The 144179-nt window shown below is 42.2% G+C and overlaps 1 protein-coding gene across 1 annotated transcript; it reads right to left on the reverse strand.

The window, feature by feature from the left end:
* Positions 1–5897: 5897 nt before the first annotated feature.
* CACNG7 (calcium voltage-gated channel auxiliary subunit gamma 7) lies at positions 5898–111061 on the reverse strand. The gene is made up of 6 exons (XM_066605768.1): positions 111051–111061; positions 45766–46003; positions 24014–24100; positions 13603–13743; positions 11130–11275; positions 5898–6271 (listed from the first exon to the last, which is right to left on the reverse strand). Exons 2-6 carry the CDS (start codon positions 45959–45961, stop codon positions 6014–6016), a joined length of 828 nt encoding a protein of 275 aa, XP_066461865.1. The 5' UTR covers positions 45962–46003; positions 111051–111061; the 3' UTR covers positions 5898–6013.
* Positions 111062–144179: the final 33118 nt, after the last annotated feature.

Consider the following 144179-nt stretch of genomic DNA (forward strand, 5'->3'; position numbering starts at 1 on the left):
CATGGTGTTACATTTAAACAAAGACGTTACTAAAGGCCCATTTCCACCAGTAGATGATCGCTCAAAGATCGTTTGAGTGACAGCTTTGAGCGATCATTTTGCATAAACTATTAGGTAGCTACTCAGCTACTTAAGAGCAATTAATTGTTCAAATGAAGCCTTCACTGTAAGCAGTTAATAGCCCGAGGGCTATTATCTGCGCTCAGATCCTTTGTTCTCCACGGGGAAACAATGCTATCCGCACTCCCCATGGAGAACTTCTGATAAAACGATCAGCTAGCAGTGCCCGAAATGCGCACAGTGGGCGCACATTTAGACGCACCGATTATTGCTAAAACGATCGCCAATTAGTGATTTTCTAGCGATCATCGGCTGGTGTAAATGGGCCTTTAAAGGAAAAAAATAGCAACATTAGCGCTGTTGCAGTAGATGAAAATAGTTGTAGAACAAAGACAAAAGACAAAATAATGGCTATGCATAAAATGCAATACCACATAACACAATAGAATATAATGCCCAGTAATTAAAGAATAGTATATGTGTTAGCCTGATGTTACCTTGGAGGTACAATGATGGATATAGTAGGTGTCAATGGTAGAACAACTGTTTGAGAGAAGAAGGGGGTGAGGATGGGAAAGAGTAGGGGAGTGAACTCCTTATTTATGATTTTGCGATTTAACCTGAATACGCATCTTTATTTTTGTATTTTCTGTTATATTTTTTTTCCTCTTTTACCTTTTGCTACACACTGTTTATGTTGTAACCACTTCCCCAACTTGCTCGAATTAATTAACTATGACTTTTCACTGGAGATATGTGCTGACATACCAGTTCTTCCAAACCGCATATCTATTCATAGTAAACAGGTCGTCGTTTATAGATGAACGATAGTCTCCTCACACAGCCTGATTGTCATTTTAGTTTTATGCCAGCGAAAGTTATCATTTGTCATTCAGTTGCTACTGGCTTTTACACCAAACGATTATACTGCATTACATTCAGATTCCCATGATCAAGTGAAAATCTAAATGAGTACCATTGAGTATAAGACCCCATTTACACTGATAGATGATTGCTCAAAAATCGCTCAAACAGCAGTTTGAGTGCCAGGTTTGAGGATTCATCTTTGCATAGTCTATAGTAGCTAAGAAGCTACTTAAGAGCTGTGCAGGTGAAGCGAGATACCACCGCTATCACTCGGTGAACAATACAGCTGTTTTGCATAAGCAAACAGCTGCATTGTTCTCTGCGCTTACACCTCGCTTCCCGCTGTGAACTACCATGAGCTGAAAGAATCTTATCAGTTCTGCCAACTGTGATAGCAGCCTGCACCGCTGACAAGAGTTCATCGCTCAATTCTAGAAAACTAGAATTGAGCGAGAAACGAATCTTGAGCGATAATCGTTGTGTCTAAATGGGCCTTAAATAGGTCCTAAATGATTACTATTCAGCGTAAAAAGGTCCTAAGTCAAGTTGTCCAGAAGGTTAAGAGACGAGATCACAGCCCTGCTCTCTAGCCTGCATGAACTTGTATCTACATTTCAGCTCAGATCAGGTCTAACTACAGTATGCACAGCTTCTAATTCCAATCAACTTGCTTCTATTCACAGCAAATAAATAACTTGAAAATTGCGAGAAATGAAAACAACATATATTAGAAAGTTGTAGAACTTTTCATTTAAATGATGATTAAGATTTATTTACAAAGCTATGGAGAGCTGATTAATTACTTAAATGGGATTTACAGAACAGAAATGTAAAACAGATCCTAAAACCAATACATATTGGTTAAGCAACATATCTATCTGATACCTCCTTATTTATTGTTGTCTTCCATCTAAAAGATATCATTTCCTTCCTCCAGCTGCATTGCTTATTCTTATAATGTAAACACATACTATACAAGCAGATGTATATATATTTATGCCTAATAGTGAATGACATGTCTTACAGATTAGATAATGTGATAAAAGAAAAACTGGAACAAAGAAATGTAAAATAAACATTGCATATTAGAAAATTGCCTTGGAATGTAATGACCTCCAGGTGTTATTATCTTGATCACACGCAGACAATACTCTTCTATATTTTCCTATTGGAGGAGCGCGTACATTTGTACCGAGTTCTTGGTAGAGAATGAGTTTTATTTATGATACAAAACATAATCAGATTCAGTTTCTTGAGAACAGCCACTTTCCAGTACCAGCTGTACTAATCCTAAAATTGTCTGAGTAGCCTCAGGCTAAGACTAGGAAGCCTGATATATTATCACCATAATTGCTAATAAGAATAACTGTGCTACTACATTACTGGGCATCATTATTGTGTCCATCAACTATACATCTCTGCGTTGTTTGTTATACAAACACTTATCAATGACATTGGAAGACGGCGGTTTGGTTAGTGCTCATTTCTTTCCCTTTTTTCCCCATCTGACAAATGTCATCTGAATCTACAAACAGTAAAAAGACATTTGGTGGATGCTATGAGCTAGGCTCTTCATATGAAGATTTATCATTATATTTATTCTGCGGTAAGCAACTGTGTTGAAAAATAGTGAAATATTTCAATTTTTGAACAAGCAATGTAAATTATGTATGGCATTATCTGCCAAGCGTACCATTTAACCTGTACATCTACATGTAGAACTTGGATTTCCTTAGAATCCAGTTAGAGTCACATGAGAACATATATGACATTTCTATCACCCCTTCTGTGCTACTGACAGAAACAGGGGTATCAACTTCACATGCATGCATAGCAGCTACCACCATTCAAATCCCTCGAAGAACCAAATAGTTTGCACATTCTTGAATCCCAAAATTTCTTCAAACATTTGAACAAGACAATCATAAAACAAGTTGTAAATTATAGAACAGTTATCAAAATGAAATAAAAGAAGCAATCTGTTTGGTCAGTTAGAGGTACTGTATGCATTATATATTACATATATTCTCTCTCTTTTTTTTTTAGTGGGTATAGATTTTACCCTCTTATTTTTCCACTCATTCATTTAAGAAATAATAGGTTATGAAAGCTCAGCTGTAACCTAAACTATAGCAAAAATATAATATCCTTAATTAGTAAGGAGAGAAGTATCTTATCAATAATGATATATCCAGAGGTCTTTACGGACTTTTTTTAAGGTAAAGGATCGACAACGGTTGGCATTCAAGTAGTTAAGGGATCGGAACACTTATGGCAATGACTATCTTTAGGTCTTGTTAGAGCGTGTGGATATTACCTGGAAGACTCCACCAGATGGGACTCCATTCTATTAGCCAGAACGAAGAACCACTGCATAGTCTTCAATGGGTAAATGTTGAATACCCCTTTTCCTGTGGAGCAAAAATTGGATGTACTGGCAGGTTCTAACAGTTAGATTCTAGTGATCAGCTCAGCACTGAAGGAGCTTCCCTGTGAGAGGGGTTGGAATGGGCAAGCAGCTCATTGATAATTGTCAAAGCATACTTGAAAAATGAAAACTTCATGGTGCTCTAAGTAACACATGTAAAGTACTTTTTGGAGCTTTTCCTTTTAAGGCTCAGTCATTCATGATGCAGACCTCTCCTCCTTTCTAAAAGTGACCATACATATTAGACAAATGAGTGACAATTTTGACAGGACTGACCATCTAATGTTTTTAGAGGTGTCCCAACTTATCCCTGATGACAGATATTATTAGTAGGATTTGGCATGTTGGATTTCAATATCCTTTGTTCTCAAGGAAGATATGTTGCTGCTAGAGGGGTGTGCCAGTGGCTTACTACTACCCTCTCCCAATTAAAAAGACATGCACACCTGACTGATGCTCAGAGTCGGGATGGGAGAAATAGCTGTCTGCCAACAGCTATCTAAGGAGCATGACCACCTTAAGTCACTAACAGGATGTTGTTGGAGAATCTCTACTAGTCTATAGCTTATATTTCTCCTTCCTCCATACACTCCTCACACTGCAAATACGAAGTGTTTAAGTGCAGAGGCGGCTGTTAACATAGGACTTTATTAACTTTATTAGTTTTTTTTATTGTCAGGTAGCTTGTAATTCCCTGATTGAGTAAGATATTGAAGTTATTTTGCTCTCTCTCTTAGTTGAGAGAAAATAAAGGTCTACAGAAAGTCTTACTCTGCTCCATATTGATGTTGTTGTTTCGTTGTTCACGACCCTGGGGGCCCTAAAGGCGAGCTCCATGTTTTTTGGTCTTGCACTGCTTCTTTCAAATGTATGATATCCATGCCAGTATCAGCTTTGACAGTATCAAGCCAGAATTTTCAATTCTGCATTAGAAACTTGAATTTCCACACTAGGGTGCATAGACTAATACATTTTAAGTTGACCATTGCAGGTACAATTGCGTTATATAGTAAACATATGTAGAGAATTAATTTAACAACTTGAATGCCAGTGTATATCTTCTCCTACATATAGCCATAAATCCGTAATGACTTCCAGACAGTGCATTATTTTGTCACTATATCTCGTTATATTTCTTACATTGCATTGATATATATATCAACTATCTATATACATTTCAGTGCTCTTTAGACACCATTATATTCTGCTCACTGCAGAAACAAAATGTCTTCCGTGGATGAAAGGATATACAATGGGCAAAATGCAAGCCAGGCCTTTCCAAGTCCCTGTGAAAATCACAGCATTAAAATAATTACATCAGTCTATACATTATGGTTCTGTACATTATGCCAACACTTGAGAATGTGTTGTACGGATAGTGCAATGTGGGAAAATGCCGTTGACGAGTTTTCAGCCAGCCTTCAATATATGCTGTCTGTTTTTGTTCATTGTGCAAGCAAATTTGAATTAAGACGACATATATATATATATATATATATATATATATATATATATATATATATATATATATATATATATACATATTTGTTCATTAGCTCCTGTCCCTATAAAGTTTTCTTGAAGTTCGTTGTTGGCATTGCTGGCAGTGCAAAGAACAAGATGTTCCAGACTGTTGATTAAACTACAGAGGGAACAAGACACATAAACTATACGACCATGACAGGTCTATCAGATAATCAGCCTCCAGACAGTGTCCTTGGTACCTTATCAAAAGATCTCTACTGAAGCGATCAGATTAGAATGCATAGTTTGCTTTAGTTCTTTAGTTTTTCTTTTCCCAACAGGTTGAAGGTTAACTGGGAAGTCATAAAATAGTAATATTTCAATGGACAGTGACATTCTTGGAGACAGCTTTAAGCATTGTCTATAATCTACTGTAGCTAGCACAGTGAACATAAAACAGAAGCATCTGTTGGACTTTAGATGACAACCTCCAGGATACTGTACCTCGCGAAGAGTATGGTACGTAATAGTCTATTAGATTTTCCAGTTTGTGGCAATAAAAACTAGATATTCAATCCATGTGAACACCACAAATCCACAAAATGTAGCAATTTTTCGTTGTTTGCTTCATTGAGAATTAAGTAGCTTTGTTTTCTTCAATACTCTTTCTTGCTGGAGAGATTTCGCTTTTAGCATTTTCTTCCTCTGAGTCTGGTTAACATTGCATTAGGTTAAAACGATACAGAAAATGTCTTCTGCTTGTTTTTTCCTTTCATTTTCCATGTGAATTATTGAAGAAATTAGAAATATTTTACATAGTCAAAAGTTTCATATTGAATATCAATCTCCTTCAAAGTATTAAGAAATTACTTTATAGAAAACGGAAGAAAGGAAAATGTTAAGATAGAAAGAAAATGTCTAAAGAAATGTGACAAAAGTAAAATATAAAATATGAATATATGATCTGGCTACATTGTATAGTTATGTCGTCTACAAAACCGTGAAAGCAAGAAAGAAACAAAAATAAAGTAATCTATTAAATGGTATATGAGCAGTAAAGTTCTGCAAAATGGGAAGAACTCAGCAATGTCTCTAGTTTAACAGGTCATAAGGTCAAACTATGATGTCTGTATGGCAAGTTTTATTGTAAAGAGGTGTTTAGAACTTCCAAACAGTTTCCCTTTCGTGATGCTTTTAGCATGGTGACGTTGATATGTGTATGTGGTCTGGGTACTTGATTGCAGGTGGATAGTTCTGAGTCATCTGGATTGATACATCACTAGAGATTTCTGATGGGCTGCGGCCACGATGCCACACTTCAGGGTGTAAGAACTGACCTGAGTAGTCTGAACAGTCGCTGAGCCGAGGACGGTAGAAGGCTGGATGGGGGCGATACATCTCTTCCTCTGCATAACGCTTTGTGAATAAGTACACAGACATGACACCAGCACCCTTCAAAAATAGAAAATAGCCAGTAGTAAACATGAAAATATAGCATTATAGATATTGGATTTAATACACAGAGTCATTTTAGGTAGTCTCCTTGGATAATATCTCCAAACAACAGTCTTAAGGATGTAAAAAAATTGGCATGTGCAACTTGAGATATTATTTAATGGGCTGAACATTTATATTAGCTTTGATTAAACCCCAGGGCATGCAGCCACTATTGGGATAAATGCTCTCATTGAATATTAGAGTTAAAACTAATCCAACAAGATGACGAATCGTGCTCCCCAAATGGTAGAATCAGAGCAGGCCCACTGAATCGAAAGTACCATATATACTCGAGTATAAGCCTAGTTTTTCAGCACATTTTTTAATGCTGAAAAAGCCCCCCTCGGCTCATACTCGAGTGAGGTAAAAAAACAACAACAAAAAACCTGCAATACTCGCCTCCCAGCCTGCGTCTATGTCCACGGCGCGATGGTCTTCCCGGCGATGCGGCAAGCTGCTTGAGAATTCTCCCCACTGTCAGCTCCCTGTTCATGCTTTGAATTCCCCCGCCGTGAGCGCTGTGTAGGTAAGTGCTGTGATTGGATCGAGCACCAGCCAATCACAGCCGGCGCTCGATCATTCACAGCCATTCAGTGGACGACATCACTGAATGGCTGTGATTGGTTTATCGAGTGCTGCTGTGATTGGCTGGCGCTCGATCCAATAACAGAGCTTACTTACACAGCACTGATGGCAGGGTAATTCAAAGCCGAGCAGGAAGATAACAGCGGGAAGAATTCTCAAGTAGCTTACTGCACCGCCGGGGAGACCATCGTGCCGGGGACACAGATGCAGGCTGGGATGTGAGTATTGCATTTTTTGTTTACCTAGTATATACTTGAGTATAGCTCGGCTTATACTTGAGTCAATAAGATTTACCAGTTTTTTGTGGTAAAACTTAATGTCTCGGCTTATACTCGGGTCGGCTCATACTCGAGTATATACGGTATACCGTGCTCTGGTGCTTTATTCCTTTTACAAAAAAAAACTAGAAGAATTTTGACAGCCGTGGTGAACTAAACCACATTTACTCTAACAGAAGGTTAGGAGGTAGCGTCCGTTGATGTCTATATGAACTGAAGACTGATCAGTTCCCCTAGTGCTGATTACATTCTTCTACTTTAAATGAACTCTGTATAAGCATCACAGATCTATTCTACTGCATTACATAGCAAGAGGTACATTTAATTATAATTTGCTTTAGTTTAACATTGTTTTTGGCAATTATTCATGAATACTTTCTTAAGGAAGCAAAAGCAAACTCGTATGGATGTCAGCACTCCAAGACTAGCAAGTTTACTAACAAGCAAAAAGAACACCAAACAAAAGTGATATTTCGACCCTGTATATGAGTCTTGCTCAAGCGAATGAATATTGGTGAGTGAAACACACCAGTAGAACCATGTTTCAGGTTGAATTTTACTAAAAGTTTGATGCGGCGCAAGCCCGAACTGAGCTTTTAGCAATGTTCTACCTCAAAACAGGATTCGACTGGTTTAGCTCACTCAACACTAGTCCTGTTTTACTCAGAGTGTTATAGAGAGCTTTTATGGCTCTTAGATAGTGTTATACACCAGTTTTAGAGGTTTTGGTGAACTTCCGGTTTGTTTCGACTTTTTGAAAAAGATCAGTGAACCACTGAACCGAACTTTGCAAAAATTCACTCATCACTATTCATTAGCTTTTCAGTTGAGACAGGTTCATATACAATGTTGAAACATCACTGTATTTTTGGTGTATTATCAGCTTGCTAATAAATTCACTTGTCTTGAAGTGTTGATGTCCACATGAGTTTGCTTTTGCTCCTTTGGATTGGATGGACAAGGGCTGATCCAGCCTGTAAATCTTTGCATCCATTCAAAACAAGGAACATTGGGGTTGCTTTCAATTTTCTATATGCTGACTACTTTCTTAAACTGCTACCACGGAATTAATGGAATATAATGGTTGGGGTTTGGCTCAAGCATGCAAAAATTTTGACAGTTGTCTTTTTCAACCACTTAGTTTAGATTTTCTTCTGTTCTATGTAGCTTTGCCCCACTTGTAGTTTAATTTGGTCAAACTTTCAATAGTTTTGCAATTAGATACATTTTAATGAACTTAATAAAAGCAGGGCATTTGCTATTATGTCCATTTTGAATGGAAATGATAGATCCAGTATTATGTTTTGTGACAATATATACGTATAATGTGATTTGTACTGTACTGTATGTAAGAGAGTACCCGTTTCTGAAATGTCTAGAGTATTTAGCATTTCTAGCTTCACCTGAGCAGCAATAAGAACTTCTCTGAGACTGCCTGAAGTGTTATATGGGGGCAGGGCAAGTGTATTTCACTATAGTATCCCTCTAAGGTCTCAACCAAATGGTTGTATTACAGTACATCTATATGACACATAGAATATATGTCCATAGAGTCATACTACAGCTCCATATGACTCCATTTTTATATGGAGTCAGACGTTTTTTTTCCCTCCTAGAATTACCTTATTTTCCGCTCTATAAGACGCACCTAGGTTTTGGAGGAAAATAGGAAAAAAATATTTTGAACTCCCTCAGACCAGACAGGGAGGTATTACAGGAGGAAAAAAAGAGCAGTAGTACCGCCTAGGAATGAAGTATGTATCACTTGTCAACCTGTTGTTCAGGATCCAGGAAAGCTGAATATAAATGTAATGGTGATCTTTTTACTTGTCACCCAGCTTTTCCAGGCGCCCTGAATGCCATGTTTAATTAGTTATAGTAATGCATGTGGTATAAATGCTTGCATAATTCTACAGTTAGCATTTAGGATCCTAGAATAGCTGAGTGACAAAGTAATGATGATTCCATTAGTTGCCACCCAACTTTCCAGGAGCCCTGCATGACATGTCTCATTATGGTTATGTATGGTGTATACATTTGTGCACAACTAGGCAGAAATGTATAAACCATAATAGCAGCTCTTTCTCCCCTCCCCTCCGCTATGTAGCTGGTAGATGTGAGAGACATCTATATACCTACAGCTGATTGATGAGGGTGGGGGGCAGCAGTTTCCTCTCACTAATCAGCTATTTACGGGTGCTGGGCGCTGCTATGGAGTAATCCTTATCACACTGTTGGCTTCATAGCAGGGGCCATCGGCTTGTATAACAGCTTCCTGCTGCTCCCCTGCCCCCAGGGATCAGCTGTTGTATAGGCCCCTCTGCTCTCCAGCAGCTCCCCTGCCCCCAGCAATCAGCTGTTCTATGGGCCACTCTGCTCTCCTGCTGTTCCCATGCCCCTAGCAATCAGCGGTGTTAGTGTATCTTGACACCACCAGGAACTCCTGGTGGAGTCAAGATTGACACTGTGGCAATGTCCTCTGTAGCTGATTGGCTCCTGAGGACTTAGGCTGAAGGTTCTGGAAGGGCAGTAGCGATGTACTGAAAATCGATACAGCGGCCCCAGGTGCAGAAGGCATACAGCGGGGCCATCTGTAGCAAGGGCTTTCCCGCCGGTGATAGTGAGTTTGGCTGCGCAGCAGGGGTTTCAAAGCAGGAAGGTAAATGTGGCCTGCAGCGACTGACACGCCACAGTGCCCCCCCCCCCCCCCCTTCTCCATCTCACTCTGACATTGCGGCCGGGTTCAGAGAATACAGAGGACCGGGGGGAGATACACTCTCACCCGCTGGCCGCACGCTCCCAGAGGACTGCAGGGCTCACACAGCAGCAATTCCTTCCCCCACCCATGTCACCTACAAATCGCGGCTGCCTTCTGGGAGGCCAGTGGCCGGAGAGGGGGGCGCTAAGACACTGCGAACTGATGGACAAGCAGAGAACGGATAACACAGCGGCGCTTGGCACACGGCTGAGTGCATCAGTACTGAAGGGAGCCTACAGTGTCGGGGGACTGCCACTGGGAGCCAAAAGCGCAGGGTCTGTGACAGGGACCCGGGTCACACGTGTGTAGCACACCAGCGGCGGCTAACATAGTAAGGCTCAATGAGCTTCTAGGACCTTAGGATCTTCCGCCAGTCGGGAGCTAGGGGTGTAAGAGGGCTGCTCCCCCTGTCAAACTCCTAGCTTCTGGTGGTGTCAAGATACACTAATACACAATCAGCTGTTGGGTGGGCCGCTCTGCTGTCCTGCTGTGCCTGCTTTGTATGCGAATGGCCAGCAGCTCTGTGAGAAGGATTTACGATCCTTTTCAGCTGCCGGCTGGGTCAGATTTCAGCACCTTCCCTCTATAGGACACACTGACCCCCCCCCCCCCCCCCCCACACACACACACACACTTTGGAGGGAAAAAATTGCATCTTATAGAGTGAAAAATACAGTATATGGTATCTGTCAGATTAAAATGGTTGTATGCTCCATTGGATACCATATAATAGAAACAAGAAGTATTAACTGCTGGGGAGACCACTTCCATAATGTGGTGCCTTAAAAAGGCACCATTACCTGGAACATGAAGTACCTTCAACTGTGTAGTATTACCATTTATGCACATAGCTCTGGTATTTAACTCATACAACTCCATTTGCATCTCATATTGCACAATTGCCACTCATAATCCAATAAAACCTATTGATAAAGCCTTTGCTTACTATATTTTTTGAAGAGCGGCATTTTAATGGTAATACATTTTATTAGCCTATACCTTGCTAGAGGCCTATATTATATGCTCTGTCTGTGTGTTTTTAGGTTATATATGTGCTGTACATCTAATCTCCATATTATACTGTACCAAGCAGATAGTCCTAGTAGTCCTCCACTATGTAGTGTAGTTATTCTTAAAATAGATATTGCATTGGTATTAAACATGTGTCATTGATATAATAATGGTTACAAACCTCTTTTAGGAGGAACGAGGAGGCTGCAAAAGCAAAAGACCACCCATATCGATAATGGAAGTACTGTTCCGAGCTGCTTGGCCTGTTCATGACTTCATCATTTATACTGGAGATGTAAAGAACCAAGCCTACCACAAGTGAAAGGCCTGCAATGTAATCAGGACAAAATTAAATATAATATTAGGAATAATTGACATTTGCTGATTATCCAATGCATAAAGAAAGATAACATCTGCAGCTTCATACATATCGGGAGCCAGCTTTGGCTGCGCCACATTTCAAGAAGCCTTCCCCAGCCTGTTTTCCAGTCACTTGTGTTGTAGCTGCCTTTTTCTTCCCGCAATATTGGACAAGTGAGAGATCATTCACAATCATTACAGAAGATACACCTTCAGCAGTCATACCAGCATCTCTGTTACTCTGCACACTTTTATTTTTCCCAGCATAGTGATGCAGATTGGGTGATCCAAATCTTCATTCACCATAGGGTCTGTACATAGCTGAACAGGGGCATTCACTTTTAGCGAGCTGCTGTGATGGGAATAGTCACACAGCAGGTACACTTTCCCCATTCGGTCTCTTATTCTTGTTAATGCCTTGTTAATTCGGGTGCCGGCACGGAGCGGGGATCTGCAGGGGAGAGCGGGGAGGAACGGAGGGGAGATCTTTCTCTCCCTCTCTCCCGCCCGCTCTCCCCTGCTCCCCGCTGCGACTCACCTGTCAGCTGCAGCGGCACCCGAATCTTCAGGGACGAGCACAGCGATACTCGGATAAAGCACATCACTCGAGCGAGTAGCGCTTTTCCGAGTACGCTCGCTCATCTCTACATATTAACCTTTCATCTCTTAGGTGCAAATTGGTTCCCTCTCACTGGTACACCACCATGGTCTGTAATACTGACAGCTGCAGAACCCTTGAGCTCTTCCACCATATCTAATTCAACTGTTTCGCCATCATCCACACTGCCGAGTAACTTCTGTAGATTATTTCTCACAGTGGCCATGTAATGCACAAAGATATCGTCTCTCATATCATTATAATCAATAAAGCTGTATCCATGCAGGCAGATTTTGGGAGGGGGTGGGTATTCCAGTACTGCTGTTATCCACTGCACACCAGTGAATTATCTCCTCTCTTACTGCCCCTATATTGTCTCTCCTCCTCATAGTGTTTCTCCTGTCTGTAGCCACGTCAGCTTCCAATAAGTTTGATAAATAAAAATAAATAAATCTTGTTATTTGTATAGCACCAACTTATTCTGCAGCACTTTCAGGTAACTTATTTATTACCCCCCAGTAAGCTGGGTACTGATTTTACCGACCTCGGAAGGCTGGAAGGCTGAGTCAACCTTGACCCGACTACCTGAACCATTCGGGGATTGAACTTGCAACCTTCAGGTCGTGAGCGAGAGGTTAGAAATGCATTCCTGCATTCTGCATTCTGGTATAAAATGTCTTGCATAGGTTGACTGCAGATGGTGTATCATCATACAAAAGCTCCAGACGCTGCAAAATATCTCTCAAGGTCACTATCTGGTCTTATGGCAAGACAAACACTGCCATGTCTTCCAGTAAATTAAAAACCAAGTCAGCTTGGTGTGCACCAGGGATTTGGTACAGTCAGCTGTATTCTGCACCTGCTTAACCTAATCAGTAAGCTGTATGTTCAGTCCATTAACCCTTTGCAATCCAATTTTGGATTTAGGGTTTCCTAGGGGGATTTCTCTTTCTGCCATTTAACACTGGCACCATCTGATGGCTAAAGCTAGTACTGCGGTATAGGACATGCTGGAGAGCCCCCCCCCAACAACAGAGTAGCTGGCAATATACAGTAAGAATACCCTGCCGGATGTCTTCAGACATCGGAGCTGTACAGCCTTTAATCAGAATGTCTTCAGACGTCAGACAGTGGATTGGAAAGGGTTAAACTTCGGTACACTGGCTAGGGCTGTTGCCATGGGGATGATAGATGAACCACATGCACTGCTTTCGGTCTCCATCTTTGCATTGCAAAGTTTTAATCCTGCTTGTGATACCAAATGTTAGCAAGGGCTGGCAGATGAAGACACTGATGTTGCAGATAAAGAAATTACTTTCTTTATTTAAAGGGGCATTCCGGGCAAAGAATAACATTTTAAAATCTAATGTACATAATCACAATTAACTTAGCTCCACCCCTGTCCCGCCCTCCCGTTGCAAACAGAGGGTGCAGAGAGAGGCTGCGGGAGCTTAGTGCACTGCTCCTGGCCCGGCCCACCTCCTCCCCCTGAAAAAGGGAAAAAAGTTTCATCATTTCTCTATATCCTTGTAGCTATGCTCTGATCATAAAGAGGGATTCTGATTTCAGAAATATGTACCATTAGAAATGGGTCAATTCATTGAAAATTATTTCAGCCTCATATTTGGATACTTTCTACCAAAAAAGCAAATGCTTGACAAGTATTATTAGTAGTAAAAGTTGTGCCATCACTTACCAGACAGTATAAAGAAAATGCCAGACACAAACGCCAATATTGTCCTTTGTGGTCGGATGTGCCCAATGTTGCTGATAACAAAGGCAGTAAACACGAGGAAAAGGCTGACCATGGGAAATGGCGTAGCACTACGAATTGTCTCTGCACAAAATCGCAAAACACAATCTGTTAACAGACCCATGCTTCCACGTTCGCATGACACATTCAGTAATATTCTGAGGAACAAATGGTCACAGTGAAATTTAAACAAGACTCCAATAGTTACATTTGAATTTTGCATACGTAACATATACATAAAAATAATGTAAAACGTCCCTGTGGTGATTTTTTTTCCCTTCTACCATATGGAATTCTTACACATGACAACATTACTCAAGACTGAGATAACCTTGACATAGATGTACTCACTTATCAACAGTTTACAGGACTTAAAACAAATTATCATAGACTTCTATATACTTTGAGAAACATTCATAGTTGTCAACATTTTGTTCAATCCATTTTCTACCGCAATACACAGATTGCAGCTCAAATTTAAAGGGGTTGTGTCAATTTATAACGTTATCTCCGATCACAGGATGGAGGATAGCTTTGTGATCAGTGGATGTCTAGTCACTGGGACTCCCACCAATCGTGAGAATGGAGCTCCGGTCTGTCCCCTAGTGAGTGGAGTGAAGTTTGCTCAGGCGTGTCGCTGACAGCACCAGAGATTGCCGAGGCCCTTGAACTCGGTAATCTCCAGCACTGTCATTGAAGTGAATGGAGCAACGCTTGTGCAAGTTATAAAGTTCTTCCCTGTGGATAGGGGTTGACTTTATAACTTAGCAAACCCCTTTAATGATTATGCTATGATTTAAAACAAATGTAACAAACACTATAATCAAGAGCAATAACACACACGCAAAGAGGTAGACCATGTATCTGGTATGGGGCCTTTGAAGAGAAGGCCAGGCCCTGGTTAATCTTATGCCCTTTTCTATTGGGTGTCAAGAGCCTGTGCAGGACCAGTTGTCTCCAGAAGAATTGCATGGTTGGTAAACAAGAGGGTGGAGAACTGGTCCATGAATTATGGAAAGACTTTGGAGCAAAAAATCAACACAATGGCCCTCTACTCTAGATAGTAAACCTTGTCACCACAATAGGGGTCCACTTTTATTTTGCTAAGGGGCCCTCTCTTTTTTGTACTCTGCATATCGCTTGGGACATTTAATGCCATTCTTACAACATTTTTGGATCTTGATTCAAAAACAGCATGGTGGCTCAAAAAATAAATGTTGGAGTATTCTAATCTCAAGTAAATAAGTTGCAGATCAAAGGAATTTCACTGTACTGTTCATTATTTTGATATCAAAATGCTGATATTAAACTTCTATATCTGAGTATTTTTTTTACCTTTTTCAGCAAATACTGTAAATGATAATATCCAGTACGAAAAATATACATCATAGAATTAAAGAAATGTGAATGTCCAAAACATCATATCAATGGTAGTGCTGGAGACCTTTTGAAACATTTGCATGGAGATTGTGTTTCTTCATCTTTTCCTTCAACTCTGGTGGAAGGAGGAGGAAGAAGAAGGCTGAAGCATGCTGGCTCAGTGGTTAGCACTGTTGCCTCGCAGTGATGAAGTCCTAGGTTCAAATCTCACCAAGCAGATATGAACTGAGGACTGCAGTGATGAAAGGCAATGGTGCTAACCATAGAGCCGGAAAAAAGAATTTTAGTAGCTTTGCCCGAGGTTTTGGTTGATGCTGACCTTTTAGCAAAGTTTGACCCAAAATAGGATTTGACTAGAGATGAGCGAGTATACTCGCTAAGGCACATTACTCGAGCGAGTATCTCCCCGCTCGGCTCTAAAGATTCGGGGGCCGGCGCGGGTGACAGGTGAGTTGCGGCGGGGAGCGGGGGGGAGAGAGTGATCTCCCATCCGTTCCTCCCCACTCTCTCCCGCCCCCCCCCCCCCCGAATCTTTAGAGACGAGTGGGGAGATACTCGGCTTAGGCACTACTTGCTCGAGTAATGTGCCTTAGCGAGTATACTCGCTCATCTCATTGACTGTTTCGATTTTCTCAACAGTAAACAACTGATATTTTATCTAAATTATACTAATGATTGTAATGAAATAAAAAAGAAAAAAAAATAACTATATAAAATGTTATGTTTTTTTTAATGAGTCTGCAAATATTGATTTTTATAACCATCGTCACTTGATCTGGCACATATTTCTTTTCTTGTTAGCATAACACCCAGTATGATCTGGGAACTCATTCCATGTTTCAATAACAAAGCAACCAGATAAATCCCAATATCCTAATCTATATGGAGTGTGAAAATTTCAATTCAACAGCTATATTACTTTCCCTATAAACCAATGAATGGAGAAAAGAGTCACACAGTGTACATAAGTAATTTATTTTCCTTCCATGGGATAAACAGTAATCTTCGAAATCTGTTCAAATTATTCACATCCAATCTCTTTTGCAAGCAACATGCAAACCAACCTACAGTATATAATATATTGAACTGAAGAGTCCAACTAGAGACCTGGTGCATGTTAAGAAATGTTCTTATGGAGAACTCATACACACACTAGACTTTCTGCTGTGGAATACAAATCAGACGAGAATAGGACATGTCAATGTGTGGTGTCCCACACATCACACAGCACTCGTATGGGATGTCTGTGTGTGGTACGATCCAAGTAGCGCCCGAAAAACTTGGGCACAACTTTTTAAATGCTGATGTGCATGTACCATACAGATGGAAGATAGTGATGCTATACATTTTCTAATCCACAGCATTCTCTATTTGTTGTGGAAATGCCATGGATTTTCACAATGGAATGCATTCATTACAATAAGGGAATTCTATAGTGAAAGTGCAGATTTTTTCCATAATGTATGATCATACCCGTTGTGTTGCACTCAAAAATGATTGATATAAAAGTTGCTACAGAAAGATGTAGTAAAGGTCTACCTAGTAGATAATGGTATGAAAATGGAACTGGTTTGTCTTTTCCCATGAAATAGCTACATGTCCAAGTTTTTAAAGTATTTAGAAAAGGGTGCCACAGGGTTCAGTATTAGGCCACACTCTGTTCAATATATTTATCAATGACCTGATAGAGGGACTGAATAGTAAAATATCAATATTTGCAGATGACACAAAATTATGCAAGATAATTAATACAAGGAAGGACAGTGTACGTCTACAAATGGATCTAGATAAGCTGGGGGCTTGGGCAGAAAAATGGCAAATGAAGTTCAACATTGATAAATGTAAGGTTATGCACGTGGGCAGGAGGAATGGATGTCACCAATACACACTAAATGGGGTATTGCTAAGGAAAGGCGATATGCAAAAAGACCTCAAGGTACTAGTTGAGTAATCAATGCCAGTCAGCTGCTGCAAAAGCAAATAAAGTCTTGGGTGCATTAAAAGAGGCATAGGGGTGAGGGATGAGAATATTATTCTCCCACTATACAAGGCACTTGTCAGGCCTCACATGGAATACTGCGTACAGTTCTGGTCACCGGTGCTCAGGAAAGATGCTGCAGTGCTTCAGGGGGTTCAAAGAAGGGCAGCTAAATTAATAAATGGAATGACGGGACTGGAATACCCAGAGAGGCTAACAAAACTGGGATTATTTACCCTGGAAAAAAGATGGTTAATGGGCGACCAAATAACTATGTATAAATACATGAGGGGACAATACAGAAATCTCTATCATGATCTGTTTATACCCAGGACTGTGATGGTAACAAGAGGGCATCCTCTACATCTAGAGGAAAGAAGGTTTCATCACCAACATAGAAGGGTGTTCTTTACTGTTAGAGCAGTGAGACTGTGGAACTCTCTGCCGGAGGATATGGCAATGGCAGAATCAATGGAGGAGTTTTAGAGGGGACTAGATATCTTTTGGGAGCGCTACGACATTGCAGGATATAGATATTAAATAACCAGAAGGGTTGCTGATTTGGGGTTTGGATTAAGGCAGGAACTTTTAAATGTTGATCCCTGGATTACTCTGACTGCCATTATAGAGTCAGGAAGGAATTTTTCCCCCCAAAATGAGGTAAATTAGCTTCTGCCTGATTGTTTTTTTTGCCTTCCTCTGGATCAATGGAGGGGGGGGGGGGGGATAACAACAGGCTGAACTGCCTGGGCATTTGACTTTTTTCAGCCTTGCATACTATGTTACCTTTCTGATCATTTATCTGTTCTTAACAAACTTTGTAATCTACCGTATATTTTATTATTAAAGGTTATTCCTTTCTACAAAATAGGAGTGCACTAGAGAAGAAGCCAAGCTGAATACTGCTTCAGTAAAGCTCGTCCAGTTTTCATTTTCTAAAAAAGGGTTGATGACTATCCAGCTGAGATCCTGCTTTATTATTATAATCGCCTCTGATTAGCGATTGCTATTTACCTACAGATGAAATAAAACTATGCCTCCACAGATTTACTGCCTGTTCTTGTTATAATGATGACAGCCATATGATCACATTTCAAGAATAACTAGGATATCTCTGAATTACTTCAGGAATTTATAATGTAGTATCCTACATTTTTATCAATTTTTACTAAGAGCCACGTGTGCCCTTATTTTTCCCTTTCCACAACAAACTTGCATGTAAGACAAAAATAAAATTAAATTAAAAAGTAACTTACAAAGTGCGCCAAAACTTTCACAAACGACCAAAACTTCATATTAGTTACCCCCACCCCAGTGATATAAAAAAAAAAATTCCCTATTTGCAACTCTGCAACTCCTCACACTGCAGATACTAACAAGTTCCTTCTAAACACACACTATAAAATCACCAGCTTGACACATAAAACTTTGATTATGCCAGGTGCACCAGAATGATATGGATTTGCATCCTTTTTGGATATACTGTATTACATTCTTTATGTGTCAAATATAACTAGCACAAATGGTAACATGTGTGGTACAATGTCCAGGTAAGAGTTAATACATGGACCACATAGAACCATGCAGAATAACAACATATACAGTATACAGTTATACAACATAATAAAGCAAGCAGTTTAACCATGTATCAGACACGAACACCACCACTCAAAGTTGAAGGTGTCATTTTATGGCTCTTTATACCTGACCTTTCCTCAGAGTAGAACTTTGTATTGGGCATCATACACTACTCTGAAGATCGATTGATTCTGTGGTGGAAGAAAGAATATATGTCAGATAACCTCTTGCCGAATACATTATTTACATTATTATATGTGCAATATAAAACCACTAGAGATGAGCGAGCATACTCGGAAAAGCACTACTCGCTCGAGTAATTTGCTTTATCCGAGTATCGCTGTGCTCGTCCCTGAAGATTCGGGTGCCGCTGCGGCTGACAGGTGAGTCGCAGCGGGGAGCAGGGGAGAGTGGGCGGGAGAGAGGGAGAGAAAGATCTCCCCTCCGTTCCTCCCCGCTCTCCCCTGCAGCTCCCCGCTCCGTGCCGGCACCCGAATCTTCAGGGACGAGCACAGCGATACTCGGATAAAGCAAATTACTCGAGCGAGTAGTGCTTTTCCGAGTACGCTCGCTCATCCCTAAAAACCACATATCCTCTTCATGTCAATAGCATCTCCTGCGCCGCTAGCAAAAAAGTAACAGGCTGGTCAAAGCTACTAAATATTGCTAATGAATACATTGAATGGTGGTGCCAACTTAGAGCCGTAAGCCTTTGGACTTAAACCTAGCCTTAAAAGGGTTTTGGTAGATTTTTTTCCCTTGACCAGTTTGCTAGGAAACGAGCTAAAGTGACCCTCCAGTTCCTGGATAAAATCCACTGGTTCAGAGTCCTGTTTTCAGCCATCTGAGATGGCCACTACAATTTTCTAGCTACCTAATGCACATTGTGCATTGCTCTCTGATTAGCCAGCACCAAGCATGTCCAAGTCCAATCAGAAAAAAGGTATAGGGTAGTGTAATACTAGCAATGCATCGTAGGGATTAGGTAGTGTGTACACTTAAACACCCATCTTGGATGGCTAAAAACGGAACCCAAACCCAGAAGATCAGAGGGGCATCAGCACAGAAGACCAGAAGCAGGTAATAAAGCTGCCCCCTCCAGTTCCAGGACAAAATTTTGTCCTAAAATTGGAGGGTCGCTTTAAAGCAAAATTCTGAGCCTAATATGCTGTCCTATTCAAGAACACCATATTAGAGCTAGAGGTTCTTATTACCAGTATCCAAAAGGGCACAAAAACATTGTGCCATTAGGTTACTATGAGCATTGAAAGAATAAACTACTATATGTGGCTGGAGTATTAATGAGTAGATCACTTCCACAATCTCCTCTCACCCCTCACGATGGTGATTGATAAGCTGTTGTGTAAGCACATATCACTGTCCTGAGGGCCAGAGTAGTACTCTGCTCATAAATACGCCCAAGCAATAAACTAAATGTTTGGTATATTTCTTCAGCGCTCTTAGTAAGCAAATGGCACATTTTTGGGGGCTAGTTGGCTATGTGTAGTAAAGACCTGTAGCTGTATTATGCTGCCATTACATAATAGATCGTGTTTAATGATCCGTTGTTATTAAAATTCAACCTGCCTTTATTTTACCTTTCACTTCTCTATTAGTTGTCCATAACCACATATAACCATTGTGGCCACAGCTTTGCCATGACTCTATGTCTCTGTAAAACAGCTAGGTGATATCATCAGGTTAAAGCTATGTAAAGTGAACTTTGCAGAGTTCCTCCACAAAGAATATAGACACATTAGGCATGAACAGTCAGTAGGTTAAAAGCAGAACATTAAAAGTGCATGTATGTTTATGTCCTCATGATGACAGTTAGGTTCTTTCTTTAAAGAAACATTAAACCTAGAAATATATTAAAGGGATTGTTTTTTTAGCATATGAAATTGAAAGTTTTCACCCATCTGATGGATAGGTGTACACTGATGGCTTAATAGAGGTCCAACCACTGGGACCCCCACCGATCCAGAGAATGAGGGACCTGTGCCTCCTTATGCTTACTGCAGGATTGCTTTTTTTAAATTTTCCTAATGCTGAAACGAATGGGCCTTTGGTCATAGATGCGCGGCAGTGGCTTCATTCATCTCAATGGTTCAAACAGATAGCAGAGCGCTATGCTTGGCTATTTTTGTTAGCCCCACTGAAATGAATGGAGCTGTGCCACTCTATTCCTTTCAATGGGACTGACGGAATTAGCCGAGTGCTATACTGACTATCTCTGTTTGCCCCATTGAAATGAATGGAGAAACGTGGGATGTGCATAATTCATGAAGAAGCCTCTTCATGTACTTTATACTATAAACTATACTAAGTCCAGTGTCGAAAATATTGAGTTTAGGAAACTTCCCCCATAGTCTTTGAAAATAATCCTGCATACAGGGCAGGAAGGAAGTGCTCTTTCCCAAGCCAGTTGTGTTAGAGCCAGGCAAATGACAGAAACACAGATGAGCTATATAGATTTCTGCTTAAATTGTAATAAGAGATAAAATTGTAATAAGGGAGGAAATGCTGGATTTTTTTTCCAGCATTTTCTGTGTTTAGTGTTTCTTTAAATGCCCACCTTAGAACCCATTATGAATTTAAAATCTAAATACGTCCAAAATTCAGATTTTTTTTATATAGCTTGATTGATTGTAGATCAATTTGTTTATTGCAAATGTCCAATTCCCCCGCTCTGCTATAGGAATAAATAATATGATTCTGCCACCACCAAGGGGATGCTAGGAGCCTACTGATCACATTGTACATTCATTAAATAATAGCACAGTATGCAGTCAACTCCTAAGCTCTGACTAGGGAAGGCAGAATTGTATTATTTATGGCTATTCAGGGATTTGAAGGTTTGTAACAAAAACAGAGCTTCACGCCCTATAAATATATATTAGGAAATTAATCAGCACAGAATGCAGAACGGAAAAGAGACATGATGTTAAAAGGTAGTTGTTGGTGACCTACAGCACTGTTATATGTAATTGTCTTAGCCAACTTATCAAGAAAATCTTAACTATTACTCGAATCATTGATGATGATGATTTAATATTGGTGTTTATGGAGATTTAGGTCCACACAATTTGGGAGATTTACCAGAAAAAGTGAATGGCAAAATGTTGGGAGCAGCAGGTGCTTTAATATTCCAAATACCATCAAGACATGTGAGCAAGAGTTGTATTGGTTTCTGGAAGTAGATGGAGCACTTTTCTTCTATAAGAATGTGTTTTAATTCTATTCCATAGCTTTAATATAGACTTACAATATAACTTTAGTCATAAACTAATTAACATTAGCTAATCTTGAAGATCTAATACATTTAAGACATAAATAGCCAAATCTTAAAATGCATTCTTAATCTGAATTTTCCTTTACAGATAATCCCCAACAAGTTTCATAGTTGGAGGATATCCCCTTCCAAAATCAACTATTTCACTCAATTTGTCATATGGTAGGTTTCCATGAATAAAATAATTTTAAATGATCTACATCTGCTTTTATATACGCATTGATTCAATCTGCAGTCTAGAAATCATAAAACTAAAAAGTGCACATCCTACAGACCAGTAGAGCCATTGTTGGGAACATTGAACAATTACAATGTTGTTTCACTGCCAAGGATCTTTTATTTTTGGGTGACATTGTGGGGTTTTGCTTGTGTCAGACTTGCAAGCATGGATTTTTATGGTTTTTTCTTACAAAACATTACACTTTGATGCAAAATTGCATGAAGGTGCCCATGATTGCAAATTGCTAGGCAGAATTTTCACAAACCACTAGGTGCTTACTTTCATAAAACATATAAGTATATTTTATATGGGGTTATTAAAAGTTTAGAAATTGCCCTGACAGTTAAGGGTTAGCTCCATCTTCATCCAAATTATGTTCACACTGTCTTCAAAATGTCCTCTACTTGTTCTGAAGATTATTGTAGAATGAAAAGGATGCATGGAGCAACCCTAAAGTTATGCCTGAAAGTAAATGCTGTAGTGAGGCAATAGGATTGTGTCAATAGGCTAAATGGCGGTGCTGCCAGCCAGGTGGGTGTTGAATCGTATGGAGACAAAAGGTGTTAAAAATAATATCTGGCAATTGACGCAACCTTCAAAGTGAGAATGTTCAGACAAGAATTAGGGATCAACTCTTCATTATTGAATGATAAAATTAATAAACCAGCATAAAACGTATTTCGAGGCAGAAAGCCTCTTCTTCATTTTGTTTCCCCTTTGTAATGTCTTCCGCCTTCCCTCTTCGTTTTTAATTATAAGCCCTTACCCAATCTTAACTGAAGAAGAGGCTTCCTGCCCCAAAATATGTTTTATGCTGGCTTATTACTTTTACCATTCATTAAAGAAGACCTCATCTTCACTTCATGTCTAAAAGTTCTCACTTGAAAAGTTGCAATACCACCCTGGACCATGGCAATGTGCACAGAGCTGTCCGTTTCCAGCTCTGTCTGCACTGACAGTGGGCTCAGCAAACAACTGATCTGTAGGGATCCCAAGCTGCAGACCTTCGCTAATTTACTATTGATGACCTTGCCTGGGGAAATCCCATAAAACACCTTTAACTCTTTCCCATCCAGAGGGCACTGGTTCCTGTATGACACTGACAGCATGTAGACCATTTTCTTCCCTTCTCTAAGGTGCCAGCAGAATGTAGTGAGGTGTTTCAAATGACAAATTTCCACCATGTTCAATGGAGGGAAGGCATTATGTAAAGTCATGTCGTCTAATACTATAAAGGATGTGAGTACACTAGGTACTAATCACTGGCCAAATACATTGCCAGGGCGGAATTTAACTATTCAGAACCTGTTTTGTTTTTTTTTTTGTTGCTTTTTTTAACTTCCACCTTGAGATCAACCTACAAGAGTAAATCCTGTTAATTAGAAGCTATCCTGATTGCTCACATCCATATTCTATTCCTGTATCATAATAGAAGCCATGATGTATATCGGGCTTGATAAGCATTGCTGTCAATGGACCTTAATTAATCTTTCATGTTTTAGCACTGGAACCAATGCTAGACAATATATGAAAAAGAGTTGTCCAAATCAGACTACTAGTTCAAGGCAAGTTTAATTAAAAGGTTTATTTAGTTTACTAAGCCAATATCTGAATGGGATTCCAAAGCAGACCTAACTTTTTTAAAATAGAGACTTGCTCAGACTGGCTATCATTTTGTCACATCTCTTTCCTTAGTGTTCTTGCATTAGATTGGTCATTAGTGGTATCTAGACACTGGCTATTAGTGTAGATACACACAGTAACTCTCTATTGAAATGAACGAATGGGAGTTGCATATACTTTGGAATGATCTGATTGACAGATCATAAAAATAATTATTTAACATTCCTATGAAATGTAGCAAAAATGTTATCAAAGGAAATTTGAGTGAGATTTTTCAACTTACTGAGTATGTTTGCTGTATTTTCCGTCACAATATCTGTATCTGGTCCATGGAAAAATTCTGAAGCAACACACCGACCCTTTTCTCGACCTGCAGTAGATAAAGTTAAATATCCATTAGTTATTGAATTCCTGAAAACAGAAGATACATTGGGGTAGTTTTATCGAAACTGTTGAACAGAAGCACAGATCCTTTTGCACACAGTACCCAATCACTGTCCAGTTTTTATTTTTTTAAGGTTTAATTGTGCTGAAATGCCATCAGATTATATGGTAATAATGCAGCATGCAACTTTATTCTTGCTGTCAAAACAACGAACACCATAATGGAACCCCAATAAACCACATCGTGCACTGAAGGGCTCCATCAGACATCACTGGCATCTCTGGTACATTATAATTGTAATCTACAATGTAGATGTGAACAGAGACAAAGACTGCTGACCTCCAATAGTTGCTATGGGAAGTTTTGAGAAATGTCCTTCATTATGTTAAACAGCAGCTTAAATGATATTCTACTTTAGGCATATAGGGTTAAGTGGGCAGAGTATATGTAAGAGTTATAACTTACAGTTGGACCCCAAGGGTGTATTGCAAAGACCACAGCTGAGCTAGAATAGGCAGTATTTATGAGTTATATGTGATGTGAGAAAGGAATGGCCTGCTTTGGAAAACACTATAAGGGACATCTGGGACCCAGGAACACACATAGAGACATGGCTGCAGAACTGAACGTTTATGTGCCTATACCACACTGCAGAGGTATTGGAATCTTGGTCAGGGTGGTCCGGCTAGAAGATTCTTCCCAGACAGACTAAAGTCACTGGTGGCCATGGAGACTAAATGAGGCCAAGTGTAGACAAGTAGTCTTTGCTGTGGGGTTCCCAATCTGTTACATGCACAGATAATCCTGGTTGTGTGGCTGCTAATGCTGCGCTGGGGTGAGGCAGGGTACTGGATGATGTGAACAGGAGCATAGCAGAAAAATAGGCTTAAGTCAGGGCTGGCAGCAGAGGTGCATAAACAAAGTCCAGGCTGTAGATCAGGGCAGACCACAAGCAAGAGCAGAGTCCAGAGTACAAAGCCAAATTCAGGAAGCACAGAAGTCACAATGGTCAACAATCCGGCAAGTATTAGAACTGGGAACACAGACAAACTGATGCTTAGTCACAATCGTCCTAGGCAGAGTCGTAACTTGGAGCTTCTGGGCCCCAATGCGAAATCTGTAATGGGACCCCCAACTATAATGCTTTAGTCATAGTACTGGGCTCCCTATATTGAAAGGATAAGCCTTATAGGCCCCCTAAAGGCTCATGGGCCCGGGTGCAACCGCATCCTCTGCATCCCCAATAGTTATGCCCCTGGTCCTAGGCATCCACACTCTAGGGATGTGGATGCCTCATATAGGGAGTGTAGGAACAGGATTGGAGGGGAATGAGTTATGGCAGTGTTCACTGGACCTGCAGGAGCATGCATGAGCCCTACGGACAGATCTCAGGGGGCGAGCAGAGAAAGGAGCAGTAACACAGCGTTGACCCCTTGTGACTGCAGGAGCAGGTGAGCTACGACATTAGTGCGCCATGACAGTATTATTGTAAAACTAGAGATGGACTGTTATGATTTTGCCATCAGTTTAATCAAAGAGGCAGCTCTGTTGTAGGACTGCACAAGCACTACTGCCACTCTAGTTGCTCCTGGGAATAATATAAAAACAGCTCCAAAAATATATAAAAGTTGCATGCAAAATCTGTTATAGTTAGCACAGTTTAGATTTGTTTGCCACATTTTCTTCAGCAAAGAAAGTGGTAGGCCAGATTCACACGGCTGTATGTGCCCACGCAATGCGCAGGGAATAGAACCAATTGATTTTGATGGGTTCGTTCACATGAACGTATTTTCCTGCACATTCCGGTCGCGCAAAAAAAGATACATAGCATGCTTTATTTTCCTGCACATCAGCACACATGTCCCTATAGAAGTCAATGTGGATGCACGCAAAATACGCTAGGGGATGCGTGAAGCACATAATAAAGAATACATCTGGAACTCAGACTAATTAGCCATTTTAATTGGTGCCCATTTTTTTGCCACACACAAATGTACATGCCTTTCGTGTGGTAAAAGTACAGTAAAAAACACTGATGCGCATGCAAAAAAGCGTAGTTCATTCTGCAAAACGCTCATGTGCGCGCAAATACACATCCACTTATGTGAATCTGGTCTTGCAGTTCACATAAAAATAATAGAGCAGTTGATTAAGGGAGTGGGTCATTCCTGGAGTCATAGTATTGTACTCCATGAACATTTATAAGGTATTAACACCAAAAACACAAAATCTGCTATCACAAAATGACTAGAAGGGAATTTTTTTGTCACCCATTTAAGAAGATATTCCTTTAAATCAAATAGGAGACATTCAAACACGTTGTCAATAGGTAATTAAAATTGTACTTTTGTAATGGAAACATTGAACATATAAGTATTCAGTCCTTGCTGTGGTAATGACTGAAGTCTATGTAACATTACAGTAATATTATGATACAAACACTTTCAGTTCGACACAATATGGCTGTTTACGAAGAACAGACCAATTTTTAGTTCAATAAGGTATAATGCAGATAGTGGATAATCATTTTTTAATGGATTATTAAAAATTAATCTTTAGGAAGCATGATCCTCCTGGAAATAGGACATTGAAAAAGTCTCAAAAGGATTTTCCATCAGAGAAAATACTGGTATTTAACTAGTATATGCCATCACTTTCTGATCAGGAGGGATCTGACAGCCAGGACCCTCACCGATCCTTAGAAAAGAGGAGTGGTTTATAGCTTGCCACCTGCTGGGCTGGGGGTGTCACTCTGCAGGGCAAAATTGTAGGGGGGCAGCAGACTCCTCATTTTCAGAAAACCAATTAAAATATCTATTTCGGGACTTTAGACTATTAGTTATTGTTATAATAAAAAAGTACTGAATAAGGAGCTAAAATAATTGTGTGCTGTTTTAAAACTTCCCCTAAATTAAACTATTTTGTTTCACAAATGCCACCCTAAAATTCCAAACATAGAGTTAGGGAACCTTCAGACGGGGTGAAAACACTGCAGGCAATTCCGCTATAAATCCTCGGTGGCCAAATCCACACCTAAATGATGCAGGTTTGGCTGCATTTTTAATTGTGTGCCAGCTGCAGAATTTAACCCTTATACTTCAAGGATTGAATTCTGCAGCATTATTTTGCAGCATGAATACATATGCTGCAGAGTTAGAATTCACAGCATTGTTCAAGAATGCTACAGATTCATCGTGGAAATTTTTTGCACCATGTGAAGGAGATTTCTGAAATCTCCTACCCATGTGTTGTACTGTAAACACTACAGTAGTTCCGTTGAAATTCTGCAGCATTTAATGCCTGTATGAATGCGGCCTTAAAGGATTTTTCTCCAGGACTCTAATTTTGATTGCCTATTCCTAGGATAGGCCATCAATATTTTATAAGTAGAGGTTCAACACCCAGTACTCCGGCCGGTCACCTGAATGTCAACTTGAGGGTTTATTCGCACGAGCGTATATCGGCCGCCATTTTCACAGCCAGCTGATATACGCTACTATCTGATGCATTGGATTGCAATGCATCAGATCACACAGGCATATTCCCATGGTGTAAAAGCGCCCGGACAGGCGCTTTTACGCTGGATAGGAAAGATAGTCCTAAAACTATGTTCCTGGTCGGACTACAGCTGCTGCCATAAAATCCTATGGGAGCTAATGACAGTGGCCAGAGAAAGGACGTGGGAGTCACGCTGCTAAACTCCCTCCTCCTTCTCTTCTCCGCCCCTTGCAGCTATTTGCAATGGGAGGGGATGAGGCGGAGCTGAGCTCCACCCTGTCTCCTTCCATTGCAAACAGTGGCAAGGGGAGCGAGCTCAGCACACTAGCTCCCGCCCCGGCCCGTCCCGCCTCCTCCTCTTGCAGAGAGCCAGCGAGGGGGAGGGAAGGGGGAGACAGCTAAGCAGAGCTCGCCCCACCCGACGGCATATATATACCGAGCTCGTGCATCACATGGTAGCATATATTTAGCATATATAGTGGTTTTCACAGCTGGATGATATACCCCGTGTAAGTAAGACCTAAGGCCATAATCACATGACCATATATACGCAGGTAATTTAGCTGTGTTCAAAAATCGTAACCATCTGAAGCATTAGATTCCAATGTATTCATTCAGATGAACATTTTTTGAGCCTGGAAAAATATCACATCGGCAACCATTTTGCTGATTTTATACACTGCATCAAAAAATAAGTCTTGCCCTATTATGCCGATATACACTAGAAGCTCCCATAGATTCCTATGGGAGCTGAAAAAAGGGAGGGGGAGGGAGTTTTCCTGCGTCCAATGCTGGGAAAAGAATATAACTTGCTCTATTTAAGCATTAGCAGTGATTCCGAGGATTTCTGCAGATCAAAGTATTTCTGTGCTGCAGGATATTTTTTTTGCCATTACGCTGCAGCCGCCCATGTGAATGCCCGAGAATAGGCTAATTAAGATCAGGACTAGATCGCCGGTATTCTTCATTTATGCAATTTTATGTTGCGATCAGGCAAACATAAAAATACATCTGGTCATGTGAAATAGGCCTAAGGGTTTATCAAGCCACAGCAATGTATATGGAGTTGTGGTTACTGTGCTTTGTACTGCAGCGCACTCCAAATAATCTGAAAGAGACCGAGTTGCAGTGAAATGAAATACCGGATCAAACCACAACCATATGTACACCATTGTGCTTAGGCAAACAACTGATCACTGCAGCTTCTTCATTTAGCCCATTCACCAGGAGCCACGGATAGGGACTCCAACCAATCAAAAATTGGATATGTACACTATGATGGAGTCAAGAAGGAATTTGTTTTCCCTAGAATGAGGAAAACTGGACTTGCCTCACTTTTTGCCTTCCTTTCGATCAATATTGCTCAAAAGACTCAGCTAGATGGATGTATAACTTTTTCATAGTTTTACAAACTATATTAATGTTATGTTATATTATGTTATGCTGTTTTATGTTACAACTATAGATATTCACTTGTGTGGTGACATTTGTTCAATGAGTAAGAACTACTTTAAAACATGTAGGCATAGCACTTTGGACTTCAGGTCTGTTTGCCATTTAATTTTGTTTTATCCCGTGCCTTGGAAGAAAGTACTGGATTTTATCCATTGGCCAGAACACCTTTTTCATCTGTTTGCTGTCATCACTTGAGCCAGCATTATTCCAGCAAGGATTATACAAACAACTTCATTTAAGGTGCTGTAGGTGAGACGTTTATTTTTCACGGACTTACTGTAATGGACCGCTGCTAGGTTGGAGTCACTAGGTTGTAACCAGTGCGGATCGGTAGTGGGGTCATGGAAAGCTAAGATCAATGCACGAATAGTATCTGTTGCAGTACAGGAGGAGCAGGTAAGTAGCGGAGTCGTTAAAAAAAGCCAGGATTGATGCACAAGTAGTATCCGTTGTGGCACCGGAGGAGTAGGCAAGTAGCGTAGTTGGGAAAAGCCAAGGTCAATGCACAAGTGGTATCAGTCAATAAATGGAGAAGGAGGAGAGCTAGGTTACAGGCTGGGAGCAAATAACTATGTTTGGTGCCAAGCCAACACTGCACATCACCAGAAGAACGCCATACCTGCAGTGAAGATGGGGGAGGCAGCATTATGCTTTGGGGCTGTTTTTCTGCTGCTGAATCTGGGGCTTTAGTCAAGGTGAAGGGAATTATGAACAGTTCCAAATATCACTCCACTTTGGAACAAAACCTTCGGGCCTCTGCTAAAAAGCTGAAGATGAAGAGGAATTTCACCTTTCAGCACGACAACGACCCAAAGCATACCACTAAATCAACAAAATCAATGCACAAGTAGTATCTATTGTGGTTCAGGAGGAGCAGGCAAGTAACAGAGTTGGGAAAAGCCAAGGTCAATGCACATGTAGTATCAGTCAATAAATGGAGAAGGAGGGGAACTAGAAGCAAATAACTACACACTGAAGGAGAGACAGAGCGAAGTTTATATAGTATCTCTAATTCCGAGTCCGGACATATACTCTAAAGGTCTTGCTTTAGGCACAAGTTGTTGCCTAGTAAGTGTCTGGAGGGTTACATTGTATAAAGCATGTATAAAACTGGCTGACCATGTGGACTGAAATTCCTGGCGATTCTGACCTCCCCTCTAGTTAGATTGACTTATAGGGTTAATATTCCTCATAAGAAATGGAGTGAGGTGCAACCTGTCCACTAATGACAACCATATACATGGAGTGTAGTCTGGGAGGAGAAAGAAAAAATGATAGACTTAATGGGCACAACTCTCACAAATATTTCAATGAGTATTTTACATGGTTCTTCTTTTATGAATACACGCCTTCTTCAGAAATGATTGTAAGGAGCATGTAGTGTGCCAGAGATTCCTCCTTTCTGTGCTCTCATCATTTCAAGTGTAATATTAAATAATTATGAACAATATTCTATTAAAATATTACACACATCACTCTGAACAAAGGAAACATTCAAATCATCAGTTTGAAGGGCAGCTTTCTTACTTCTATTCCTCTCGATTAGTTCAAAGAACCCTGTTTTAAACAAGCTGAAATCTGTAACATAGTACAATACACATCCTGTACTGTTTCCTACAAGTAAATAATAATTTCCCAGATCTAATGACAATCTGCTGGTGTAGTCCTCATGATTGTTACTCACCTAGGTCCATGGCAATTTCATAAGCTTGCTTGCTGTTAATTTGCCATATGTGCATGACAGCCACCTAATTACTGTATAATGTCTGCTAATGTCCTGATTTAACTGCATGATGTTGGGATGCATTCAGTGTCCAGCTCATTAAAACCATGACTTTTATTACTGAATGGTCATGCATTTATTTATTCTGTATAGATATATCAAAGATCTATTGTATGGGGCTATATTACAGAAGCAAGGATTCACCAGCACGCACTGCACTGCAGCTTACAATGCTGCAATGCTCACAATTCACAGGCAGTGATGACTTTGATATATATATATACATAAATTATATAATTAATTACCAGTTCAGACAGCAATTCTTATCTCTGTCACATTATCATCATCATTAAAGCTGTCAGAGTCAAGGAACCCCACAAACAATAAGGGGAAAATCTTGTAACACAGGTCTCAAGCAAATGACAGCTCTGAACAGCATCACATTCTGCACCAGTTCATGGATACAGACAGCTTTAAAAATTAGGAAATCAGTGTTGATCTATCCCTAGTTGAATGATAATGAGGTCATTTGTCTGTGTCATCCATAATTTGCACGAAAGATGTACAACCTGTCATTATATTTATAAGTGCTAGCATCACTTGTTTTAGTAGCCGCCTGTATAAGTCACCTGTGAAGTCATACTTTTTTTCAAATAATGGCTAGCTGCATGCATTTTAATTAAGCTCATACTATACTTACTTCAGGTATACTCATGACAGGTAATGATAATTATAAATATGCCGTAACATACACAGATTGAGACAACAACAAAAAACCACAGTGGTTTCATACAATATAGAACTCACAACAACATAATAAAGACAAAAAGGCAAAACATTCTACATGTTTGTTGTACAAACGATGTAGCAAAATGTAACTTTATATTCTACTTTACAGCACTGCAGAAATGTATACAAGCAGAAAGATCAACTTGTAGCTGGGAGAATATTATATCATTCCAAATCCAATCATATTGCTCACTGATGTCACTGCTTTCCCTCCACACCAAGCAACATAATCCACTCAAGCTAAAAGGTGTCATAGGAAATTGAAGCATCACTTCAAGTGCAATAAACCTATTTGAAATGTCATAGACATCCTCCCTATGTTATCACATTAAATTGCTTATTACTTGCCAAAGTGTCACTCTGTTTGAGGATCTTTACCCTCTCCTATCATAAGCAAATCACAGACACTTTTACCACTAGATAGTTCAGGCTGACTCTGACCTGAAAACATTTTCATTCCTAATGTGCTCATATTTTAGCTGATCGTGTCTTGCTGTTGCTGTTAATATACTATTTTTCATTTGTCCTGCTCAGTCTTTACCTCTGCATTACAACCTCTAATATCCACGTGTCTAAAAACTTTTTTGAAATTTTGTCCTTAGGGATGTAGATATAGGGGGGGGGGGTGGGGGGGGGGTGGGCAGGGCCAGCCACTGTAGTCATATACTGGTGCCTGATAGGGTCCAGACCAGGGGCGTAACTATAGAGGATGCAGGGGATGTGGTTTCAATCGGGCCTCTCTTTTCACCCATGAGGCCTCTCTTCTCCATATAGGGAGCCCAGTTCTATGAATAAAGAATTATAGTTGGGGGCCCTGTTATAGGTTTTGCATTGGGGCCCGGGAGCTTCAAGTTACTCCTCTGGTCCAGAGGGTCCTCTGACACATAAGAAGATATATATATATATATATATATATATATATATATATATATATATATATATATATAAATAAAATGTCTACACACCCCTGTTAAAATGCCTGGTTTTTGTCATGTTAAAAAATCCTACAAAGATGAATCATTTCAGATTTATTTCCACCTCCAATGGGACCCATTATCTGTACAATTCCATTGAAAAACAAATTGAAATCTTTTAAGGTGCAAATAAAAATAAAACAAAAAAATGAAGATAAATATGCACACCCTCAACTACTACTTTGTTGATGTACCCTTTGACTTTATGACAGCATTCAGTCTTTTAAATGTCATTGTAATTCTTGGCTTGCCAATCTTTGCCCACTTTTCCTTGTAAAAGCCACCCAAATCTGTCAGATTGCGAGGGCATCTTGTGTTTAGCGCCCTCTGCAGGTCAACCCACAGATCTTCAATGGGATTCAGGTTTAGGCTCTGGCTGGGCCAATCCAAAACGTTGATCTTCTTCTTGTAAAGTTATTTTTTTGTTGATTTGGAAGTATGATTTGGGTCATTGTTGTGCTGAAAGGTGAAATTCCTCTTCATCTTCAGCTTTTTAGCACGGGCCTGAAGGTTTTGTGCCAAAGTGGAGTGATGTTTGGAACTGTTCATAATTCCGTCCACCTTGACTAAAGCCCCAGATTCAGCAGCAGAAAAACAGCCCCAAAGCATAATGTTGTCTCCACCATCTTCACTGTGGGTATGGTGTTCTTTTGGTGATGCACAGTGTTGGCTTAGCACCAAACATAGCTTTTGGAATTAAGGCCAAAATGTTCCATCGTGCTCTCAATAGACCATGGCATATTTAGGCAAAATGTAGCTAGGCGTGGATGTTTTACTTTGTTAGAAAAGTTTTCCATCTTGCCACCCTATCCCACAGCCCAGACATATAAAGAATACAGGAGATGGTTGTCACATGCACTACACAACCAGCACTTGCCAGAAATACCTGCAGCTCCTTTAATGGCTGTAGGTCTCTTGGCAGCCTCCTAGACCAATTTTCTTCTGGTCTTTTCATCAATTCTTGAGGGACGTCCAGTTCTTAGTAATGTCACTGTAGTGCCAAATGTAATCAACCTCTTGATAATTGTCTTCACTGTGTTCCCCTATTATATGTAATGCCTTGGAAATGTCACTGTTCCCTTTTCTTGACTGATACCTTTCAACAGTCAAATTTCTTTGATGTTTTTGTAAGCTCTTTATGGAACAACTAAGAAACTGTCAGGAAAATCCTCTCAGAAGAGCTAAACTTTATATGGGGTAAATCTGAATCACTGTATATAAAGGGAGCAAAGTACTGACTACTATTTAACCCCTTGCTGATGAAGCCTTTGCACGTCTTAACGACCAACTAATTTTTCAGTTTTTTTCATTGTCGCATTGAAGGAGGCATAACATTTTAATTTTTCTGTCAAAATAGCCATATGTGGGCTTGTTTTTGCGGGAAAAGTTTCATTTTTTAAAGGCATCATTTTTGGGTGCATATAATGTATTGTATAACTTTTATTAATTTTTTTAAGGGGATTGGGGAAAAAAAGACATTCTTTCATTTGTTTTTTGGATTTTATTTTTACAACATTGAGTGTGTAAAATAAATAATGTGATAACTAGAGTTGAGCGAACATACTCTGCAGAGCTTGATGCTCGTTCGAGTATTAGCGTACTCAATGTGCTTGGTACTCGAACGAGCCTCAAACCGTGTTCGACCACGGCCCAGTTTTTGGCTCCTCCCCACTGTGACATGCCTGTTTTGGCCCCTCCCCACCACAGCGCGCACCAATGGCAAATTTTTTGTCTGGCAGGCAGGGGAGAGAGAGAGAGAGAGAGAGAGAGACCTAGAAAAAAGAAAAAAGCTCAGCACCCGGGGTCCCACATACAAAAATACTCGAGTCTCCCATTGTAGCCAATGGGGTTCGTTACTCGAGTAAAGCTCTCGAACTTTATGAAAAGCTTGACTCGAATAACTCGGACCCGAGCATTTGGGTGCTCGCTCATCCCTAATGATAACATTAATCTCTAGGTCAGCACGATTATGGTGACATCAAGTTTATAAAATTATGTTTTACTATTTTTTTTTTTTAAGATTTGTTTTTGTGTCTCATTCCAATAGCATTTATAATTTTCCATCAATGGAGCTCTATGGGAGCTTGTTTGATGAACTTTCGTCTTCATTTAGGCAATTTTTGAGAACATATAACATTGTGATTGCTTCTTATTCACATTTTTTCTTGATGCAAGATTAATAGAGATGAGCGAGCACGAAAATGCTCGGGTGCTCGTTACTCGAGTCGAACTTTCAGTGATGCTCGAGAGTTCGTTTCGAGTAACGAACCCCATTGAAGTTAATGGGCGACTCGAGCATTTTTGTATATGACTGGTGCTCCGCTAAGGTTTTCATTTGTGAAAACCTTAGCAAATCACTAAAGTCATGTAAAAAACACAGAAATGGATAGGGCAGGCGAGGAGCAACATGCAGGGCTGCATTTCGGGCTCCGAGGTCTCACTATTAAGCCACAATAGTGGCAAGAGTGAGACCCCCCCCTCCCCCCACTGTCAGCATAACGATCGTTCTCCTCTGCCACAGCTATAACAATGTTAGCCCATTGAATTCAATGGAGCCGGCAATACAGCCGGCTCCATTGAAAGCAATCGGCTGCCGGCGAGCACGGGATGAATTTTCGGGAAGGGCTTAAAAATATAAGCCCTTACCTGAAAATCATCCTAAAACGTGTAAAAATAAAAAAATAAAAATTATGTCAGCATAACGATCGTTCTCCTCTGCCACAGCTGTAACAGCTGTGGCAGAGAAGAACGATGTTAGCCCATTGAATTCAATGGAGCCGGCAATACAGTCGGCTCCATTGAAAGCAATGGGCTGCCGGCGAGCGCGGGATGAATTTTTGGGAAGGGCTTAAAAATATAAGCCCTTACCTGAAAAAGAAAGATTTTAGTGTAAAAAAGAATAAAAATGCAGGCACTCTCTTCAATGGAGCCGCTGCTGCTGCCGGCGACTCCATTGAAGACAATGGTCTGCTGGCACACCTGAATTCTTTGTCAGGGAAGGGCTTTACATATAAGCCATTCCCTGGAAATGAATTAAAAGTGATTTAAAAAACAAAAAAAAATAGATACTCACCTCCCTTCAGCTACCGGGGCACAGCCACGTCTTCTCCTGCTGTCCCCTGCACTGTGGTGCTGAACTGCTGTCATTACGCTGAGAGCTGCGCTGAGCCAATCAGAGGCAGCACTCACTCACCCATTCATGAATTCATGAATGGGTGTGAGTGAGATCTGCCTCTGATTGGTCAGGCTGTGACCAATCAGAGGCAGCTCATTCAGCAGGCGGGGATTTTAAATCCCCGGCTGCTGAATACTACAGAGAGCATTTCAGGAGAACTGCCAGCTGGCGGCAGCTGAACTCCGTCTGCCGGGACCAGGTGAGTATATTTTTTTTTTTATTTTTACACATTTCTGGATGAATTGCAGGGAAGGGCTTATATATTTAAGCCCTTCCCGAAAATTCATTGTGCGATCGCCGGCAACCCATTGCTTTCAATGGAGCCGGCTGTATTGCCGGCTCCATTGAATTCAATGGGCTAACATCGTTCTGCCGGGACAAGGTGAGTATATATTTTTTTTACTTTTTACACATTTTAGGATGATTTTCAGGTAAGAGCTTATATTTTTAAGCCCTTCCCGAAAATTCATCCCGCACTAGCCGGCAGCCCATTTCTTTCAATGGAGCCGGTTGTATTGCCGGCTCCATTGAATTCAATGGTCAGTGCTCGTTTAATCGAGACGAGCACCGCATGGTGCTCGTCTCGAGTAACGAGCATCTCGAGCACCCTAATACTCGAACGAGCATCAAGCTCAACGAGTATGCTCGCTCATCTCTAAAGATTAACAAAAACCACAATTCTGGCATGTTTATTATTTTTTATTTTGAATGGCTTTCAGCGTGCAGTATAAATGTTAAACTAATTCTGCAGGCCAGTGCGATTACACCAATACCAAATTTATACAGTTTTTTTTTTGGCAACTTTTTAAACACTTTTTAAAAAATATATACTTTTTGATTATCCCTGCATTCAAAGACCCTTAACATTTTTCCTTCTTTATTGGCAACGATGTTATGTGAGTAGAGATGAGCGAGCACCAAAATGCTCGGGTGCTCGTTACTCGGGACGAAATTTTCGCGATGCACGAGGGTTCGTTTCGAGTAACGAACCCCATTGAAGTCAATGGGCGACCCGAGCATTTTTGTATATCGCCGATGCTCGCTAAGGTTTCCATTTGTGAAAATCTGGGCAATTCAAGAAAGTGATGGGAACGACACAGCAACGGATAGGGCAGGCGAGGGGCTACATGTTGGGCTGCATCTCAAGTTCCCAGGTCCCACTATTAAGCCACAATAGCGGCAAGAGTGCCCCCCCTCCCAACAATTTTTACTTCTGAAAAGCCCTCATTAGCAATGCATACCTTAGCTAAGCACCACACTACCTCCAACAAAGCACAATCACTGCCTGCATGACACTCCGCTGCCACTTCTCCTGGGTTACATGCTGCTCAACTCCCCCCCCCCCTGCATGACCCAGTGTCCACAGCGCACACCAAAGTGTCCCTGCGCAGCCTTCAGCTGCACTCATGCCACACCACCCTCATGTCTATTTATAAGTGCGTCTGCCATGAGGAGGAACCACAGGCACACACTGCAGAGGGTTGGCACGGCTAGGCAGCGACCCTCTTTAAAAGGGGCGGGGCGATAGCCCACAATGCTGTACAGAAGCAATGAGAAATATAATCCTGTGCCACCGCCATCAGGAGCTGCACACGTGGGCATAGCAATGGGGAACCTATGTGCCACACACTATTCATTCTATCAAGGTGTCTGCATGCCCCAGTCAGACCGCGGTTTTTTATAAATAGTCACAGGCAGGTACAACTCCGCAATGGGAATTCCGTGTGCACCCACAGGATGGGTGGCTCCCTGGAACCCACCGGCTGTACATAAATGTATCCCATTGCAGTGCCCTGGACAGCAGAGCTAACGTCAGATTAAATGCAGGTGGGCTTCGGCCCACACTGCATGCCCCAACCTGACCGGGGTTTTTAATTCATAGACACAGGCAGGTACAACTCCCTATTGTGAAGTCCCTGTGGACCCACAGCATGGGTGGCTCCCTGGAACCCACCGGCGGTACATAAATATATCCTATTGCAGTGCCCATCACAGCTGAGGTAATGTCATGCTTAATGCAGGTGGGCTTCGGCCCACACTGCATGCCCCAGTCAGACTGGGGTTCTTTAGAAGTGGACACATGCAGTTACAACTCCGTGTGGACGGACAGCATGGGTGGGTGCCAGGAAGCCACCGGCGGTACATAAATATATCCCATTGCATTGCCCATCACAGCTGAGGTAATGTCATGTTTAATACAGGTGGGCTTCGGCCCACACTGCATGCCCCAGTCAGACTGGGGTTCTTTAGAAGTGGACACATGCAGTTACAACTCCCTGTGGACCCACAGCATGGGTGGCTCCCTGGAACCCACCGGCGGTACATAAATAAATCCCATTGCAGTGCCCAACACAGCTGATGTAATGTCAGCTGTAATGCAGGTGGGCTAAAAATTAATTTGATTACACTGTAGGCGAGGGCCCCCAAAAATTGGTGTACCAACAGTACTAATGTACCTCAGAAAAACTGCCCATGCCTAGAGATGAGCGAACGTGCTCGGCCACGCCCCTTTTTCTCCCGAGTACCGCGATTTTCGAGTACTTCCGTACTCGGGCGAAAAAATTCGGGGGGCGCCGTGGCGGCACGGGGGTTAGCAGTGGGGAGTGGGGGGGAGAGGGAGAGAGAGAGGGCTCCCCCCTGTTCCCCGCTGCTACCCCCCGTGCCGCCACGCCTCTCCCTCCCCCCCCGGCGCCCCCCGAATCTTTTCATCCGAGTACTGAAGTACTCGAAAATGGCGGTACTCGTCCGAGTAATTACTCGAAACGAGTACGTTCGCTCATCTCTACCCATGCCCAACCAAGAGGGCAGGTGAAACCCATTAATCGCTTTGGTTAATGTGGCTTAATTGGTAACTACGCCTGGAGGCAGCCCAGTTAAAATAAAAATTGGTTGAGGTGAAAGTTTCAACGCTTTAATGAGCATTGAAACGTCTAAAAATTGTTTAGAAAAATTATATGACTGAGCCTTGTGGGCCTAAGAAAAATTGCCCGTTCGGCGTGATTATGTGAGGTTTCAGGAGGAGGAGCAGGAGGAGGAGGAGGAATATTATACACAAATTGATGAAGCAAAAAGGTCCCCATTTTTGATGGGGATAGAGAACGATGCTTCCATCCGCGGGTGCAGCCTACGTATTGCTTAGGTATCGCTGCTGTCCGCTGGTGAAGAAGAGAAGTCTGGGGAAATCCACGCTTTGTTCATCTTGATGAGTGTAAGCCTGTTGGCACTGTCGGTTGACAGGCGGGTACGCTTATCCGTGATGATTCCCCCAGCCGCACTAAACACCCTCTCTGACAAGACGCTAGCCGCAGGACAAGCAAGCACCTCCAGGGCATACAGCGCGAGTTCAGGCCACGTGTCCAGCTTCGACACCCAGTAGTTGTAGGGGGCAGAGGCGTCACGGAGGACGGTCGTGCGATCGGCTACGTACTCCCTCACCATCCTTTTACAGTGCTCCCGGCGACTCAGCCTTGACTGGGGAGCGGTGACACAGTCTTGCTGGGGAGCCATAAAGCTGTCAAGGGCCTTAGAGAGTGTTGCCCTGCCTGTGCTGTACATGCTGCCTGATCTCCGCGCCTCCCCTGCTACCTGGCCCTCAGAACTGCGCCTTCGGCCACTAGCACTGTCGGATGGGAATTTTACCATCAGTTTGTCCGCCAGGGTCCTGTGGTATAGCATCACTCTCGAATCCCTTTCCTCTTCGGGTATGAGAGTGGAAAGGCTCTCCTTATACCGTGGGTCAAGCAGTGTGTACACCCAGTAATCCGTAGTGGCCAGAATGCGTGTAACTCGAGGGTCACGAGAAAGGCATCCTAACATGAAGTCAGCCATGTGTGCCAGGGTACCTGTACGCAACACATGGCTGTCCTCACTAGGAAGATCACTTTCAGGATCCTCCTCCTCCTCCTCCTCAGGCCATAAACGCTGAAAGGATGACAGGCAAGCAGCATGTGTACCCTCAGCAGTGGGCCAAGCTGTCTCTTCCCCCTCCTCCTCATCTTCCTCCTCCTCCTCCTCCTCACCGAGCTGAGATATAGACAGGAGGGTGCTCTGACTATCCAGCGACATACTGTCTTCCCCCGACTCTGTTTCTTAGCGCAAAGCGTCTGCCTTTATGCTTTGCAGGGAACTTCCCAAGAGGCATAGCAGAGGAATGCTGACGCTAATGATTGCAGAATCGCCGCTCACCACCTGGGTAGACTCCTCAAGCCTTCCAAGGACCTGGCAGATGTCTGCCAACCAGGCCCACTCTTCTGAAAAGAATTGAGGAGGCTGACTCCCACTGCGCCGCCCATGTTGGAGTTGGTATTCCACTATAGCTCTACGCTGCTCATAGAGCCTGGCCAACATGTGGAGCGTAGAGTTCCACCGTGTGGGCACGTAGCACAGCAGTCGGTGCACTGGCAGATTAAACCGATGTTGCAGGGTGCGCAGGGTGGCAGCGTCCGTGTGGGACTTGCGGAAATGTGCGCAGAGCCGGCGCACCTTTCCGAGCAGGTCTGACAAGCGTGGGTAGCTTTTCAGAAAGCGCTCAACCACCAAATTAAAGACGTGGGCCAGGCATGGCACGTGCGTGAGGCTGCCGAGCTGCGGAGCCGCCACCAGGTTACGGCCGTTGTCACACACGACCATGCCCGGTTGGAGGTTCAGCGGCGCAAGCCAGCGGTCGGTCTGCTCTGTCAGACCCTGCAGCAGTTCGTGGGCCGTGTGCCTCTTATCTCCTAAGCTGAGTAGTTTCAGCACGGCCTGCTGACGCTTGCCCACCGCTGTGCTGCCACGCCGCGCGACACCGACTGCTGGCGACGTGCTGCTGCTGCTGACACATCTTGATTGCGAGACAGAGGTTGCGTAGGAGGAGGAGGAGGAGGGTGCTTTAGCGGAGGAAGCATACACCGCCGCAGATACCACCACTGAGCTGGGGCCCGCAATTCTGGGGGTGGGTAGGACGTGAGCGGTCCCAGGCTCTGACTCGGTCCCAGCCTCCACTAAATTCACCCAATGTGCCGTCAGGCAGATATAGTGACCCTGCCCGCCTGTGCTTGTCCACGTGTCCATTGTTAAGTGGACCTTGCCAGTAACCGCGTTGGTAAAGGCGCGTACAATGTTGCGGGAGCCGTGGTCATGCAGGGCTGGGACGGCACATCGGGAAAAGTAGTGGCGACTGGGAACTGAGTAGCGCGGGGCCGCCGCCGCCATCATACTTTTGAAGGACTCTGTTTCCACAACCCTATACGGCAGCATCTCCAGGCTGATAAATTTGGCTATGTGCACGTTTAACGCTTGAGCGTGCGGGTGCGTGGCGGCGTACTTGCGCTTGCGCTCAAACACTTGCGCTAGCGACGGCTGGACGGTGCGCTGAGAGACATTGGTGGATGGGGTCGAGGACAGCGGAGGTGAGGGTGTGGGTGCAGGCCAGGAGACGGTAGTGCCTGTGTCCTCTGAGCGGGGTTGGATATCAGTGGCAGGTTGGGGCACAGGGGGAGAGGCAGCGGTGCAAACCAGAGGCGGTGAACGGCCTTCGTCCCACCTTGTGGGGTGCTTGGCCATCATATGTCTGCGCATGCTGGTGGTGGTGAGGCTGGTGGTGGTAGCTCCCCGGCTGATCTTGGCGCGACAATGGTTGCACACCACTGTTTGTCGGTCATCTGCACTCTCAGTGAAAAACTGCCAGACCTTTGAGCACCTCGGACTCTGCAGGGTGGCATGGCGCGAGGGGGCGCTTTGGGAAACAGTTGGTGGATTATTCGGTCTGGCCCTGCCTCTACCCCTGGACACCGCACTGCCTCTTGAAACCTGCCCTGCTGCTGCCCTTGCCTCCCCCTCTGAAGACCTGTCCTCAGTAGGCATAGCAAACCAGGTGGGGTCAGTCACCTCATTGTCCTGCTGCTCTTCCTCCGAATCCTCTGTGCGCTCCTCCCTCGGACTTACTGCCCTTACTACTGCCTCACTGATAGACAACTGTGTCTCAATGTCATCGTCCTCCTCACCCACTGAAAGGTCTTGAGACAGTTGCCGGAAGTCCCCAGCCTCATCCTCCGGACCCCGGGAACTTTCCAATGGTTGGGCATCAGTCACGATAAACTCCTCTGGTGGGAGAGGAACCACTGCTGCCCAATCTGAGCAGGGGCCCGAGAACAGTTCCTGGGAGTCTGCCCGCTCCTCAGAATGTGTCATTGTAATGGAGTGAGGAGGCTGGGAAGAAGGAAGAGCAGCAGCCAGAGGATTCTGAGTTGCAGCAGTGGACGGCGCAGAACTGTGGGTGGACGATAGATTGCTGGAAGCACTTTCTGCCATCCACGACAGGACCTGCTCACACTGCTCATTTTCTAATAAAGGTCTACCGCGTGGACCCATTAATTGTGCGATGAATGTGGGGACGCCAGAAACGTGCCTCTCTCCTAATCCCGCAGCAGTCGGCTGCGATACACCTGGATCAGGAGCTCGGCCTGTGCCCACACCCTGACTTGGGCCTCCGCGTCCTCGGCCGCGTCCACGTCCTCTAGGCCTACCCCTACCCCTCAGCATGCTGTATTACCAGTAATGCAGAAACAGAACGCTGTAATTAAATGTGCCGCTTATTGGCTTGTGGTTGGAGGCTGACTTCGCTTACGGAACGCACAGCAGAGGCAGGAAAGAATTTTGCGCAAGCCTGCTGTAACACTTAGCTGGCTGCGTATGAATTTGGAGAACTACTACACCCAGCAGAGACCCAGAACACTGAGGACACTCACAGGCAGCCCAAATAGATTTTTTTCCACAAATTTTTTTGCCCAGGCCCACTGCCTATATTCAATCAATAATATGTCTTCTGTCCCTGCCTAAGCACTTCTGGCCCTAGGGTATGTCACAGAACTGCAGAGTGTTGCACTGTGAACTGCAACACAGCGGTGATTTCAGAGCCCAGACAGAGCCAGGAAATAATTTTGCGCAAGCCTGCTGTAACATTTAGCTGGCTGCGTATGAATTTGGAGAACTACTACACCCAGCACAGACCCAGAACACTGAGGACACTCACAGGCAGCCCAAATAGATTTTTTCCACAAATTTTTTTGGAAAGGCCCACTGCCTATATTCAATCAATAATATGTCTTCTGTCCCTGCCTAAGCACTTCTGGCCCTAGGGTATGTCACAGAACTGCAGAGTGTTGCACTGTGAACTGCAACACAGCGGTGATTTCAGAGCCCAGACAGAGCCAGGAAATAATTTTGCGCAAGCCTGCTGTAACACTTAGCTGGCTGCGTATGAATTTGGAGACCTACTACACCCAGCACAGACCCAGAACACTGAGGACACTCACAGGCAGCCCAAATAGATTTTTTCCCACAAATTTTTTTGCAAAGGCCCACTGCCTATATTCAATCAATAATATGTCTTCTGTCCCTGCCTAAGCGCTTCTGGCCCTGGAGTATTACTGCAGGGCGCAATGCTCTGCATGGCAGATATACCAAAAAAAAAAAAAGTGCATCACTGCAAAAAGCAGCCTCCACAGTACTGCACACGGTTAGATGTGGCCCTAAGAAGGACCGTTGGGGTTCTTGAAGCCTAAAATACTCCTAACGCTCTCCCTATAGCAGCTCCAACAAGATAGCACTGTCCCTGATCTCTGTCAGAATGCATCTGTGGCGAGCCGCGGGAGGGGCCGATTTTTATACTCGGGTGACACCTGATCTCGCCAGCCACTCACTGCAGGGGGGTGGTATAGGGCTTGAACGTCCCAGGGGGAAGTTGTAATGCCTTCCCTGTCTTTCAATTGGCCAGAAAAGCGCGCTAACGTCTCAGAGATGAAAGTGAAAGTAACCCGAACACCGCATGGTACTCGTTACGAGTAACGAGCATCTCGAACACGCTAATACTCGAACGAGTATCAAGCTCGGACGAGTACGTTCGCTCATCTCTAGTAGAAACATGAAATTTGGCACACGCATAGATTATCTCCAAAATAGGAAAAGTAATTGGGTCCCAACTCGATTATTCAATTCTAGCGCAAAAGAATTGGCGTCGAAATTTTACGTACGTAATCTAAATCTGTCACTTTTCAATGTCATAGAAACTTAAAATTTGGCCCGAGCATTGATTATGTCATAAATGGGAAACGTTAATGGGTCCCAACACGATTATTCAATTCTATGCGCAAAAGAATTAGCGTCCAAATTTTACGTACGGAATCTAATTTTCTCACTTCCCGATGTCATAGAAACAGGAAATTTGGCACGAGCATTGATTATGTCATAAATAGGAAAAGCTAATGGGTCCCAACTAGATTATTTAATTCTAGCGCAAAAGAATTGGCGTCGAAATTTTACGTGCGGAATGTAATTTTTTCACTTTCCGGTGTCATAGAAACGGGAAATTTGGCACGAGCATTGATTATGTCATAAATAGGAAACGCTAATAGGTCCCAACTCCATTATTCAATTCTAAGCGCAAAAGAATTAGCGTCCAAATTTTACGTACGGAATCTAATTTTCTCACTTCCCGATGTCATAGAAACAGGAAATTTGGCACGAGCATTGATTATGTCATTAATAGGAAAAGCTAATGGGTCCCAACTCGATTAGTTAATTCTATGTGCAAAAGAATTAGCATCCAAATTTTACGTGCGGAATGTAATTTTTTCACTTTCCGGTGTCATAGAAACGGGAGATTTGGCACGAGCATTGATTATGTCATAAATAGGAAAAGCTAATGCGTCCCAACTCCATTATTCAATTCTATGCACTAAAAAATTAGCGTACAAATTTTACGTACGGAATGTAATTTCTTCACTTTCCGGTGTCATAGAAACAGAAAATTTGGCACGAGCATTGATTATGTCATAAATAGGAAAAGCTAATGGGTCCCAACTCGATTATTCAATTCTAAGCGCAAAAGAATTGGCGTCGAAATTTTACGTACGGAATCTAATTTTCTCACTTTCCGGTGTCATAGAAATGTGAAATTTGGCAGGAGCATTGATTATGTCATAAAGAGGAAAAGCTAATGGGTCCCAACTCGATTATTCAATTCTAGCGCAAAAGAATTGGCGTCGAAATTTTACGTGCGGAATGTAATTTTTTCACTTTCCGGTGTCATAGAAACAGGAAATTTGGCAGGAGCATTGATTATGTCATAAATAGGAAACGCTAATGGGTCCCAACTCCATTATTCAATTCTATGCGCAAAAGAATTAGCATCCAAATTTTACGTGCGGAATGTAATTTTTTCACTTTCCGGTGTCATAGAAACGGGAAATTTGGCACGAGCATTGATTATGTCATAAATAGGAAAAGTTAATGGGTCTCAACTTGATTATTCAATTCTATGCGCAAAAGAATTAGTGTCCAAATTTTATGTACGTAATCTAATTCTCTCACTTTCTGATGTCATTTTATATAAAGTAAACGTCACATGGTTACCTCCACGTGGTGTTTCTTGGGTAACGCAGAGAATTATGCAAAATGGTGAACATATGTTTTTCCGGTATCTCTAAGGTAAGCACGACTTCATAAGATTTTCCGTGTGAACACCAGATAAACACCAGTACCAAATTAACTCGGGTGAAGCCGGGTATATCAGCTAGTATATATATATGTATATATGTGTGTGTGTGTGTGTGTGTGTATGCATGTAAGTATATGATATTTAAATACCACATTTCTGCAACATATATATGGAACAAATCGTATACCCCCCTTCTGTAGGCCAAGGAGTGCATTTATACAGATCACAGAACTCAAAGACGACTTATAATAATCTTAAAGGAAATGTATAATCAGAAAAACATCTAATGTTTAAATCAATTTTTTAATCATGTGTGTATGTGGTACAATAACAAATAGTTATACTTACCTCTCCTCACTCCTACTGTACCCTACACCAGTTCATGGTCCTCCGCTCCGGTCTCTGTTTACAGCTACAGTCCCGCCCAGTTTACGGAACATCACAGGGGCTGTAGCCAAAAGCAGAGCTCCGACATCGACAACCCCTTTAATATCTAAGTGGGTACATAGTTCTAAGTTGTTCACATACACAAAGGAGATGTTAGACTTAACTGCTTACCAGCCACAAAACATACTCTCCATAGCCCAGCATGTAATGCCATTTTGACTTCAGTTGTTTGGTTTTGAGGTAGGACAATTCCTTCTTCGATGTACAGCCAGTAGTCAGTACTAACGGCTATGCCAACCAGAAGAAGACCACACGCTCCAAAGACGCTACTGAGTAGGGTCAATGCACGGCTGCTGCAATTACTCATCCTAGAGCCTAGGAAGAATCCAGTCAAAAATGTTGCAGTTACCTGTAAGGAAAATAGAAAATGTAAATAACACAATTAGTTCAACTGGTAAAGTGAGATGTAATGTTACTTGATATGTATGAAGTCAATACAGGTCTGTCCTGGATTTAAAGAAGCTCCGAAATGAAAAAAAAGTTTTTAAAGAAGGTATTTGATTCCTAAAATATTAAAGAGTAACTAAACTTTTGAACTTTTCATAAATCAATAGTACAAGTGAATATAAGAAGTTTGTGATATATCCTTTTAGAGAAAAATGCTTTTTTTCTCCACTTATCAAGCACTTCTCCGCCTCTCTCTTGCATTGATCACTCACTCTGCTGGTACTGATAAAATCCACACACAGGCGACCATACATAGACAGATCAGATAACAGGTGCAGAAGCATATGAGAGGGGAGGAAGAGGAAGGGTGAAATAGGCATAGAGAGACACGCAGACTTCTATGTGTCTATTTTATTACTTCTATGGTAATCTGATCATTCTATGTACTGCTCCTGAGTGTGAATCTTATCAGAAACGGTATCTTTTCTCCTTAGGGAGAGCATCTAGATGGTGGGTGAGGAGACTCAAATGGCCATGCACGCTCCTCTGGGTAATATGCAAATAAGGGAGAGAGAATGAAACCTCCACAGTGCCACCTATTGGAAGACAGCATTCCTTCAAGCCAAAGTCAGAATTTTTCTACAAGCCTAATTATTAATAACAAGCCTAATTCCCGGTCATTGTAACGAGGCTTGTATAAAAAGTCTGACTTTGGCTTGAAAGAATGCTGCCTTCCAATAGGTGGCACTGTGGAGGATTTATTCCGTCTCCCTTATTTGAATCTTATCAGTACAAGCAGACTGAGGGTTTGCTTGCAGGAGGCAGTGGGAAGAAGAGAAGTCTTGAAACAAATATTTTTCTCTAAAAACGTATTACAAAATTTCTTGTATTCACCTGTACTATTGATTTATGGGAAAATAAAAGTTTAGGTACTCTTTAAGAATATTGGCGCTACATACTAGACCATTGTCTAAGCCCAAGTTTCTCCAGCTTTTCTACTAAGAACCCCACCACCCAAGATATTATGATACATTTAGTAAAAAACTAACATTAAAATGTATCATAATTTATCTTTAATAGTACTGAAGAAAGCACAAGAAAAAGAACAAAAAAGTAAACTCTATAGGTAAATTAGAGACTGCAGTAGTTAAGGTAAGGTCTGTACAGCACATGATCATAGAATTTGAATGCAAATGAATAGTCCCCCGTACCTCCAAAAAGTTACTAAATATGACCAATTAAAATTTTAAAAATGCTGCGTTACTAGCCTGTTAATTGTCCAACCCTCCACATTAGCTAGGTACAGATTTCCTGAAATTCCTGCATTCCCCCCTCTCCCAGAATTCCCTGGGTCCTTACAATGTGAAATATAGCTAGGTGTTGCTTAATTACACATTCTAGCTAGTAAAATGTTATTTCTGCATTGAAGAAATAGTTACCAATCAATAATTACTGTATAAAAAGTTTTAGATTGATGACTGTTTTTAAGGCAGAAAATAACATTTTCTTTCGACCAGAACGTGAGATTTCAACATTCTTAGAATTAGAGATGAGCGAGTATACTCGCTAAGGCACATTACTCGATTGAGTAGTGCCTTAGCCGAGTATCTCCCGACTCGTCTCTAAAGATTCGGGGGCCGGCGGGGGGGGGGGGGGGGCGGGGAGTGGCGGGGGAGAGCAGGGAGGAAGGGAGGGGAGATCTCCCTCTCTCCCGTCTGCTCTCCGACACAACTCACCTGTCACCCGCGCCGGCCTGCCAATCTTTAGAGACAAGCAGGGAGATACTCGGCTAAGGCACTACTCGATCGAGTAATGTGCCTTAGCGAGTATACTCGCTCATCTCTACTTAGAATGGAGGAAGCCACAGGGGGTACTGGGGGACTTGGAGGACACAAGGATCCTGGGAGTGGAGCTGCAGGAAGTTTGTGTCTGTGGATTCTTGGTAATGGAACATTCTTTTAAGAATGATCATTTTTAGTTCCATTTTTAGTTTTTCGTTTGTTTTGTAGGGGGGGGGGGTATTTAATATTTAAAAATAGAACAGACTTCCATTCTTGGTAATAGCTACACTTTAAGGTAAGTTAGCCTTTAATTATTAATAAATACACTTGAGCTCAGAGCTTTAAACAAGGTTATATTCATTCATTGATATTCATGATGTTAGTAGTTGGGGCTGAGTTGTTACAACCACTCATTCATCTTTCATGAAAAGGTAGGTGATTGGGCTAGATGAAATAGCTATAAATGTTCAAGCGTGTACAATTCATGCCTGATAAAACTTTAAAATGGTTGCATAGGTAAATCAAGGAAAGAAGAATTTGCATAATGCATACTGATATTAAGTGCTGCAAATATTTGAGCAAGTAGGAGAAGAAAGAAACAGCAGCACATAAACCTATCAAGTACACAGCAATATTATGATTTGTAGTGAAGAATTCTTCAGCGAATGTACGAACAGACACTAATGTTGCACAAGGGGGTGCATTTACTAATCTTGTGTAAAAAGTTAAACAGTGAAAACTTAAGGTGCGTTCAGACGGAACAATTACACTGTGCAACAAATAAAAAAAAATCATAACAGAAAGTAATTGCTATGTTTCTGTAAAACTAAAACCTGTGGATCGCACTGGTCACATAATAGCAGCACGTCTCATTTTCAAGTTATGAACTATTTCCTTTATTTAAGATGATAACAGTTTGGACGTGCCGTAATGTTACTATTCAACTGTTTTTGGTGGTAAATGACGCTTGCATCTTGACTTCCTCCTGTAAGAAACATTACTTTCCCTTTGTAAGAACCTGCAAAAGTTGCTCATCACATTCGGATTGTACTTCCCTTTGTAACGGTCTTGAATGACTGAGATGTCTTGTGTGTATATAACCAATGGGTTCAGTCACATGAGCGTATTTTTTCACATGATATACAATTGTTTGAAAAGATACGCAGCATGACCTTGTTGGGTCGTATGACACACTGCAATAAGCCATTGAAGTGAATGGCGGGCACAGATACGCAGTGAGTACGCAGGAAACCTGCTTATTTGCACACCATTTCAATGAGCCTGTCTACGTTCTTTTTTGCATGCCAAATATGCAGTGTTTTTGTGCACGACTGAAATGCGCTTACATCCATGGAAATGAACCCCAATAGTGACCACCATAGTAGCCCCAGTAGTAACAGTTTCCCATATATTGGCCCGAGTAGTAATAGTGACCACCATAGTAGTCCCAGGGATGTTGCGAAGCCAAAGGCCAATAGCAACCCTCCCATTGGATCAGGAATAGGTAATCTGGTGTCATCAGGCACAGGTTTTAATGCAGAAGGTATAGCTGGATACAGAATGTTATCTTTATGTTTACTGAAGAAACCTTTGGTATTTGTCATGCAGTCAGTATAGGGGGCTCTTTGTTCTAGCCATGTCATCGGAATGGCAAATGGCATTCTACTCTTGACTTTAAGCCACTGTGTGAGATGAGTGTTACATGACACACAGATGATGTGCGATGCCACTTCTTATCTTGGTCACCAAGCTTTATTCCTGAATACTTGTGATTGGCCCACTTTACCAAGGATGTTATTTTCCTCCGCTGTGTCTTGGTTGTAAACTTTCCGCAGTCATAGCAGAAATTGTCTAAGTTGTTCAGACATCCGCGCCGTTCAGCCATATTGTTATTAAATTTTGAAAAATAGTCCCAGTCTAACCAATGACCTATAAAAACACAGTGCATTAATTACAACTTACTGGTGGATGATCCACAGTGCTTCCGCCACGTGGAAACATACCCTATAGGTTATATAAACCTACCCTTATAGTGTTCAGTCAGCACATGGTGTATAACAGCGATTACGGAATAGTTGCGCAATCACTTTTGTTATTCTTTTTATTAAGCAGGTTAATGGCGAGCCGACTGGATTAATTGTATAGGTATATTTCCAAGAAATAAAGTACAATGGCAATTGGATTACATTATTCAGCATAACTGGAAAACCTTACGTGGCAGAAAAAAACAGATATCACATTTGAATTCCGTGCACTAAAGTTACTATTAGCCACCTATCTGCTTATCGGTTACAAAAATTGTGTTGCACAGTGTTAACGTTTAAAACATTGTTCAAGTGAATAAAAGTGAACGATTACCGTTCAGTCCAAATGCGAGTCAATGAATGAATGACAAACAAGAATAATTTGCTCCTCATTCGTCATTCAGTTTCTGCAGTACTAAAAATCATCCTTGGCTTATCATTCTGCTTAAACACTTCTTGTTCAGTATTCAAATAGGAATGGGAAATACTAAACGAGAAGTGAATGATTCTCACTGAATGAGTCAAAGATGAATTAGCCTGTCTAAACAGTCTGTACGAGCGCGAAAGAGCTGGTGATGATATAACTAGCTTGTTCGCTTGTGCCAACGACAATCATGCCCCCTAACAGGAGCATTAGACCAGGGAGTCTGAAAAGTGAAATTTATCATAGTGGCTCATGGCAGGAAGTAGATAGCTTATTTTTCTACCTTCCTATTGTTTTGATACAGTTGACAGCTTGTGACCAATAAGAATGGTATCAAGCTGTCAAAAGTGAAGCACTTATAGGTCAAATGGGAAAAAGCTGATCCCTGGTGATTAGTCATGATAAGGAATGACAATTTCTTCTTCCCTACTGAACTCACTGGTAACCAATTAAGAAACTAATTGAAAACTGATGCACATTGGTATTATTTTGTACATCATTTGCCAATATGTTATCCATGGGCTTCAGTGACAAAAATATGAAACATGATGTATAACCATATGAACTTTGCATTCTTGTCAATTAATAGAAACAAAAATATGGACCAAAAAAGAGCAAACAGAAAAACAAGTGTGAACCTTGGCATGGCATGTTTAAACAAATGGTGATGATCATTAGATGGGGCTACCATATTTCCAGAGACTAGCACTAGATGCCAGTAACGTGTGAAGTCTTACAATCCCTAGGTCTTCATGCTAAAACCCATGGGTATGGATTATTCTGCAGATAATTTGCTAATTTCTGCCCTTCTTCTAAAAAACAGGTTTTGGTTGGCTGAGACAAAATAGTAGGCCAGAGTGATGTGTGGAGCACCGGTGGACAGGTATGGTGATAACATAATCTTGGTCGTAGAACATGCAGCTGTGAGATGACCCAGGTCAGAGACCAACAAATAGATGAATATAAAGCCAAGTTGGAGCAGATAAGTTTGGCTGTACTCTGACACTAGATGATGCTCAGAGGGGCTTCAATAAAGTCTGTAATGTTTCCCTGAGTGCCCCCAAGAGGCCCATTTAGACACAACGAGAATCGCTCAAAAATCGCTCAAAGCCGTCTTTTGAGCGATTTTCGTTCTGTCTAAATGCACTGACATCGTGCAGTTTTTGTGCATGAGCCGCTGATCGCTGAATTCTAGTTTGCTTACTTCTTATTGTATAGTAGTTAAAGGAGTTATCCCACCATCAGGCTAGAGCTACATTATTATTTTGGCAATGACTTTTGCCCTGCTTCATCAGGAATGTATGTGAAGAAGTTTAAACCGAAGACTTATAATCCACGAGTCTAATAAGAACTTATGATAATGGTCACTTCTTAGTGATGTAAATTAAGGGAAAAGAGTAGACAAATGTACTCGGGCAATAAAACAGTGCCGGGCCTGCTATTAAAGCCTCCATATCTTGGTTACAACCTAAGTTACGCGTTGTAACCAGGATATGGAGGGTTTAATAGCAGGCGCTGTTATAATTTCCAGAGTCCATTTAGTCAACTGTTTGCCCTTAATTTACATCACTAACCCGGTGATCATTATTAACAGGTCTTATTGGACCTGTAAGATTATAAGACTTTGGTTTATTCGTCCACATACAAGCCTGCTGATGAAGCAGGGGGAATCACACGTGGGGTGTGAAGTTCACTAATCACATGCCAGATAATACACTGCTGTCCTATGTTCTTGCATCATACTTCCATCTACTTGTCATTTAACTCATGACTTGGCTGCCTATGTAGCTGTGCCACGTATAATGTTGGTTTACTTCTCATGAGTTATAGAACTGGCAGGTAGCATTCGCATCTAGTTACACTGAGGTACTGTGTTTTTTTTGTTTTTTCCTTTTCTTTGTACTTTAGCATACTATCAGCATTATCATTGATTACACATATGGAGAACATTGGATCAGTATTTTATGTACATTCATGTATCTTTAAAATAATATGTACTATAATTATATCAGTGTTTTGTGGGGATTTGTGGGGATTTATTTTCTGTTCCCCACATGAAATGTTACATTTGTCATTCAATTTGTGATTCGGCTCTGGGTAACCTGGTGACAAGAAAATGAATCCCGTGGAAGTTAACATGGCTGGCAATAGTCGCTGTCCGACAGCCATTTCCTGTCCCAGAAATTGAAGTGAGGAGAAGCTTAAAGGTAAAATAGCTGGACTTACGAGAGACAAATTCTGTTATTATACATAAGAATTGATTTATTCATATATTATTTGGACTGATATATGCTGTGATTAGTTGATCTGCAGAGGCTCTCCCAGAGCTGGTGAAAGCAATGATGTAATCACCTACAGGAGCTGAGACACTAAAGCAGATAAGAACGTGATTTATGATCATTACTGGGCTGCCTATTGCACAAGAAAATCTTCTAATACTGCAGTTGAAACAGCAAAGTTCAGACTCCTGGTGGAATTGATCCCTCCAGAGTCGTAAACTAATTTATGTGGTGCTGAAGGAGCATCCTGGTTGAATATTTGGTCATTAACACACTAGAGGTGTGTTATATATGGAGGTTGCTTAGAGCAGCGGAGTGAAGGGGAGGCTACAGTGAGTTACCAGAAGGTCTTTGAGACTGTAGGAGAACTGCCCTGAGGTAGAGGTAAAGTTCCCATGACTGACTGGTGGTTTTGCAGGGTGGTTTACCATTGCCTTTCCCAGTCATCTTTTACCTCCTAGGTACTCATTTAACTGAGTTCTCGGCAATTAAGTTAAAATCATCAATAATGAGTATATGCCACATAGAGACAGAGGTGAAGCATATGTACTGGGCTGAATATCAGGAGAAAGTTCAGAGAATGATGTACAACTAGGAGTCACATCTAATCAAGTCCACCTTAATAATTCCATCCAGTATTCATCTAGATATGTGTTGCACTCTAAGGTGGAATATATCAGCTGATATGCTGGAAACATTGTGAGCACAGGAATAAACGACTACATAAGAGCAAGGACCTAATGATAGCTTGATCAAATATACTCAGACATTAAGGGGTATAAGTGATCCTTTGGTCCTGTCCCTAGGACACAACGTGACAGTGGGCATCAGAGTTGAGGTAATTGGCAGCACGACCATACTAGTGCTCTGATCGCCAATAGAGCCAGGAGACTACGGGGACTATAACCCATGACTGGAATTGAATGTCTATAGATCACACAATAATCAAGTGTGACCCTATAGCATTAAGAAAAAGAATAAAGTGTATGTCCCCCAGCTGCTAAGTATATGATATAGGCAGCGGTTAGATCACACAAGAATAAAAGTGTGACTGCAGGGGAGTAATACACAAATTGACCCCATGACTGATATATGTGAACCCTCAACTGCTACAAGTGGGATGTTCTAGGGCTCCTACACTATAGTGCCCTGTGGCTTACGTGAGCACAAATCTCCACACTTTGTATGATAGAGTGCTTTAGCTACCAAATATTGACTGGGTGACTATCTTAAACGTGAAGTGGATAGTGACGATGAGAATTGTGAAATCTAGTTGCTAGTAGGTCAGAGGAGAGGACAGAGATATCTATATCGTCTAATTTAGACATAGTTACTGTCAACAGACTACCTCAGGAACTTTCTTTTAATTAGTGTGTGACTACGGTCACATTGGAGAGATACGTGATTACGCCAATTTTAATAGAATTAATAAAAGTTATATTTTATAGTTAATGGTTCTTTCGGTGACGAGTACTGAAGGAGCATCCTGGTTGAATATTTGGTCATTAACACACTAGAGGTGTGTTATATATGGAGGTTGCTTAGAGCAGTGGAGTGAAGGGGAGGCTACAGTGAGCTACCAGAAGGGCTTTGAGACTGTAGGAGAACTGCCCTGAGGTAGAGGTAAAGTTCCCCTGACTGACTGGTGGTTTTGCAGGGTAGTTTACCATTGCCTTTCCCAGTCATCTTTTACCTCCTGGGTACTCATTTAACTGACCTCGGAAGGATCGAAGGCTGAGTCAGCTACCTGAACCAAGCGGTAGCTGATTGAACCCGCAACCTTCAGATCAGCAAGAGCTTAGGACTGCATTTCTGCTGTCTTAACACTCTTCGCCACACAAGGAGGACCCTTGTAACTTGTAAGTGGAGAAAGACCAAGTCCTGTGAAAAGAAACAGAGCACGAGCCACAACCAGAAAAGATCCTGTGAGTGGTTTCAGATCGCTCAGTCCTTGCATGATCTAAAAAATATGCCCTGTAAATGTGACCTGAGCTGTGCTGACCAGCCAGTTTGTTGCCCTCAGAATGTCTGTGGGGCTGGGCTGAATAGAACAAAAGTATGTACTGTGGGCAGAGTACTGAGCTCTGCTGATGTGTGATGAGCCGCACTGAAGACTGTAGGTGATAGCAAGTTCTGCTAAGTGGATAATCTCCTAAAATGTCTATGAGAGAAAGAAACTATACATTAAGGTAAAACCAAACGCAAAGGACGGTGTAATAGAGACTTATTGCTATTGCTACTAGCAACCAACAGTTGGAGTAGAGTGACTGTTGCGGCAAACCACCAAGTTATTGTCCCTGTAAAGGCATGTGCATGCCAAATAATGTTCCTCCTTAAAGAAGTGCAATTGAAAAGCTATTTGCCACTTCAAAGATGTAAAACCACTAAACTTGTTGCCCTTATTGAGAGACTGTAGCCACGATACTCATGACCTCATTATGAGTTAGCACCCATTCTGGTTAAACCTGCTGTGTCCATGTCATTGTCTGTGAGTGAGGTTCACGTCACATACTGTGGCCTAAAAGCTGCAAGGACTGGCACCCCCCTCCTTTTATATGTTTCCAGCTCATGAGATGAGTGATGGGAGTACTTGCAGATTTCTTTAGACTGAAGACCTCTCGACAAATCATTAGCTATTACATATACTGTATTTTACAAAGATTTTATATTGCAGTTTCCTTTCACTTTCTCAGTTTAGAGTTTACACTTTCAGTTTCCTTTACACTTTCTCTGTATCCTGTAATGTCCTAGTGCTCTAAAAAGACATCTAGTCCCCTCTTAAACTCCACTATGGATTTTGCCATCACCACGTCCTCAGGCAGAGAGTTCCACAGTCTCACTGCTCTTACAGTAAAGAACCCCCTTCTGTGTTGGTGATTAAACCTGCATTCTTCTAGACGTAGCGGATGCCCTTTTGTTACCGACGCAGTCCTGGGTATAAACAGATCATGGGAGAGATCCTTGTATTGTCCCTTCATGTATTTATACATAGTTTTGCTATTTTTTTCACATTAAAAAATGTCAGTTTGTTTTTCAATGGAATTGTACAAATAACGGGTCACACTGGAAATAAATCTGAACTGATTCATCTTTGTCAGATTTTTCAACATGACAGCGCTATAACAGACGATGACTCTTTGGAAGTGTTTTGGAAGCAAGTGAGAGATCCAAGGCATTATCTCTTGATTAATGTGCATTATTATATTAATGAGAAGTATTGTCTATGTGTAGTAAGTCTGGAAGTAGAGTTTGTTGGAAGGATATTCCTTAATGTTAGGGTTATGGAGCAATCTATTCTCTAGGGCATGAAGACCTAACAGTTCTGATAAGAGACTATGGTGTGTCACCATGCTAATGAAGTAATTGGCATGCACAGTATGAAATAGGAAGTGACCGAGGATTCTTGAAAACAAGCTAGAACCATAGAGAATGATATGCATTACATAAACAAAAGATGCCATGGCAATGAAAGCATGCATTCAAATTCAATTATTTATCCCATGCAGCATGAATTTTCAAAAATTTGCATTATTCAGACAGAACAGGCATTGGGAATTTAGGCTGCAGACAGTAAATACTTTATAAATAACAGATTTATTGAGTTACTTTAGGCAGGTTTTGTGGAAAAATAAAAGCTCTGCGCATTAGTCAGTCCTGTCGAAGAAGTATTCATGGAACACTTTGAAGAAGTCTCTAAAGTTACAATATTGTCTTAAAAATGCTACCATATACTGCAGCTCAAACCAAAGCAGACCATTACAGATGTCTAGATATCAGCATTGGTGTTTGTTTCTATAAACTGTAACTATAAGTATATAGCATTTTGTACAGATTATCTATGAGTCTCCAAAACTGTGGGGGAGGGTGATTTTCAGTCTCATTGCTACAAAGATTACTTATATAGGACTGGGTCTCAATTGGAGATCAGCGAGCATACTCGGAAAGGCAATTTACTCAAAAGGGCATCGCCTTTTTCGAGTACCTGCTGGCTAATCCCTGAAGATTCGGGGGGGCACGGGGTCGGGGCGGCGTGGGGCAGCGGGAAGGAGAGTGAGAGAGATCCCTCTCTCTCTCCTTCCCGATCCCCTCCGCAACCCCACACTCACCCCCGCGCCCCCCCCCCCCCCCCTGAATCTTCAGGGACGAGCCAGCAGGTACTCGAAAAAGGCGATGCCCTTTTGAGTAAATCGCCTTACCGAGTATGTTCGCTCATCTCTAGTCTCAATCCAACGTCCGCTCATAATTCTCCAAGGTTTGCACATGACATGAGATATAAACAACCCAAATTTAGAAGCCCATACAGTACATTCCTTATCTTCTATTTGTCCCACTAATATTTGTATATATTTTTTTTTTTTTATTAAAATAGGTACTAAAAAAAAAGCAAAATCCAGAAAAAAGATGGAAGCATAGAAAGTACATTTTAGCAAACACCATTTCAAAGAGTAACTGGAGTACTTTTTCCATAAAAAAGCTGTAATGGAGGGGATACAAAAACTTTGCACATAAAAGGATTTTTTAAGCTCAAGTTAAAATACTGGGAATATTTATTTTTATTTAGAAAATAAAATTGCCATTGCAATATGTTCTTTTCTGCAGAAAATAAAGAAGATTCAGTTCTAGGATTTGGAAACATTTCCTTTCTCTGTTTGAGTAAGCTAAAGACTTTCCTGACTAAGGCTTCTTTCACACGGGCGTCCAAAAAAATTGCAGCTGTGTTCTGGGCAATATCGCTGTGTCTTCTCACAGTGATATCGCGATTTTGTCGCGCTACAAAGTCAAGCAACTCTGTAGCACTCTTTTGTTGGTTTTTTGGGGGGGGGCTTGAAATATAAGCCCTAGCTACATTCAAAAAAATAACAAAAAACAATACATTACAGGCGCTGTCCGCTCCACTGCACTTCTCCGGCAGTTCCGTCGCACTTGTTTGTAGTCTTCAGCCACCACTTCCTGGTCAGGAGGTTCAAAAATCCCGCCTCCAGAAAGCACTGTGTCTGATTGGTTCTCAAGCGCCATGGCTCAGCCGATCACTGCAGCGCTCGATGAACCAATCACAGCCACTCAGGAAGCGGTGGCTGAAGACTACAAACAAGTGCCGGAGCTGCGGAGGAGAAGTTGGGCGGAGCGGACAGCACCTGCTAGGTAATGTAGTGTTTTGGGGTTTTTTTAATGCAGCTACGGCTTATTTTAGGGACAAACAGTAAGACTTCATACTGTAAAAGTTGAATCACAGCACACGAAAACCACGATTTCATGCGATGCATACAAAGGATGGCTCCATAGGGAAACATGGGCTGAAAAACATTGCAAATCGTGGCTGTATAGCGCATGCTGCAATTTTTTTTCTCGCAATGTAGCAGCCTACAACACATTGCGAATGTGAAGGAACTCATTGGAAACCATGGGCTTCACATACAAGCGATCTGTAGCACTGTCATATGGCGAGAAAATTGCACGATTTTGTGAAAGCAGCCTAAGAGCCACATTTACTTGTGTAGAGAAAAAGTTACCATTTCTTAAAAGGATATTCCCAATTTAGCAGGTTATCCCCTATTCACTTGCTCATTGCTGATAGTCTGACTTCTAGAACCCTGCATCTGATTCTGAGATTTTATCCTTGGTGAGTTCAAGTACTCCACAATCTCCATCAATTCCAAAGAACTGAATGGAGCAGAGGTGTGTAAGCACAGCCACCACTGCCAATACTTTAGGGCACTATGGGGATAAAATCTTCGGATTAATGGATGGATGGGACAACCCCTTTAATTCACCTGCCCACTATCCTTTTCCTTTAATCTCGACCTGATGTGGAACTGCAGAACTATGTTTTGTACTTAGACTACTCAGTTGCCTCCCAACCTCTGCTTCTCCTTCCCTCTCACAGCATGAGTCTAAGGCTGCCTACACATGGGCAGATTTGCATTGTAGAATCCGGAGCGGGCGTCTGCCTCCAGGTTCCGCAGCAAATACCATCCATAGCATGCTATGGCAAAACATGATTTCCCCTACACGAGCGGATGCTGCGTATTCCACACAGACGGCTTTTACTGATGTCAATGGAAGCTGTCCGGCCCATGGCCCTTTCACAATCATCATTGCGGAAAGGTCGGGGGATCTACACATTCCCCTAGCAATGGCGCGGCACAATCTGTACTCCGTATGTGCGCTGACTGGCACGTCCGCAGTGCAGATTAAAAGACTGTGTACAGGTACGCGGAGGTCACCGGCTGGGCACAAGGTCAGATTCCACTGCGGGATCCCGCATGTGAAATCTGACCCTTCCGTGAGCAGGTGGCCTTTAGGGTGGCCATACACATTAAATGTAAATGCCAAACCTGCTTATTTCATTGGGTCGGACTGGTCATCTAATGTGTATGGAGACCTCCCAATTGTTCCCCAGCGGCAGATGTCAGGAGATACAAGGATCGGGCAGTTGTATTTCTCTATTTAGAACACATACATGCTCGGCTGAACATGCATGTGTATGGAAGCTTTTGGGTACGATAGTTGCCAGCCAAACAAGCAGTTGGCCAACAGCTAAATAAAAGCTAACTAAAATACATGATGAATAACCTTAGACACAGGATGATGCGGAGACTGCAGCATCCGCTCTCCTCCTCTCTCCCCTATCTTCAGGTACAGTGCACAGAAGATGAGCTTTCTACTGACTGAGGAGACTTCTAAACACTTGCAGAGAGCCTGTAAGTAGGGTAAGGAGAGCTGTAGGCTGCTGAAAGATGAAGAAAAGGCCATTCAACATGCCCCTAATACAATATATTGCAATGTTAAATATATTCACATGTACTACTCATTTCTTACAACAGATACAAGCCAATAAATAGATTTATCTACTTCTTTCACAAATTATATGATGGTCAGAAAATTCATAAATGGCCAAAGCAAATTGATTTTAAGAAGAAGGGGGTCTTTCGTTCATCGTTATATGTAGATAATTTTGAATTCATTATTATTTGAAGTTTCCTTCTTTTTTAAGTGATATGAACTATGCTAAAAATTTTTAGAGCGTGAGAATTGGAGTCGAGATACATTCTTTGTGACTGCAATTTACTACACTCTGCAATGTTATGAAACAGGGAGAAGGGATGGACCCCGTTGTATATTTAATGAGATAGGAAAACTTTATGAATGATGTACAAAAAGAAACCAATTTTAGATTGTATTTTGTCTGTAGTTAGCCATAATTGATGCAGGATGGGTTCTAAATATGAGTTGGAAGAGGTCAGTACGGCTATGGGGAGGTCTGGCTGCAGTCTTACCAGTTTGTTTGTGGGTGAATGAGAAGTTTTCCACTACTGTAGATACATATATATATATATATATATATATATATATATATATATATATATATATATATATATATATATTAAAGTGGATGAATGCCTGGTAAGGTACAATTGGATTTTAAATCTAGTCACTTTATTCAGAATGTTCATAATTAAAACATTTCATATACAGATACAGCGAGAATTGCTCATTAAAGCGTATCATCAGATTTAAGTTGGAAAGCAAGAACAATAAGTGATTACTTCAGCTATAGCTCCATTTTAGGGTATAAGGGTGGTTTCAAACCTTCGTCGGCTTCTCCGGTTTCCTGCTCTGTTCAGGAAAGGGGAATCCCCGCGGCCAAATGGTTCCATCTCGAGATAGAACTGAATAGCACCGAACGGACCCCATTGACTATTATGGGGTCTGTCTACTTACCATCAAGCTGTCCGGCTTGTGGATGGAAGAAAAAGCGCTGCAAGCAGCAATTTTTCTTTCAGTAATTTGAGCCGGATCTATAATGGAACTTTCGGCTGGAGATTCCAATGCAGATGTGAGACCATCCTTAGGCTGCCTGCACATGGGGTAAATTGAATTGCGGATCCTTTGCCTGTCACCGATGCAGGCGATCCGCTGCTCAATTTGCCCATAGATATATGTGAAGATTCCTCTCTCCATGCACACATGCGAATTTCATTTGCGAACACAATGTGCCGAAAATAAAATTGCAGCATACCCTATTTTATGTTTTTGCGCCTATGCTCATGTGAGGCCACCCTAAGAAATGCATTGGTACTAATCATTACACAATGAGATCTAAACGTTTGTCTTATACTCTGTTCACATTTCTGTTATGAATTTTCCATCATAGATTCCTTCAAAAATGCCAGAAAAAAATAACACAATGATGCGCTATTTTTTCTGGTAAAATAATGAAAACAATTACGGAAACTGAATGGAACCCATTATAGTCAATGGGATCAATTTAGACAATGCCAGTTCCCATGATCCAGAGTGACTTTTTTTCGTTGTTCTGTTCCATAACAGAACAGAATGGACAAACAAACAGAACTTTAGTTCTTCACTAAAAAGTGCTTTTATATGGAGGCATACAGAGATGGATTCATGGAAAATCAGGAAAAAATTGGGGGATGATCCAACTTATTGCCTATTAGGCCATATTCACAGGGCTGAGAGCAAGTTATGCCTGGGATTCTCAAACGCAACCCTGTCCATGTGTTGTGTAATATGTGGGACACCACACATTACATGTCACTAGAGTTGAGCGAACATACTCTGCCGAGCTTGATGCTCGTTCGAGTAGCATACTCGATCGAGAGAGAAACACATAAACCAAGAAAAAAGAAAAAAAAGCTCAGGACCCGGCATCCCACATACAAAAATGCTCGAGTCTCCCATTGTAGTCAATGGGGTTCGTTACTCGAGTAGAGCTCTCGAATTTTTATGAAAAGCTCGACTCAAATAATGCGGACCCGAGCATTTGGGTGCTCGCTCATCTCTGCATGTCACATTTTCTTGTGAGACTGGCACAAAAATAGGACATGCAGCAATTTCTCAAAATCAGATCATTGGTCCAAGTAAAAAAATCGCTCATGTGAATGAGCCTATTCAAATTTCTCAGAAAGAATTCACACAAGAATATTGGCAGTGTGAATAGAGATGCACTAACAGTGATGAATGTGCTGCCTCATGGATGCACCCCATGGCATCTTACATAGTATGGGCACATAGGTACTACATGTACAACTATACAAAGTTCAAACATGTAGTAATATTGCATTCGTAGAGCCAAAAATGTGTGTACTATAGTACCAACTAGTGAAATTCTACTAAAAGAGAAAAAGTTACGTACATGTTTCGAAATGCAAATTATTAAAAAAGTTCATTTATATCACTGCTACTACACTTTTTTTTGGACAGAGACTGGCGTTAGGAATGTTTCTGGTATGCAAATAGAAGGCAACAATTCAGGGGTCTAGCTATAGGTAGTGCGCAGGTATGAGCCGCCAAGTAAGAAGAAACTAGTGTTATAAGTGAGCCAAGGTCACATATTGCATTGGGGCTAAGGAGAATCAAAGGGGTTGTCTGTGCACAGGTTTTTACTTGCCATGCAGACACCCCAACAGCTGCTAGTCACAAAGTATATGGTATCAGATAGTGACACACATGTACCACCACTCCATTCAATTCCATGGGATAGCTGGGAATAGCTGACTCAGTTATCTTTGGCTGTCTCATTGAAGTAAATGGACCAGTAGTTGTCATGCATGACCATCTACTTCCAAATACTTTGGGATGAGCCGCAGGTGGAGTGTCGGCATGGCAAGTAAAAACCTGTTGTGAGACCCCTTTAAATGATCTTTTATTAAGTAACAGTCCTGTAACTATTAGAAGGGACTACTGTATATCATACTATGCAGCAATCTAATGTATTCATACTTGGATTAGAAGATCATAGTATGGCAAATTTTGGCTGAATGGAAAATGGATAGATATACTCTATTTTCCCATAATAAAATAGTAAAAATGTAGATATTTGCTTTTCATCTGACTTGGTTTTATTGTTCTCCCATTAACTCAGAATTCCTATTCCAGTTTTTAAGCCTTAGTCTGGTTTCATGTGAGAAAACGGAGGAGAAACTGATTGCTACTTGTAATCCTTCATTCCCCATCTGCTTCAATACAGTTCAGTGAAGGATAATGGACCTTTGTAGGAGTTTCCAGATTTATGTACATAAAGCTTAACCCCTCTATAACATAGAAATGTCTTCAATATTTAAATGTGATTTATGTTTCAATTCCTTAACATTTTAGAAATGTCAGGTTTTTTTTGTCAGTGAATGGACATACTTTTGTTAACCTTCAAGGACTGAAACCTGTAAGGATCTAATTCCTCTCGCAGATGAGTGTTAAGAGTAATTGCTTGGCCATCCGCTTGCAGATAAACATAGCAGCAGCAGCACAAATCTCTCTCCTGTTTTGCTACAGTGCCACAATGTATCAGTGAAGGTAAAATGTGTCAGCTTGGAGTTCAAGCTGTTTAGCTCAAAGAGGGTTGCCTAGATTGGATACAAATGAACCAAATTCTCAGCTGTGAGAACTGTTAACTCTGGAGAAGCAGAAAAGGATAAGAAGAAGAAGAAGCACAACATTCCAACGCCATGCAGAATTTGCTCTTGGTAAGATTTGAACCAGGACTCCAGCTCTGCAAGACAACAGTACTTACCACTACACCCACCACCGTGCTCTTTCCTTCTCCCAGAAGAGGAGAATACCAAAAAGAAGAATCATAAATAGAACATTCAAGCACTATGTAAATGCTATTCTTGGTCAAATCTGAACCTAGGTCCCTAGCACTGCAAGACAACAGTGCTAACCACTGAGCTACATCCATTGAACAAGTACCACCACCATTTTCTCAGGACATTTTGACAGCATTTAGTACTTTTTTAGGGGGTTTTATGAACGTCTGGTTCTGCAAAAAAAAAAAAAGCATGAGGTTCAAGTCTTGCTGAACTGAATTTTTCATAAAGTTTGACCCAAATTCAGGGTCTACAGGTTTGGTTCTCTCATCTCTTTTTACCAACCTTATTTTGGCAGAGGAATCCCTGAAAAATGTTTCCACTTCTGGAAAATCCCTAATACCATTCTTGCCCCAAAGACGCTTGGCGTAGAGGGAGTAGAACATTCTTTAATTCTTGACCACGGTTATCATGTGGCTCAATTATGTTCACTGCTTTGCAGAGCATCTTTGCACATGCTTAAACCAGTTTTCTTTCTTATTTTAAATGTGATAGGTCTTGCTGGTGATCTTTTGATCATGGCTCAAGGAACCCAAGGCTTTCTGAGAACTGTTGTTGGGAAACACCACTGTAGAACAATTCATGTATAGTACCTTCTTGCCAGGAGTGTAGCTAAAGGCTCATCGGCCCGGGTGCAAAGGTTTATCTTTGGGCCCCCCAACTTCTCTCAAACCCTTAATGCAGAGGCATAACTTGAAGCTCCTGGGCCCCAATGCAAAACCTGTAACAGGGCCCCCAACTATAATGCTTTATTCATAGTACTGGGCTCCCTATATGGGGAAGAGAGGCCTTATGGGCCCCCTAAGGCTCCTGGGCCTGGGTGCAACCACATCTCCTGCATCCCCTATAGTTACGCCAGTGCTTCTTGCTTTATAGTCTATAATTTACCTAGAACAACAATGCAATAGATATTGGTGAATCCACCTCATTTGAACGAAGAAAGGGAAATAAAAAAATATTAAAAATCGATGTGACAAATAAGTGAAATAAAGCAAAAAATAAAAGAATGGAATTACCTACACAAGGCCAATCATTTATAGCGTGAAGCTCATAGTTAATTCATTTTGCTCAAGTGATAGAAAATATAGTCTGAATACCATTCTTCAGATCAGCTAAATTTAATTTGCATTTTTGTTAGCTGAAATATACTGCCATGTAATGTACCAGCGAAGATCAGTATCCTTTTCATGTTCCATGATTTTTCCACTCTCAGCTCTAATCTATATAAAAATATATTAGAAGTGAAAGACCTCCTGGCTGAATACAAAATTTTACATTAGCAAAATAAATGGGAACACTGTGACTCACTTATACACTTTTTAAAAATATATGACTGCTTTAAAATGTTTGCTTATAAAATGTATTCTCAGTACCCCGGGAATACCCTTTATTTAAAGGGGTATTTCCAAGATCAACTTTTATCACCTATCCTGAGGATAGGAGATACCCACTGATCCTGAAAGTAGGGATCCTGTGTTCCCTTTTCTTTCTTACTGCAAACCCCCAACAGTGAAGAGGAGCTTGAATAGAGTGGTGGCTGAGCATGTGCCATGCATTTTAATGGGGCTGCTGGAAACAGTCGCGTACAATGTAGGGGTTGCAGTGAGAACCCTGTTTTCACGATTGGTGGGGATCTCAGCAGTGAGACTCACACCAGTCAAATTTTTATCACCTATCCTAGCACCACTACTACTTCCTTTTAGAGATCAGTATGAGGAGTCAAACCCCCACCAATCAGACATTGATATAGTAACGATAACCACTATAGCGATAACCACTTTAGGTTGGTGATAGAAAAATGGACAACAATTGATGATGCAACCGTATTTTTGATTGATAACATGACACACATACAGTGAAAACAGGTGTTAAATAAGTGCAAAAGTTGACAGCAGCCAGGAAATAAGCACCTCAGGAGGTATGATATGGGAATCGGAGAGAGAGATAAGTAGTGAGGACACTAGGCCACACTCCTCTAGACAATTTTCTCTTCCTTACGCAAGTTGAACTCCCCCCTAAATCCAGGTGAGGCAGATGTAAAATAGGCACATGGAGGGAAATATTCTTCATCCAGGTCTTTATTCAACACAATGATGAGTCACATAACAAGTCTGTTGTATGTGACTCATCATTGTGTTGGGGGGGGGGGGGGTGAATGTTATCCAAACCTGCTCCATTGAAGTAAGTCCTTTCAGAATTCCTTTTGAGTACCAGTAGAGTAAGGATCTTTTTTGAGGGTTCACAGTAGTGACCATTATTACATTATTTATAACTGAGACTGATTGTCCGCGGATCTTCTTCCTCTGCTGCTTTCCTGGCTCATTCCATCATAGCAGGATTATCCAAGAGGATTTTCAGATTAACCTGGACCATAGGTGTGGAGTCTTGTCTATAGACAGGCTCCATACCAGGTGAGTCCCTCTTTATTTGTCTCTTATTGGATCTACCTATTGGAGATTCACCTACTATCCCATTATATATATATATATATATATATATATATATATATATATATATATATATATATATATATATATCCTCCTAGGAATGCAGGCACACTATTTACACATTTACGCCAGTTGAAGGTTGACTTACTTTACATCACTATTTTATGCCAAAAATGGCACACCACGCTAATAAATCTGGTAAATTTTACTAATTCAATTATCCACACTACACTTTACATAAGTGTCTAGTGAGGCATGAAAAATACCTAAACTACTTCATAATTATGGCGCACGTTCACTAGAATTGTGGTAGATTTTTATTAGTAAATCTCCCCTTTTGGCAACATTCACTATGAACTGTAAACTACAAGGATACATAATTTGTTTTTACGGACAGCGGAAAACGTATCCCACTTTTACAAACCATCCATGAATTTATGCAACACTAGCAACATTTTCTTCCATTATGTCCATGGTCATCTTTAGCTTATCCTAAGCCACATGTTCAATAAATATCTAGAAATAATAATATTTGGCACATATAGAAGTCTGCCAAGTAGTTAAAAGTGTGAACTCAAGGAGATATGAGGAAAGTATTGCACTAGACGAAGATATGTATTTATTTGTCTTGCGCTGTACATCAACTAAATGCTGATCTTTGGACAAAATCATAGATTTACAATTAGACATATTCTCCTCCTCTCAGGCAGAACATAACGCTTTCTTGCAAGTATGCATCTTCAGTACATGCCATTTATTTTTTACAAGCTCTGCACTCTTGCAAATTTCCTGCTAGCTCGGCATTTGTGATGTAACCTGACCACACAGTATGATGCACAGTTCCCCAGGCTTTCTTCTCGGATCACAGTCATAGAATCTAAGCAAGATTTAACCTGTGCTGTATTTTAATAGTACATAATAACTCATATCATTGATTGTGAATCCAGCTGAATATGTACAGAATCCCTGCAGTGCTTGGATTAATGTGAATATATAGTTGGGGGAAAAAATGAAATAGCTTCCTATAGTAAGCACTGATTGCTGCACTGTTTATTCAGTTCAGCTGATAGATGGGATGCTTTACTTCTTGAATGGACACATTGTTCAGCTAATTGATGATGTGGCTCTTTTATTAGACATTATTCTTACTGCAGCCAATTAAAAATACAACATCATTACATTGCAAGAACCGCAAGAAAAGCTCATTATTCTCTCATCCTCCAACGGCAACAGAAACAATTGAGATATTTCTACAATTCAGAGCAGACCACCCTGAACTGCAGAAATATATTGTGAAAATATTATCAAAATTCAAACTATAGCACAAAAACTGTACAAAAAATATATTGATATACTAAACACAAACAGAAACATTTACAGTCTGGATGGGCAGGGTAACAATGGCTGGTTTCAGGACATTTCATCCAATTTTTTTCGTCCAATCTAAATCTCATCCAATCTATAGATTTTATCCATTGCTTTCCTTGTCCGCTAGAACATTTCGTCCAATTTCTTTTGTCCAACCCATATTTTGTCCAATTGCTTTCCTCGCCCAGTAATACATTTAAAATTTCGCCATTGATACTTTATGCCATACTTAAGAAAAGAGACGTGTGTTCCAAAGGTGTAACTTGAAGCTTTTGGGCACCAATGCAAAATTTGCAACAGGACCCCCAACTATAATGCTTTATTCCTAGTACTGGGCTCCCTATATAAAACAGAGAGGCCTTATGTGCCCCGCAAAGTCTACTGGGCCCAGGTGCAACTGCATCCTCTGCATCCCTTCGTGTGTTCTCCTCCTGAACATATAGTTTATATGAAATCACTGTCGGAGGGCCGACTTTGGACGTCGCCACCTCTTGACCTAATACTGTACCAAAAAAGTTGTAATTTCAAAATTTTTAACTGATCACATGATGGTGACATCATCACAGGTCCTGTAGTGCTGAAGGGCCTGTGATGATGTCAATTATACACAGATTGACAGACATTTTAAATGAAGAAATAAGCAACTGTGCTCAAACCCAATGGCTTAGTAAATTTTTAAAGGTTATATAAAATATTTGATGCTGTATTATCCAAATATCCCAATCTACACATTTGTTGCATTTATTAAGTATTTTATAAAAATAATCATTTTGTCAAGTATTCACCCGTCACATTTAGGGAAACTATGGAATTTGTATTTCCACAAAATGCGTTTTCTCCCACAGCGAATAGAAATAATGTTATTAGTTACGTGTTTTTTTCATCACTTTCCTATCATTTAATTGAAGGGATTATCTGGTTTAGAAAACCATTTTTCTATTGAGAATTCAGATTGTATATATGGAGATCCTTTATTCAAATCACACATCCATTAAACAAAGAGTACCTCTCGCTCCAGAGTATCAGTCACATCCATGCTTTAAATGGACAGCCCATTGATTTGAACGGGTAATGTGTAATGTTTAATGTGTATAATGTGGCACTGCAAGGGAACTAAAGTATTTGCTGAAAATGATAGCATATCACTGGCGGACCCAATATATCAGAAACCATGACTCACTTGCTGACCATCAACACATCAGCTAATGTCTCAACCTCTCTGCTTTTTCCTAAAAGGTCATTTTTAAGTTCCCGATATTACTGTTGATCCTCCTGAGATAAACTATGTCAAACCTAAGGCTACGTTCACACTGTGTTTGCAGTGAATGTTTGCTTTATGCACCAGGAAAGCCGGTGCTGATCCATACAAAAGCATCCAGTAAAAACATATTCCAGGCAGTATACCTTATTTTGCTGTGAGAACTTAATGAGCTATGTACATCACTGTATCCCTATTCATTGGCATCTGTTGGAGGTATATATTAGATGGAAATCCTCCCAGCATATACCACCAAAGGGCACTGTAGACCTAAGTCATTATGAAAATTACTAGACATCTTTGACATATTCCATTTCATTCTTCTTTGCTTGTTATTTGTTAGTTAGTGTCCTAAAGGAGTTGTACCAAGATTAACTTTCCTCAACTATCCACAGAATAATTTATAAAAGTCTATTCAGTAGCTGTTGCACCACTGAGACCCACATCAATCTCAAAATGGGGGTCCATTTCCCCATCCTCCTCACTGTACCCTCCGCAATAAGGAGAAAATTGAAAGAAGATATGGCCATGCATGCACGGTGCTTTGTTTACTTTGAATGGAACTGCTAAACATGGTCAGGTTCAAGCGATGGGGTTCCCTTATTCAGATCGCACATTCATTAAAGCTAAGAACAGCTACAAAGAGCATCTCTCAGTCTGGAGGAGCCATCATGTCCATTGCTTTACATGGACAGCCCTTTGGTTTCATAGATTCTACGTAGTGCTTCAGTTCTCCTGCAGTGGCACTGCAGGGTATCACGTTGTGCTCCTGGGACCTGTATTCTGTGGGTTTCCAGGAGCACAATGCTACAGGTGTGGTTGCTTTGCCTGTCTGATGCTTGGAGTCATGCATGTTCTGCTCTGGTGTTGCTTGCATGCATGAGGTTCTGGGTGGGATTCCCTGTTTGTTGGTGTGAACAGTTACCTGTTCAGGATGTATGTCTCATGTTTGTTTGTGCATGTGAACGGTGTCCTTTCAGCGTATATGTTGTATTTCATCTATGGAGAGCCAGGCCCCTAGATTCAAGCATGGGGCCATCTCTATTGGAATGATAACCCCACTTGCAGGCAGGGCTCCTGGGGTTAGGTTGTCTTGTTAGAGTAGGGACTCATGAGACAACGAGGACCCTTGTTGTGGGCTTGTGAGCTTATATACTTTGGCCAAATTACTAATTAATAAATCATATTTATTTGCTGCTCCATCTGCTTATCAGTGTTGGTATTATTGGTAAGTGTTTTAGTGTTTGTCTGTTGTTGGTTGTTTGTACAGACATCCAGTTTATCTGTCGTAGCATTACAATGCAGTTTGTTGTTGTTATCTGGTGTTTGTGTTGTTCTGTATGCACATTCTCTCTCCCTGAGCATATACTACTTTTCGTTCGTCCTGGGCATGGTGAGTCCGGTGCTCAGGATAAACATGACAGAATCCCTCAGCCATAACTGGGTTGTGTCCATGTAGGTTGTTTCCCCCACAACATGCATGGACATAACATAGGGAAAATGAACTTGTACTGCCAGGTTCCCCAGCAAATAGCAGTATATCACTGGTGATTACACTATAACAAAAAAACACAACATATACATCTGAAGGACACTGCAGAAGGACAAAGGAAGGTAGCCTAAGCCATCATAAAAGTTACTAGACATCTTTGACATCTTCTATTTTATTCGTCATTGCTTGTCATTTGTTAACATGATGGGATTTAATTGAACACTGGTGTATTTTCCTACGCAAGTGTTGTGTGTATGAGAATCTTTTAGCACAAGGATCTAATAATTAATCTTCAGTAGTGCCCTACTGGGACCAAACTATAATGTTTTAATAAGTACAATGTTCTACTGCAATGCATACATCATGAATACTATTATTGCCTAATAAGTTACACAGCTTATAAACTCTTTGAGGGAAGTAATCATCAATATGATAATTACAACTTTTTTAATGCTCAGCATTAGAGGAAGTGCTCAACAGTGCCTCCACTATACTAGTCTGCCAGCTTTTGAACTGTTAAATACTTTAAATAATGAACCATGTAAAACAAAGTAATGGCCACAAAATAAGGGAAACAATCAATCTTATGTTATCTAGCTGTCTTGTTATAAAATATGAAGAATAAAAATTACAAGCTGAATACTTGTATATGAATGTATGTTTATGATTACCTATACACTAAACGACAATTAAAATCTACTCAGAAACTATACTGTCATAATATTAATTTAAAATAATATTTGTCAATGCTAAAGGTCTTAACTCTCCCTTTAAGAGATCTAGCCTATGGAGGGAGGCCCAGAAGTTAGGTGCAGACATTTTATGTGTTCAGGAAACACACTTAAATAGACAATATACACATAGATTATATCATAAATAGAGATGAGCAAGTATACTCGATAAGGCAAACTACTCGAGCGAGTAGTGCCTTATTCGAGTACCTACCCGCTCGTCTCTAAAGATTCGGGTGCCGGCAGGGGGCGGGGAGCGGCGGGGGAGAGCGAGGAGGAACGGAGGGAGACCTCTCTCTCCCTCTCTCCCCCTGCTCCCCCCTGCTCAGCGCCGCAACTCACCTGTCACCCGCGCTGGCAGCCGAATATTTAGAGACGAGTGGGTAGGTACTCGAATAAGGCACTACTTGCTCGAGTAGTTTGCTTTATCGAGTATGCTCGCTCATCTCTAATCATAAACAATTCACGCATATTATCTTCTCCCACACAACGCGAAAGAAAGGTGGAGTATGCATTGCCTTTAAAAATACACTGTATTTTTTCCTGGAGAAGGTAATTATTGACAACAATGGCGCTTTGTCATCCTGAATTGCACTATTTACAATGCCTGCTACACCATAGAGGCAATATATGCCTGAATTCTACACAACAGAAATATGTTAAGAGGGTCCTGGGCATCATTAACTAAAATAAGGTCGGCTCTTTCATTTGGGTCGGTGACTTTAACAAAGCTCTCTGACACATCCACCACCACACCCACGATCCGCCTGTCATCTATTTTCTCTCTTTAACGATAACGACTTTTTAATATTTGACAATTGCAACATCCAACACAAGATGTATAGCAGAATAGATTTTATACTTGTAAATAGGGGTCTTATTATTAGGGTCATTTCTACTACTATAGGCATTATAGCATGATCAAACTACGCACCCATAACTATGTTGATTCCGTAATAATTAACCCACCCAACTATTAAAGTTTGGGGTCTAAACAACTATATCCTAAAACACCCGAAGTATGCCCCTTATTCACTAAAAATGTTATCAGACTATTTTGAACTTAATGACAATGGGGAGGTTTCTGACTCTTCTCTATGGTGCACCCATAAGGCATTTATGAAAGGTTATTTCCTAAAACAGGCTTCATACGATAAAAAACAGAATTGCTTTACTATTGTCACTATGATCTAAACTTTGTACACTGCACAGACTTTATAAGTTTTCTTATTCGCCAGGAAGAACTAAAGAAATATCAGCTTTACACCAACAGCTCCAAAAATTGCATACTTATGAACGTGACCTGGCCTTGAGAAAAAAGAAAATGACCTACTATTGGCAGGGCAACAAACCAAGTGCTATAGTAGCAAGACAAGTTAAGGCCTGTACAACCAGATTTTTGACCCTTAAGAAATTATGAATACATTGGCAGGTTATTATAAATCATTGTATAACCTAGTTAAAGACTCCACTAGCCAACCTACACTAAACGATATATCCACTTTTCTGAGCAGGTTCAAGCATTCTTCTCTGACCACAGAGGAATTGCACACCCCAGGACCAGATAGTCTTACAGGTGAATGTTACAAGGCCCACAAAATCATCCTAGCCTCATATTTGACCAAGGTGTTCAAAGAATTGATGACAAAACGTTATGTCCCACAGAGATGCTGAAGGCACTTGTTAAGACTCGAGGGGGAGCCCAGGGTGGCAGTACCAATGTGGTTCACTGATGGATATGCAGGGCAACCCGCCGAATTATCATGGCGTCATTAATAGGTTGCTGGTCTGCATGGTGAACTACATATATCAGAATGGTCTGGCACCCTGTATCCACTATGTGTGGGAGTTTACACCAAGCATCCACCCCTCTCATTATCAGGAGGCAGTGTGAGTGGGTGTTTTATCGGTGCCCTCACAGGTATTATTGGCTCCTCCATTTGGTAGTTAGCTACCTGCATGGTGAGAGGAGGATGCATCTATATGCACTCCTCAGTCAGTAAGTAACGGCCATTTTCTGTGATTGCACTTGTTATCACCTTGCCTAAAATCCCGATTGCCCTGCTAATTTTAAACCTATATCCCTATTAAATACAGATTTAAAATATATGCGAAAATATATATATCAGAGGCTATCCAAATCTTGTAGATAAGGACAAGGTGGGATTTTTTAAGGGACGCCAGACAGTAGATGGTACATGATGCTACATCATTGTTATTTTGGTGGTGTTGGCTTGGGGTGCCCCTTCTTTGCTTCTAACTTTGGATGCGGAGAAGGTGTTTGACCGAGTTCGTTGGGATTTTCTTAGAGAGGTGCTACTTAAGTTTGGGGTTAAGAGTCCTTTACTCACATCCATAATGGCTCTATGTATATGTCACTGAGCACAGATCTGTGCCTGAGGCTCCATCTCCAGGCTCTTCACTATATCCAATGGGAAATGGCGGGGCTGCCCCTTGTCCCCAACTGTGTTCGTGCTGGTGATCGAGCCTTTCGTGCAAATTATACAATCATCGAACAACATAGCAGGGGTTACTATAGGGAATACTGAACACAAAATTGGACTATTCACAGACAACGTTGTTCTTAGGTTAGAATCTCCTGAGTCCTCCCTCCAGGCAGTATTAAACATTATTAGAGAATTTAGTCAGGCAAGCTACTATAAGGTTAATAACTCTGAATCCCTGATCCTTAATATGGGCATCCCCAAAACCGTGCAAGCACAGTTGCAAAGCTCTTTCCCATTTAAATGGTCTGAGGGGTAGATTCCCTACTTGGGCATAATATTGACCTTTCCTGGCCACCAACTGGGAACAATCAACTTTAGATCCTTAATCTCCACATTAGAAAAAGACATCAAAAATTTCACCAATGCAACAGTTTCATGGGTGGGCCGTATTACCATCACTAACATGTTATTATTACTCCTAAAGATTTTGTACTACTTTCATAACCTTCCTATAATTGTCCCTATTATTCCTAAACAAATTACAAAACTTATTAATGGGCTTTATATAGCATAATCGAAGGACAAGAGTGTCCTCCAAAATTCTATTTCTTCAGCCTTCCCAAGAAAGACTAGGTTTCCTACGCACAAAAAACTATTATTATGCAAACCTACTAGACCAATTGAGGAGCTGGTGGGTGGATGATGCCTCCAAACACTGGGTAAATATTGAAACCAACATTACTAAATACCCAAAGCTTTCACACGGGGCCATGCTCAGAGTTTCATATTCTTTCAGATTCCTACTAAATTGTACACCTTATGCTATAAATTGCAAGTACAATTAATAACTTACAAAACAATAAAAATTATTTGGAACTAAAATCTACTCAGAAAAATAAGGAAATGAACAATTTTATAATATATGTAGTTATTTTTCAGTATATGTTATGCAACCTTTAGGAAGCACACACATTAAGCATTCAGTATCAGTTACTTTATCGCTCTGAATTAAATATTAGGTTCGGTGGTAATCACACTGTTTCTTTATTATCATACTGTGTTACCAGTGGCAAGGAAACTGACAAGTCCAACATCACCTTTCATATGAATAGACATTTTTATTGGGAATTTGACATAACGATGATTGACATTGCTGTTTCCAAGCAATGTTTGGCAACATATACCAATAGATAGCAGATAAAATTTGTAATAATGTTTATTCATAAAGTCAACATTTACGGGAACAGTTAAAAAAACAGGGGAAATAAAAGCCCCTTTACATGGCCCAATTCTGCCTCTTGTAACAAGTGCCAATTACCAATATAGCATGTTGATTAGAGATGAGCGAACACGTTCGGCCCCGCCCCTTTTTCGCCCGAACACCGAACTTTGCGAACACCTCGGTGTTCGGGCGAAAAAGTTCGGGGGCCGCCGTGGCAGCGCGGGGGGGTGCGGCGGGGAGTGGGGGGGAGAGGGAGAGAGAGAGGGCTCCCCCCTGTTCCCCGCTACTGCCGCCCGCGCCGCCGCGCATCTCCCCGCCCCCCGGCGGCACCCGGACACTTACGCGCGAACACTCCAGTGTTCGCTAAAGCCGGTGTCCGGGTGCGGATGTGTCCGTTACGGACACGTTCGCTCATCTCTAATGTTGATTGATGCTCATTTCCTGCCATTCACAGGGGGCTGAGGATTGGTGGTATGGGGAGGAAGGATCGTTAATAGTCTCCTCTGTTTGCATAGTGTATGTATTAATCATGAGCATCCATATAAAGGATCCAATCAGCCATTAAATGAGCGTTTGCTTGTTCGTTGGCTGATCACTGGACTATTCAGATGGGCTCATGATCAGGCAAGTAAAACTTCATACGAATGTTCATGCCTGATCATTAGGCCATGTAAAAGGGCTTTAGCAAAGTAATAAATTATGATACATCTACTTTCAATAATGCAAAAAAAGACTGATAGGAGGTGTGCCTCAAGAAGGTACAGTGTGGGCCATGGAAAAGTAGCCCGACACCACACTTTTATGAAAGTTGTCTAAAGGCTTATTTACACGGAGCGATGATCGCTCAAAACTCGATAAAAAGCGATCGTTTGAGTGATAATCGTTGCGTCTATATGTGTGCCCATCGTGCACTTTTCATGCACTGCTAGCTAATCGTTAAATTCACTCCAACCTAAAAATGGTCATTCAGCCTTATCAGCAGTTCTCCAGGGTAGTGCTGATAGGATTGTTTCCCGCTGGAGAACAAAAGAACTGAAAGCAGATAAGAGCCCTCGGGCTATTAACTGCATTCAGCTAAGGCTTCGTTTGCACACTTAATTGCTTTTAAGTAGCTACTTAAAAGTTTATGCAAAATGATCGCTCAAAGCTGTCACTCAAACTGTCGTTTGAGCGATCCTTGAGGGATCATCGCTCCATGTAAATGGGCCTTAAGGGTACGTTAGCACAGGGTGGAAATGCTGTGGAATGTCCACAATTGAAAATCTTGCAGAATATTCTGCAGCATTTCTACATCCAAAATCTTAGGATAGGTCATCTATTGAAAAAATGTCCACATTTCGGGACAATCCCTTTAATATTAATGGGATGTTGTAGGTTGTAGAGTTATTAAATGGGTTCCCTGTTTTTGTAATACAGATGTGACACCTTTTATCTTGATTGTGATGTCACTGTGCAGAACGTTATTTATCCTAATCCATTAAAAGCTGTTGTGTACAAAATCCATTGTAAGGTAACTCAAAGTGTGAATAAACTACCCTGATAGCAGGGCACATCGTGATATTATGAAGAAAGATCCATCTATAGTTATGTGGACCTATTTCCATTGTAGACTTACAGAATTTGCTAAAGTTCTCCAGAAATCAAACTACACATTTATGGAACAACTATCATTATGGCCGATTGGATTGATTATGGGACTAATGTAAGTAAAAGAAATGGTAACACAGGTGTTTAGCATCAATGATTACAATTGTAGCAGAAGAAACAGCACAGCAAAAACTGAGTATGCACATTTTCTGCTGATTTATGCATCCTTCAGTGATCAGCTGACAATAGGGTCACACACTGGCATACACAAGTGGCCTTGATGCATAATATACGAATATACTGTAGCTGCAGCTTGTTCATTGCTTACAGTACACTAAAACAAGAATATGAGATAGAACAGAAATAATAAGCATATTTGGCAATGATTAGTATAAAGTGAAGTAACCCTCTACTAAATAAAATGTATTATTATAGTATTGTCTGTATGTTATATGGTAACTGTATCACAATGACGTTAACACAACCTCATATACTGTATGTTTACAATCAGAGAGAAAAGCAGTGGACATTGAGTCAGCGAAAGCTGGGGCTACTATTACAGAGGGCATCCACATTCTGACTCGCAGAGGAAGGCCTTACCCGTCTATGATAGGGGCGTATGCTCGTCATGAAAAAAAAACCTTTAGGCTGGGTTCACACAGGGCAGATTTGCCGCGGTTTTGCCGCGGTTTTTCTGTTGCGGTTTTGCCGCAGAAGAACTGCTTCTGCGGCAAAACCGCTTCAAAGGTTAATTTGGGCTTGCGGATTTTCATGCGGAAAAATCCGCACGCATTTTTTTCCGCAGCGCTATTTTTACTTTTTGTCGCGCATTTGGTGCGGTTTTGGCTGCGTCCATAGAGGTCTATGGACAAAAAAGTGCTGCGGAAAAGACCAAAGAATGAACATGCTGCATCTTTTAAAACCGCGCCACAGTTGCATTTCCGCACTGCGGCTGTGCGGAAAAAATCCGTCCTGTGAGAACAGCTTTTTGGCAAATCTCATTTGTGCTGCATTGTATTGCAAACGCAGCGGTTTTGCTGCAGTGTGGATATGCAACGGCAATCCGCGGCAAATCTGCCCTGTGTACACAAATTAAACATTAAATTGCTATTGTAGAATATAACTTTGGGTGTAGTCTCTTCACGCACCAAGACCTTCTCTACTTTTTTCCAAACATTTGTGAACACTTGTAAAATACATGAATTTCAAGAGTGTTTGCTGGCATTTTTAATTTTGTTACATTTGTTGCGTACATTTTTTATGTTTAGCAGTTCTATGGGGAACCTTTCACATGAGCAGAATTAGCCTGCAAGATGCATCACAAGCTGCGGTAAATTCCACAGTACAATCCACATGGCTTTGTGCAGATTTTGATGTGGAGTTGAAAATGGCCTAATTTTGCCTGAAATCCAACATCAAAATCCACAATGACACTTGCGGTTTTCGGTGCAGAATTTGCAGCGACGGATTAAACTGTGGATTGGGATGCATAATACAGGCTGATTCCAGCCCATACGAAATCACCCTAGAGAGATCTTTAGAAAAAGCAATACCCAGAACAGGCTGTACTGTGAAAAAAAAGGATTGTTATAGTATAGTGACTTAGGGTTTATTTACATGAGCATATATCGGACACCGTTTTCACGGCCGGCCGATAGAGGCTACCATGTGAGCTGCCTTCCCCTTCCCTTCCTCTCGTCGGCTCTCTGCCTCTCTCCTCCCCTCCTTGCTGTTTGCAATGGGAGGGGGTGGGACTGCTCCACCCCCTCCCATTGCTGGCTGCGGACAAGGGGCGGGAAGGAGGCGGGAGCTTAGCTCTGCCCCATCCTGCCCCCTCCCATTGCAAACAGTCGGAGGGGAGGATAGAAAACAGTGGCTGATACACACTTGTGTGAATAAGCTCTTAAAGAAACACCACAAAACTGCCACAGACTTAAATGCCTTTTGTGTAGTGAGTATTATGTTTCATGAAACCAGCCTAAGTCAGTTTCAGTTGAGTGTATTTTAGCTGTATTTTTGGTTCATGTTTTGCGGACTGTAATACGCAGTTAGGCCTCGGTCACACGGGCGTTTTTTCCCGCGATTTGCGGATCGCATGACGGATGCACATCTGCAAATCGCGTGACCGGGGCCGATAAATCGCCCGAAAAATCTGCTCCTAGCCGCGTTTCATTAGAAACGGGCCGGAGCAGTGCAGCGCTGTCCAGCATATTGAATTCAATGGAGCCGGCAATACAGCCGGCTCCATTGAAAGCAATGGGCTGCGGGCGATCTCAGGATGAATTTTCGGGAAGGGCTTAAAAATATAAGCCCTTCCCTGAAAATCATCCAGAAATGTGTAAAAAGTAAAAAAAAAAATATATACTCACCTTGTCCCGGCAGACGGAGTTCAGCCGCGGCCGGTGGCAATTCTCCTGAACTACTATGAGTAGTATTCAGCAGCCGGGGATTTAAAATCCCCGGCTGCTGAATGAGCTGCCTCTGATTGGTCACAGCCTCACCAATCAGAGGCAGCTCTCACTCACCCATTCATGAATTCATGAATGGGTGAGTGAGTGCTGCCTCTGATTGGCTCAGCACAGGGACCAATCAGGGGCAGCTCTTAGCTGTGAATTCCCCACAGATGTGAGGCGTGTTTATGTCAAAACAGCCTCGCATCACTTTGGGGAAATTGCAATTTTTCAGCGTGGCTGTCAGCCGTGGCGGAAGATCGAGGAGTTTCTCCCATTGTTTTCAATGGAAGAACTTGCATCATGTGCACCTAGCACGTGGTGCGATGCTGCCGCCGGCCCCATTAAAAACAATGGGTACTGCGATGCAAGTGCATGAACAAGATAGAACATGCTGCGATATGTTGTGGCATGCAGGGAAACATCGCTCGTGTGTATGACCTCATTCAAAAGAATGGTGTCCATATTTGTGCAAGATTTGTGCGTCTCGCAACACACAAACCATGCGCGATTCTCTCACCCATGTGAAGGCAGCCTAAGGGACCTATCGCATGGGTGGAGTTGATCTGTCAAATGCATCAAAATGTGCATCGTGTGGAACATTTCACACCCAAATACACGTCTAGTGTGCCGATTCTGATGAACAATTGAAAATGACTTAATTCTGCCTGCAATTCCGCATCGCAATCTGCATTTAGACTTGTGGGGTTTTGGTGCAGAATTCCACAGAGTCAAATTCCACTGCTTATTGCAGAACAATTTCATGCTATGTAGAAGGTCCCCTAGAAATACTTGCTACAAGTTCATGATATTGTGAAGTTTAAAAGGGATTATACAAACTACTAGATATATACCAAGTTATACAGGCGACGTCCTGTATAGCGGGTAGGACTGCAGCTTTCATCAGAGCCCGGAGTGGAAGACCGAGCACCATCACAGGATACAGCAGGACAGGTGAGTATATCACCATTAGTTACTTTACTGCATGGAGAAGGGGTTATTCACAAATGTTACAACGTGGACAACCCCTTTAATCTGTAAACGAACAACTACTGCGAATGTATGAAGCATTCTTCAGGCTTTAAACCTGCAACACTGTAAATGTATATTGGGAGATTATAGCTCCTTCTACTGCTAGCTGGGTGCAGGGGTCCCTTAGGAGAAGACAGAAGCCATTTTTAAATGTATCCGTCTTCTCCACTTCAGCTTACAGCACTGTGCCCCTGGCATAAAAGAGCTGCAGGGTCTTAGCAGGCCCAGATTGTCTCTGTATGTAATGATAACTCCGAGAACAGTTTTATCCTGTAGCTAGGGATCCTATGGATGCTCCGATTACAGTGGAAAAGTGCATAAAAACATACTAGATAGATAGGGTTAATGTTTTTATAATCGCTTGTGAAACGATTGTGTAAAAAAAAAAAAGTACAAAAATAGGTAAAAAATCTTTAAAAAGTACAAAATGACAAATGAAGTTAACTCCAAAAAAAAAAAAAAAAAAACATTTGCTTACGCCAACTTAGGCCTTCTGCACACGACCGGATTTGCATTGCAGAAACCAGAGCAGGCAACCGCCTTTGAGTTCCACAGTAAATACCCTCTATAAGGCCTCATGTCCACGGGCAAAAGAAGAATTAAAATCCGCAGCGGATTTTAACTCTTCTCCTGCACGCGGATCCACACCCCATAGGGGTGCATTGACCACCCGCGGGTAGATAAATACCCGCAGATGGTCAATAAAAGGGATTTTTAAAAAATGGAGCATGAAAAAATCTGGACCATGCTCCATTTTCGTGCGGGTCTCCCGCGGGGACGGCTCTATTGAAGCCTATGGAAGCCGTCCGGATCTGCGGGAGACCTAAAATAGGAATTTAAAAGAATTAACTCACCCGCAGCGAACCGGGAAGGTCTTCTCTTCCTTACGGCCGGATCTTTCTTGCTTTGGCTTGGCAGATGTGCCCGGCGCATGCGCGCGGCACGTCGGTGACGTGCCGGCGGCGTGCCGCCGGCGTGACGAGTTCATCTGCCGGCCGAAAAAGAAGATCCGGCCGTGAGGAAGAGAAGACCTTCCCGGTTCGCTGCGGGTGAGTTAATTCTTTTAAATTCCGATTTTAAGCGCTCATGTCCGTGGGGCAGGAGGGACCCGCTGCAGATTCTCCATGGAGAATCCGTAGCGGGCCTGATTTTCCCCGTGGACATGAGGCCTAACATGCTTTGGAAAAGTGCTTTTTCCTGCAAAGGAGCGAATATGAATTGCGATTTTCTGCCCATAGTGGAAAAATCGCAGAATGCTTTATTTTTGAGCGGATTACGCATGGATGGCTTCAATTGAAGTAAAAGAAAGCCGCACGACCCGTGGTCCTTCTACAATAAACATAGCGAAAAGGTAGCGGTTTCAAAAAAAATCTGTACTGCGCATGTCCGACGGCAAGCCATGTGGACCATCCGCAGTATATAAGAGAAGACCTAATGACAAGTACACGGTGAAGCCGGATGGGCACAGGGTCAGATTCCGCGGTGGGCTCCCGGTCGTGTGCAGCTGGCCTTAACCCTTTTCAATCCAATTTGTATCCTGGTTTTGCTAGGGGGCTTACTCTTTTTCTGCTTTTATACAATGGCGCTGTATGCTGGCTAAAGCCAGTACTGCATGAGGTGACACATTGGATAGGCTCCAACAGCAGAGAGGCTGGCAATATTCAGTAAGAGAACCCTCAACGGATGTCTTCCAACACCGGAGCTGTACAGCCTTAAATCATAATGTCTTCAGAGGTCAGACAGGGGATTGCAAAAGGGTTAAACTGTCATCATAGCTGTCCTGATCACCAGAGGATTCTACATGTTATATATCAAAAATAGCAGGGAAGCCATTCTAATATTTTATTTAGTGTTCATTTCCAAATTTTGAAAAATGAAAGAACTGTGAATGAATTGTATGATAAAACAGGGTTATGTGTCATAAAACTTTTTTTTTCCAATAAATCAATTCACCAGATGCACAAAATCACTAAAATGTTTCTGTTCATTTAGGAACAAAACACTTTGGTTGAATAAATGGGTTTTCGCGTGTCGACTGTGCAGTACATCAGTGCAGGGAAGCTAAATGATTATTTTTCCATTATCAAGATGTTTGTGTGCTTTTGCTGTAGTAGATACTATCCCAATAAAATGTAGTATTGTATGATGTAAAGTAAAGTGTCGAGCTTCAGTAATGTTCAACTCTACACTATCCTCTGGAGAAAATATAAGAAAATATTACCGGATAAATGACATCCACTAAATTTATGATATATGATCTGATCAGGTAGATGGTTTATTGCAAAACCCCATCTAAAGTGATGAGTCATACTGGTCATATGCTTGGGTAATGGCTTAGGCAAAGCCAAGGCAGACCATGAACCATGCTATAGTATTATTTATTTATCTCCGTCATATACAATTTTTAGTTGCTGTCCTCAGTGGCATTCACAACCTAATTTCTGTATCTCATATACACTGAGGCTAATTTCATATGAAGCAAATTCAAGGACTCGCCTCAGTTTGCATAATCTCTAAAGGCACATTTAGACTCAACGATTAACACTCAAAATTCCATCTTTTGAGAGATAGTCGTTGCATGTAAATGTGCCCATCTATCAGCTTTCTGCTGAACAATTTCAGTTCAGCTTGAAAACCGTAGTTCAACAGGACAGCTGATAAGAAGGACCACATGCTGTGCTCTGCCTGGGGACTGCTGAGAACTGCTGATTGCATTGTCTCACCTGTTCTCAGCTGTCAGCCTCGCTGGCAGAACGAAGAGAATTTATTCAGAGAACAGCGGGCGGTCCTCTGAATAAATTCAGCTCCAGGTGGCTCACATGCTACTAATTAGTACTAATAGGCATTAGTACCGATTAGTAGATTATGCAAAATGATTGCTCAAAAGCCATCTTTTGAGTGATCATCTTTGTATCTAAATGCACCTTTATATTCCAAGACATCCTAGACTTTTTCACAGAGACAATACACTATTTAGATATGTTCCGACAGCGTAACTATCTCTATCGTCATGATTATGTTTACCTTACCTAATCCAACTTTGCCGTATAATTACAATGTTCATAATTTTCTCTTGTTCTCTACCCTTGAACACCACAAAATGGAATTCTTATCCATGTTAGACAGTAGTGGTTTGTTGGCCTGTTGTGTAAGGTGCCTGAGATGTTCATGCTATGGCCAATATTCTGGTGGCAGGAACCAACCTATTGGCTTACCCTACTATTTGTAAGAATAGTGAGATGTCATTTCCAGAAATACTATAACTGCAAGAAAACATTAGGTCCTTAGTGTATCATGTCAAGCCATCCATTATGTGAGTCAAATCTGATTTGATGAGGAAAATTTGACAGCACTTTTGTCAACTGAAAAAAATGTACCTGCACTTAGATTTTACATTGTTTTGATTTGCCAAGCTCTTAGAGCAATTTGTCCTTGGAAGTAATTTCTAAGATTTTTGCATGACACGATTCTCTGCTGAGAAGTAAAGATGTAGTTAAATGTGACAGACAGCTTACTTTCTGTACCAGTCCCATGAATTATGTTCTACATCTTTGATCAAATGTTTAAATGTCATCTCCCCCCCCCCCCCCTCTAGATTCCTTTGAGGTTTCATTGCAAATATTCTTGTCTTCATTGTGCTGTTTCCTTTAGAATTCTTTGTTTTCTATTATTTTAAAAGATATGCCTCTATCCTTAAAAATATAAAAGATATGAGTTCATCCATAAAAATGATTCTTCGACTGAAATGAAAATTGACATCCTTGCTATGGTGTTTTTGGCTCGGCTATGATGTTGAATACTTCTAACGTTCACAGCTATTATGTAACTTCACAAGCTCTAAAAGCTCTTGATACTTGATGGTTTAATCACTTCTACAAACACCACATTGACTGCAACAAGATTCTAACGTGTAATTAGGTACATGTGACCTTAGATCACTTAAAAAGTTCACTAGAAAGTCAGTGTCCCGGTGGCATACCAAAAATGTGGATTCCCTGAGCCGTAACCCACTTAGCACTGACTAGACTGATGTACGGAGTCAATGAAATCCCTAATCTTTGCCCATAACCATCTCAAGGAGGTGAAGACTTTGTTGCAGGATGATTCTCAATTTGCAGTCTTCAAAATAGTCCCAGATTAGCGGCAGTAGTGCAGCTATAGTCTAGCCAGAAATGAAGCCAAGGTTTATCACCAGAAAAGCACTCAAAATGCGATGAACGAGAGGGTCATACAAGGGGCAGGAGTAGGACAACTACCAAGGTCATGTCTCCGACTCAATTTAAGTCCTTGAGTTGGAGATGTTACAGGAACATGAAAAATGTAAGCATAAATGTCTTAAATTTATCATGTCCATGTAAGACCTCTGTTAGGATTAAGGAGTCAAACTAAGTCGGAAGCACGTCAACTTTATGTTTTTATGGTCCACATGCAATGAGTTTTCAAACAAGTTTATTAATAAAGCATGATGGATGGTTCAATTTTACTTTTGGTGTTAGAGTTTACCATTAGAGATGAGCGAGCATACTCGCTAAGGCAAACTACTCAAGCGAGTAGTGCCTTATTCGAGTACTTGCTCGCCCGCTCCCCCCTGCTCACTCCCGCAACTCACCGCTCATCCACGCCGGCAGCCGAATCTTTAGAGACGAGCGGGCAGGTACTCGAATAAGGCACTACTCGCTCGAGTAGTTTGCCTTAGCGAGTATGCTTGCTCATTTCTATTTACCATCATTAAGGCATATTCCTACCTGGGAACTGGCGAGGCATTTATTCCTACTTGCATCGATCCCTGAATTTGAAGCGTGTGTATGCTCTCAAACAAGTGTCAACGAGATGATATGTTTTTTGTTTAGTTATACATAATTTTCAATGTCCCACAATGATGTAAAATCAGATCATATGACCAGTACTGCACTCCTTTATTAAAAAATGTTTGTGTCAGAATCTAGTTAGGGTCAATAACTGTAAAATGCATTCAATTCCAGAAAACTGATAGTACAGTGAACATGGTAATCATTGCCAGTATTGGTGTACTGCCTGGAGGTGCGTTCAGTGCAGTGTTCGCCATGGTCATCAAGATGGTGCCATGTTTGTTGCAAAACACTGTGCAGTAACTGAACTACCAGGAATGTAACTAATATGGGAGCAGCGATTACATCTGGGACCTGGAGTCTGAAGGAGCCCCAAAAGGTTCTTCTTTTTCACAAGGGAAGACAAGTACTGTAACTAACATATGAGAGTGGGGGGTATTGTTCCATCAAGGCCTGGAAGCTTCAAATGAAGAGAACTATGTCAGATTGTATTTAACTAGTTCACAGCCACGCTTTTAGACATTAAGCCATTCTTTCAATGTGTCTTTTCAAAGTGCAGAGGAGACATAGTCTGGGTCTCTTCTGTCTCTAATAATAAAAGGTTCACTGTTTTAATGCTGTTATACAATGACTCGCAATAAAAGTCCAACTCTGCTGGCAAAACCAGTATGAATGTTCTCCGGTGTACCGTCTGTCCCTCCGCGGAACATAGTTCATGAAAAGCCATTACTAGCTTATTGGCTGATCTGCGGAACATGCTTTGGAAATTGGAAATTGGAAAATTTAATAGTCATAGGTTGTGATTGGTACATTCTAGAGATGAGCGAACGTACTCGGTAAGGGCGATTTCGCAATCGAGCACCGCGATTTTCGAGTACTTCACTACTCGGGTGAAAAGTACTCGGGTGCGCCGGGGGGCAGGGGGTGGCGCGGCGGAGCGGGGGGTAGCAGCGGGGAACAGGGGGGAGCCCTCTCTCTTTCCCTCTCCCCTCTCCCCCCCACTCCCCTCTGCAACCCCCCGCTCACCCACAGCGCACCCGAGTACTTTTCACCCGAGTAGTGAAGTACTCGAAAATCGCGGTGCTCGATTGCGAAATCGCCCTTACCGAGTGCGTTCGCTCATCTCTAGTATATTCCTTTTTTAACCCCTTAAGGACATGGTCAATTTGGGGCATAAGGACGGATGAATTTTGAGGGATTTTCATCTCCACTTTTCAAATGCTACAACTTTTTTATTTTTCCGTCAACATGGCCGTATGAAGGCTTGCTTTTTGTGTGTAGAACTTGTGCCATTTGAGGTACATAGACTATATTGTAAAACTTTTATTCATTGTTTTATGATAGCAGGGAGAGAAAACACATCAATTCTGCCATTGTTTTTTGTGTTATTTTTTTTTATAGCATTAATCATGCAGCATGAATGAAACAATACATTTTTTCTGCAGGTCGGTACAGTTATGATACCAAAATTATTTTTTTCTTTTAGGTTTTTTCACTTTTCTGCAATAAAAACCCTTTTTTTATTATATATTTTTCTAAATTGCTGCATTCAAAGTCCTATAACTTTTTTTATCTGTCAATGAAGCTTTGTGAGGGCTTGTTTTTTGCATGACCAGCTGTAGTTTTTATGGGTACCATTTTGGGGTGTATCGGCTTTTTTGTTAATTTTTATTGGGTTTTTTAGGAGGCAAAATGAAAAAATAAGCATTTTGCCTGTTTTTTAAGGTTTTTATTTTACGCTTTTTGCTGTGCAGGATAAAAAGTGTATTAAACTTGTTGGTCAAGTCTTTATAGATTCGACGGTACCAAATATGTATGATTTAATTTTTATCCTAATAGGACAAAAAAGCACAAAAAAAGTTTTTTTTATGTTTCTTTTTTTTTACACTATTTTTACCTTTTTTTAACACCTTTTATGCCCTTCTAGTGGACTTGTACCATAACAACTATGATCGCTATGATAAAGCATTGCAGGACTTCTGTCCTGCAATGCCTTATCGCTAGTAATAGTGATCATAGGCAATGGCAAAGGAGGGCGCCTGGAGCTGATGTCCTGTTGCCATGACAACCCTTTTGCCCTCCGCGATTACATCACGGGGGTACGATGACGTCAAAGAGGGAGCCCTCTGTGAGCTCTTTACATGCTGATCGCAGCATGTAATGGGTTAACAGCGGGATTGCTGTCTCTTCTGATCTCGCGCTATCGACAAGAAATAAGTGTATGTCCTGTTGCATCAAGTACCCCTCTGCCTCTGCCTCCACCGTGTGGCAGGAAGGGATTGAAGTAAGCAATAGTAAATATTCCGTCAATTTCCTATTATATCCTTTAGAGAAGTTTAGAATGTGGAGCAACCTGGAAAAATATATATAGAAATGTTTATTATTAAAAAAAAATCTCCTGGTCATTGTTTTCTTTTATTAGTATTATCTCTTCCAAAATATACCACATTCCGCTAACCTCTCCATTGGACCAAAACCTAATGATTTCACATCTCAATGTGCCTTAGTGCTAGCTGTGAATTCAAGCAAAATGACAGGGCTAGAAGTTAGGTTTAATGAGCCCACCCATGAAAGTTCCTGACAGAGCTGTCAGAGACTTGGTTGCTGGTTTGCCAGTGAGAATATTCCCTCAGCAAGGGAGAAATCAACTTTTCCTGACAGCTGAAAATACAGTTAAGGTTATTTAGATTATTAAAAGCACTAGGGGTTTGATGACAGTTTTCATCAGATGTTTGGATCAAAAAGTACTTTCTTATTTTATGTTCTAGTCTTTCCCCAAACTGGATCTTCAACTGAATTTACATCACAAATAAAATTTGAGGAAAAGTTGAGTATTTTTTTAATTCACATAATTTTGCAATATACTTTGCCATCCAACTTATGTTAGGATACAAGGAACCCTCGCCTAGTGCAGAAACACAATTTTGTTGTCGATAGAGGCCTGTTTCTACACTATTGGAATCCATTAGAGAAGTATAAGTTGTGCAGTCAATTTTTTAAAAGAACTGGAAAGTTGTGTTTTGTATCAGCACCACCATCACACTACTTTTTAAACTTTTACTACTTTTTTAACATCACAATCCACACAACATACAGAATTTCTGGCTACACCAATATATGTCTCTTTCAATGTAATATGAAAAGCAAAGCACCTTTCAAAAGCTGAACATATACAAAAGTGGAAGACCAGAGAATATGAAAAAGATAAGTCAGGTGTACTATTGGCGAAACAAAGGAAACTTAAAAATGGTCAGTACAAAACCATAAAAATGGGGGTGATCTGGATATTACCAATAAATTGATGGTCAAACCAGTTTAATGGTAATATTCAACTCCCCCCTAACATTCCTGAACCATGTTTTCAGTGTGGCAGAGCACATTATCTTGCTGAAAAAGGGCATTGTCATTAGAGGGTGATGAGGAGAAGGTACATTTTTAAGGTTTTTTCCTCCACTGCATTCATAGAGGAAAATGAAATGTGAGGTGAAATGCAGAGTGATACAGTATACTGTCCATTAAATGTCACTAGACTAACCAAGAAAGAAATGTGTATCAACCTTAAGAACATAAATATAGAGAAATTGCTGGGGCCTGATGGTAAATACCCCTGGGTTATAAAGGAATGAAGTAATGTGATAAGCAGACCACTGGTTCTTATATTTAATTACTCTATGTTGATAAATTCTGTTCCATGTAAATGACCCATAGCAAATGTGGTGCCATTATTCAAAAAGGGGACAAAAAGCTAACCTAGAAACTAGAGACCAGTAAGTCTAACTCCTATTGTGGGTAAAATATCTAAAGGTTTTATGAGACACTATCCTGGAGTACCTCAAGGGAAATAGCAGTATTACTGCATATCAGCATTGGTTTATGAGCGATCGCTCATGCCAAATGAATCTGATTAGCTTATACGAGGAGGTAAGTTCTAGACTCGACCACGGAGAGTCATTACATACCATATAGCTTGATTTTTCCAAAGTGTTTGACACTATGCCACATAAAAGATTGGTATATAAATTGTGAATGCTTGGTCTGGGCGAGAATGCGTGTAACGGGTTAAGTAACTGGTAAGTGATAGAAAGCAGGGGTTGGTTATAAATGGTACATACTCTGATTGAGTCATCGTTACTAGTGAGATATTAACACAAGAGCAGACAGAATGTGATTCCAAATGCATTTGGATAAGTTGAGGGATTGGGCAGAAAAGTGGCAAATAAGGTTTAACACTGATAAATGTAAGGTTATACACACGGGCAGGGAAATACATGTCACCATTACACACTAAATGGGAAACCACTGGGAGACACTGACATAGAAAAGGACTGGGGGATTTTAGTCAACTATTAACTTAACTGGAGCAACCAGTCTCAGGAAGTTGCTGTCAAGTCAAATAGCATCATGGGGTGCATCAAATTAGGTAAACGGGCACATTGTTCATCCCTTCTACAAATCATTGGTCAGACCACACATAGAATATTGTGTACAATTTGGGGCACCAGTACTCAAAAAGGACATATGAAAACCTGAGTGTATTTAAAGGCAGGCAACTAAAATAATTAATTGAATGGTTGGACTACAATACCCAGAAAGGTTATCAAAATTGCAGTTATTTAGCATAGAAAAAAATACAGCTGAGGGGGCGACCATATAACTATGTATAAACATATCAGGGAACAATACAGAGATATCTCCCAGAATCTATGTATACCAAGGACTGTGACTGTAACAAGGGGGCACCCTTTAGGTTTAGAGGAAAGAAGGCACCATGCAGATTCAAACTGGGGGCGACTGCCTCCCTTAGGTCCCCCTGTAAAAATGATCTTCCTCCTCTGTGTTGTAACATATAGTAAAGCTACATAAATCATCCACTTGCTTCCTTCTGTCTCCTATTCTGAGGTTTCTACCCTTCAGCACCTTTGCAAAGTAATCAGTTAGCTTTGCTATTCTATTAATGTTAGGCGCTTGGTTCTAGGGCTCTATTTATGTTATGAGCATCATTCTGGTATTGTATCTATGTACTGAGGTTGCTTTGTGCTGTATTTATGTTATGAGTAGACAACCTGGATATCCAACATATTGTTCTCCTTACAAGTTAATCCCTTTATAGATGTGCATACTCTGTCCCATTCCACAAAGTTGGCCATACACATTAGATGAATGTCTTCGGAATCAGTTGAGGATCTAATATGCACGGTGTTGTCCCAACTCTCCCATGACAGCAGATATCGGAGGAAAGAAGGTTTGGGTGCTAGGAGTTCAATATGTCCAATCTATTGTTTTGAAGGGAGATAAGCCACTGCTATTGTTGCTTGGCAGCAGCTAGTTCTCCTCTGCTCAATGAGAACACATGCATATTCAGCCAAAATAAGCATGTATGTGTGTGGGGAGATTGGAAGACATAGTTGTCAGCTATGTAATGGATATATATTTGCCAAACCCACCAATTCTGGCTGGACCAAATGATCATTTAATATGTGTGGGTGCCTACCTTAGCTTCCCAAAAAACAAAAGAATAAAGTAGTTGACATCCAACTGTTGGCCCTTACCTCTCCCTATCTCCCTACATAGGTCGATGGGGGGAGATAAGGGTAGCCCAGTTAGAGTTCAACTGCTTGATTTTTTTTGTTCTTAGGAGATAAACTGCTGTCAGAGAAGTCTGTCAAATACTGTCGGGGACTATCAGCTGCATCTCAGGACTCCAGGAGAGGTAAGTATACCATCATTTTCGATTTTGCGGATGGGATCAGCTGTGAGATGGGGTTTTGTCCTAATGACAAAACCCATTTAAGGTTAATGCCCAAAATACAGAAATATAATTCACCAACAAACTGTCACTGATACAGTTTTCTTTTAATTGGAACTCAGTGTTTTAGTTAATTTTGATTTATGTTAATAATGATTGCAGATGTTGAAACATTTATGATATAAAGTACTTTTTAGACAATTAAAATGTTCTACATCAATGTCCATTACTTTCACATACTGTATCTGTAGATGACCTATTATAAAATGCAAAGCATATGCAAATCATTATATGCTAAATGGTTTTCCTTCTTTCTAAAACAAAAATATCTGCTAGTTTTTGCAATATATTGTATGGCATAAATATATATGCACACCACTTGTGTATGCAGTCCCAAAATGCTAAAGTGAACTGAACAAAGATGCCCCAATGTTGTAAAATAGAGCACTCTACAGTGTAAAATACAGCAATAATAGGCAAAAAATTGTACAAAAATATGATTTTACCTGTCACATGAAAGCATCTATTTTTTTCCATAGATGTCAGTTGGAAAGTTTCAAAAAAAGTTTAGAATCCATTATATCACAGTACTTACCTTTCCACAATCCTTCACTGTCTAGATAAACCCATAGCTTAGAAGGATGACGTTTCATGAGAGGTTAAAGGGAAAGTGTCAAAAGAAAATGATTTACTGCATACATCAAGTTTTTATATTAAACTTATTTTCCTAAGAATTTTGGTGATTTTTTTATTTTTAATGTCAAGAACTAAGTTTTAAAAAATTCTTATATTCTGCAGTTTTCACACTGGCCACTAATTATGCTGAACAATTGTTGGGCAATAAATTGCCCAACCCAGCGACAGCCGCTCCTGTGCTTTTACACAGGAGCAATGACCGTCCAATGAATGGAGGCAGAGCAGGCCGGAGATTGGCGTTTGATTTTTATGCCTGCAGATACTGAAGGAGAAATGATAAGCCAACAAACAATAAGCATTCAGTTGCTAGAAGCATTTACACTGAAAGATTATCATTCAGATTCCAACAATCCAACGATAATCGTTCAATGTAAAAGGGCCCTTAGTAATAGTCAGGTACTTCCTGTTTGTATGTAGAGAAAACTCTCAGCAGTCATCCCATTATTAACATCACAGGCAGGATTACAATGAAAGGTGCAAGCATAGATAGATAGCACAGGATCCACCATTCGCAATAAGTGATGTCCCAGCCTATCGACAACCTTTCCCTGGGCAATAACCTTTCTGCGGATTACAGAACATGCTTAGAACAGTCTCCCATAGAAGTGAATGGGCCAACTCCTGTCCATTGTGTCTATGGTCTGTGTGTTCTGCTATAAAGCATTTCTAAATGCTGTTAACAGCAGCAAAGGCAAGATGGCCACCCCATAAGCATGTACAGACAATAGAATCGAAGAAAATAAAGAGGGAGGAAAAAATGAAAATTGTTTTACTACCTGGTTTAAATTAGTAAAAGAAAATATAGGCAATGCATCCCCTTTAAGTGAGGCATTATCAAGAAAGAAAATGTAGTATATTTCAACTGCCCTTCCAGTGTTCCTTGCTTGGTTTTACAAGTCCTATATGTTCTAGTCCTGGCTTTCTTGACTTGTTAAATGGGCTTTCTGTTACTTGACTTGACTCTGACCTTGGTCTTGTCCCTGAATTCTGCTCCAGGTGTCTCAAGCTCCAGCTGTCCATGAGTGCTGCTCTAGAATGCCAGCTGCCACTATTCGCCAGAGCTGTCTCCAGCTGTCTCTATTTGTGAGTTGATATTTCTCACCAGTCCATAAGTGCCACTCAGTGTTGTTGCTGTTAATGCCTACAATATTGTGCTCCAGCCTCCATGGCCTTTCCATTAGCTCCATGCTCTTAATCCGTCAGCTCTTAAAGGAAACCTGTCATCCATTTTTTTTCCTCTTAAACCATCTACACATTTATTTTTCCCACATCGTATGAGAATTACCAGAGAGCTGCCCAGTAAGTAGGTCAGACCGTCTTTATTGGCCTGTGTATCTCCCGAAACACCACACCTCTATGATGCAATAATGTGCAGATGTCCTTCATGTTATCATTGCGGTGATAAACCTCTTGCGTGAGCTCCAGCGCTGGTGCATGTGCACAGATTAAATCTGCCCAGGACAGGACAGGTACTGCGCTTGCGTTGGTCATAGAGCTCATGCAAGAGTTCCCTTTTCACGATGGTGATGTGAAGAATGTTTGCACATCATTAAAGTATAGAAGTGCAGTGTTTTGGGAAGCCAGCAAAGACGGTCTGGCCCACCGAACGGGTAGCTCTCTGGTAATTGGCATACAATGTGGGAAAAATAAAAACCATTGTGTAGGTATGCGTTGCCCAGGATGTCCAAGAACATAACTGTGGAAAAATGCATTGTGGTGTTGTTTTAATTGTGTAGATGGTTTAGCAGGAGAAAAACTGATGTTGGGCCCCCTTTACGTTTATTCCTGCAAATTCTGTGTGAAACTATGCTAAAAGTTAAAGGGGTTGTCCCGCGCCGAAACAGGTTTTTTTTTTCGACCCCCCCCCCCCCCCCCCCGTTCGGCGCGTGACAACCCCGATGCAGGGGTTAAAAAAGAACACCGGAGAGCGCTTACCTGAATCCCCGCGCTCCGGTGACTTCTTACTTACCTGATGAAGATGGCCGCGGGGATCTTCTCACTCGGTGGACCGCAGGGCTTCTGTGCGGTCCATTGCCGATTCCAGCCTCCTGATTGGCTGGAATCGGCACGTGACGGGGCGGAGCTACACGGAGCTGGCATCCTGCACGAGAGGCCCCATTAATAAAAGAAGAAGACCCGGACTGCGCAAGCGCAGCTAATTTGGCCATTAGACGCCGAAAATTAGTCGGCTCCATGGGAACGAGGACGCTAGCAACGGAACAGGTAAGTGAAAAACTTCTTATAACTTCTGTATGGCTCATAATTAATGCACAATGTACATTACAAAGTGCATTAATATGGCCATACAGAAGTGTATAGACCCACTTGCTGCCGCGGGACAACCCCTTTAATGTTCTGCTCCAGATCTTTTCACTTTCAATGAACGTGTGACATATTTGCATCCATTTCTGGCTTCTGTTTTTATCTCTTTGGCTGATTTACCAATTACATCTTGCAGCAATATTATTGTCTTTGTTTATTTTTGTGGTTATCTATATGTTCAGTGCAACTCACTCAATATTTTATACAACTGTCATGACTTACAGGAAAAAACCTGCTACGCTATTTCATCCTGTAAATTCAGACACAATGCTGGACTGCTGGCCAGAAATCGAATGGACCCCCATTATAGTTGATGGTGGTCCATTCAGTGCCATTCAGTTCCATCATAAGATGGAAACATTTGGCAAGAAAAAAAAATGGAACTCCCGAATGCTGATGTGAAAGAGCTGCAACGATCTGGAGTTGGCAAATGTAACTTGAGTGGTTTGTTCTAACTCAGGCCTAGTCACGAAGGTGGCTACTCTGTGTGGAAGTGCAGTAGACGAATCACACAAAGGTGGCTAGAAACCACAGTAGTAAACGTTCCATGTGACACCAGTGCCTCAGAGTATCAAGTAATGAGGTATATAAAGGTCCAGACCCAAAGAGCTTTGGTAAAACCAGAGGCACATTGTTTACTCCACACTTGAAAGATCAAGTAACAGTTCACACTTTGCAGATGTTACAGACAACGACAACTGCAATAGATTTGCTGGTAACACGCATAACAGGCATTGACTCATTAACTCTCTCTCTCCGTTATGGAAGAGACGAGGCCGCCAGTCTTAGTTATCTGGAGGCTGCTTTGGATGGTTATTTGTGGAGGAATGGAGGGAAGCTACTGGTCTCTCACTTTCTTTCCTAGACACGCTAACTTCCGGCCTAGCTGGAATAATATCCACTACCGATCTCTAGGCCTGTCTTCCTTCCTGAATCTGCGGAGTCTTTCCTGGCTTCTTTCCACAATTAGGCAGGGAGGAAAAAGATTCTCTAGCAGTTGCCTCCATTACTCATCTTTCACCCTTTTCCTTGGAAGAATCCCAATTTAAACCCAGGCTGGCTCTTCTGGAGCTTGGCTCAGACTGGCAGGTCTGAGCCTAAGCTTGGCTCCTCACATCCTTCCTCTCCGACTACATTTTTATTTCTCCCTCTTCTCTAAGGCCTGACTAAACATAACCCCGACCCCTAACCAATCCTAACCCATATATAGACAACGGACATGACATAGACCAAGTTAGAATGACAGGGGTACAGACACACACAGGTTAGACACAATGCTGACATATCCACATAGACACACACAGAGATTCCACATGAGGCAGCTGAATAAGTGCTATGGGGGCGCTAACTCTGGGCCACTACAGAGCCCTAAGACAAATTGAATTTGAAGACATAGTAAATAGAGATGAGCGAGCATACTCGCTAAGGGCAATTACTTGAGAGAGCATTGTCCTTAGCGAGTACCTGCCCGCTCGGAAGAAAAGATTCGGGCGCCGGCGGGGGGCAGGGGAGAGCCGAGGGGGGGGGGGGGGGAACGGAGGGGAGATCTCTCTCTCCCTCTCTCCCCCCTGCTCACTCCCGCAACTCACCGCTCACCAGCACCGGCACCCGAATCTTTTCTTCCGAGCGGGCAGGTACTCAATAAGGGCAATACTCGCTCGAGTAATTGCCCTTAGCGAGCATGCTCGCTCATCTCTAATAGTAAATAGTGTTATCATTAAAAAAAAAAAATGCAAATCAATCTTGTTAAACATATTCTCCCGCTGTAGTCATAGAAAAGCAGAAAACCTCCTGAAGAAAAAGGTTTATGTCTTCTTAATAATAATTTAAATACCCAGGATGTCAGTGTGTTTGTTATTCAATAATGTGTTTTCCAAATTATACAAATGTTTATAAACAGTGGAGCCCATTTACAAAATGGCCCTTTCTTCTCCATGGGGTTTCCAATTATATAACATCAATTTTCCCAGTCCACAGTTGATATAAAATAAGCATTAGACCTGTCACTCATTTAGCAACATCAGACATTAAGCTTTAATATGTACTGTATTCACATACTGTCTTCAAGTTATATTACAAAGGAACAATGGCAGACGAGGAAAAAATATAAGAGAAAACTGTTGGTGAATAAGCTGTAAAAAAACAATTGCTACAAGATAAATATACTATAAGGCAACTGATAGGCAATCCAAAAACTGGAAAAAAGCTGAAGAAAACAAATGGAAACAGAAGCCTTCAAAGTTCATGTGCACAAGTGTGAGAACAGGAATATCCCTCCCCATCTCTGGCTCTAAATATAAAACTCATGCATGAAGTGGTAAGCCATCTTTAGATTGAGCATACTCAAAGATGTTATTAGCTAACTCTTGTTTGCCTAGTTTGATTGGCAATATATCTTCACATACAAATATCCTTGTATGCAAAGTGCACAGAAGGACCAGAAAACAGGATCACTGAAAATGTTAGCAAATCATTTTGACAGATTTTTTTTCAGTCTTCTTCTTTTTTTTTTTTTTTTTTACAAAAATGCCACTATAGTATTTGATGCAGGTTTTTGAGCCAAAGACAGAAGTGGATTCAAAAGATATAGGAAATATAAGGCAAGGACTTATACGTCTTCCTACTAGTCACTTCTGACTTTGGTTCAAACATCTAACAATTGCATAAAAAGCTGCCACAAAAACGGTGGCTTTAAAAAAAACAAAAACCTGTGTGTGAACCTGTTTCCAGCAGGACTGTAAATAGACTAAGCCCTTTATCCCAACTCTAGACCTGCAGTTCCTCATAGAGCATTTTATTAAAACAACACCAGAAGCTCATATAGAATAAAAACCTAAACCAAAGTTTCCAATTTTACTTCTACATGATCTTTAGAGGTGTTGGGCAATAGGTAGACCTGGGCTTGGATGCAACCCTTGGGTTCTCACTAGCAGCGTGTGAACTGAAACAGTCAAACCTTGTTTTGGGTCAAACTTTGCAAAAAGTTTGGTTCGGTTTAAACCTGAACCTTGGACAGTTTGTCTCAGCTACACCCACTAAAATGGCGTCTGCCACATGACAGAGCGCAGGAGGAGGAAGGATCACAAGACCTCAAGGTAGCCGATAGTGCCTTGTAAACAGCTCTAAACAGCCAGATTCAGACGTACCTGGACTGTGTCCTTTTATCAGGCAGATACCTTGAGCCCAGACCCCTTTGATTTCTAATTTGCTATGGATATACTATCTTCTCCACCCTCCAGTGTAGCATCAGAGTGGCTACAGCACAGACCGTGGTGTCATCACTCCTAAGAGAACCAAACTATCTGCCAAAAGCATAAAAAACTCACACTTGTGAAAAGTAATCAGGAATGGATCGGTGAGGATTTTAAAACCCCTGCGCTTGATGCCACTGATTAGATCTATCATTGCTGCTGTCAACTCACTACTACTACAACCACCATCTCTGCTGTTGACTCGTTACTACCACCTGTCCACCGCACCTTCAGCCGCCCACTACCACCAGGCCTACACAGTCACAGATATCATGTCTTGTCCATCGATTAATACTACCCTGCAACTGTTGCAGCTGTTTCTACTACCACCCCTGCTGCTGCTACTACCAGGCCTACACAACCATAGATAAAGTAGATGATCCCAAAAAAAGGATAATTTGGGGGGGCTTTACATTTGGAAAAAAGCCATTTCTTCTTCACTTTCAAGGATGACAATCCTGTTGCTACTCCCCAAAATAGGATCATTTTTTGACAGCTTGTAAAAAAGCCATTGCTTCATCTTCACTTTGTAGATGCAAAACATGTTGCTACTCTCAAAAAGGAGTCATTTTTGGATCACTTGGAAAAAGCCATTGCTTTTTCCGTTACTACTGTACATATAAACACAGGCAGGCATCTGTCACCAAAAAAGATTAACTTTTGGACTTTTTGGTTACATATAAAAATGCTGGTGCAGTGTTTTTATAAACAAGCTGTTAGTTACCACCAGCTACCATCCGTTTACCCATAGCCATACATGCTGCCGTAACCTGGACATTAACTTTGCCTTTAAAACAGCTCAAATGAACTTAGATACACTCCTAGGTAACTAAAGATTGTTATATAGGGCTTTAATGCCTATACACCAGGTTTACGGGTATTGGTGAAGTTTGTGTTTAGTTCAAACTGAACGTTTTGTCAATATTTAGCAAAGCGGCTGAACTAAAATTTTGAAAAGTTTGCTAATAGAGATGAGCGAGCACCAAAATGCTCGAGTGCTCGTTACTCGAGTCGAACTTTCAGTGATGCTCGAGAGTTCGTTTCAAGTAACGAACCCCATTGAAGTGAATGGGCGACTCGAGCATTTTTGTATATGACTGGTGCTCCGCTAAGGTTTTCATTTGTGAAAATCTTAGCAAATCACCAAAAACATGTAAAAAACACAGAAATGGATAGGGCAGGCGAGGAGCAACATGCAGGGCTGCATTTCGGGCTCCGAGGTCTCACTACTAAGCCACAATAGTGGCAAGAGTGAGACCACCCCCCCCCCACACTGTCAGCATAACGATCGTTCTCCTCCGCCACAGCTGTAACAGCTGTGGAAGAGAAGAACGATGTTAGCCGATTGAATTCAATGGAGCCGGCAATACAGCCGGCTCCATTGAAAGCAATGGGCTGCCGGCGAGCGCGGGATGAATTTTCGGGAAGGGCTTAAAAATATAAGCCCTTACCTGAAAAAGAAAGATTTTAGTGTAAAAAAGAATAAAAATGCAGGCATTCTCTTCAATGGAGCCGCTGCTGCTGCCGGCGACTACATTGAAGACAATGGTCCGCTGGCACACCTGAATTCTATTTCAGGGAAGGGCTTTACATATAAGCCATTCCCTGGAAATGAATTAAAAGTGATTTAAAAAACAAAAAAAATAGATACTCACCTCACGTCAGCTGCCAGGGCACAGCCACGTCTTCTCCTGCTGTCCCCTGCACTGTGGTGCTGAACTGCTGTCATTCAGCTGAGAGCTGCGCTGAGCCAATCAGAGGCAGCACTCACTCACCCATTCATGAATTCATGAATGGGTGTGAGTGAGATCTGCCTCTGATTGGTCAGGCTGTGACCAATCAGAGGCAGCTCATTCAGCAGGCGGGGATTTTAAATCCCCGGCTGCTGTATACTACAGAGAGTAGTTCCGGAGAACTGCCAGCTGGCCGCAGCTGAACTCCATCTGCCGGGACCAGGTAAGTATATAAATTTTTTATTTTTATTTTTACACATTTCTGGATGAATTGCAGGGAAGGGCTTATATATTTAAGCCCTTCCCGAAAATTCATTGTGCGATCGCCGGCAGCCCATTGCTTTCAATGGAGCCGGCTGTATTGCTGGCTCCATTGAATTCAATGGGCTAACATCGTTCTGCCGGGACAAGGTGAGTATATTTTTTTTTTACTTTTTACACATTTTAGGATGATTTTCAGGTAAGGGCTTATATTTTTAAGCCCTTCCCGAAAATTCATCCCGCGCTAGCCGGCAGCCCATTGAATTCAATGGTCAGTGCTCGTTTAACCCCTTAATGACACGGCCTATTTTGAGCTTAAGGACGCAACAATTTTTGGCGGATTTTCTTCTCCGTTTATCAAAAGTCATAACTTTTTTATTTTTCCTTCGACGCGGCCGTATGAGGGCTTGTTTTTTGCGTGGCGAACTGTAGTTTTTATCGGTGCCACTTTTCGGTACATAGACTATATTGTAAAACTTTTTTTAATTTTTTTTAATGATAGCAGGGAGAGAAAACGCATCAATTCTGCCATAGATTTTTTTTTTTTTTTTTTTACAGCGTTAATCATGCAGCATAAATGAGACATTCCATTTTTTCTGTGGGTCGGTACGGTTACAACGATACCAAAATTCTTACATTTTTTTTAGGTTTTCCCACTTTTCTGCAATAAAAACCCTTTTTCTTGGAAATCTTTTTTTTTTCTAAATCGCTGCATTCAAAGTCCTGTAACTTTTTTATATTTTGATGTACGGCACTCTATGAGGGCTTATTTTTTGTGAGACAAGCTGTAGATTTTATTGGTACCATTTTGGGGTACATATGGCTTTTTTGATCACTTTTATTGTGTTTTTAGTGAGGCAAAATGCTAAGAATTAGCATTTTGCCTCAGTTTTTTAGTTTTTTTTTAGCGTTTTTTTCCGTGCACAGTCAAAAGCATGTGCAACTTATTGTACGCATCGTTATGGATGCTACAATACCAAATATGTGGGATTTTATTTTATTTTTTTACCTTTTTTTATGCTAATCTGAGAAAAAGCATAAAAAAATATTTTTTTTTACTCTTTTTTTACATTTTTTTAATCTTTGTTTTTTTTACACTATTTGAGTCCCTCTGAGGGACTTTAATCACTGCCCTGATGATCGCTGTTATAAGGCATGGCAGAGCTACTGCTCTCCCATGCCTTATCGCTTATACAGCGATCCTAGGCATAGGCAATACAGGACGCCAGTGTCTGGCGTCCTGTTGCCATGGTGACAGGCCGGGCTCTCGCAATGACATCGCGAGTTCCGGCCGGAGACACAGAGGGAGCCGCGCTCCCTCTGTGAACTCTTTCCCTGCCGCGATCTACTTAGATCGCGGCAGGGAAGGGGTTAACAGCGGGGGCGCAACTCCGATGCCCCCCCCCGCTGTAGCAGCGGGACGCCGGCTGTGACTGACAGCCGGCTCCGGCTGCGGGATAGCGCAGGATCTTATGTGATCCTGCGCTATCTCCAGGACGTAAGTTTACGCCCTGTTGCGGGAAGTACCAGCCTGCCAGGACGTAAACTTACGCCCTGCAGCGGGAAGGGGTTAATCGAGACGAGCACCACGTGGTGCTCATCTCGAGTAACGAGCATCTCGAGCACCCTAATACTCGAACGAGCATCAAGCTCGGACGAGTATGCTCGCTCACCTCTATTTGCTAATTCTCACTCTGTAAGCCCTGGCTCATCCATTCCATCTCTATACTGTGCAGTATATTGTTGTAACACACGCTACCATTCAGAATACTTATACTGCTCTGTATCACAGAAGGCCAATATTTAGTATTAGGCCTTAGTCACACGGGCGTTTTTTCGCGAGATTTGCGGATCGCATGACGGATGCGCATCCGCAAATCGCGTGACCAGGGCCAAAAAATCGCCTGAAAAATCTGCTCCTAGCCGCGTTTCATTAGAAACGGGCCGGAGCTGTCCAGCGCATTGAATTCAATGGAGCCGGCAATACAGCCGGCTCCATTGAAAGCAATGCGCTGCGGGCGAGCGCGGGATGAATTGTCGGGAAGGGCTTAAATATATAAGCCCTTCCCTGCAATTCATCCAGAAATGTGTAAAAATAAAATATATATATATACTAACCTTGTCCCGGCAGACGGAGTTCAGCGCGGCCGGCCTGCAGTGGGTGTGAAGGGGGTGTGAATTCATGAATGGGTGTGAGTGAGACCTGCCCCTGATTGGCTCAGCGCTGAGCCAATCAGGGGCAGGTCTGACTCACACCCCCTTCGCACCCACTGCAGGCCGGCCGCGCTGAACTCCGTCTGCCGGGACAAGGTGAGTATATTTATATTTTTTATTTTTACACATTTCTGGCTGAATTGCAGGGAAGGGCTTATATATTTAAGCCCTTCCTGACAATTCATCCAGCGCTGTCCGGCATCCCATTGCTTTCAATGGAGCCGCCTGTATTGCCGGCTCCATTAAATTCAATGGGCAAACATCGTTCTTCTCTGCCACAGCTGTTACAGCTGTGGCAGAGAAGAATGATTTGTCTTCTATATGTTCTCAATGGGGTCGGCGCTGCTGCCGCCGGCCCCATTGAGCACATATAGAGAAGAGAACAGGAATCGCAGATCGCAGATAGGTGCGATCTGCGATTTCTGTTCTATAATTTATCGGACGAGCGCATTAAAAGCGCTCATGTGTCCGATATCATTGCAAAGCAATGGTTTAAAAAAATCGCTGAACGCATGCGCATGCGCAAATCGCGCGAAAAAACGCCCGTGTGACTAAGGCCCCAGTCTTGTATGGCACAAGGCATGGATGGCATGCAAGGATAGCACAGTGTGTGACACCAGGGTGTGTGCATGGAGTTGTGAGGTTTTTGATGCCTGGCATCATCAGCACTGTTAAAGGAGTTTTTCTACTAAATACACGTATGGCATATATGGATAAGATGTTTGGTGAGATTTTGACTTCTCAATTAACTGCTGACATGAAAATTAGGAGTTCAATGTACTAAGAGAAGTGGTCACATATAGTATCTTGAAAATGAGGGAAAGGAAACAACAAACAATAGGTACCGTATATACCGGCGTATAAGACGACTTTTGAACCCCGAAAAATCTGCTCTGCAGTCGGGGGTCGTCTTATGCGCCGGTAATACAAAAAAAAAAAAGTGTAAAAAAAAAAAATTTATTACTCACCTCCCACGGCGTTCTGTCGCGCTCCGGCAGGATGTCGCTCGCTCCGGCAGGCTGTCGCTCGCTCCTCGTCCCCGCCGCAGCATAGCTTTCTGAATGCGGGGCTTGAAATCCCCGCTTCCAGAAAGCTAATACACATGCCGGCAGCCATGACAGCATTGAATGGCTGTGATTGGCTAAAGCACACGTGGCTTCAGCCAATCACACTATTCAATGACATCATTGAATGGCTGTGATTGGCTGAAGGCGCACGTGTTAGCAATCACACCCATTCAATGATGTCATTGAATAGTGTGATTGGCTGAAGCCACGTGTGCTTTAGCCAATCACAGCCATTCAATGATGTCATGGCTGCCGGCGTGTGTATTAGCTTTCTGGAAGCGGGGATGTCAAGCCCCGCATTCAGAAAGCTATGCTGCGCCGGGGACGAGGAGCGAGCGACAGCCTGCCGGAGCGCGACAGAACGCCGGGGGAGGTGAGTAATGAATTTATTTTTTTTTCTCCACTGTATACCGGCGTATAAGGTGACAGTTGGGGGGTCGTCTTATACGCCCCGTCGCCTTATACGCCGGTATATACGGTAGCTCTCATAGATACAAAGAGATGCATCTGAGGCCTCCATAATGTGGTAGGAGTACAAATTCCAGTCTGAAAAGTTATTATTGCAGTTGCCCATGAAATGGTAGTAGATTGTTTCGTGGGCAATCCAGCTGTGATTGAGAAACATTGTATATTCGTTTCCCTGCAACCCAAGCTGTGCTAATGTTTTAACTGGTTGTATAGCTTGAATAAATGTAACTAACAGTCCAGCCTTACAGAATATTAATGAAACTAATTGACCTGGCTGTTTTACATGAATACCGATGTGAAAAATTATGAAGGAACATACAGTACCTTCAGTATGGCTGACTTTTTTCTCCTCTTACTATATTAGTTCTTAGCGCTATTGGTTTATCAGTTAGCAAACAATCTGATTGACTGTGTCTTATCCAAGGTTTACTACTACAAAAAGCAGCTCTAGAGTAGAAGAGTCATAGTTAAGATGAGTCATCCACAATGATGGATTGGACTTCGAAGGCCAGTAGTACAACTACAAATGATGAGCTTGTGTTAAAACACTGCATTTATCTATATTAAATCAACATTCCTCCTCTATTGCTCTATGCAATGCGCACCTTTAATCTTTCTCTCAACGTTTTCCTCTTGCATGCACTGTAGTTGTGTACTAAGAGCCTTAATAAATGTCACCATAGTAAGCATCTGCATCATTCACCAGTTGTGTGATATAAATGAAAGGACAAAAAATTCTAAATATATCTCAGTCAAGATGTCTAGGGCCATAAAACCATTGCGTCTGGATCTGTATCGATAGTCATTGATCCCATATAAATGTGATGACTGCACTGTGGACAATGTTGGCCAAATACAGTAGACTATAATATTGTGTTGGCCAAATACAAACTATGACGATTTCAATAGAAAAGTAATAACATAAGTATCAATAAAAAGTGTCCAAACTTTGGTTATTGTCATTCTAAAAGTTAAAATCAAGCATCCACACATGCAGGACTAGCGCCAGCACCTGGGGCCCCCGGGCAGTTGCTGAGACCTACTACATCTAGGGTAAACATAGTGCACAGGGCTCCAGGTGGGGTAGAGGGTTCGGGCTGCTGGGTCAGCACAGCAGATGGCACCCCAATTTTAATTTTACTTAGTCTGATTAATAAAATTTAAAAAAACTGCGTGCTCACCTCCCATGTCACTCCTTAGCAGCTGCAATTGGTACTGCAGTTCCTGTTGAATTCCGGGTTGCATGGTCATGTGAGACACTGCAGACAATCCCCAGCAGTCATGTGTGTGTCACATGATCACATAACCTGAAAGTCAGTCGGGTGGCGCTGACTGTAGCTACAGGAGGACGACAGAAGAGGTGATTATGTAGTTTTTTATTTTATAAAGAATTTAGATAAAATTGAAAGCAGGGCCCCTTTTCCCTCCTAAACCCCTATGCACTGTGGGTCCCCCAAACCCAGAGGGCCCTGGAAATTTTACTACATATTTATAAGGGGACACTACATGTTAAAGTGGGTAAATGATGAAATGTAAAGAGGGCAAAAGGTGGCATGTAAAGATAGCAAAATGTGGCATGTATATGTGAAAGATGGCGAAAGCTGGTATCTATATGTAAAGAAGGCAAGAGGTGACATATACATGTAAAAGGGGTAAAAGGTGGCATATCTGAAACATACCAGTCCTTAAAAAGGTTATTCAGGGGTTTTTAAAATTCTTCCAGAGTAGTGGAGTAACAAGCACCTCCAGCTGAGTTCCAACGAATGGTGAAATCATTGCTGAGGTATTGGCTGCTGGTTCATTATAATAACTAAGCCAGCACTGTTCTATTATGGCTGATGCAGAGCTAGAAAGAAGGGCCCACTAAGACTCTGTCGCCTGAGGACCCACATAAACCTGGAGCTAGCCATATATACATGTTTACAACTGAGAATTTACTATATGTTGGAATGATCTACAGTTCTGTCTGATCCAAATTACAATGTGATTGAGTCAGTCCCCCATATATTACATTGTGATCATGTGATCTTTCATTGTAGGAATTCAGGCTATATATTATAAGCTAACTCAGTCTGGTTTATGCAAGTAAGGAAGATGGAACAATACCTTTACATTATTTTCATAAATTATCCAGAGGAGTATACATGGACTTATAAGTCTCCTCACTCAGTTTTCAGGTGTCTTCTCACACCCCTTCTGGGTGCTCTCCTTGGGGAGAGACAATGCCATCCCCGACTCACTCACGCCCTAGGTGCTTCTACACACTTTTTGGGTGCTCTCCTTATAAGGAGAGATAACATCCCTCTTGATTTTTAGTCTAGTTTCACATTACAGTTTGTGAAACCAGTGCTGTTTCCATCTTGTATTCGCTCTTCTATGCAGAAAAATGAATGAGGATGGAAACCAGGACAAAACCACAGAGGAGCATATGTGAGATGGAGAACTATTTTGTTTTTGTCTCAGATAGCATCCAACCTTGTCAGTCTTTTACACTGTCAGAAAAGTGCTTAGCACATCACTTTTCCGTCTAAATGTAAAAGACTGACTTGGACGGAAACTATTTGAGACAGCGACCAAAAAGCTCTCCATCTCACATATTCTCCTCTATGGTGCCATTCAGGTCATAGAATAATAGAATGATAGAGTTGGAAGGGACCTCCAGGGTCATTGGGTCCAACCCCCTGCTCAATGCAGGATTCAAAAAATTATCCCAGAGAGATATTTTTCCAGCCTTTGTTTGAACACTTCCATTGAAGGAGAACTCACCACCTCCCATGGTAACCTGTTCCACGTATTGATCACCCTCACAGTCAGAAAGTTTTTTTTAATATCTAATTTGTGTCTCCTCCCTTTCAATTTCATCCCATCGCTTCTAGTCTTTCCTTTTGCAAATGAGAATATGGCTGATCCCTCTGCACTGTGATAACCCTTCAGATGTTTGTAGACAGCTTTTAAGTCTTCTCTCAGCCTTTTTTTTGCAAGCTAAACATTCCCTGATCCTTTAACCGTTCTTCATAGGACATGATTCGCAGACTGCTCACCATCTTGGTAACTCTTCTCTGAACTTGCTCCCGTTTGTCTATGTCTTTTTTAAAGTGGACACAGCATTTCAGATGAGGTCTGACTAAGGAGGAGTTGAAGGGGATAATTACCTCACGTGATCTAGACTCAATGCTTTTCTTAATGCATCCCAGAATTGTGTTTGCCTTTTGGCTGCTGCATCACATTGTTGGCTCATGTTCAGTCTATGATCTATTAGCATACCCAAGTCATCATTTCTGCATGCGGTATAGAACCGAGGATGGGAAAAGCACTGTTTCACATAACATAATGTTAAACCAGGCTTACATAGCAAAAATGTATTATCTAGGTATGTATGAACATACAGTGAAATTATCCAATGCAATTATTGGAGGGCAGTTCACATTGTAGCAAAATAAAGCTCAAAATACACTAAAATCAGGAGTGGACTGACCATTCAACCCACCAGTAAAATTCCTGAGGGGCCAGTCGGATTCTGGGGCTGGTGGAGAGGAGGAAGTTTTTGGGTGAAATGTAAAAACAAAAAAACATAAACTCACCCTTGATGGTGTGCCATTCCTCCAGCTCCCGGCCTCTGCAGACCATGGCCGTACAGCTCACCTAGTGAGTTCTGGGTAGATCGAGCATATGACACTCACACATGATTACTTGATTGCTCTACTCAGAAGTCAGCGGGTAGACTTACCAGAAGCAAACTGCAGAGGCTGGGAGCAGGAGGAGCGACATGCTAGCACAGGTGAGTATAAGGTTTTTTTTTTTTACTATATCTAAAGGGAAGTGAGGGTTGGAAGTTTCATAGGCAATGCTAGTGAGCACAGGGGCTGGGGCCTTGGGGAGCCATTGCTACTGAGGGGGGCCTATGTGGAGCATTATAACTGACTGGTGCCCATATGGGGATTTTTACTGAATGGGAACCTGTAGGAGCATTATTACTGAATGGGGCCTATATGAGGCATTTGTTTTACTGAGTGAGGGTATGTGAGGGACATTATTACTGAGTGGGTGCTTTTTAGCACCTATTTAGTGAATTATGGCTTACATTGGACAGAATTATTACTGAGTGGGGGCCTGTGAAGGACATCATTACTGGGTAGGGGCCTATGAAAGGCATTATTATTACTGAGTGAGGGCGTAAGAGCATCATTATTATTGAGTGGCAGCACTTTTACTGTGTGTTGGACATAAAACGTGGCACTTACTTTGTGGGCCTACAGGGAGCATAAAAAGGGGGATACTACCGTATTATTGTGTGGATTACCTGAAGTGGCATTACTACTATCTGAGGCACTATAGTTGAGGAGATTATATAAAAGTCTGGAAAATTTCAAAGATGTCTGTTTCTAATTCTGCAAAGACAAGCTGTGACCAGGAGAAGTCATCATGATGGTCTGGGCCTGATGAAGTTAAAAGGGAAAGTGAACAACTTTACACAAAGGAGACGTATCCTGTGATCTGTGGATATAATGGTACTGTAGTCATTTATACAGTCTGCAAAGTGCCTGTATAGATCTAATATATACAGCTATATGGTCACTATGTGTGTGTGTGTGTGTGGGGGGGGGGGGTTAATATTGGTCTTTGTGTAGCATTTGTTTTAACAACACTGTGGTGGTATGTGGTCAAAATCTTGGGGTGTTATTTGAACCTTACATAGTGTTATTATTGGTAATATTGATTTTTTGTAGTGGCCTTTATTCAGTGACAGTAGGTTGGTATTAATCACTATTTAGTTTTAATGTGATCATAGTGTGACGGTATGATTTGGCCCTTACATAGTGTTATTTTTGGTAATGTTGGTCTTGCTATAGTGGGTTTTGTGCAGTGATAGCATGGAGGTAATTATATGGGCCATGATGATTACAGTGATATTGTATGTGTGGTTTATTTTTCTTTCACTTCTACTAAATATTTTTTTTTTAACTGTGTAAACATTTTTTTAAGAAACTTTAGTAACATTCATTCTGTTATATATTTACATCTACAGTGTGATATTTGTTTTACTTATTATAGCAAAGAATTATTCCATGTGCATCTAAAACTGCAAATACATCTATTAGGCCGATCCTTCAGCACAACCTATTACGCATACAGCTATGCCTAGGGGTCTTTCCTAGGCCTCTGGCTGCCTTGGTTACCCATTGGCATCCTGCAACTGCATTTCTGGAGGCTGATGGGGGCAGAGGGAGCTCCCTGCCTCTGTCTAATCACCTAGATACCATAGTCGTTATTGATTGTGGCATCTAGGAAGTTACATGACGGGGATCAGAGTCTTTCTGATCCTTGCCATTACAGCGAGAGCTCGGCTGTCAGTCAGCACAGGCATCATGCGGGCGCAGGACACATGACATAAATGTCTGTAAAGATAAGCCATTGTATGATGTTCATTTATGTCATGGAGAAAGAATGGATTAGATATAGACGACACCCTAATATATACTTCCAGTTCTAACATGTTCTGTGCTTCATAGGTAATTTACTGTGGTGAGCTACGCATGCTGCATTAGCTTCTCCCCTCACACCACCTGATGATTTGCTGACCCCTGCCTACATGTATGCACTCCACTTGCTGTCAGTTTGGGCCGCCTACAATGTTGGGCCACTTTGTAATTTTTTTTCCAGGGTTACTTTGATTTCTTAATCCAGACTAAATACATAATGGGACCTTTTCTAATTGCTCACAGATTTTTTGTCGCAATTATTCACTTTCGATTGGATCATGAGAACAAACCTACTTTGTAAATGTATCATTAGGCTAAATAATTGTTCTTGAATATTATATAATAGTGGAAAAAACAAACATGTACATTTTTCATTAGTGAAATAGAACAGGTAACATGGCGGACAGAACTATACATAAAAACTGTTTATCTGAAACTGTATGAACCGAGTAACTCATTGACTTCCATGCATTTTACTCAGAAGGTAAACGGTTAAGGGACCTAGCCATTAATGATTTTACCCAAATATCTTTACCATATATAGTAGAGTATAAGCCTAGCTTTTCAGCACATTTTTTTATGCTGAAAAAGCCCCCCTCGACTTACACTCCAGTAAGGTAAAAAAAAACAATAAAAAACCCGCAATACTCACCTCCCAGACGGCGTCTGTGTCCCTGGCGCGATGGTTTCCCCGATGGTGCGGCAAGCTGCTTGAGATTTCCCCCCGCTATCATCTCCCTGCTCAGCTTTGAACTCCCCCGCCATCAGTGCTGTGTAGGTAAACTCGGTGATTGGATCAAGTGCCAGCCAATCACAGCCAGTGCTCGATCATTCACAGCCATTCAGTGGATGACTATACTGAATGGCTGTGATTGGTTTATCGCGCGCTGGCTGTGATTGGCTGGCACTCGATCCAATCACAGGGCTTATTTACACAGCGCTGATGGCGAGGGAATTCAAAGCCGAGCAGGGAGATGACAGCGGGGAGAATTCTCAAGCAGCTTGCCGCACCGCCGGGGAGCCATTGCCCCGGGGACACAGACGCCAGTTGGGAGGTGAGTATTGCATTTTTTCTTTACCTAGTATATACTCGTGTATAGCTAGGCTTATACTCAAGTCACCAAGTTTTACCAGTTTTTTGGGTAAAACGTATTGACTCGGCTTATACTTGGGTTGGCTAATACTCGAGTATATACGGTACTTGTTTTCAGATATTTGTCCTTTAGTACCCAACTAAGGCTTTCTTCACATTCATGTCATTGGTTTCCACTAAGGTTTTCATGGCAAAAATTGCACCAGCTTCAGTAATATTCTTGTAATCAAAAATACTGGATCCCCAATGAAAACCTAAAGGACCCCAATATAGGTCAACTGTTTGAAAATGTATCCAGCATATCTGTCATGGCTCACTTATACATGGAAGCCACAACACTAGTTGCAAAAAAATATGAAAAAGATGACTTTCAAAATAATATGGAACTGGAATCCATTGTGATCTTACTAAAACATGGGGTTATGAAATCCCATGAGTCATGCTGGAAGTATTGATTAAAGAGTTAATTTTGTATAACTTTCCATTAAATATAGTTTTATTCCTTCAAACTCCTATATAAACTTTTGCATTCTCCCATAATCAAAAATGAGTATCTATAGAACCATTTCCACCATTTAACCTACATTGCGGTGGTTTCCATATTTGTCCTCAATTCACCCCCAAAATGCACTGCATTTTATGGATTTCTTCAGAGTAGAACAGGTATTAAATCCTTAGTATTGGAAAGAGAAGGACGATGAAGGACAACTATAGTTATTGTTTTGTACTAAGAGCAGTAGACTCCATACTACATAATAAAATATCAACTTTTGTTCAGTAACTTTGCAACAAAGTGGTGGAGATCAAATGACTATTATCATGTGAGCACTGCAAACAATTGGAGGCACATGACTGCATGTGAATGGTTTGGCAGAGGATCCAAGCACCTTTTCTGTTTACTAAGCATATTTATTGATGTAGATGAAAAGCTGTGTAACAGAATATCACAACAATATGAATGTGACAACATGATTTTAAAAGACACAAACTCACCACATGGTGAGAAACATATCAAATTGATACAGTATATCTTTTTTGAGCGGGGTGTTATATAAATGATCTATATATACATTCACATGAGGGAAAACTGAAAAAAAATGATTATATAAATTAGTGACCTTAACATGATGTTAGTACAGCCATGGTATTATATTACATAGAACCAATATATGGACATTATTAGTTCTCTTAAAAGAGAATCCATTAATGTAGATGAAGCCAAAGAACAAATTTCCCATTGCCTTATGAAAGATGCAGTGATGCTGTCTCATTTCCCTATGCAGTCCTGGGTAGCAGCAGCATCAGGATAGGATAACAGAGAGACCCTTTGTCCTGATTACTACAAAGCAGAGTTCTTAACTCACCCTTCATACAGCAAAGACTTCACCATTTCCTCTAATCCTCTGCAGTAAAGCCCCAGCCTCTACCTGCATATCACATATCTCACTAAAGCATACCTTTCAGCCAAAAGCCTGGTATCCAAAGAGGAATTGAATCAGCTTTTTTTTCCGAACACTGCTGCAGTCCCTCCCTTTTCCACTTCTTGCCCCTAACCCTTGAAGTATCAAGAATAATAAAGGTACTCAGGTTTATTTAATAGGTTTTCCCTACCAGGTCAAATATTCATCCCTTGCACCTTTTTCTAACTTGGTTGGGGTGGAGATAAGAGGGTACCATATTTTTTTATCTTCATACCAACAGCCTCCACCTTTCCTTCCTTCCTAACCAATACAAAAGTAATTATGTGTCATTCCATATCATTGCTAGTTCCCACACTTTTTTTTAATATCTGCTCCTCCCCATCTAAAATGAATCCACTAGTATGGCATATCCGCATATATCTCCCCCCCCCCCCCCTCCTCCCTATCACCAACATTTAAACTATAACATACAGTGGATCATTGCCTTACAAATCATTATGGGCAATCATTTTATATACTACAACATTTTATTTTATACCAATATGCACTTGTCTTAATAGTAACTGAGCAATGGGATACATGTATACCAGTGCAAAAAAGAGAATATTTAAATACACAGACTAGATGCATGTACACAGTCCTCATAGTCTTTATATATAGACACTGGTGCCAGAGGTTTACAAGTTCAGATGTTGCAAAGCAGTAGTATGATAAATGCAATGTACTGTACTATGTGTCATCAGATGATTTAACCACGGTTGTAAATTAAAAAGTCACAGCGATGGCTTAGTGTACAGAATGTATCAAGGATCATAAATCCAGCTCCAGAAGAGCTGCAGACACAATAAACAAGATTGTGGCTTCCCTGGGCTAAAATACATTGCCAAACAGTTCTATTAAAAGGGACATAACCAATGCAAACATGTCTATGGATAATTACATAGTATACAGAGATCCATCCCACAATAAATCTATTAGTCTAAGCAGCATTTATTCTACTCCACACATCACCACATACTGTGCTAGTCTATACACATCACACACTGGTACCCAGACATCCCCAGCATCATAGCATAGAAACCCCCCCATATTATGCAGGTGCATACTTGCATGCAGCAGAGCAAGCTGTCAAATAAGAAGACAGCAGAAAACAGAATACGGGTCAAGCAATCATTTTAGCTCTCAAGGGTCATGGTCAAGGTTCTAGTCTCGCCGCACACTGTGCTGAAAGAGTTAACTGGGGTATAAAGGAAAAGATTAAGGATATTATTATAAACTAGGACATAAACATGATGCTCACCTTATCCACTGGGTTTATGAGCTGCAGTCTTCTCTAAGCCTCTGCATAGTTATTGCTTCAAGAACATGGCAAATCTTGAAATAACATTCCTAGTTTTAGGTGAAGAAATAGAATTTTTCTTCTTTTATGTCAAAATATCTTCAGATGACTTTGCTTTCTTTTAGGACAAGTCTCTCGCCTGCAGTCGGTTACAGTAGCAAGTATATTATTCTCTAGATCTGAGTCATCCTCTCAGAAGATACGTGTAGAGAAGAGGATTCATCTAACTACATGTATTGGTGTAGGTATGGATCTGTATCTCGGATGGGGGGAGGGGATGGGAAGTGAATATTGCAGCTTGCCAAAGTCTAGGTACTGTAAAGTCATTTGTGCAAGAATGAAGACTGAAGGGGACCTGTCTGGAGCAGGGGGAGGGAGATGCTCATTTTGTATGCAATCAAAATACAAAGATGGGAAGTGTTCATTAAAAGGAAAAGAATTTCATGATCATCTTTATCATCAGTCTCAGGAAGACGAGCCCCTGGATCTTCTTTGTCAGCAGCGTCAGTGAAGATCAGGGGTAAGGGTCTATACTGCAGTGCTGTAAGAAGCATCCATGGCATTGAGAAGATCAGTTAGGAGCTTTGGTCTATCCTGAGGTCCCCATTGTCTTTCCTCTACATAGCTTTTCAGGAGCACTCTCTCTCCTCTGAATGGCCAAGAATTCACAATTCCCCTCTCCCTCCTCCTTTTTTTCTTCATCAATGTGATGTCAGAGGGAGCTCTCTTAAAGAGACAGCTGAATTTTTTTTCCCCTTCACTACTCTGTGCCTCTGCATTGAGGTTTACTGGTCACACCTGCCACCCATGAGGACTGCAGTAGAAAGCTGCATGACTGGGGACTTCTCAGTTCTGGTGTACTAATGTACATTTTTCTGCTCTACAGCAGAAATTCCACAATCCCTTATGCTTGTGGTGAGTAAACAGGAGGGATAACGGTCATTAGAAATCACTCGAATCACGAGGGCTATCACACACCTCTAGCAGCAAAGATGTGTGCTATGTATGCAGACCAGGCATACAACTACATGCGTCATAACAGACAATACTGACTATATGGTGGATGCATATGTAATTGCAACTTATTATCAGCCATACACTACATGCAGGCATACATTCCCTATACGTGCTCCTGAGCAGGATGCGCTCTATAACTTGTAACACTTTCTACTATGATTATTTTAACTGGCTTCTAATCTATCAAAATATTTAGAACTGCTCCGTATCCCACTAACAACATATTATACTAATACTGTAATACACATAATAACAATACATACACAAACAAGGTCTCATTTATTCTTGTTGCTTCAGTCCTTTGTATGAATAGACCAGCGTACAATATGTATAGGCATTCTGCAACTATGAAGCTTATGATAATGTGACATCACTAGTCAAAGAAGGTGCGTTGGGATGAACTACAAAGTATCAATCATTCAACCTTGTCACCATGACCTTGGCTTAGGCTGTAATTGCAGCTCCAGGCAGATCTTCAGTCATCTATTTGAATATTATCCCATAAAGCTGGACAAGTTATTAAAGGTTGTTAAGTTAATGAACTTTACATAGAGATGTTTTCAGATATAATGAAAAATTAAATTATTAATAAAATCGATCAAGCAGGCATCTGATTCAGTATGTGATTGCAAGAGATATATTGCTTGTGCAATTTGATTGGTTTACTCTGTAATGCAATTTACACTGATTAACCCTAACAATAAAACTACCTGTGTCATATCGTGGAGATCCGACTTTTGCCACCAAAGCAGAATGAGCTATTATGTGTGTATATGAGGAATAATACTATTTCTGGCCATTATATAACTTGTATATAGAATTTTTTTCACCAGATTTCCCCTCTGTAGACTGCATCTCTAATTCTTAGTCTTCCCTGAGCTTGTGGGTGGAGACTTGCTGCTATGATGGTTCCCATATGCTGCACACATAGGAGAGCAACATATGTTTTTCTATATCTTTCTATAGCACACCTTCATAAGTAACATCATTATGGAGCTGTGTAGATGTGATTCCAGTAGCTGTGCATAGCACTTACTATTGACTGCAGGAGAACATCTGTGCAAATATTTCTGCTTCTTTCTCATTTTACAGCAGCTTCCTCTTGCTTTCCACTTTCCATAGACTTCTAGGGGCAGAATGAGACATTAGCTAGTTCACTTTCTCTTATCCATCTTGGTGTCTCTGTTACTTAGAGATGGTCTTCACTTTACAACAGGGAACGAAGACTAAAAGTACTGGTGAATAGGCGCAACACTGTAAATGTGGTGGAAATTGGAGATTATAGATAGTGTAGTATGAACTTCTCTTTTATTGAATAACGTGAAAACTCAGCATATGACAACGCGTTTCGGGGTCACACCCCTTCTTCGGTTCTGCTGGTTAAAAATTCAAACAATTGGAGACCTAGGGCAGTAAAGTCCCACGTGTTACGGGAAATCTCAGAAATTCAGTGTGGAGCATTTTGGGACCCCAAAACGCCCATCTAGGTGGAGCATCATCTGGCAGGCAACATCTGTACTATTTCAAACACTTATCGGACGTCCACAATCCCATATTCTTTTTATCACATCACCCTTAATCAGGTTTTTCTCCACCCTTACTTTTTTCTTCCATCTTTGCATTTCACTTTACAACAGGCAAATAGAGAGCAAATAAGAAGGATGTGAGACACCTAGCTGTCAGCACTTTAGGGTGATTTTCAGCACCAAGACATCACTTGAAGTAAAGTAGTTTGCAGTTATGTTAGCTATCCTATACCCTCTATACACTGTACTGGTTTCTGCAGAACATCTCATGTACTCAATCGGATTGAGATCTGAGGAACTTTAGGGCCAAGTCAAAACTTAAATTCTGAACTCATGTTTCTCAAAACACTTTTGAAAATAATTGCAGTGTGGCAAGGAGCATTAGCCAGCTGAAAGAAGGCACTGCCATTAGGAAATACAGTTACCACGAAGAGGTGCACTTAGTCTGCAACAATAACAATAATTAACTTTATTTGTATAGAGCATGCATAATACACAGCACTTTACATCGGGTTCTGAACCCATAGGCGCTCACAATCGATATTCACTTATCTGTATGTTTTTGAAGTGTGGGAGGAAACCCACATGGGGAGAACATGGAAACTTCATGCAGATGTTGTCCTTCGTTAGATTTGAACCTTGAGCTCCAGCACTGTAAGGTAACAGTGCTAACCGCTGAGCCAACTGTCTTTATGTAGGTCATGCATGTCAAAGTAGCATCTATATGAATACCAGGAATTAAGGTTTTCCAGTGGAACATTTCCTATAGCAGCACATTGTCTCCTCTGGCTTGTCTTCTTCTTACAGTACATCCCAGACCCATTTCCTCCTAAGTTAAGGGATGCACATACACCTGGCCATACACATAATGTAAAAGAAAATGTGCTTCATCAGTCACCTTTCATTACTACATGGTCCATTTCTGATGCGTATGTGCCCACTATAGGTTCCTTTGGTGATGAATAGAGATAACCATGGACAATATGACAATTCTGCGGCTACATAGCCCCATATACAATAAGCTGTGATGTACTGTGTGTTCTGACACCTTTCTATTACACTGTAGTTAGCATTAACTTTTTAGCAATTTGTGAAAAGTAGTTTTTCTGTGAAATCAGACTAGATGAGCTATCCTTCACTCTCCACACATATCAATGATTTATAAGCACCCACAACCCTGTCGTTGATGCACCAGTTGTTCTTCCTTGGATGACTTTTTGTCATTACTAATTACTGCATATTGGAAATACCTAACCAGTCTGGCCATTTTGGAGATACTCTGATGCAGTTTTGTAGCCTTCAATCCTTAAACTTGTCCATTTTCCTCCATCCAACACATCATCTTCAAGAACTGCCTGTTCACTTGCTGCCTAATATATCCTATCCATTGACAGATACCATTGTAACAGGTTAATCAATGTTATCCAGTTTTTAATGTTATGACATTTCATTCTGTGCACTATGTAACATTGAATAAACATGTCACATGTTATACTAATATGAGTTTGTAGCATACCTGATACATTTGAATGTTTGATAGCATATATGTAACAATGGCCAGAACCTGATGTTTTAGTTCTATAACAGTATTCACCATCTCTTCATCTTGAATAGACAGATCATTGGCTTCTATAGTTGCATCTATGGCCCTCTTTAGTAGTTATAAAAGAGGGATTTTAAGAATTAAGGTAAGAAAAGGGTTACAGACAGGGGAGGATTGGGAAATCAAAGTGGCCCTGGAAAAAAATGACACAGTTGCCCCATATTGTAGGCAGCCCCAACCAGCAGCAAGTGGGGCGAAAACAAGTAGGCAGGGGACAGCAAATCAACTGCAATAGCCACAAATGTGGTGGTTGGGGAGGGGGGGGGGTGAAGCCTTTGCAGCATGCATAGCTCACCACAGCAAATTTATTATGAAGCGCAGAACATGTTAGAACTGGAGGTATATATTAAGGCACCACCTATATCTATCCCATTATGCCTCTATGACGTGAATTAACACCATAGAATGGCTTGTCTTTAGCTGCTGTGACAGACATTTATGTCATGTGTCCTGCGCCCGTATGATCCCTGTGCTTACTGACAGCCGAGCTATCCATCTAATGGGAAGAATAAGGAAGACTCTGATCCCCGTCATTTAACTCCCTAGATGCCATAGTCAATAGTGACCATGGTATCTAGGGGATTAGACAGAGACAGGGAGCTTCCTCTGTTACCATCGGTCTCCAGAAATGCAATTGCAGGATGCCAATGGGTAATCATGGCAGCCAGAAGCCTAGAAAAGACCTCCAGGCATGCCACTGCTGTATGATTATTAGACTGATCCTTCAGCACAACCTAATAGATGGCATTGCAGTTTTAGATTCACGTGGTATACTGAGTATACCAAAGATCACATTGTGACATCCCTAGTGGGTCTAAATAAATAATAGAGTACAAGTTAATAAAGTTTATTAAAACAAAAAAAGATTTACACAGTAAAAAAAAACTAAACATACCACTGCAACATGATGACATATTACCACCACGTAGTGATTAATACCAACGTACTGTCAATGAATAAAGACAGTAAGATCAATATTACCAAAATTAACACTATCTAAGGCCCAAATAGTACCCCCAGGCTATGTCCACATAATACCGACACAGTGTTACTGAAAAAAACAGTACACGAATATCAAAATTACCTCCACACGCACACACAGTGACCGTATAGCTGTATATATTAGTTCTTCGCAGGCACTTTGAAGACCGTATAAATGATTACAGTACCATTATATCCAGTGATCACAGGTGACATCTCCTCTGACAGGTGTTGTTCACTTTCCCTTTTTCTTTAACTGGCCCGGATCATCATGATGACTTCTCCTGGTCAAAACTTGTCTCTGCGGGATTAAACATGGACATCTTTAACTCCTCAATTTTACAGGGAGCTAGCTTCATTTCCCAAACTTCTATGTAATTTCCCCTTCCCTGGTACCCTAGATAGTAGTAATTCCATTTGAGATGACCCACACAATAATAGTATCCCCCTTTTTGTGCTCCTCGTAGGCCCCACATAGTAAGTTCCACATTTTGTGTCCCACACACAGGAAAAGTGTCCCCACTCAATAATAATGCTCCTCTTATTCCCTCACTCATTAATAATTCCCCATGATGTCCCCCCACTCACATATGCCACATATAGTTCCCCATTCAGTAATAATGCCCCTCATAGGCCCCCCAGTAATGATGCCCCTCATAGGCCCCAGCTCCCCGCACTCAGTAGCTGTGCCTTTTAGATATAGTAAAAAAATATATATACTCACTTGTGCCGACATGCCTTCACTCTTGCTCCGCCCAATGTAAAACTACCTCAAATGGTGGCCAGCTCTTCAGAACTGGGACTCTACTTTCCCTGGACCAGTGGGGGTTCCAAAATGTGACCCTTCCATCTACAGTCATCTATTATTGCATCATCCCCCTTACAAGTTGTTGGATCATTCAGTCATTTGCAACCTGCATTATTTGTATTTCAGTTGCTCGCAATTTTTAAGATCTGTGTGTGGTTAGTGGTAAACATTCACAGGCTAAAAACCTGTCTGGATCACGTGACGCTTTAGTAAGGGGGTGCAAGTTGGTATTGTTGCATGTTAAATGCTGTGTTATATCTTTGTGGTCCTATCTCGTTAAGAGGGAACAGTGATGGAGGAACAGAGCTGAAGGAACAGGATGTGCAACATTTGTAGCGTGGGGAGCTAAGCTGTGGACAGAGGAATTAGGGAGTCTACCTGCTTTGTGCTACAGGTCAGCAGCTATTGTCCTACTGGCAATTTTCCTCTGGTCAACAGGGAAAGGGGTAATGAATAGTCAAGTCAGCGTCAAGTGGTTCCCTTGTTCCCTCCTCTCCAACAATGCTGAACCCATACTGTTGGCTGGAGAGAAATTGATCCCCAGTCGGCTGGCGCAGAGCTGCTGCGGGTATCCTATGCTGATAGACTGAAAGATTATTCAGTAAACTCAGTATCACTTATTGTTGCTTCCGCTTAACCAGGCCAGGACTTTGAGTAACAACAGATTACATGGCTTTTTGGATCTTGAGTAGAGATGAACGAGCATACTCGTTAAGGGAGAATACTCGAGCAAGTATCGTCCTTTTCGAGTACCTGCCTGGTATGTCAGAAAAGATTCGGGTGTCGGCGGGGGTGAGCGGTGGGTTGTGGGAGTGAGCAGGGGGGAGAGAGAGATCTACCCCCCCGTTCGCCTCCGCCCCCCGCCGGCACCCAAATCTTTTCTGATGAGCAGGCAGGTACTCGAAAAGGACGATACTCACTCGAGTATTGTCCCTTAACGAGTATGCTCGCTCATCTCTAATCTTGATGTTATATTGACATATTGTGAGTTACCGGACTACAAGTTACTGCACTACTGTTTATTAATACATTATGATGACTCCCAATGGCTATACCTGCAGCCTCTCTTCACTTTAATTCATTGGATACACAGCTGTGTAAGAGATATATAATTAGGTCAGGGTTTCAACTGACAGCAAACAGAGATCTTAAACATGGTGAACAATTTAAATGGTCTTTTCAAGAAACTTTGTACAAATTAAAAGACAGATGAATAGATGAAAAATACATTCTGTAATATATCTTAAGAGAATAACATTCTTTTTTCTCCCGTTATAAGTCTCTTTGTCTCCTTCCCTCGCCTTCCTCTTCTGCTTGCTCATTCTGAAAAACTGCTAAAATTTGTCTTCGTAGTCAAGAAGGACTAACAGCTCACAGGTCACATTATATGTTGTCCATAGAATACTATAGAGAGGGGAGGGGCAAAGTGAGAGAGAAGTAGAGAAACCCATACAGAGATGGTGCTGCAGCTAAGGGTTTACTGTGTCACAGCATCTGGATTCACATGTACACTGCTTAGTATTTCTCTAATAATATCCTCCATGACGCTGTTACTTATGGGGGTGTTCTACACAGTGCTAAAGAAGATGTCCTGCTTTCTTATGTGTCCTGTGTATGGTAGATGACATACCAGCTAGTCTTCATTAACCAGCTACGGAAAAACTGAGAATTAGAGATGCAGCCTGCAGAGGGGAAAACTGGTGAACATTGCAGGATTGAAGTCATAATGGCTAGAAACAGTGTTATTCCTCATGTACACACATTATAGCTTATTCTGAAAGATTATTTAAAAGTTTAGGTACGCTTTAAGCAAAATGTATATTAGAAAGCTTTGAATTACCACATCGGCAGATACATTACCATTTTTTCTCTACACCATGCTCTCACCTTAGTATGGTTCATCATGATGAATGAATATTGCTCTGTGATAGTAATGAGCACAATTTAGGCTCAAATGAATTTTTCCATATGCAAAACAAGTTATACAGTATCTATGATGAATGTAATTAACTTCAGTGGGGTATCAGTAAAGAGGAATTGAAATTACCGGAAAACTTTTCTTCATTTCATCTAATTCTGGGTAAACATTTATACTGTACCATTATATACTTTCTGATGTTAACTTGAGATTCATGTCTGCCCTTGCATTGACAGTGAGATCCCTGTGAATGGAAGAATTAACATCACACCAGGGAAGCATGGTGCAGCGATATATGATTTATGAATGGAATGATTTATTGATTGAGGAATATTATATGTCTAAAAAACCCTTCTTGATATTTCATATCTTTCCTTTATTCTCCCCTTTACGTGTCACAGAATGTATTATTACTGCCAGCTTCAAATCTAGGACAACATTCATGGGAAAACGGCAGCAGATTACCATGCTTATATTTTGGCCACTAAATCCTACATGTGACAATTTTTCTTACACTTAATATACTGTATGTATAATTTACCTCTGTGCTCTAATTAGCGTTAGATAGAAATAAAGAAGGAGAACGATTAAGCATTAACTCAACAAACTGAAATATAGGACTGGGGAACTGCCTTCATGGACAGCAGGTGTCTGGAGGACTGCTGCGCTTTAATGATATACAGCACCATAGGAGGTATCATGTGCATCAGAAGTCTATGCCTAGCTGTCAATCATGTGAAGTATTGGAATTATGTAATTGAATGTTATCTTGTTTTCATTAATCCATGTAAAGTTGAACTTACTTGCAGTTTAGGGTCTTATTGGTATAAAACTGGTACACTTACTGTTGCCCTCATCCACTCCCGGCTCGATTATTGCAACTCGTTACTGATCGGCCTCCCCTGCACCAGACTCTACCCTCTCCAATCCATCCTGAATGCGGCAGCCAGGCTCATCTTCCTGTCCAGACGCTACTCAGATGCCTCTGCCCTGTGCCGGTCACTGCACTGGCTGCCCGTTAAATACAGAATTAATTTTCAACTCGCTACCTTCATCCACAAAGCCCTCCACAGCGCAGCGCCCCCCTATATCACCTCCCTCATCTCAATCCATCAACCAGCCCGGCTCTCCGCTCTGCTAACAAAACTAGACTGAGCGCCCCTTTAATTCGAACTTCTCATTCCCGCCTCCAAGACTTCTCCAAAGCAGCAGCGGTCCTCTGGAACGCACTACCAAAGGCTACCTGAGCAATCCAGGACTCGCAGTACTTCAGGCGTGCTCTAAAAAAGCACCTCTTGAGGCCTTAGTCAGACGGGCGTTTTTTCGCGCGATTTGCGCATGCGCATGCTTCCGGTGATTTTTTAAAACCATTGCTTCGCAATGGTATCGGACACATGAGTGCTTTTTATGTGCTCGTCCGATAAATTATAGAACAGAAATCGCAGATCGCACCTATCTGCGATCTGCGATTCCTGTTCTCTTCTCTATATGCGCTCAATGGGGCCGGCGGCAGCAGCGCTGACCCCATTAAGAACATATAGAAGACAAATCATTTTTCTCTGCCACAGCTGTTACAGCTGTGGCAGAGAAGAACGATGTTTGCCCATTGAATTCAATGGAGCCGGCAATACAGCCGACTCCATTGAAAGCAATGGGCTGCCGGCGTGCGCGGGATGAATTGTCGGGAAGGGCTTAAATATATAAGCCCTTCCCTGCAATTCATCCAGAAATGTGTAAAAATAAAAAATATATATATATACTCACCTGCTCCTGGCAGCCGGAGTTCCGTGCGGCCGGCCTGCAGTGGGTGTGAAGGGGGTGTGAGTCAGACCTGCCCCCTGATTGGCTCAGCCGGAGTTCCGCGCGGCCGGCCTGCAGTGGGTGTGAAGGGGGTGTGAGTCAGACCTGCCCCCTGATTGGCTCAGCGCCAATCAGGGGGCAGGTCTGATTCACACCCCCTTCACACCCACTGCAGGCCGGCCGCACGGAACTCCGGCTGCCGGGAGCAGTTGAGTATATATATATTTTTTATTTTAACACTTTTCTGGATGAATTGCAGGGAAGGGCTTATATATTTAAGCCCTTCCCGACAATTCATCCCACACTCGCCCGCAGCGCATTGCTTTCAATGGAGCCGGCTGTATTGCCGGCTTCATTGAATGCAATGCGCTGGACAGCTCCGGCCTGTTTCTAATGAAACGCGGCTAGGAGCAGATTTTCGGGCGATTTTCGGGCACCGGTCATGCGATTTGCGGATGCGTATCCGTCATGCGATTCGCAAATCACGCAAAAAAACGCCCGTCTGACTAAGGCCTCAGGGAGGCATACCGCATTCCCTAAACAAACCCCTCTGTACTCCGCCTGATAACATGCTCCCTGACCTACTGACTGCAATCCCTGCTAGCCATCATAAACCGCTCCTGCAGTCATACTGTTTCTGCCGTCACACGGCTAAATGTCTGACCATTGTCTATGTGTATAACATCGCTCACTCTCCACCTCGCCATACAGTGCACATCTCCAGCCCCTTTACCTTCTGTATCACCCCACTATTCGTAGTATGTAAGCTCGTTGGAGCAGGACCCGCACCCCTATTGTTTCCATCAATTGATTACTATGTAACCGTGGTTCTGTAATGTTTGTACTTTTGTCTTTCTGTATCCCCCCTGTCTATATAAGCGCTGTGGAATATGTTGGCGCTATACAAATAAAGATTATTATTATTAAGTTTATTATTAAAAGGAAAGGACAAATAGGATGTCTGACATGTATCCAGGTATATAATGGAAATATTTGCACCAAGCATTGCATAGTATTCTGTACCCTTGTTTCTAGGGCTTCCATTGCTGTTCAGAACATTTAACAAACTATTTATGCAAGTCTACTTTTGGATAAAAGCCATACATTTTGGCATGTGCCATATTTGCCCAATATATATGACTTACCTTTACTCACCATTTTTCAGAAGTCTTGAGAAAAGGGACAGGGCTTGAAAAGAGGGGCCTGTCTCCTGGGGCCCATCAGATTTACTTTCATTTTCACCAGAGATTTTAGTGAAAATCAACCTGTAGCATTTGTCAGAAAATCTGACAGTAGCATTTAAATGTCCCTATCAGGATGTAAATGTCCATGATTATATTGCGGGGTGTCATGGCAGCATAGCTGTCATGAATGTTTGCCTATTAGAGATGTGCCTGTGTTTTGTTTTCAATAGGCAGCCTACTAAAATATAGTGTAATTCAATACCACAGTATTGCAAACATTTACAAGTTCAGGTCCCCTAAGGAGACTAATGAAAAAAAGCAAAATAAAGATAAAATGAAGATCCACGAGAAAATAAAAAGATAACCCGCGCTCGTGTGGGTCCGACCAACTGACAAATCGCCGTGATCTAACTTTTACATCAAAAACTTTTATTACTGAGCAACGCGTTTCGGCTCAGTAATAAAAGTTTTGGATGTAAAAGTTATATCACGGCGATTTGTCAGTCGGTCGGACCCACATGAGCGCGGGTTATCTTTTTATTTTCTTGTGGATCTTCTTTCAAGCACCTATAATTGGATAGCTTGGGTTCCCAGCGGCTCTCCAGGCATCTGGATCCTGGAAAAAGACCTCCCTGATACACCTGCTAGGACAACAGGTGCCGGTGGGAGCCCCTCTTAACAAAGGGTTCATCCCACCGTGCACCAGGTGAGTGGAAACTCATTTAATTACTAACTTCTGCTTCACAAAACGGCTGTATCTGGCGCTCTCCTGATATATTTATCTTTCTAAAGATAAAATGAAGCTTTGTTTTAATTATTCTAAAACAAATTACAAGTTAAAAGACCATTTTCCCAGTCCTTGCATCAAAATAATAAAGAAAATTATTAAAGTGGAAGAAATGAGTCTCACTGCACTTGTAAAAGTCCATTTTTAAAATATTACATTATTAATCCCGGATAATTAATTGCGTAAAAAAAAAAGCTCAGTTACAGAATTGTGGGTTTTTTTTGTCATTGTGTCTCTAAGGAAAAAAATTAATAAAAAGCTACCAAAGTGTCATATATTCCCCAAAAGGGTGCCAATACAAATTACAGATCTCCCTCCAAAAAGGAGCTGTTACAAAGCCCTAGCAACGGAACAATAAAAAATTAATGGAGGTTCCAAATGGTGGCAGAAAGCAATTTTTTTTTTTTAATAAAGTTTTTTTTTTTTTTAAGTATTACTATATGAAAAAATCTATATAAATTTAGTATCACTGTACTCGCGCTGACTCAAAGACATGTTACTTTTACTACACTTTTACGGGGGTCAGCGGGCGGTTGCGGAGGGGATCGGGAGGGAGAGAGATCTCTCTCTCACTCTCCACCCCGCTCCCCTCCGCCGCCCCGCGCCGCCCCCCACCCCCTGCGCCCCCCCGAATCTTCAGGGACGAGCCAGCAGGTACTCGAAAAAGGCGATGCTCTCTCGAGTAAATCGCCTTAACGAGTATGCTCGCTCTTCTCTGTTGCCTTTACTATGAATTAGTACCATATCAATCTATAATCCAAATTGCATGCATTGGGTCGAAGGGCTATTTGACAGGTACTTGGTGCTATTGGATCATCACAATATCACTGCAACATGACATTTGACAACTAATATAATGGCCACACTTTATCACTGGTACCATACAACTATTAACCCCTTGAGGCCTTAGTCAGACGGGCGTTTTTTCGCGCGATTTGCGCATGTGCATGCGTCTGGCGATTTTTAAAAACCATTGCTTTGCAATGGTATCGGACACATGAGCGCTTTTTATGCGCTCGTCCGATAAATTATAGAACAGAAATCACAGATCGCACCTATCTGCGATCTGCGATTTCTGTTCTCTTCTCTATATGCGCTCAATGGGGCCGGCGGCAGCAGCGCCGACCCCATTGAGAGCATATACTAGACAAATCATTCTTCTCTGCCACAGCTGTAACAGCTGTGGCAGAGAAGAACGATGTTTGCCCATTGAATTCAATGGAGCCGGCTGTATTGCCGGCTCCACTGAATTCAATGGGCTGCCGGTGAGCGCTGGATGAATTGTCGGGAAGGGCTTAAATATATAAGCCCTTCCCTGCAATTCATCCAGAAATGTGTAAAAATAAAAAAAAAATGTATACTCACCTTTCCGCTGCAGCCGGAGTCCACCCGCGGCCACCGGCAGTTCTCCTGAACTGCTTCTCTATAGTATTCAGCAGCCGGGGCTTTAAAATCCCCGTCTGCTGAATGAGCTGCCTCTAATTGGTCACAGCCTGACCAATCAGAGGCAGCTCTCACTCACACACCCATTCATGAATTCATGAATGGGTGAGTGACTGCTGCCTCTCATTGGCTCAGCGCAGGGACCGGAATCCTGCCTCCATATCGCGCTCCCCATCATATGAATTCCCTGAAGGATGCAAGGTGTTTTCATGCCAAAACAGACTTGCATCACTTTGGGAATGAAGGGAATCCTCTGCCGTGGCTGACAGGATAGCTGAGTTTCTCCCCCTTTGTTTTCAATGGAAGCCCTCGCATCGCATCCTGTGCAACTAGCAAGTAATGCAATGCTGCTGCCGGACCCATTGACAGAAATGGGCAGTGCAATACGAGAGCACGCACAAGATAGAAGTGCTACGATTTGTTTCCCGCACAGCATCGCATCGCACTGGCATGTAGGGAAACATTGCTAATGTGTATGACCCCATTCAAAAGAATGGGGTTCATATTAGTGCGGGATTTGTGCATCTCGCAACTCACGAATTGCACGCGATTGTATCGCCCATGTGAAGCTGGCCTAAGCCAAACCACAGGTATGGCTTTGTAGGAAATTTGCAATGGCAGCCCTTACAGCCTTTAGAAGACCCCCGGATGCCATGGCAATCGAACGGCAATCTCATTGCCGCGGTCAGAATTTAGGACAGCATTTAAAGGATTAACAGCTGTCATCAGCGTGAGCAGTGATCACAGATTTTGCAGGCAGGTCTGACTGTCAAAGCAAGATCGACCCCAGATTTGCTCCATACCGCGAACCTCCATGACGTAACTAGAGAGTTAAGGGGCTAAAATGCTGTAATTCACATACAGACTACTGCAAAGCCCATCAGGAGATTGTGGCAGTCTATGTGCACAGTATATTTAATGGCGTCTGGTATTATGCAGATAAAGAATAGCAATATAGACTTTAGAACACACATCAAACACAAGGCCCATAGGCCAAATCTAGCCCACCGCCTCATTTTCTGTGGCCAACCTGTCATGCAGCAACCAAATAGGTATTCCTTTCACCCAGCCTGTAGCTGCGGTCTGGCAGCAGCAATGCAGAGTCTGTTACCGCTGACCTCTTACCCCTGGTGTACGTGTGCACCCTCCTGTACACTACGCAGACACCAAGGTCAGCAGTTGCAGACTCAGCACTGCCGCTGCCGGACTGCAGCTGCAGGCTGGGTGAGTGGAATGCCTATAGGGATGCTGTCCTGCCAGGGGCCAATAGGGGAGCTGCTATTACTACTGGGCTGTAATGAGGGTCACTGTTAGTACTGGGGCCACTATGGGGGACCTTACTACTACTGGGACTACTACTGGGATCACTATTACTGTGTCACAATGGGGATCACTATTACTACTAGTTCCACTCTCTGGGACCCTATTACTACTCGGGCCCTAAGAGGGACTCTGTTACTATTGGGGCACTATAAGGTTCACTATTACTAATGGGGCTACTAAGAGGGCACTTTTACTACTGGGGCCACTATGGGGGTCACAATTATTACTGGGGTCAATATGGGGGCACTATCACTACTGGGGCCTTTAGAGGACTCTGTTACTCTGGGGTACTATAAAGGTCACTATTACTACTGGGGCAACTAACAGGGAACTGTTACTATACAGTCTTGCAATTACAATTGGCCCTTTCAAGGAAACCATAAGGCTGATGGGGCCTTCTGTAAAAATGATTTTTGACACCCCTGGTTTAGAAGGTCTCTATATTCTTGTGTTTATATTATTGTTATTTTTCAACACTAACGTATCAAGAAAAAGCTAAATATACTGTACACTAGTATTATTTTTAAAGTGGCTCTAAAAATTGGACCTTCATTTCAGAGTAAACGTGATCATTTATCAATATCATCCTATCATCCGATTTGTGTAATTAGTTTTCAATGGGGAAATGGCAGACTACAAATAGATTAGCTCTCAGTCATTTAGCACCCACCCAGAGAGCACACTATATAGAATGTAAGAGTGACTTCATTGCTTGGGTATTGAACAGATTAATATAGATAAATGACCCCTTTAGCTTGCTGTGTATAGATACACAATGTGATTTGTTGGCACTGATTGAGTGCGTTTTCATATTTCTAAAACGAAGATCACATTAAATATTGTTGCAATGTGCCATCTGCAACAGGTTTTGGACTGATTGCTCGACAGGGAGGTGTGTCCCATGGCTGGCCAATCAGTCATGGTATAAGTGTATTTAATCCGGTCATGCCCATACCTGGTGTGGGTCATTTTCCTGTGTTCATATTGGTGTGAGGATGTATGCTGTTCAGCCCTCTATCTGGATCTGGTTCAGAACTCTGAGTAGAATTGATGTCTGAGTCTAGATGGGTGATGTCTCATAGTTGGTGTTTGCGACTAGACTCTGTGTCCAGCCATAGGACCACGTATCCTTACCCCTTTGTCAGGTGTAGTTCTGAACATCTTATTTTTCTCTGTCTGCATCGTTAGCAGGCACCTGATACCTTGGCCCTTTGTCCAATGTAGTTCTGAATGCTTAGACCTGTGTCCCTCCATCAGATAAAGGGTTAGATGCCTGAGTCTTATTTGGTTGTGACACCCATCTTATAATGGTCAGATGTCTTGTTCCAGCAGTTCCCTCCATCCAAAGGTGATTCGGACATTGAAGGTTTTTTGGCCTGTCTGGTGTGTTGTCTTACTTTTAGTATTTGGTGTGATTGCAGATATTGATGTGTATGTGTCCTTTGGGTTTTATTCATATCTATATAGCTCTTTCCTCTTTCCTATTCTTCAGTTAGGGACAGACTAGCTGCTTAGATACAAGATATGGGCCGCCCTTATTGGGGAAATCTCCTTGCTTTTATGTAGGGTTCGCGATGCCAAAGTGGGTTAGGCATAGCCTCCCTGTTTTGTATTCCCATGTGGTGCTAATGTATGTTGGTGTGGTCCATTTTGGACCTTATTATGTTATGGTGTGACCAATGTTGTGACCCTTGTTTGGTAACCTTCATGCAGGCCAGGTGTTAAAGCCCTGCAGGAAACTAACAGACGTTAATGAAATATACAACTCACTTATCTTAGTTGGTGATAATGATGGTAGATACAATTAATCAGGTTAGAGATTTGAAGTGAATAGGCTTGTTTGCATTTTGAAAAAGTACTCCACTTCACTCTTAAGCCCCATTTACATTGGGCGATTATCACTCAAAATTTGCTTAAACGATGTCTTTTGAATGATAATTGTTGCGTGTAAATGCTACCATCATTTGCTTTTCGGCCAAAAAATTATTTTATGTTGAGTTCAAAATCCATGATTCAGTCAGATAGCTGATAGCAGGGACCACATGCTGTAATTCTCCACGGAAGCACTGATAACATTGTATTCAGCCGCAGTCCTGCGGCAGAAAAAAGGGGCTGTATGCAGATAACAGCACACAGCGAAGGGAAGCTCATTTACATGCAAATGAAGCTAATAAGCTACTAATGGGCATTAGTACCCATCAACAGCTTATGAAAAATGATCGCTCAAACTGTCATTCTCCCCATCTTTTGAACACATTTTGAGCGATCATCTTTGCATGTAAATGGGGTTTTAGCGCCTTTTATAGTTAACCCAGTTAATCAGATTATAACTTGTAGAGATGACCGAGCACCAAAATGCTCGGGTGCTCGGTACTCGAGTCGAACTTTTTATAATGCTCGAGAGATCATTTCGAGTAACGAAGCCCATTGAAGACAATGGTGGACTCGAGCATTTTTCAAGCTGACCGATGCTCTGCGTGGGGGAGGTTGTGTGAAACACCTGAAAACAGGAAAAAGTCATGGAAACACCACAGAAATGGATAGGGAATAGTAGGGGCAGCATGCATGGGTGCATCTGAGGCACCCCGGTCCCACTATTAAGCCAAATTGGGGGCAAGAGCCTGGCGGTCACCCCCCTAACAATTTACTTGGGACAGACCATCATTAGCAAGGCACATCTTAGTTATGCACCACACTAGCTGCAACCAAGGACAATCACCACCTGCGGGTGACACCGCTGCCTCTTCACCTGCGTTACATGCTGGCATTGCTATCCAACCCCCCGCATGAGCCTGCGTCCACAGCGCACACAAAATGTTCCCTGCGCAGCATTTAGCTGCCCTTATGCCACACACTCGCTTTATAGCCACACCACCCTCATGTCGATTTATAAGTGCATCTGTGATGAGGAGGAACCGGAGACACACACTGCAGATGGTTGGCAGCACCAGGCAGCGACCCTCTCTAAAAGTGTGATAGCCCACAATGCTGTTGAGAATTGATGATAAATTGACGTACGATCATAATTCCAATCCCGTGCCACCTCTGTCACAAAATTGTCAGGAGTCGCAAACGTGGGCATAAAGGGGACTCAGGTGCCAGCACTTCTACACATCTCCACAATGCAGCACCCATGCATACTAACTCCAAGGATTGGTTTAAAGCAGGAGGTGTCGCAAAAGTAGCCACCACAGGTATACAGTGACCCTGTAAAAGTCTCATGAAATCCGTTTCGCTTCCTGTGAAAGCTCCAATCCAGTATTTCAGATAACTGTGGTAATTTGCAGCACGAGAGATAATACATGTCGACAAGTGCAGATCCCCAGCCCTTAATCAAGAAGAGGAGGTGGCATAATAAGCCTGAGAAACCGTGACCGAGGTAGGACCCACAATATGAGGGAAGCACGTGAGCGGGCCCAGGGTGAGGCTTGGTCCCAGACTCCACCTTGTGTGACCTAAGGTGCCGTGAGTTACATAGCTATGGAAAATCAGTGTGTTCCCACAAACTTCATTCTGTGTAGGTGTCAGATAGCAGAACACCGCAATGGGGGAAGCCTTCTGTGCCCTACCCAAGTCATTCAGTGTTATTGTGCCAGATAGCTAAAACACCGCAATGGGAAATCTTTGTGCACCCATAGCGTAGGCAAGCCCATGAAACTGAAAGACAGTATTACTCAAGAAATCAGAGTGCCCAAACATGGCAGAGTTTCACCCACCCAGGATCTCGGCCCACACTTCTGCCCAAGTCATTCAGTGTATGTGTGCCAGACAGCTGAACACCTCAATGGGAAAGCTGTCTGCACCCTACTCAAATCAGTCAGTGCATTTGTGCCAGATAGCTGAACACCGCGCTGGGAAACCTTTGTGCAGCCACAGCATAGGCGAGCCCATGAAACCCAAAGACAGTATTACACATGAAGAAATCAGAGTGCCCAAACATGGCAGAGTTTCACCCCACCCAGGACCTCAGCGCACACGTCTACCCAAGTCATGAAACATTTATATAGCAAGAGCATAGGTGAACAAAAGCTTTCAGTAGCGAGAGTATGGGTGGATCCCGGAAACATTTCTGTAGCAAGAGTATAGGTGGACCCCTCAAACCTTTCAGTAGCAAGTGTATAGGCGGACCCCTGAAACATTTCTGTAGCAACAATATAGGCGATTCCCTGAAACTTTTCTGTTGCAAGAGTATAGGCGAACCCCTCAAACTTTCAGTAGCAAGAGTATGGGTGGACCCCGAAAACATTTCTGTAGCAAGAGTATATAGGCATACCCCTGAAACTTTTCTGTTGCATCAATATAACCTATCAGCGAGTACTCGGAGAAGACATGAACTGACAATACAGGCAGTGTGTTTGATCAGAATGAATTCTAGTTTATTGGAGCAAACACATCAGATTATATAGACCATAGACCATTGCCCAGGCAGGATGTGCTTATCTCACAGTCAGCATATTATTGCAAGAACACATTCCTTCTTAATGAGCTATTGTAAAGAAAAAAACTTAGAGACAGAACATCCTGTTAATTTACCACAGACGGCCGTGTAACTACAAGAGATGAGCAAGACCTTGAACAGCTCAGAGAAATCAGTTCTCAACCACCTGGTTCCTGTCTTCCCTAACCAAAGCATATTTTGTATTTCAACTATTTATTCTTATTTTGATAGCTTAGCAACAAAATTAACCCCTTACAGTAGCAAGAGTATGGGCGGACACCAGAAACATTTTTGTAGCAAGAGTATAGGCAGACCCCTCAAACCTTTTAGTAGCAAGTGTATAGGCGGACCCCTGAAACATTTCTGTAGCAAGAGTTTAGGCGGATCCCTGAAACTTTTCTGTTCACCTACACACTTACAACTGAAAGGGTGGAGGGGTTCGCCTACACTCTTGCAGCAGAAAAGTTTCAGGGATTCGCCTAAACTCTTGCTACAGAAATGTTTCAGGAGTTCGCCTATACACTTGCTACTGAAAGGTTTGAGGTGTTCATCTAGTGTATAGGCAGACTACTGAAACATTTCTGTAGCAAGAGTATAGGCGAATCCCTGAAACTTTTCTGTTGCAAGTGTATAGGCGAACCCCTCAAACCTTTTAGTAGCAAGTGTATAGGCGGACCCCTGAAACATTTCAGTAGCAAGAGTATAGGCAAATCCCTGAAACATTTCTGTTGCAAGAGTATAGGTGAACCCATCAAACATTGGTGTACCAAGAGTATAGGCGAACACCTGAAAAAATGAGTTTGCCAAGAGTATTGGCGAAGGCAGGAAAAGGTTGTTGGCTAAGAGTATAGGCGAAGGCCTGAAAAATTGGTGTACCAAGAATATAGGCGAACACGTGACAAAATGAGTTTGCCAAGAGTATAGGCGAAGGACGGAAAAATTAGTTGGCTAAGAGTATAGGCAAGGGCCTATAAAATTGGTGTACCAAGAGTACAAGTGTACCCCTGAAAAATTGCTTTACCCCGAGGACAGGTGAAAAATAAAAACATTTTTTAATGATACAGCTCGTTGTTGCTTAATTTGTAACAGAGCCTGGAGGCAGCCCTCCGAGAACATTGGTTTTAACAAAGCCTTTTGGCCCGCATAAACATTGGCGGCTCAGCGTGATGACATGCTGTTTTAGGAGGAAAAGGAGGCGTAAGATCTGAAAGAGATAGACCAAGCTACTTCTCCCCTTTTTTGGGGTTAGAGAGAGGATGCATATTTCTCCTGTTGCAGCTAAAAGAATCTTTAGGATCTGCTGCTTTCCAGGAAATCCAGGCTTTGTTCATCTTTATAAGTGTAAGCATGTCGGTGCTGGCAATTGACAAGCGGGTATGCTTATCTGTGATGATCCTCCCAGCTGCACTAAACACCCTCTCTGACAAGACGCTAGTGGCAGGGCAGGCCAGCACCTCCAGGGCGTACAGCGCAAGTTCGTGCCACGTGTCCAGCTTTGACATCCAATAGTTGTATGGAGCAGAGGCATCACGGAGGATGGTGGTACTACTCAGCCTTGACTAGGGAGTGGTGACACAGTCTTGCTGGGGAGCCATAAAGCTGGCAAAGGCCTTGAAGAGTGTTGCCCTGCTGCGCTGGACATGCTGCCTGATCCCCACGCCTCCCCTGCTAGTTGGCCCTCTGAACTGCATCTTCTGCCGCCAGCGCTGTCAGATGGGAACTTTAGCATCACTTTTTCCACCAGGGCCCTGTGGTATTGCATCACTCTCATACCCCTTTCCTCTTCGGAAATGAGAGTGGAAAGGTTCTCCTTATACCGTGGGTCGAGAAGGATGTTCACCTAGTAATCCGTGTTGGCCAGAATGCGTCTAACGCAAGAGTCACGGGAAAGGCAGCCTATCATGAAGTCAGCCATGTGTGCCAGGGTCCCAGTACGCAACACATTGCTGTCCTCACTAGGAGGATGACTTTCAGGATCCTCCTCCTCCTCTTCAGCCCATACACGCTAAACTGATGAGGGCAAGGAGCATGACTACCCTCTGCAGTGTGGCCCGCAGTCTCTTCCCCCACCTCCTCCTCCTCCTCCTCCTCCCCCTCCCCCTCCTCCTGCAAAATGCACAGATATAGACATAAGGGTAGTCTGGCTATAAAGTGACATACTGTCATCCCCTGTGTCCTGTTCTAACCGCAAAGCATCGCCCTTTATGCTTAGCAGCGAACTTCTCAGCAGGCAAAGCAGCAGGATGGTAATGCTAATGATGGCCACATTGCCGCTCACCATTTGGGTAGACTCCCCAAAGTTTCTGAGGACCTGGCAGATGTCTGCCATCCATGCCCACTTCTCTGTAAAGAATTGCGGAGGCTGACTACCACTACGCTGCCCATGTTGTAGCTGGTATTCCACTATTGCTCTACACTGCTCGTACAGCCTGGCCAACATGTGCAGCATAAAATTCCAGCGCGTGGGCATGTCGCACAGCAGTTGGTGCTCTGGCAGCTGAAACCGACGTTGCAGTGTCCTAAAGGTGGCAGCATCTGTGGTGGACTTGCGGAAATGTGCACAGACGTGGGGCACCTTGCAGAGCAGGTCAGACGAGTGGGGGTAGTTTTTCAGAAACCACTGAACCACCAGATTGAAGACGTGGGCCAGGCATGGCACATGTGTGAGGCTGCCGAGCTGCAGAGCAGCCACCAGTTTACGGCCGTTGTCACACACGACCATGCCCGGTTGGGGGCTCAGCAGCGAAAGCCAGAGGTCAGTCTGCTCTGTCAGATCCTGTAACAGCTCGAGGGCCATGTGCCTCTTATCACCTAAGCTGATTAGTTTCAGCATGGCTTGCTGATGCTTGCTGACAGCAAGACTGCTGGTGACATGCTCACACTTCTTAATTAAGAGGTCGAGGTGGCGGAGGAGGAGGGGGGGGGGGGTTTGGAGGAGGTGGCATAATATGCCGCAGATACCAGCACCAAGGTAGGACCCGCTATTCTTGGTGTGGGTAGCACGTGAGCAGTCCCAGGCTCTGGCTCAGTTCCAGCCTCCACCAAGTTCACCCAATGTGCCGTCAGGGAGATATAGTGGCCCTGCCCGCCAGTACTTGTCTACGTGTCCGTGGTTAAGTGGACCTTCCCAGTAACCATGTTAGTGAGGGCACGATTGATATTGCGGGAGACGTGCTGGTGTAGGGCTGGGACCCGCTATTCTTGGTGTGGGTAGCACGTGAGCAGTCCCAGGCTCTGGCTCAGTTCCAGCCTCCACCAAGTTCACCCAATGTGCCGTCAGGGAGATATAGTGGCCCTGCCCACCAGTACTTGTCTACGTGTCCGTGGTTAAGTAGACCTTCCCAGTAACCATGTTAGTGAGGGCACGATTGATATTGCGGGAGACGTGCTGGTGTAGGGCTGGGACGGCACACCGGGAAAAATAGTGGCGACTGGGGACCGAGTAGCGTGGGACCCCCGCTGCCATCATGTTTTTGAAAGCCTACGTTTCCATAAGCCTGTACGGCAGCATCTCCAGGCTGATTAATTTGGCAATGTGCACGTTTAAAGCTTGTGCATGTGGGTGTGTAGTGTTAGCGACAGCTGAACGCTGCGCTGAGAGACATTGCTGGATGGAGTGGAGGACCGTGGAGGTGAGGGTGTGGGTGCAGGCCGGTAGATGCTAGTGCCTGCGTCCTAGGAGGGGGATTGGATCTGTATGGCAGGTTGTGGCACAGGGGAATTGGCAGTGGTGTGACCCGGAGGCGGTGAATGACCTCCGTCCCACCTTGTGGGGTGCTTGGCCATCATATGCCTGTGCATGCTGTTGGTGGTGAGGCTGGTAGTGGTGGCTCCCCGGCTGGTTGCACACCACTGTTTGTCGGTCGTCCGCTCTCTCACTAAAAACATCCACACCTTTGAACATTTAGCCCTCTGCACGGAGGCTTGCCATAAAGGGGTGCTTTGGAAACAGTTGGGGGATTCTTTTCTCTGGCCCTGCCTCTCTCCCTGGCCACCCCACTGGCTCTTCCAACCTGTCCTGCTGCTGCACTTGCCTCCCCCTCTGAAGCCCTGTCTTCAGTAGGCTTAGCAAGGCAGGTGGGGTCAGTCACCTCATCGTCCGACAGCTCTTCCTCTGTGTGCTCCTCCCTTGGACTTACTGCCCTTTCTACTACCTCACTGGCAGACAACTGTGTCTCATCATCCTCATTCTCATCCACAAAAAGCTCTTGAGACAGTTGCCGGAGGTCCCCAGCCTCATCACCTGGACTCTGGCAACTTTCCAAATGTTGGACATCGGTCATGACAAACTCCTCAGGTGAAGGTGGAACAGATTTTACCCACTCAGGGCAGGGACCCGAGAACAGTTCCTGGGAGTCTGCCTGATCAGAATCTGTCATTTTCCTGGAGTGAGGAGGCTGGGAGGAAGGAGGTGCAGCCAGAGGATTCATATGTGCAGTTCCTAGGCTGGGAGTGGTGGACTGCGTAGAAGACTGGGTGTTCGATATATTGCTGAACGCGTTATCTGCCATCCACGACAGGACCTGCTCGCACTGCTCTGTTTGTAATAAAGGTCTTCTACGCAGACCCGCAAATTGTGATATGAAGTTGGGAAGCGAAGAAACTTGGCGCTCTCCTAATCCCACAGCAGACGGCTGTGTTTCACCCCTGCCAGGAGCTCGGCCTGTGCCTACACCCTCACTTGGACGCCCGCGTCCATGTCCACGTCCTTGACCCTTACCCCTACTCCTCATGCCGGATTAAGGATAGAGCAGGGCCTAAATTACCACACCCTACAGCGCTGAGAACTGTGGCTAATTCACCGCACACAGAGACTTGTAGATACCAGAGGCTCTATGCTGTGACCTGAAAAAATTAGACCGCTGTCTTGCGCTGATACCTAGGAGTCATTTACCGCTCACAGAGACTTGTAGAGAAGAGAGGCTGTATGGAGTGGGAGAAAACTAGAAAGCCAGTGGATAGTGCTGGTAACTGCGGCTACCTCAACCCCCCCAAGGAAAGGGTATTGTGAGGCGCTCTGCACAGGGGCAGAAAACTCTAAAGCCAGTGGATAGTGATGCAAACTGCGGCTACGTCACTGCACCCAAGGAAAGGGTATTGTGAGACGCTCTGCACAGGGACAGAAAATTCTAAAGCCAGTGGATAGTGTGAATAACTGCAGCTACTTCACCGCACCCAAGGAAAAGGTATTGTGGGACGCTCTGCACAGGGGCAGAAAACTATAAAGCCAGTGGATAGTGCAAATAACTGCGGCTACTTCACCGCACCCAAGGAAAGGGTATTGTGAAACGCTCTGCACAGGGGCAGAAAGCTATAAAGCCAGTGGATAGTGCGAATAACTGTGGCTACTTCACCCAACACAGAGAATGGTATCTGTGAAATGCTGTTCTGCAGTGGCACAGGAAATATTTGCTTACTATTTAGCGATGAGAGTGAGACCTCTGCCTAAGGCACTGCACACATAGAATGGTATAGCTGAAGTGATCTGCAGTGGCACAGGAAATATTTGCGTACTATTTAGTGATGAGAGTGAGACCTCTGCCTAAGGAACTGCACACATAGAACTGTATAGCTGCAATGATCTGCAGTGGCACAGGAAATATTTGAGTACTATTTAGCGATGATACCTCTGCCTAATGCATTGCACACATAGAACGGTGTCGCTGAAATGATCTGCAGTGTCACAGGAAATATTTGTGTACTATTTAGCGATGAGAGTGAGACCTCTGCCCAAGGCACTGCACACATAGAACGGTATAGCTGCAATGATCTGCAGTGGCACAGGAAATATTTGCATACTATTTAGCGATGAGAGTGAGACCTATGCCTAAAGCACTGCACACATAGAAGGGAATAGCTGCAATAATCTGCAGTGGCACAGGAAATATTTCTGTACTATTTAGCGATGAGAGTGAGCCCTCTGCCTAAGGCACTGCACACATAGGACAGTATAGCTGCAATGATCTGCAGTGGCCCAGGAAATATTTGTGTACTATTTAGCGATGATACCTCTGCCTAAGGCACTGCACACATAGAACAGTATAGCTGAAATGATCTGCAGTGGCTAAGGAAATATTAGAGTACTGTTTAGCGTTGAGGCCTCTGCCTAATGCACTGCTCACACAGAACAGTATAGCTGTAATGGCCTGCACAGGCCTATATGCTTTAAAAAAAAATTGGTGCACTACTGCTCCCAGCCAGCCACAACAGTAATGCACACTATGAAGAGTGAGTAGCCCTAAGAAGGATCGTTGGAGTTCTTGAAGAGAGCATCCTACTTTAACACATTTCCCTATATCAGCAGCAGCACTTTCACTAACCTCTGCCAGCATGCGTCTGATGCGAGCTGCGGGTGGAACCAGTTAAAGTACTCGGCGGTCACCTGATCCCGCCAGCCACTCACTGCTGTTGGCAGGCAGAGGGCTGGCACGTCACAGAAGTGGTAATGCCTTCCCTGCATTTTTATTGGCTAAAAAAAGGCGCTAAACATGCGGGGAAGGGAAATGAAATTGACTTGAGTACTGCGAGGTGTTCGTCTCGAGTAACGAGCATCTCGAGTACCCTAATTCTCGAACGAGTATCAAGCTCGGACGAGTGTGCTCGCTCATCTCTAATAACTTGCAAACCAAGTAATAACAATGACAGTCCGCACCTATTTGCGATCTGCGATTCCTGTTCTCAGCGCCGACCCCATTGAGAACATATAGAAGACAAATCCTTCTTCTCTGCCACAGCTGTTACAGCTGTGGCAGAGAAGAACGATGTTTGCCCATTGAATTCAATGGAGCCGGCAATACAGCCGACTCCATTGAAAGCAATGGGCTGCCGGCGTGCGCGGGATGAATTGTCAGGAAGGGCTTAAATATATAAGCCCTTCCCTGCAATTCATCCAGAAAAGTGTTAAAATAACTCCGGCTGCCGGGAGCAGGCAAGTATATATATATTTTTTATTTTAACACTTTTCTGGATGAATTGCAGGGAAGGGCTTATATATTTAAGCCCTTCCCGACAATTCATCCCACATTCACCCGCAGCACATTGCTTTCAATGGAGCGGGCTGTATTGCCGGCTCCATTGAATGCAATGCGCTGGACAGCTCTGGCCCGTTTCTAATGAAACGCGGCTAGGAGCAGATTTTCGGGCGATTTTCGGGCACCGATCACGCGATTTGCGGATGCGCATCCGTCATGCGATCCGCAAATCGCGCGAAAAAACGCCCGTCTGACTAAGGCCTTACACTGCTGTATGTTAGTCATTTATGTGGATAGATTTTTTTTTCTTTCAGTCCTTGGTGCTATTTTTTAATGTATTGAATTTTTTGTCTAATTTTTTTTTATTATTGTGCTTTCTCTGTGCAAGTTCTGTACAGATATATTATGTTCTGCAGTGATATTCAGAGTTATAGTTCTTATGTTCTTTACTGCACTTTTATTTACAGCAGCATACCTCATTTGCTAGGAAAAGATCTTTTACATTTGACTATCATAGCTGACATTATGTGACCCATCATGTTATTGGTTAATTTTAGTAACCCCCACCATGTCAATCTCATTACATAATTTATGCTACTATACTGGTTTTCTCTATATTTAGGTCTATTAGTTATATTAAAGTGTGATAATGAATCTTGTATTATCGAATAGTGATGCAATAAGGTAAGATAACATAGTAGTAGCCGTGTAGTTTCCATGTTTTTCATATTTTCAGTGACTAATGTATCCTTGTTATATCTTACACTTTCAAATGTGCAATCTCTTCCCCTAAACAAGCATTGAACGAATTTCCAGCTTTACACTATTGATGACTCATCCTCAAGATAGGCCATCAATAGAAGATTGGTCGGGATTCGCCACATGGTACCCCTGCCGATCAGTTGTGTACTGGGCTACTGCTACTGCATGGGGCTGATGTGTTGCAATGGCCCAGGTTGAAATTGCAGGCAAAGCTCCCAATGAATTCAGGGGAACAGTAATTCATTGTATGGACAGTGATGTTAATGTCATGTGGTAAGGCATATGCACCAGACAGAATGTTAGCTCATATAAAGTAATTCCTATCCCCAATCTATGCTCACATCTACAAAAATGTTTCTACAACTGCTTCTAAGGGTTTTTCTGACCTTTTGAATACCTCTATAATAACTGCATATAAATAAATTAAAAATAGCCATATACATAAAATAGGCATTTTAAAATCTCCCTACTCCTGTGATGACCATTCCCATGTTCACCCTGATCTTGGTTTATTTAGCCACAGTGCTGATGTGTCATACTCAGTCATTGAGTGCAGTGGTAATGTGCCATCCATGCTAATGGGGCTATTGATGCATTTCTCTTTAATACCAGAAATGAATAATGCCCATTTTTGTTCATTTTTGCTACCATCAATCACACTTTTTTCCTACAGGAGCTTTAAGCCATAGGCTTCCATCTCTTTTTGTATATTAGAGTTATTAACCAGAGCCAGTATGGGTTTGCAACAAGCAAGTCATGCCAGACTAATCTAATTTCCTTCTACTCTAAAGCAAGTGGATAGTGCGAATAACTGCGGCTACTTCACCACACCCAAGGAAAAGGTATTGTGAGATGCTCTGCACGGGGGCAGAAAGCTATACAGCCAGTGGATAGTGCTGCTAACTGCGACTACTTCACCACAGCCAAGGAAAGGGTATTGTGAGATGCTCTGCACAGGGGTAGAAAACTCTAAAGCCAGTGGATAGTGCGAATAACTGCAGCTGCTTCACAGCACCCAAGGAAAAGGTATTGTGAGATGCTCTGCACGGGGGCAGAAAGCTATACAGCCAGTGGATAGTGCTGCTAACTGCGACTACTTCACCACAGCCAAGGAAAGGGTATTGTGAGATGCTCTGCACAGAGGTAGAAAGCTATAAAGCCAGTGGATAGTGCGAATAACTGCGGCTACTTCAACCAACACATAGAATGGTATCTGTGAAATGCTGTTTTGCAGTGGCCCAGGAAATATTTGCATACTATTTAGTGATGGGAGTGAGAGATATTTAGTGATGAGAGTGAGATCTTTTTGTATATTAGAGTAATTAACCAGAGCCAGTATGGGTTTGTAACAAACAAGTCATGCCAGACTAATCTAATTTCCTTCTATGACAGAATCACTGACTGGGTTGATCATGAAAATGTAGTAGATGTAGTATATCTTGACTTTGGTAAAGCATTTGACAAAGTAGCTCATAGCATTCGTATTGAAAAAATGACCAAATATGGAATTGATCAGGTGTCTAGTAAGTGTATTATTAACTGGTCATACTCCAAGAGTGTTTAACTGAAAAAAGCACATACATGCTTGAAGGAATTTATTTAGTGCAGCACATGCAAAAAATATTTGGGTATACTAATAGATCACAGACTGAACATGAGTCAACAGTGTGATGCAGCAGCAAACACAATTCTGGTATATATTAAGAGCAGCATAGAGTTTAGATTATCTGAATTAATTACCCCCCCTCTATTTTTCCTTAGTCAGACCTCATCTGGAATACTGTGTCCAGTTCTGGGCACCCCACTTTAAAAAAGACATAGACAAACTGGAGCAAGTTCAGAGAAGAGCTACCAGGATGGTGAGCGGTCTGCAAATCATGTCCTATGTGGAACGGTTAAAGGATCTGAGAATGTTTAGCTTGCAAAAAAGAAAGCTGAGAGGAGACTTAATAGCTGTCTACAAATATCTGAAGGGCTGTCACACTGCAGAGGGCAAAGACACGACTACAGAGGGATCACCCTTATTCTCATTTACACAAGGAAAGACTAGAAGCAATGGGATGAAAGTGAAAGGGAGGAGACACAGATTAGATATTAGAAAAAACTTTCTGACGGTGAGGGTGATCAATGAGTGGAAAAGGTTACCATGGGAGGCGGTGAGTTCCCTTTCAATGGAAGTGTTCAAACAGAGGCTGGACAAATACCGTATATACCGGCGTATAAGGCGACGGGGCGTATAAGACGACCCCCCAACTGTCACCTTATACGCCGGTATTCAGTGGAGAAAAAAAAAAAAATTTTATTACTCACCTCCCCCGGCGTCCTGTCGCGCTCCGGCAGGATGTCGCTCGCTCCGGCAGGCTGTCGCTCGCTCCTCGTCCCCGCCGCAGCATAGCTTTCTGAATGTGGGGCTTGAAATCCCCGCTTCCAGAAAGCTAATACACACGCCGGCAGCCATGACATCATTGAATGGCTGTGATTGGCTAAAGCACACGTGGCTTCAGCCAATCACACTATTCAATGACATCATTGAATGGGTGTGATTGCTAACACGTGCGCCTTCAGCCAATCACAGCCATTCAATGATGTCATTGAATAGTGTGATTGGCTGAAGCCACGTGTGCTTTAGCCAATCACAGCCATTCAATGCTGTCATGGCTGCCGGCGTGTGTATTAGCTTTCTGGAAGCGGGGATTTCAAGCCCCGCATTCAGAAAGCTATGCTGCGGCGGGGACGAGGAGCGAGCGACAGCCTGCCGGAGCGAGCGACATCCTGCCGGAGCGCGACAGGACGCCGTGGGAGGTGAGTAATAAAATTTTTTTTTTTTACACTTTTTTTTTTTTGTATTACCGGCGCATAAGACGACCCCCGACTGCAGAGCAGATTTTTCGGGGTTCAAAAGTCGTCTTATACGCCGGTATATACGGTATCTGTTTTTATTTTAAACCAGCATACTTAAACGTGTTTCAGGGCTATAGCGCCCTTTTTGCTGAGAATACAGTAAATGAATGGTACAATATCAAATTGAAGGTGGGGAGGAGAAGAAAAATGAAGTTGAAGGGTTTTTTTTACAAATAATGAAAAACATGGTTATTGCATATGATAGAATAAATATCAGATGGAAAAAATATAAAAGAAGGAAAGTGTTAAAGAATAAAATGAGAAACAAAGGAAAAAGTATTAAATAAATAATAAATCAGCATTAGAGATGAGTGAGCATACTCGCTAAGGGGAATTGCCCTTAGCGAGTACCTGCCTGCTCGGGAGCAAAGATTCGGCTGCCGGCGGCGGGGCAGAGCGGGGAGGAACGGAGGGGAGATCTCTCTCTCCCTTCCCCCCCCCCCCCGCTCCCTCCTGCTCACTGCCGCAACTCACTTGTCACCCGCGCCGGCAGCCGAACCTTCTCTGCCGAGCGGGGAGATACTCGCTAAGGACAATGCTCGATAGAGCAATTGTCCTTAGCGAGTATGCTCACTCATCTCTAATCAGCATATAAAACATATACATAAACAAATGCATGGTTGGCAACTAAGATTTAAGGTAATCCATTAGGCTATAAGGCCTTGTTTTAGTCGTTCTCTCACAAAGATGGTCTGGACACCTGATTTCCATATTCGCATGGTTTGAGGGCTCTGCTCCTTTATCCTTTTGTCAAAAGTGGTTCCAGACATTGGATGTCCTTTATGCCGCCAGATGGGTGATGTCTGATACCTTGGCCCTTCTCCGTCAGATGGGTGATGTCTAACACTTTGACCCTTATGTGTGTGGGTATAGAAGATTAAACAATGTCTATTTCAGTGTATGTATGCATTCAAGAAGTTCTGTGTGGAAGTTTCCTGTATCTATAGGTGAGCAGACACCTGGTGTGAACAATGTCTTGTTTAGTGTCTGTTAGTTGGTATGCAGGCACCTGGTGTGAACAATGACTTTCTCAGTGTCTGTTAGTAGGTATGCAGACACTTGGTGTGAACTATGACATGTTCAGTGTCTGTATGTAGGTACGCGGATACTTGGTGTCTGTTTGCACCTGATGTGAACAATGCCTTGTTCAGTATATGTCTGTTTGTTGGTGTGCAGACACCTGGTGTGTATTATGTCCTATGTTGGTGTTCTCCTGCCTATTTCTATCTAGGTTGAAACAGATGGTCCCTAGGTTCCAGCATGAAATCACAGAGGCGAGGAAAAAGAAAAAAACAAACACATTATTCACTGAAAAAGCCAAAAATACAATACCTGAAGGTCTGCAAAGCAGACACGGTCGCCATAGGCACGATCGCCATAAGGCAGGCACAATTGCCACCGGCACAATCGCCGTAGGACAGGCGCAATAGCCTTAAGCCCTGAAGATATGCAGTTAGCCAGACAATAATGTGGAGGAGCAGCTTGTTCCTGGCAGGCTAATATGCAGTCACCACTCAACCCAGCCCAGATTGGGGAGGAGTGACTGCATATACTAATAGCCTGCACATGTGAACGATACCAAAGATGTCAGCCATAGATGGGTGGTGACCCACCATACAGGATATCAACCCTGGCTGATATGACAGCGGGTTGCCCTGTATCTCTAAAGTGGGCCACACTGGCTGACATCTTGGGCTCCCCCACCAACTAGCAAGCTACATACAAAAATACTAACGCATACTAATAAAATACGGGTGTTGGTACTGCATTTTGGCCAAAACGCATAGGCTGACGGACCGCGTCGAGGTCACACCTCTTCCGTCAGTACCTATGCTAACTCACGATAAATTACATAAAATCACAGAGGCGAGGAAAAAGAAAAAAACAAACACATTATTCACTGAAAAAGCCAAAAATACAATACCTGAAGGTCTGCAAAGCAGACACGGTCGCCATAGGCACGATCGCCATAAGGCAGGCACAATTGCCACCGGCACAATCGCCGTAGGACAGGCGCAATAGCCTTAAGCCCTGAAGATATGCAGTTAGCCAGACAATAATGTGGAGGAGCAGCTTGTTCCTGGCAGGCTAATATGCAGTCACCACTCAACCCAGCCCAGATTGGGGAGGAGTGACTGCATATACTAATAGCCTGCACATGTGAACGATACCAAAGATGTCAGCCATAGATGGGTGGTGACCCACCATACAGGATATCAACCCTGGCTGATATGACAGTGGGTTGCCCTGTATCTCTAAAGTGGGCCACACTGGCTGACATCTTGGGCTCCCCCACCAACTAGCAAGCTACATACAAAAATACTAATGCATACTAATAAAATACGGGTGTTGGTACTGCATTTTGGCCAAAACGCATAGGCTGACGGACCGCGTCGAGGTCACACCTCTTCCGTCAGTACCTATGCTAACTCACGATAAATTACATAAAATCACAGAGGTGAGGAAAAAGAAAAAAACAAACACATTATTCACTGAAAAAGCCAAAAATACAATACCTGAAGGTCTGCAAAGCAGACACGGTCGCCATAGGCACGATCGCCATAAGGCAGGCACAATCGCCACCGGCACAAGACCCATATAAGATCCAATATATCACCGGAGGCCAAGATGACCTGACTCAGGCTCATGTATTTGGGCCATGTAATGTGAGCAGAGTCACTGGAAAAATCTATAATGCTTGGACAGATCAATGGCAAAAGAAGACCTGGTAGCCAAAGGACACGATGGCTGATACTGTCAAAGCTGATATGGATGGCATTGATATCACACAACTGAAAGAAGCAGTGCAAAACCGAAAAACATGGAGGGAGCTTGCCTTTAGCGTCGCCGAGGGTCATGAATGACTGAACGACTAACAACAAAAATTTTGTATAGCATTCTTGAGGCTATATGGTTACGTCATATATTGTGGCATTATGACTGGCTTGGGCATTTGGATTGCAAGTGTCCAACTTCGGCTGATCTATGGTTGTAGTTGTCAAATAGTGTCAAAAATGTCTTTGGTACCTATTCTTATTGTTTCCAATCGTTTATATAACATTTCATTTGATTACCTCTATGACACTGTGTAATAAGAGTTCAGCTTCTTCAAATTAGCTCCAATTTGGATCAAGGCTGCCAATATTATCGGTTGAATACATCTAAATGATTTAGTGTTCACATGTCGATGTTTTATAAAAAATAACTTTCCATGACATGTCATTTTTAACAGAATTAGTTTTTCATGCATGAAAATGCTTGTGAATTTAAAGTTTAGGTAGGTTTTCTTTAGTTTCTAGTTTATTTTCTCACTTGTCTCAATTGTTTCATAAACTGGTAGCTATTTCCCAAAAATATATATCAAGTTACATGAAAAGTATGTGAAATCTTATGTATTCCTTTTACCATAAATGGGGCTAGAAGACTAATATAACCCACTAATACTGTAGTTTGCTGCAGGGTAGAACTAATTTCCTCTCCTGGGATAATCCTATGGGGGCGAGTGAGAGATTTTAAAGTATATATTCCATAATGCCTATAGCGTCAGCATAAGCTGCATCTCTGCTGAGGTCTTTATTACAGCATGCACGGTAAGCACACTAAATGATACAATATGTAGGAAATTATA

This window comes from Eleutherodactylus coqui, chromosome 6 (assembly GCF_035609145.1).
Source record: "Eleutherodactylus coqui strain aEleCoq1 chromosome 6, aEleCoq1.hap1, whole genome shotgun sequence".
Taxonomy (NCBI): Eukaryota; Metazoa; Chordata; class Amphibia; order Anura; family Eleutherodactylidae; genus Eleutherodactylus; species Eleutherodactylus coqui.

Bases quoted from the DNA above. Each gene is read 5' to 3' on its own strand.
- CACNG7 (XM_066605768.1), bottom strand. From the start codon at position 45,961: ATGAGTAATTGCAGCAGCCGTGCATTGACCCTACTCAGTAGCGTCTTT. The intron at 13,744-24,013 runs GTAAGTTGAAAA...GATTTTGTGCAG, and splicing joins AAATACAGCAAACATACTCA to AGACAATTCGTAGTGCTACG. The intron at 11,276-13,602 runs GTAAGTGATGGC...ATTACATTGCAG, and splicing joins CATTTTCTTTATACTGTCTG to GCCTTTCACTTGTGGTAGGC.